Source organism: Argiope bruennichi, chromosome X1 (genome assembly GCF_947563725.1).
Source record: "Argiope bruennichi chromosome X1, qqArgBrue1.1, whole genome shotgun sequence".
Classification (NCBI taxonomy): Eukaryota; Metazoa; Arthropoda; class Arachnida; order Araneae; family Araneidae; genus Argiope; species Argiope bruennichi.
The window spans coordinates 82,991,335-83,135,513 of record NC_079162.1 but is presented as its reverse complement, the minus strand read 5'-3'; the positions used below and the strand labels follow the sequence as shown (position 1 = coordinate 83,135,513).

Sequence of the window (144,179 nt, the reverse complement as noted above, 5' to 3'; positions counted from 1 at the left end):
CCGGTCTGGAGTTGCAAGGTTTATTTTTGTGCCGTGCGTATTATATTTTAACCGAATTAAACTTGCATTCAATGGCTATTTAATAGTTGTTTGAATTCTTCTTACATCATTGAAAATCTTGATAATCTGACATTCCATATGTATGTTAAATACACAATGTGCATGCAATTGTAATAGCTAAAATTTTATTTTACTCTGCATTAAAAGTATCATAATGTAGTTTATTCAATAGCTGTTAAGGTGGCTCTTGATGTTTCTCATAATAATTTTGATGTTGATGGAATTGTATATATTATAATATCTTTCTATTTCAGATGGTACTTTTGGATTTGACTTGAGAAAATTCAGACATGTTTAGAACATTGAAGAGCTGTTAGTGATAAGTTAAATTTTACTTTAAATTTTAAAAATGGTTGCTTATATTAAATGTACTGTGCCTTCCTATTCTTTTAAAGCCAATTAATTGAATATACAATCTTACTAGATGCATCTTTTTGCTATATTATGAAATATTTTTGGACACAATTAATATATTTTGTAAAAGCAATTGTATTTCTACTTTTCACATTTAAATAGAGTTCTCTTTTAAAAAATTTCATCACTGCTCATTCTCAAATTCAGCTTTGAAAAATATTAATATTTATAAACTTCATTATTTTTTTAAATTTGAGAATGAATGGTATCAGAATTAAAGTAATTGTGCAAATTTATCATTGGAAATATTCATTATTAGTAAATAATAGATGCTTTTATGTAATATTCAAAAATGCTAATTCCAATTTGTGTTGAAATTCACTGTGCAGATACTGTTAGAACATTAATTTAGCCTTGTGCATTCCACCCTCTGGTGGCTCTGGATGTAAAATTTATAATTTAGTTTTCCTCAAATTTTGATAATGTATATTAATATTTTTATCAAATTTATTGAAATTGATTTATTTGGTTGTATAAGTTATCTTGGACTTGGCTACCAGTACTGTAACAAAAACAATGGATTGAAAAGAGTAAAATAATAATTTTATGTTTAAAAGTCTATTCAAATTCTGTAATTTTTATTAAAGAATGTTAAGTGTTTCCATACTTAAATTGAAAATAAATTATATAGGAAGCGATTTGAAATTAAGAAAAAGCATATTCTCTGTAATTTTCTCAAGGATTGATCAATATATTAGTACTTTGCTTTTATTAGCTTGTAAATCATATTTGTTGATAATGAAAATCTTAATTTGCTAGGAATTGAAATATTACGTCATTGTTGAAATCAATTCTAAAATTTTAAGTTAATACTGAGGTTTTACTGTTGCGTTTACTAATTTTATTATTTCGCGCATTTCTTTTGGATTATTTGGAAATTTTCTTTTCTCTTAATGATATATTTTCAATTCTGTTTATGTAGTATAAAGTTTTAGTTTGCTTTTGAATCATTCTTATCTTTTAAGTACATTATTTGAAACATATTTTTTTTCTCTTTTCTAATACTGATTAATTATTGTGCATAATTTCTCCATATTTTGTATGCTACACTTAATATATTTCTAATAATTCTTTAGTATTGTTCATTTCCTCATTTTATGTATACGACATATAAATTATTTTACTTGCACTCACTTGAAATGATATTGTTGCATTTTATTCTGTCCTAAAATATTTAAATTGTAAAATTTCTTATGGTTTCCTTTTTTAAATTTAACATCCACTTAGTGTGTTTTAACGGTTTAAAATATATTTTATTAGATGAAAATTAAAATATATTGCAACTTAATTCTAATCTCCATATGCTTTTTAAAGAGTTCTGGTATTAGTGAGTGAATCAATTCAGATTAAACTTTTTTTTATCTGGTGTTTATTTCAAAAAAGTAAATAAATGCATTGTATAGTGAACTGTCCGTAAGAAGGTGTAAATTAGGATTACAAGCCTTATATTGTTAAATCTTTTGCTGGCTTATTATTGATATTTCTCATTATTTATATTTCACTGGTTGAGGATTGTATCCTCTTTAAAGATTTTATTTCTGAGGGAAAATTCTCATCAGGTCAGATAAGTCAGAAAAAATGTGTGGAAAAATATTAGAAATTGATGTTGTAACTGAGTATTTGATTCCATGTGGGGTCTGTGAAGAATAGTCTTATCATGATAAAACTGTCATGACTTTGCTACTCATTCGACAGGAAGTTTTCTCTTCCTGAAAATGCACGGTATAATGTATGTGATGTGTGTATTTAAACTGAAGAGCCAGTCTCATCATATTATTTGCCTACTTTGTGGAAATTGTTTTAATTAGATTTGGGTAGACATTTAAAAAATTTCCAAAATTTTGAATGTGAAAGGATTTGCTTTCATTCTAATTTCTCTTTTTATCATTGCATCATAATACTCATTCCTTGAATTTCTTTATTAATTTTTTAAATTCATTTTACACCATTATAACTTCAAAACTATATGCACATCAAGCATACTGTGTGCATTAAAGTTTTATATCAAATAGAATTCTGTTTAACTCTGTATAGAATACTGTATATTTATAACTGTTGGAGAGGCCTTTTGATATTTCTCATTATTATTTTGTTTCTTGATGCTAATGGAATTAAATATATATTTTTGTATCATGTGTTGCTTTTTGACTTTGCTCAAAGAATTTTCGATGCATTTAGAATATTAAGCAATGGTAAGTAATAAATTAAATTTTACTTAATTATTAAAGATGATAGCTTGCATTGAATGTGATATGGTCCCATGTACTTTAAAAACCAAATATTGTTTTTAAATTCTTTCTAGGCATAAAAGTTTTGTTGTAAAGCTATGAAATGATTTTGAACACATTTAAAACACAATTCTCTTAAGAGGGCTTGCATCATTGATCATTGTAACATTTTGTTTCTTAAATATTTTTGGATTAATACTCATGAACATCTCCTTCATGTTTGAGAATGATGGCAAAGTTACAATACTTACAAATTAAATTTACTGGGTCAGGAGATTTTAGAACTAGTAGATGGTGCTGCATATAATTTTTTGTATTTTATAAGTATTAATTCTCCATAATATTCAAAGCAGCTGTTCCAATATGTGCAGAAATGTGTTGTGCAAATGCTCATTTTGTAAAGTACTGAAATAAAGAAAAAGAATTATGTTTAAAATATTTGAAAGAGTTATTTTTTACTAGGGAATGGTAAATGTCTTTCTCTGGATAATTAAAATTAAATTTTTATAAGCATGGAGTTAAAAATAAGAAAATGCAAAATCTTGACAATCTTTACCAAGATAACATCAGTAATTGAGTATTTTCTTTTATGAATATATAAAATAATTTCTGCTGATAATGAAAATTATAATTTGTTGTTTTTTGAAAATTTGTGTGATAATTATTGAAATGAATTTCAGTCTTTTGGGATGCTACTAAATTTTACTCGTAACTTTAAAAAAAAAAAAAAAAATTTTTTTTTACTGTAATATTTAATTAATTGGGTTATTTAAAATTTTTCTTTTGAAGGGTTCGACAATTCTCTTCTCTTTGAATGGCATGTTTTCGATATTAGTTAGGCAATATAAAGTTTAGTTTTGTTATGTTTCATTTTTTTGAAGTAAATTGCTTTAAACACTTCTGTATTCTAATACTTTTTATATTTCATAATTCTTATAATAATTTGTTCTTTGATATTGATGTTTATGTTTCTATTTCAGATAGTTACATTTTGATACCACTTGAGAATATTCTGATGTATTTTGTATATTGAGGAGTGGTAAGTTGTAAATTATTTTTTTGTCTGAAATATTAAAAATTGTAACTTGCATTTTATTTACTGTGTATCTGTATTCTTTTAAAGCCCAAATATATGCAAATTCATACTGGGCATATGCTTCTTGGTTGCAAAATTATAAAATATTTTTAAACACTATTAAATCTATACTTTTCATATTTAAATACAATTTTGTGCAATTTAAATAAGTGATCTTTGTCACATTCTGCTCTGAATATATTAATACTATAATGTATGTAAATATTAATTTGAGATCATTATTTATTAGAGAATGAATAATGTCATTTAAAATGCAGGTTAAGTAAATTTAATGCATCAGAATGTTTTATAAATACTACTACACATGGATGGATGTAATTTCTTTCTTAGTGGGTTATATGTGATTCTCCATTTAGGTCATAAAAAACTATTCTAGTATGTAGTGATATTTAATTTACAAATTATTATAATATAAAAAAGGTAATGAAAATGAAACTTTATATCTAACAGTATTATAGAATATGCTATTCTCCAGTATAAAATATTGCATGTCTTAATTTAATAGGCAAAGTCTCAAAAACTGATAATTGAATGTTGGTTGGATTTAAGTACAGACTTAAGTGAAACTATTGTTTCATATAATTGTTACTACATACAGCTGGTAGTATGTGTTGAAATTTATTGTGAAGATGCTAATAAGTTGAATATTCAAATTAACGTTTTATATCTAAAAGTTTATTGAAAAGTGTTTTTGAAAGTGTTAACTGTCTTTCTCTAGTTAAATAAAAAGTAAATTTTAGAGGCAAAAAGTTGAAATCAAGAAAAAGGTTGTTCTCTACCATCTTCACAAGAATTGCGCATTATTTGAGTACTTTGATTAATGTGTAAAATAATTTCTGCTGAAATTAAAATTTTGCTCTTGTACGTAGTTTTGAAAAGTGCATAAATTTGAAAATCATTTTTAAGCGCCTTCAACGTGCTTAAGTATGAAAAAGAATCCTTGTGAAGTATTTAATTTTCTTAAAATCATAGAAACTTTCTGGTTTCGGTTTCCTCCAGACACTAGATACTATAAACTGAAAGCATCATTGTAAGACTTTGTTCATCAGATGTATCAAGGAGGGGGTAAAATATTAGGAAAAGGAATTCAGAGAGATTTTTTCTCCACTTCCATCTTTATTGAAACACTAGAATGATTGTCTCGAAGAGGTAGTGTGAAATATGTACTGAACTTCAAAATTAAATTTTTAGATAGCGAAGAATTTATTTATTTATGTTGAACCTTTTATGTGTTGTTAAAGAATAGGCAGATTGGGCCTATCAATGTTATCCGGAATATAGATTATCAAGATTAATTTTATTCATCTCAAATATATGGTGGAAGCTACTCTAAAAACACTTGGAATGGAACCTCTGTAATACATTACACATTCAATCATTGTTCTCGTTAATAAATTGTTTTTAAGTAATCCATTGAAGGACATATTTAAGGAGTTTTATTGTGGACATTTATACATTAGTGGATTGCCTAATATCCAGCATGCTGAAATTTTACCTTGGAAGTCATAAGTTTTCAGTGATTGTGATTTCTTGTGCAGTCTTTTTTTTATGTGGCATCCTTTTGAAAGTTATTATTTGTTGAACCACTCTTGCCGAATTGTAATTTTAATTTAAAAAAAAATTCTGGATTAGATCTTAAAAATAAAAACTGTTTTTTAAAGCTTTTATTCTTTAGAGTTCAGATTCTATCACCTTTTTAATGATTGCTTTTTCTCTTTTTGTAACTCTTACAGATTTTTTGTTTATTGGTTTTGCAGTGAAATCTCTATCGATTTTGGTAAAAGTTACAAACATGAAATTTGACAATAAGTTGCTTCTTGGACTATAGGGGTCCACTGAGAATGATTTCTGAAAATTTTTATTAGAAGTATGGTTAAAAATTAAAAACAGAAATTTAAACATTTTCCCACCATAATATCAAAGCACATTATTGCAATGTAGCATCCCAGGGATGGAAGGAAAAAAAAAAAGAAGTAACTTTTCAATGATATCAGTTTTATTTCATTGTGTTTTGTATTTAATTATAGTAGTTTTTGAAAAAATAAGTTTGGACCCTGTTTTAAAAATTATTTTAAATGTAATGAAATTCAAAACACTCCTTAATTTTGCTACATCAGATCATTCAGTCTTGTGATTTTACTGTAAAAGAAACTTAAAAAGAAATTCATTGAATAAGTTTCTTTACTTGATGAGTCATTAAATTGTCATGTCAGTGTCATATATTGACTTCAAAAAATAGATTTTAAAAATATATCAACTGTTTTTTTTTTGTTTTGTTTTTTGTTTTTTTTTTTCCATTTTGCTGCTAACTACAAAAATGGCATTTGTTTGTATTATTTATGAAAACATGGAATTGTTAATTCATTTTCATTTTGAAAATATGTGATAATGTTTTTGGTAACTTTTTAAAACCATACCAAAGAAAATTTTATTCTTTTGCATTATTTGGAAAATTTCCTTTATTTTAATGACATAATTTGAATATTGATTATGTATTATAAAGTTTTATTCTCCTTTTGAAACATTCTTAGAAACATGATGCTTTAAAGATATTTTACCACTGTGTTTTAATACTTGTTAAATATTGTGCTTCAGTTCATGATATTTTATATTCTTCTTTACTTTCTTCCAAAAGTTTTTAAAGTTTCCATTTTTTTCTTATTTTACAAACACTTTTCTTTGCAGTTTAATTTTTGGTTAAAAAAATTAGTAGTGTCTACTAATTATTTTTATGATCTTGAAGCTAAAATTCTTCATCTTTAATGCATTCCCTTCCCTTATGATGCCTGAAAACTCTTGATATTTATTTTATGATGAGAGGATGAATGAAAATTTAACATTTTCATCTTTTCTTTACTTCAAAATAAAAAATACTCTGTGCTTTATCTTTATAAAGGTGTTTTGGAGCACTATTAGTCTTCTTTTCCCCTCATCCTTCAGTGATTTAGTTTCTGATTTTCTATGATGGTTGAGAATTTTATCTGTTTGCAAACTCTTCCTCTCAGAAAAAAACTCATTCAATTAAGTAAGGGAAATAAATTGATTCAGGAAGTAATGAAATAGACAGATAATTTGATTCCTATAAGTGTCTAGTAAAGTATTTTTATGATTGAATACACACAACTTAGCTGTTCATGTGACTCAGTCTTCCTGTGGAATTACAAGAAATGGGCATGAATTTTGTATATTTGAATAGAATATAAACTGCTCATACTAGACAGGTGCACTATATTATTCGCTTGCTTTTCAGAGATCATGTTAATTGCATTTGGAAAGAAATTTTTGAGTTCCAGAACATTTTGAATGCAGTAGGATTACTTTAATTCTACTTTTTCATTTAATTATTGAATTTTAACCCTCATTCAATAGCTCGTTACTAATTACTGTAATTTGTATTACATGTTTGAAAGTCTCGTTAATCTGTATAACCATATGCACTTCAAGTGCACTGTGCCATGGAAATTATGTAATGGCTAGAATTTTATTCTGCTGTGCACAAAAGCATTTTAGTGTCATTTATTTAATAGTTGCTAAGGTGTCTCCTAATATTTGTCAATTTGGTTTTGTCCTTTTATATGAATGCATTAAATATATTGTGTTTTGAGATAATGCATTTGCTTTTCAGTGGAGAAATTTCAGCCATGTTTGAGTATTCAACGTTTATAAGTAAAAAAAAACTGAATCTTACTTGAATAGTTAAAATTTTTGCTTGCATTAAATATGCTTCACCTTCATATTCTTTTAAAGCTCATTTATTGTATATAAATTCGTATTGGGGATAAATATCTTGATTACAAAATTATAACATTTTTGAACACTGTTAAAATATTTTTTGCACAATTGGCATTTTTTTAGCACAATTAGATTACTGCTTTTCACATTAAATCACAATTGTGTTTAAAAAAGAAGTTGGCATTAATGATCAACATCAGATTCAACTTGGGAAATATTAATGGATTTATAATTATGAGAATCTTTTTTTAAATTTGATAATGAATTTTGTCATAGTTAAAATGCAAGCTCTATACATTTTTTTTTGCCTTAGAATATTCATAAATGCATACTGTGGCATATAATATACTTTATTAATCAATAATAGATACTATTATATAATATTCAAGAAGACAAGTCTAGATTGTGTTGAAATTTATTGTGCAAATACCCATGATATAAAATACGGAATTAAACAATTTTATGCCTTAAAAGTTCATTAAAAATTCTTTATCTTGGTGGAGAATGCTGAATTTCCTTTTCTACTTAAATTAAAAGTAAATTTAATATGCTGATTTTTTAAAAGAAAAAGCTTTCTCTTTCTTTACCATGTTCGTAAAAATATATTTGTGCACTTTTCTTTTGTTGGCATGTGAAATCATTTCTGGGGAGGAAGAAAATCGTAATCTGCTATTCTTTGGAATGTTATGTCTTAATTGGTAGAATGTATTTTACACTTTAGAGGTGATGTTGAATCTCACTCAATATTTAATAAATTTTTTTCAAATAGTTTTGCTTGGCAATTTAAATTTTTCTTGAATCATTCTTGATAGTAGATTGTATTAAATTTGCTTTAACTATGTGTTATAATAATTATTAAATATTGTTCTTCATTCCTTCAGTTGTTAAATACTGCTTAAATCATTTCACTTACTCTCACTTCAAATGAAATTGTTGGATTTTATTATAAAATATCTGAAAATAGTTATTTTCTAAAAATTCTGTTTTATTCCTTTTTTTATTTTTCTTTAACATCCACTTAATATTATTTTGTAGTTTTGAATGACTTATTTATTTTATTTTCTTTATTTTTTGGAATGTAATAGGATTAATTTCATACTACTTTTTATTATTCCACTCTAATCCCTCATTAAAGACTCATTACCAATTATTCTAATTCATATTACATCTTTGAATGTCTTATTAACCTGGAAAACCATATTCACATCTTTGTGCATTAAATGTATATGTCAGGCAGTGCTTTTATTTCACATTTTATATTATCATAATGTCACAATAGCTGCTGAGGTGATATATCATTTATTTTTCTGTATAATTTTGTCTTTTTGTTGTTTATGGTACTAAACATATTAAAATGTTTCTATTTCAGATGGTACTTACGGACTTGACTCAAGAAATTTTTGACAAATTTTGAAAATTGAGCAGTGTCAAGTAATAAATTAAGTTTTACCTGTTGTATTTAATGATGGAGCTTGCTTTAAGTGTTCTATTCTTCCAAGTTCTTTTCAAACTCAAATATTTCTTAATAGTTTTTGGTTGCAAAATTATAAAATATTTTTGAACACATATTTGTAACATATAGGCACTATTCTTTTAAGAAAACTTGCATAAATGATTAATATCACATTCAGCCTTGAGACGATTATTGGATTAATACTTATAAACATCTTTTATGTTTGTAAATGAATGATGCGAGTTACAAATGAACGTAAATCTGCTGCATCAGAAGACTTTAGAAATTTTAAACACTGCTAGATATAATATTCATCATTTTTAGTTAATTCTCTATAGATTTCTTAAACAACTATTTCAGTATGTGTTGGTATTCATTTTGCAAATATTCGTAATGAAAAAGTAATTATTAAAATGATAATAATGTGTCTAAAAATTTTTTAAAAAATTGTTATTTCTTAGTGGAAGATGTTTAATGTCTTTCTCTAGTTAAATTATTAGTTAATTTTTTTATTCAGATAGTTGATAATAAGGAAAATCAACCTCTCTACCATCTTCTCAAGGATATATCTTTATTATAGTTGTTGGAATCAATTCTAAACCTTTGAGATGTTCCGAAATTTTTTTTTTGGGGGGGGGTCCCCCTTTTTATTACAATATTTAGTAAATTTATTTCAAATGATTTTGAGGAATGATTTAAAAATTTTTGTTTTTAATGACTAATTTTAAATATTGATTATATCATATAAAGTTTAGTTTTTCTTGGATCTTTCTTAGAAATAAACTGCATTAAATAGATTCACTTGCCCTCACTTCAAATGAAATCTTAAAATAGTTATCTTAAGAAATTTTTGATGATTTCTATTCTTTTTATATAAAATGTGCTTAGTATTTTTTTTAAAATTTAATAATATTATCTGTTAAATTTATTTTAATGAAATGCAAGCTATTTATTGTATTTGAGCATTATTAGTAGTAAATTATTTTGGTATTTTTAATGCAAGTAATTTTTATATGAAAGTTTGTAAAGTTCTTTTACAATATGCCTGGAAAAATAAAAACTTCATTTATTATAGACTATAAAGGTGAATTCTGTATATAGTTAAAGGATTCAAAAGTAGTAGTAATGCAATCAACATTACTAAAATATGTCCTCAACATTTTCCCATTCAAAATATCACTGGTTTTTGGAGGAAGAGAAGACTAAATAAATTACTGTTAGTAACATAAGGCAGAAAAAATTAGAATCTGGTTTCTTGGTGTCTTTACATAAAAGGAAATTCTCTTAGAAAAGAAAATATTTGAACCTGAATGTAGAACTTATCCTATGTATTCAGAAGTCTTAAAAGGTGTATATTGTTAAAAATTTAGTTATTCACCCTCAAAAGTGGTAGGAATAATTGTCTTCCATAATTGTAAAAATACTGAAATCATGATTTACACATAATTATTATTTTATCTATATCATGTCAACAGTATGAGTCAACAGTATGATTGCTTCTACACTAGGATAAAATACTCTTATAATATTGTTTTTTATATTCTATTTTTAAGTATTATGTCATAATTGCATTCTTTATTTTTTATTTTATGAGGAATTGTATAAGATCTCCATCAAATTTATATAAGTTTTTCATTTTAATTTATTTCATATATCTTGTAAATATCTTGCATGTCTATACATGTGTTTCTTTATTTTTCAGTTTTGTCATTAAATATTGTTTTGTCCATTTTTAAGTGCTTTGCAAATTGCATTTTTTTTTTTTGTATCATTGGATTTGAGTTTTTGCTGTGGAACTACCTTTCATAACAGTTTCTGTTTCAGGATTATTCTTCTCATCTCCTTTTGCTGAATTTATATTTGTCATTTCCATCTTATATATTTGATGCAGAAAACGTCTATCAACTCAGCTTTTCTGCTAATGGATACTGAATCTGAAGAATAAATATTTTTAGAGCCAAAGAATCCCTGCTTAAATTCTATCAGCAAGATGATCCACTCATTTGTGGAGACAATTATTTATTTGCTCCACATCTGTAGTAGATTTTCTTGAATTCATTTAATTTAAGTAAAAAAAAAAATTACCGCACAGAAGCTTTTTAATTTAAGTTATTTAAAAATGTTTGCATTTTGAAATCATGTATTATTTAGCACTTAAAAACTTAGCTAATTAAAATATATGTTGTTTTCATATAAATATGCAATTTCTAGAATTTGTATTATGGCTTTTTAACTTAGGAGTGTTGTAAATTATATAATAAATAAATACATTTTGATGTTGGGACTTTGTGAATTATTATGTTTTCAATAATTTAAAGGTTTTATAAAATTTTCTCTTATTTTATTCTGTTTCTGTGTTTTATAAATTGTGAAAATATTGAAGTAATCAATCATGATTTTTTTTTAAAAACAATATTATGGGAAACTATTTTATCACTTTAGATGGTTGTCTTTAATTCATTCTGAATTCAAATACAATTACTTCACAAGAATTTGTTTTTTTTTTTCACTTTTAGTATGTTTTTTATTATTATTTATTTACTTGTAAATATTAGATAATGAAATAAAATTTGTATTCTGAAGGGCATTTTAAAGTTTATTCTTTTTTATAAAATAATTATATATATTAGATTTGTAATGAAGAAAAAAATTCTTGGTGAGTGACTCCTAACAAAATGGGGAAAAAGAATCAAATGAGAAATCAAAAAAGTGAAGGTGAATCTTTATTTGATTGGTGGGAGGGATGATACAAATATCAATTGCAGTAATATTAAGTTGTCTTAGTTACTATATTAGGAATGTAAGGTTATGTTTCCTCTTTTTTTTTAAAGTGAAATAAAACAAACCTTAATTACTATATTATTTTTTATTGAAATGTCTTATTTGAAAAAAAAAAAAAAAAAAAAAAAAACTGCACTGTTTCGTTTTGATAACCATGTAACTATTTGTGTTATGATGATAAATGGTATGATTATCATGATCTTTCATCCATTTGACAGGAATGCTTTTAGATGATTTTTAAAACTTATTGCAATCAGACAATGAACTGGATGTTAACACGAAATAATAGTAATAATTCTGTTACCATGCATGATGTGGCTAAATTGGCTCCAAATAATATCCTATAAGTTTTCAATATTATATGCCTTTAAAAAGGTTTATGTGTCTTAGCATTTGAAAAAGTATATTATGTAGAAAATGATTCTTCAGAAGTTGAATTTTTAAAATTATATCTCAAATTAATGGAAATTCAGGATAAATAGTAAAAAACTGGGATTGTCTCAGCTATTCTGTTCATTTAATTTATTAACTCAATTGTCACTATAGATAGTTATTTCCTATCTTTTATTACTTTCACTTTTATACAAGAACTATCACGCAGTGTTGAACAATACGCACAATGATATAACTTGGAAATGTCTTGGGCAAAATATCAATGCATTTTAGCTACTTGTTAAAGTCAAAAATAATGGAGAGGGCACAAAAAATTGTCACTGCTCCGGGAGTCACCGCTCTTTGCTACACCACTGAACATATTATACATATGAATAATTTTCATGATTCCCAGAAAAAAATTTCTTGCCATTAAATGCCAAAAGGAAAAAAAAAAAAAACATTGGATTATTTTGAGGATTTACGCACACCGAAGCAGATTATTTTCACAGAAAATGACTGTTGTTATAGTGATTGTTTGTTTCAAAGCCTGCATTTGTCAGAATTATCAAAATCTTAATTTCATTCATGTGGTCTGTTGGCATATTAGCGTCAAATACTAAAAATGAAATAATGAAGTCTGTTTGGCATCTTATTACCTACTACCAACTACTTGGTACTACTACCTACTTTACTATATTCAGCTTCAAAAGAAAAGCAAATAATAATAATAATACGCCTTTAAACTATCGATCAAAAATTATAAAAACTGTCTATACTATCAAAATATTTTCGCCTGGCATTGTAATCATAAGTGCTGGTAAATTGAAAATTCACATACTGATAAATACGATGATAGTCTTTCAAGAGCATTCCAAGAACTCAAATTTGAAGAAACCATCTTTCTGAAATCAAAACATTTTTCTTTTTTTTTCTTTTTTTTGAAATGACAAAGTAAATTCGATGCAACAACTAATAATATCTCTACAAGTGAAATAAATTTTCCACAAAGGAAAATCCGAAATAAACTCATTTGTAATACTTGAAGCAAATGAAACGGTTCTGTGACTAAAAGAAAAATTATTCTCCATTATAATTAAAATTTTATTTGCCATTTAAAAAATTCTGATCTATTATTATTTTTAATGCTTATAAAATTTACAGAGAGAATTAAATACTTTGATAAGGGCTCCATCTGATGCTCACTAAATTAAAACTCTTTAGAATAGATAATAATATAATAGAATTACAATTATTGGAATAAAACGGGAATGGACCAATCCGGATATGTGAAAACGCAAAATGATTGTATTAAGTTCAGGAATTAAGTAAAAAATAAGTCAATTATAGAAAAACATCATCATCTCAAAAATTGTAAGTTTGGAACCTAAAATTTGAAGCATCAGAGCATTCCGGCTTGCTTCGCTTATATTTATTTTCTGTTTAAAATTTATTCTGAATTATGAAGCAGTGATAACGTGTATGGAAATAACGAATCGAACTGTCGCTACGCCCAAATATATGAATACAGCTGCTAAAATAATTAAAAGATGTATAATAAAATATAATTAAATATATTTATATAAATATGCCAAAATGAAAGAATAATCATATGAAAATAAAATTTATATCACTGAAGAATTAATTTTTCTGAATTGAAAGGTAAAGTAAAAAGGCCATTGATATACTCCTCAATTATTGAGAAAAAAACATAAACATTTCGATTGATTTGCAATTAAAATTTTGAGAAATCCTTTCTGTATAAGCACTTGCTACCGAAGAAGTAATTATATTTCAAATATCATAGCTCAAGTTTCAACAATCTGCTTTGTAGAGCATTTCGAGTGATTTTTCATCTTGCATTTCTGGATTATTCGTTTCTTTGCAACCATGAAGAATTTACGGTGAAGTTTCCAGTTAACTTTCAGAAATGCTGAAAAGAACATACAAGAAATTTTGATTGTAATAAATGATCCCATATAAGAAGTCGTTTCAAAATATTTATTCTCCGTCATTCATTTCTTTTTCTACATAGAAGAGAAACAAAACATAATGAGTGTATTTTTACATATGTTAAAATAAACGAATATATATGTAGTGGTGATATTAGATTTCGTAGTTGCGAAGTGAACTGAAATATTAACAAGTGAAAAGAATTGGAGACATTTTATGATTTCCTTTGTTTTAAAGTTTTTAAATTTATTTTCTTGGAGATATTTCTTTTGCCTTCAACAAATTGCTCGAATATTTCGTTGTGCATATTTTTTAAATGTAAGTAATTTTTATGTCTCAGTAAGAAGTGCATGATACATTTACGACAGATATGAGTTTTACCTTCTTTAATTCCACTGTGATATTAAGATTAGATTTATTTAATGGTTTCTTACAAATAGGCTACGTTTGCCAAAGTAATTGTAACTAATCATACTTATTGATGCGGAATTCTTCGATTGTGGTTTCGATTTGACGTTTGTAAAACGATAAATCGAACTATATTCTTAAGCCTTGCTGCAATTTGTTTTCGAAATGGCATCTGAAAGCGTACATCTTTTTTCTATCTTTTTTTTAAACATGCGTTAAAAATGTTATTACACATGAATTTTTATTATTGAGAATCTCTTTTCTATTTGTATGTTCATGCTGTATAAATCTTTTCTCACTCGGATGTGCACAAATAATTCATCTGAATTTAGAAAAATTTGACTTCAAAACAGCTTTTTACATACATGCATACCCTCCAATATTGTTGTGCAGTCATCGGTAGCACTTCCTACCAGTATATTGCAAATAACATAGTATCAATAAATTGTTAAAGAGTAGATATTTCCAAAGATTAATTATTAATTGCAAGAAATATTTTCAAGCATTATTCAAAATTATTTAACTTGCATTTATTATCAATTAAATATAAAAGTGAAATAATTTTATCACACAAAACAATTTTGTTCATCAAGCTAATTAACACTGTTTGTTAGACATTAAAAAAAAAAAATTTCTATTACATAGCAAACACTTCTGCATTTTATAATTATTGCTCAGTTTAACATCAAAAGAAAGACCCATATACATTTTTGTTACAAGGAGTGTCTGCAAAGTTTTTGTGTTAATGCCAGACCCAAATCCCCCACCCCCTTTTTTTCCACGTAATCATGCTAAAAATACTTCTATTGCTGCGAGCGAAGATTTGGATATTTTCTACACTTTTTTTTATATATATCCATATTTTTATATTATATATCCTTAACTTTGTGGTTTTCTCCCAATTTCCATAGTAAGTACAGAAATTTTGTAGCTGTTGGATGGTATGTAAGTATATTTTTAGTCTTTTATTAAAATATTTTATTCACTAAAGTAGTTTCTTTTAAACCTGGAACTAGAAAATTTTGACTTTGGTATTGGATTGTGCATATATCTTTATATTTATAATTAAAATTCAAAATTTAATTTCAAATTTAGTATGTTTATATCTGACCAAAGCATTTGTGGTCATTTTGTGAAGGTTGTATTTAGTTTTTGTTTAAACATTTGGCCACCTTTATTTTAATGCAAAATTATTTCTCACTGAAGAGTGTGTGTTAGGAATGATTTGAATGTAAAATGGCTTTCAATCTAATATATAAAACCTTCTTTCGCTCTATCTTTCAATATCTGATTTTTAACCGTCTTAATTTCTGCTAAAAGTTGAAACTTGTATCCTTTTTAAAAGTTCTTCTCTAAGAAATATCTCATTAGATTTTATCACAGAAATAAATTGATTGAGGAAATATTGGACTATAGCATTAAACAACTAATTTGATTCCGAGAGGAGTCTGTGATCTATTTTGATGAGAATAAGTATCAGGAATTAAACTTTATATTTACCAAGCAATTCAATATTGTCAAATAAAATTTTCAGTCTGTTTCGTTATGTTCATTTGAGTATGCTTAAGTCATTTTAAATTCGTCTAAGATTCTTATAATAGGCAACCTCAGCCACTCATGTGTTAAAGAAAGAATAACAGAGCCTGAATTTAAATAATAAGCATTTATATGGCAAGAAAACATTATTTAATAAAATCACATCATTGTACGTTATCATCATATTCGTATAACATTATCTGAATAGCCAATAATTCAGTTATATCATTGGGATCAGTCCTTGTTTGGGATTGTTTGAAAGTTAGCACAAAAGGAAAAATAAAGAAACATTTTAATCTTTATGTTGATATTAGGCTTATAGCAATTATCCTTGACAAATTCTTACTTTAAATTTTAATTAAATACAGTCCTAGAAATCACTTAACAAGTGGTCATATAAAGATGATTATTAATTAAATCAAGATTTCCTGATTCAGATTACATTTTATTAAACTTTCAGTGTGCAATTGAAACACTTCATCAGTATGCTCTCTCAACAGTTTTACAAATCAAATCAGATATCGGTTAACAAAAGAGCTTGGTTTTTATATATATTTGATTTATCATGCACAATTGAAATGTTGAGATTTCAAAAGATCTGTGCTCTGTTAGTAAAAAAATACTTCTTAAAATATTTATGTTAAACTTTTATTTGCCATAATTTTTTAATCTTAAATAAAATTGATTAGGTTATTCAAAAATCAATACTTATTCTTGTATTCTGGAAATCTTAAACAGGGCTCCTAGCTTAAACTACAGGATAATCTGTTGGAAAGTGGGACAAAAATGAGCATAATATGGATCTGGCAATCTCCTGTTTGCTTATAGGTCACAACAGCAGTATTAGTTTGCTTTTAAAAAGATTCAAGAACAAAACAATACATAAAATGGGATTCATAAGTGACTTTTAAATGAAATTTCGTCTTGTAATAAATTCATCAAGTAAAGGCACAGATTATTTATTATATATATAAAAAAAAAAAGATTTTTATTCAGCAAAGAGTTTATAATCTATCAACCAGGTCACAGAATGTTATGTGTTTTATGAACAACACACACAATAGGATATCCACAACTTTCCTGCTCTTTGAGCAAGAAGATTGACTGCCTGGGATTACAAGGTGCATATATTTGAAAAGTATCCTGACTAAACAGTTGCGCCGTACTATTTACTTGCTATGTAGCAGAAGTCTTATTTACTTATATAGAGTAATTTTGAATGTTGTACGATTGCTTTCATTCTGTATTTTCTTTTAATTATTGTACTAATTATTTGGCTCATTACAAATTAGTATAATATATATTATATTGTTGGAATTCTTAAATTTGAAAAGCCATATGCACATCATGTGATTTTTACTGCATGCTGCTAGATATTATATTCTTTATTGATAATTAATAGATATGTTTGGGTAATGTTTAAAAACAATGATTCCCACATGAATTAAAATGTATTGTGTAAATCATCATAATGCAAAATAAGTATTAAAATCAATATTTCATGACTAAAAGTTTTTCAAAAAGTAGTATTTTTTAGTTGAGAATGCTAAATGCCTTTCTCTAGGGAAAGGTAAATTTTTATAGGCAGAGAGTAAAAAGTATGACAAAGTGTTTTTTACCATGTTCAGAAAGATGTATTTTCTGTTACTCTAATAACAATAATGTCTATTCAATGTATTTTTTGAAGATGCGACTTAAAATATTGCATCTTTATTGGGATCGCCATATAAGATCTGGTATTTATTTTAATGAGACTGAATGCAAATTGAACTGTATCTGGTGTTGCTTTCAAAATAAATACACTGTGGAATAAATGTATAAAGATGTAAATGGTTATTACAAGGCTTCTTTTGTCACCTCTTTAGTAAATTATTATCTGATTTCTCATTAAATTTGAGAATTGCATTCTTTTTAAACATTCTTCATCTGAGAAACTATCTCATCAGGTTAGACGAGTCAAATAAATAGTTTGAGGAAGTACTGAAGTGTGTCATTTTAACAAATAATTTATGTCCAAAAGGGGCCTGTGAACTAGAGGTTTATTGTGATTGCACTCTCTTGATTTTGCTGTTCATCTAATAGGAAGTTTTCCCTGTCTGGAGTTGCAAGGTATATTTTTGTGCCGTGCGTATTATATTTTAACCGAATTAAACTTGCATTCAATGGCTATTTAATAGTTGTTTGAATTCTTCTTGCATCATTGAAAATCTTGATAATCTGACATTCCATATGTAAAATACACAATGTGCATGCAATTGTAATAGCTAAAATTTTATTTTACTCTGCATTAAAAGTATCATAATGTAGTTTATTCAATAGCTGTTAAGGTGGCTCTTGATGTTTCTCATAATAATTTTGATGTTGATGGAATTGTATATATTATAATATCTTTCTATTTCAGATGGTACTTTTGGATTTGACTTGAGAAAATTCAGACATGTTTAGAACATTGAAGAGCTGTTAGTGATAAGTTAAATTTTACTTGAAATTTTATAAATGGTTGCTTATATTAAATGTACTGTGCCTTCCTATTCTTTTAAAGCCAATTAATTGAATATACAATCTTACTAGATGCATCTTTTTGCTATATTATGAAATATTTTTGGACACAATTAATATATTTTGTAAAAGCAATTGTATTTCTACTTTTCACATTTAAATAGAGTTCTCTTTTAAAAAATTTCATCACTGCTCATTCTCAAATTCAGCTTTGAAAAATATTAATATTTATAAACTTCATTATTTTTTTAAATTTGAGAATGAACGGTATCAGAATTAAAGTAATTGTGCAAATTTATCATTGGAAATATTCATTATTAGTAAATAATAGATGCTTTTATGTAATATTCAAAAATGCTAATTCCAATTTGTGTTGAAATTCACTGTGCAGATACTGTTAGAACATTAATTTAGCCTTGTGCATTCCACCCTCTGGTGGCTCTGGATGTAAAATTTACAATTTAGTTTTCCTCAAATTGATAATATGTATTAATATTTTTATCAAATTTATTGAAATTGATTTATTTGGTTGTATAAGTTATCTTGGACTTGGCTACCAGTACTGTAATAAAAACAATGGATTGAAAAGAGTAAAATAATAATTTTATGTTTAAAAGTATATTCAAATTCTGTAATTTTTATTAAAGAATGTTAAGTGTTTCCATACTTAAATTGAAAATACATTATATAGGAAGCGATTTGAAATTAAGAAAAAGCATATTCTCTGTAATTTTCTCAAGGATTGATCAATATATTAGTACTTTGCTTTTATTAGCTTGTAAATCATATTTGTTGATAATGAAAATCTTAATTTGCTAGGAATTGAAATATTACGTCATTGTTGAAATCAATTCTAAAATTTTAAGTTAATACTGAGGTTTTACTGTTGCGTTTACTAATTTTATTATTTTGCGCATTTCTTTTGGATTATTTGGAAATTTTCTTTTCTCTTAATGATATATTTTCAATTCTGTTTATGTAGTATAAAGTTTTAGTTTGCTTTTGAATCATTCTTATCTTTTAAGTACATTAATTGAAACATATTTTTTTCTCTTTTCTAATACTGATTAATTATTGTGCATAATTTCTCCATATTTTGTATGCTACACTTAATATATTTCTAATAATTCTTTAGTATTGTTCATTTCCTCATTTTATGTATACAACATATAAATTATTTTACTTGCACTCACTTGAAATGATATTGTTGCATTTTATTCTGTCTCAAAATATTTAAATTGTAAAATTTCTTATGGTTTCCTTTTTTAAATTTAACATCCACTTAGTGTGTTTTAACGGTTTAAAATATATTTTATTAGATGAAAATTAAAATATTGTAACTTAATTCTAATCTCCATATGCTTTTTAAAGAGTTCTGGTATTAGTGAGTGAATCAATTCAGATTGAACTTTTTTTATCTGGTGTTTATTTCAAAAAAGTAAATAAATGCATTGTATAGTAAACTATCCGTAAGGAGGTGTAAATTAGGATTACAAGCCTTATTTTGTTAAATCTTTTGCTGGCTTATTATTGATATTTCACTGGTTGAGGATTGTATCCTCTTTAAAGATTTTATTTCTGAGGGAAAATTCTCTTCAGGTCAGATAAGTCAGAAAAAATGTGTGGAAAAATATTAGAAATTAATGTTGTAACTGAGTATTTGATTCCATGTGGGGTCTATGAAGAATAGTCTTATCATGATAAAACTGTCATGACTTTGCTACTCATTCAACAGGAAGTTTTCTCTTCCTGAAAATGCACGGTATAATGTATGTGATGTGTGTATTTAAACTGAAGAGCCAGTCTCATCATATTATTTGCCTACTTTGTGGAAATTGTTTTAATTAGATTTGGGTAGACATTTAAAAAATTTCCAAAATTTTGAATTTGAAAGGATTTGCTTTCATTCTAATTTCTCTTTTTATCATTGCATCATAATACTCATTCCTTGAATTTCTTTACTAATTTTTTAAATTCATTTTACACCATTATAACTTCAAAACTATATGCACATCAAGCATACTGTGTGCATTCAAGTTTTATATCAAATAGAATTCTGTTTAACTCTGTATAGAATACTGTATATTTATAACTGTTGGAGAGGCCTTTTGATATTTCTCATTATTATTTTGTTTCTTGATGCTAATGGAATTAAATATATATTTTTGTATCATGTGTTGCTTTTTGACTTTGCTCAAAGAATTTTCGATGCATTTAGAATATTAAGCAATGGTAAGTAATAAATTAAATTTTACTTAATTATTAAAGATGATAGCTTGCATTGAATGTGATATGGTCCCATGTACTTTAAAAACCAAATATTGTTTTTAAATTCTTTCTAGGCATAAAAGTTTTGTTGTAAAGCTATGAAATGATTTTGAACACATTTAAAACACAATTCTCTTAAGAGGGCTTGCATCATTGATCATTGTAACATTTTGTTTCTTAAATATTTTTGGATTAATACTCATGAACATCTCCTTCATGTTTGAGAATGATGGCAAAGTTACAATACTTACAAATTAAATTTACTGGGTCAGGAGATTTTAGAACAAGTAGATGGTGCTGCATATAATTTTTTGTATTTTATAAGTATTAATTCTCCGTAATATTCAAAGCAGCTGTTCCAATATGTGCAGAAATGTGTTGTGTAAATGCTCATTTTGTAAAGTACTGAAATAAAAAAAAAGAATTATGTTTAAAATATTTGAAAGAGTTATTTTTTACTAGGGAATGGTAAATGTCTTTCTCTGGATAATTAAAATTAAATTTTTATAAGCATGGAGTTAAAAATAAGAAAATGCAAAATCGTGACAATCTTTACCAAGATAACATCAGTAATTGAGTATTTTCTTTTATGAATATATAAAATAATTTCTGCTGATAATGAAAATTATAATTTGTTGTTTTTTGAAAATTTGTGTGATAATTATTGAAATGAATTTCAGTCTTTTGGGATGCTACTTAATTTTACTCGTAACTTTTTTTTTTTTTACTGTAATATTTAATTAATTGGGTTATTTAAAATTTTTCTTTTGAAGGGTTCGATAATTCTCTTCTCTTTGAATGGCATGTTTTCGATATTAGTTAGGCAATATAAAGTTTAGTTTTGTTATGTTTCATTTTTTTGAAGTAAATTGCTTTAAACACTTCTGTATTCTAATACTTTCTATATTTCATAATTCTTATAATAATTTGTTCTTTGATATTGGTGGTTATGTTTCTATTTCAGATAGTTACATTTTGATACCACTTGAGAATATTCTGATGTATTTTGTATATTGAGGAGTGGTAAGTTGTAAATTATTTTTTTGTCTGAAATATTAAAAATGGTAACTTGCATTTTATTTACTGTGTATCTGTATTCTTTTAAAGGCCAAATATATGCAAATTCATACTGGGCATATGCTTCTTGGTCGCAAAATTATAAAATATTTTTAAACACTATTAAATCTATACTTTTTAAATACAATTTTGTGCAATTTAAATAAGTGATCTTTGTCACATTCTGCTCTGAATATATTAATACTATAATGTATGTAAATATTAATTTGAGATCATTATTTATTAGAGAATGAATAATGTCATTTAAAATGCAGGTTAAGTAAATTTAATGCATCAGAATGTTTTATAAATACTACTACACATGGATGGATGTAATTTCTTTCTTAGTGGGTTATATGTGATTCTCCATTTAGGTCATAAAAAACTATTCTAGTATGTAGTGATATTTAATTTACAAATTATTATAATATAAAAAAGGTGATGAAAATGAAACTTTATATCTAACAGTATTATAGAATATGCTATTCTCCAGTATAAAATATTGCATGTCTTAATTTAATAGGCAAAGTCTCAAAAACTGATAATGAATGTTGGTTGGATTTAAGTACAGACTTAAGTGAAACTATTGTTTCATATAATTGTTACTACATACAGCTGGTAGTATGTGTTGAAATTTATTGTGAAGATGCTAATAAGTTGAATATTCAAATTAACGTTTTATATCTAAAAGTTTATTGGAAAATGTTAACTGTCTTTCTCTAGTTAAATAAAAAGTAAATTTTAGAGGCAAAAAGTTGAAATCAAGAAAAAGGTTGTTCTCTACCATCTTCACAAGAATTGCGCATTATTTGAGTACTTTGATTAATGTGTAAAATAATTTCTGCTGAAATTAAATTTTGCTCTTGTACGTAGTTTTGAAAAGTGCATAAATTTGAAAATCATTTTTAAGCGCCTTCAATGTGCTTAAGTATGAAAAAGAATCCTTGTGAAGTATTTAATTTTCTTAAAATCATAGAAACTTTCTAGTTTCGGTTTCCTCCAGACACTAGATACTATAAACTGAAAGCATCATTGTAAGACTTTGTTCATCAGATGTATCAAGGAGGGGGTAAAATATTAGGAAAAGGAATTCAGATAGATTTTTTCTCCACTTCCATCTTTATTGAAACACTAGAATGATTGTCTCGAAGAGGTAGTGTGAAATATGTACTGAACTTCAAAATTAAATTTTTAGATAGCGAAGAATTTATTTATTTATGTTGAACCTTTTATGTGTTGTTAAAGAATAGGCAGATTGGGCCTATCAATGTTATCCGAAATATAGATTATCAAGATTAATTTTATTCATCTCAAATATATGGTGGAAGCTACTCTAAAAACACTTGGAATGGAACCTCTGTAATACATTACACATTCAATCATTGTTCTCTTTAATAAATTGTTTTAAAGTAATCCATTGAAGGACATATTTAAGGAGTTTTATTGTGGACATTTATACATTAGTGGATTGCCTAATATCCAGCATGCTGAAATTTTACCTTGGAAGTCATAAGTTTTCAGTGATTGTGATTTCTTGTGCAGTCTTTTTTTTATGTGACATCCTTTTGAAAGTTATTATTTGTTGAACCACTCTTGCTGAATTGTAATTTTAATTAAAAAAAAAATTCTGGATTAGATCTTAAAAATAAAAACTGTTTTTTAAAGCTTTTATTCTTTAGAGTTCAGATTCTATCACCTTTTTAATGATTGCTTTTTCTCTTTTTGTAACTCTTACAGATTTTTTGTTTATTGGTTTTGCAGTGAAATCTCTATCGATTTTGGTAAAAGTTACAAACATGAAATTTGACAATAAGTTGCTTCTTGGACTATAGGGGTCCACTGAGAATGATTTCTGAAAATTTTTATTAGAAGTATGGTTAAAAATTAAAAACAGAAATTTAAACATTTTCCCACCATAATATCAAAGCATATTATTGCAATGTAGCATCCCAGGGATGGAAGGAAAAAAAAAAAAGAAGTAACTTTTCAATGATATCAGTTTTATTTCATTGTGTTTTGTATTTAATTATAGTAGTTTTTGAAAAAATAAGTTTGGACCCTGTTTTAAAAATTATTTTAAATGTAATGAAATTCAAAACACTCCTTAATTTTGCTACATCAGATCATTCAGTCTTGTGATTTTACTGTAAAAGAAACTTAAAAAGAAATTCATTGAATAAGATTCTTTACTTGATGAGTCATTAAATTGTCATGTCAGTGTCATATATTGACTTCAAAAAATAGATTTTAAAAATATATCAACTGTTTTTTTTGTTGTTGTTGTTGTTTTTTTTTCCATTTTGCTGCTAACTACAAAAATGGCATTTGTTTGTATTATTTATGAAAACATGGAATTGTTAATTCATTTTCATTTTGAAAATATGTGATAATGTTTTTGGTAACTTTTTAAAACCATACCAAAGAAAATTTTATTCTTTTGCATTATTTGGAAAATTTCCTTTATTTTAATGACATAATTTGAATATTGATTATGTATTATAAAGTTTTATTCTCCTTTTGAAACATTCTTAGAAACATGATGCTTTAAAGATATTTTACCTCTGTGTTTTAATACTTGTTAAATATTGTGCTTCAGTTCATGATATTTTATATTCTTCTTTACTTTCTTCCAAAAGTTTTTAAAGTTTCCATTTTTTTCTTATTTTACAAACACTTTTCTTTGCAGTTTAATTTTTGGTTAAAAAAAATTAGTAGTGTCTACTAATTATTTTTATGATCTTAAAGCTAAAATTCTTCATCTTTAATGCATTCCCTTCCCTTATGATGCCTGAAAACTCTTGATATTTATTTTATGATGAGAGGATGAATGAAAATTTAACATTTTCATCTTTTCTTTACTTCAAAATAAAAAATACTCTGTGCTTTATCTTTATAAAGGTGTTTTGGAGCACTATTAGTCTTCTTTTCCCCACATCCTTCAGTGATTTAGTTTCTGATTTTCTATGATGGTTGAGAATTTTATCTGTTTGCAAACTCTTCCTCTCAGAAAAAAACTCATTCAATTAAGTAAGGGAAATAAATTGATTCAGGAAGTAATGAAATAGACAGATAATTTGATTCCTATAAGTCTCTAGTAAAGTATTTTTATGATTGAATACACACAACTTAGCTGTTCATGTGACTCAGTCTTCCTGTGGAATTACAAGAAATGGGCATGAATTTTGTATATTTGAATAGAATATAAACTGTTCATACTAGACAGGTGCACTATATTATTCGCTTGCTTTTCAGAGATCATGTTAATTACATTTGGAAAGAAATTTTTGAGTTCCAGAACATTTTGAATGCAGTAGGATTACTTTAATTCTACTTTTTCATTTAATTATTGAATTTTAACCCTCATTCAATAGCTCGTTACTAATTACTGTAATTTGTATTACATGTTTGAAAGTCTCGTTAATCTGTATAACCATATGCACTTCAAGTGCACTGTGCCATGGAAATTATGTAATGGCTAGAATTTTATTCTGCTGTGCACAAAAGCATTTTAGTGTCATTTATTTAATAGTTGCTAAGGTGTCTCCTAATATTTGTCAATTTGGTTTTGTCCTTTTATATGAATGCATTAAATATATTGTGTTACATTTCTATTTGAGATAATGCATTTGCTTTTCAGTGGAGAAATTTCAGACATGTTTGAGTATTCAACATTTATAAGTAAAAAAAAAACTGAATCTTACTTGAATAGTTAAAATTTTTGCTTGCATTAAATATGCTTCACCTTCATATTCTTTTAAAGCTCATTTATTGTATATAAATTCTTATTGGGGATAAATATCTTGATTACAAAATTATAACATTTTTGAACACTGTTAAAATATTTTTTGCACAATTGGCATTTTTTTAGCACAATTAGATTACTGCTTTTCACATTAAATCACAATTGTGTTTAAAAAAGAAGTTGGCATTAATGATCAACATCAGATTCAACTTGGGAAATATTAATGGATTTATAATTATGAGAATCTTTTTTTAAATTTGATAATGAATTTTGTCATAGTTAAAATGCAAGCTCTATACATTTTTTTTGCCTTAGAATATTCATAAATGCATACTGTGGCATATAATATACTTTATTAATCAATAATAGATACTATTATATAATATTCAAGAATGACAAGTCTAGATTGTGTTGAAATTTATTGTGCAAATACCCATGATATAAAGTACGGAATTAAACAATTTTATGCCTTAAAAGTTCATTAAAAATTCTTTATCTTAGTGGAGAATGCTGAATTTCCTTTTCTACTTAAATTAAAAGTAAATTTAATATGCTGATTTTTTAAAAGAAAAAGCTTTCTCTTTCTTTACCATGTTCGTAAAAATATATTTGTGCACTTTTCTTTTGTTGGCATGTGAAATCATTTCTGGGGAGGAAGAAGATCGTAATCTGCTATTCTTTGGAATGTTATGTCTTAATTGGTAGAATGTATTTTACACTTTAGAGGTGATGTTGAATCTCACTCAATATTTAATAAATTTTTTTCAAATAGTTTTGCTTGGCAATTTAAATTTTTCTTGAATCATTCTTGATAGTAGATTGTATTAAATTTGCTTTAACTATGTGTTATAATAATTATTAAATATTGTTCTTCATTCCTTCAGTTGTTAAATACTGCTTAAATCATTTCACTTACTCTCACTTCAAATGAAATTGTTGGATTTTATTATAAAATATCTGAAAATAGTTATTTTCTAAAAATTCTGTTTTATTCCTTTTTTATTTTTCTTTAACATCCACTTAATATTATTTTGTAGTTTTGAATGACTTATTTATTTTGTTTTCTTTATTTTTTGGAATGTAATAGGATTAATTTCATACTACTTTTTATTATTCCACTCTAATCCCTCATTAAAGACTCATTACCAATTATTCTAATTCATATTACATCTTTGAATGTCTTATTAACCTGGAAAACCATATTCACATCTTTGTGCATTAAATGTATATGTCAGGCAGTGCTTTTATTTCACATTTTATATTATCATAATGTCACAATAGCTGCTGAGGTGATATATCATTTATTTTTCTGTATAATTTTGTCTTTTTGTTGTTTATGGTACTAAACATATTAAAATGTTTTTATTTCAGATGGTACTTACGGACTTGACTCAAGAAATTTTTGACAAATTTGGAAATTGAGCAGTGTCAAGTAATAAATTAAATTTTACCTGTTGTATTTAATGATGGAGCTTGCTTTAAGTGTTCTATTCTTCCAAGTTCTTTTCAAACTCAAATATTTCTTAATAGTTTTTGGTTGCAAAATTATAAAATATTTTTGAACACATATTTGTAACATATAGGCACTATTCTTTTAAGAAAACTTGCATAAATGATTAATATCACATTCAGCCTTGAGACGATTATTGGATTAATACTTATAAACATCTTTTATGTTTGTAAATGAATGATGTGAATTACAAATGAACGTAAATCTGCTGCATCAGAAGACTTTAGAAATTTTAAACACTGCTAGATATAATATTCATCATTTTTAGTTAATTCTCTATAGATTTCTTAAACAACTATTTCAGTATGTGTTGGTATTCATTTTGCAAATATTCGTAATGAAAAAGTAATTATTAAAATGATAATGTGTCTAAAAAATTTTTTTAAAAATTGTTATTTCTTAGTGGAAGATGTTTAATGTCTTTCTCTAGTTAAATTATTAGTTAATTTTTTTATTCAGATAGTTGATAATAAGGAAGATCAACCTCTCTACCATCTTCACAAGGATATATCTTTATTATAGTTGTTGGAATCAATTCTAAACCTTTGAGATGTTCTGAAATTTTTTTGGGGGGGGATCCCCCGTTTTATTACAATATTTAGTAAATTTATTTCAAATGATTTTGAGGAATGATTTAAAAAATTTTGTTTTTAATGACTAATTTTAAATATTGATTATATCATATAAAGTTTAGTTTTTCTTGGATCTTTCTTAGAAATAAACTGCATTAAATATATTCACCTGCCTCCTCTAATTATTGTTCTTCTAATTTTGTATAATGCACATATTATTTCACTTGCCCTCACTTCAAATGAAATCTTAAAATAGTTATCTTAAGAAATTTTTGATGATTTCTATTCTTTTTATATAAAATGTGCTTAGTATTTTTTTTTAAAATTTAATAATGTTATCTGTTAAATGTATTTTAATGAAATGCAAGCTATTTATTGTATTTGAGCATTATTAGTAGTAAATTATTTTGGTATTTTTAATACAAGTAATTTTTATATGAAAGTTTGTAAAGTTCTTTTACTTTACTGACAAATTTGAATGTGTTACTGATTTTAAAAAAAAAAAAAAAAAAAAAAAAAAAACTAAACTGTTGTAAGAGTTTAATATGAAATGAAACAGAAATCTTTGTTAGTATTATTAATAAAACATGCAGGTTTTTATGTTTCAGATTTGTTAACTTAGATCCTAAACTTTGTTCTTCCTTTCAAGGAATTGATATGTTAGTGAATTGGTAGTATAATAGTTTTTTCTTAGTACATATAAATAAATATAAGAACTGTATTATGACAAAATAATTTTATGAATACATTGAAAGTGCTTTTTCATAAGGAACTTGCAAAATTAAAAAGTGTTGCTTCTATGTTTATGAAAAATATTCGACAATTAGCAATATGCTGTATTCATATTGTATAAATATTGCTCAACTTAATGAATTTCATTGTTACATATAATTCTATAATCAAAACTCTTATATTAGTGTTTGTTCTTATATCTATTCAGAAGTCTTAAAAGGTGTATATTGTTAAAAATTGAGTTATTCACCCTCAAAAGTGGTAGGAATAATTGTCTTCCATAATTGTAAAAATACTGAAATCATGATTTACACATAATTATTATTTTATCTATATCATGTCAACAGTATGATTGCTTCTACACTAGGATAAAATACTCTTATAATATTGTTTTTTATATTCTATTTTTAAGTATTATGTCATAATTGCATTCTTTATTTCTTATTTTATGAGGAATTGTATAAGATCTCCATCAGATTTATATAAGTTTTTCATTTTAATTTATTTCATATATCTTGTAAATATCTTGCATGTCTATACATGTTTATTTTTCAGTTTTGTCATTAAATATTGTTTTGTCCATTTTTAAGTGCTTTGCAAATTGCATTGTTTTTTTGTATCATTGGATTTGAGTTTTTGCTGTGGAACTACCTTTCATAACAGTTTCTGTTTCAGGATTATTCTTCTCGTCTTCTTTTGCTGAATTTATATTTGTCATTTCCATCTTATATATTTGATGCAGAAAACGTCTATCAACTCAGCTTTTCTGCTAATGGATACTGAATCTGAAGAATAAATATTTTTAGAGCCAAAGAATCCCTGCTTAAATTCTATCAGCAAGATGATCCACTCATTTGTGGAGACAATTATTTATTTGCTCCACATCTGTAGTAGATTTTCTTGAATTCATTTAATTTAAGTAAAAAAAAAAAAAAATTACCGCACAGAAGCTTTTTATTTTAAGTTATTTAAAAATGTTTGCATTTTGAAATTTGGTTTCATGTATTATTCAGCACTGCTATACTGTTCTGTATACACTGCTTTAACTAAATATATTTTGGCTTGCAAAAGAATATCGCATAATGGTTTAAGAATTTTCCATCTTCCTGTAGATGCAGAAAATAAATAATATAAAAGTTGCAATATCCAATTTTTTTTTTAACAATATATACAGCTGGAAATGGTATCACAAATTCATACTATGCTTCGCCTGTCATACTCATTAATAAATTAAAAGAATATGATAGGCAAGGCACATAAACAGCATGTGGATTTAGGGTAATTATTCTATATTATACAACGATATTTCCCTATCGTGTTTCTACCGTAGTCGTACGCGAGTCCTCTACAATACATGATATATAAATCCAGTTCACTTAATCTTTTTAATAGAGTACTTTTGTACCCTATCCTATTGCAGTTACATTTCTGCATTTGAAATTTTAACTTAAATCTATTTTAAAAGTTGCTGGTTAATATTCAGATCTGAAAGTATGGATGGATTCATATTATATAAATATCTGTAATATAAAGAAACATCAAAAATATAAAGAGACTGTTTTCAATCTTCATATATTGTTGCAGTGTTCTGTTGTTAGGTCGGGGATTCTCTTCTTTCGAACTTTTAAAAGTTTTGATGCAATTTTAGATATGATCTTGAAAGTTTTGATATCGTACTGTATTTCACTGATGCTTATTTAACACAACTTTCATTACAATAGTTATTTAAAACAATTTCCCTTTGCCTTTAAGGCCGCATTTTGACTATTGATTAGGTAATATAATGTTTAGATTTCATTTGAATCAATTTTTGAAGCAGATTGCACTAAATGTGTTTTTTTTCCTTAGTTCTTACAATTTTGAAATATTTCTCTTTTTTTCTTCATATTTTATATGAAGAAAAATGCAAGAAATTAATGCAAGTGCCACATATAAAATGTGCACTTTCAAGTGAAAGTATTGCATATTTTTTTCTAAGATATATCTAATTATCAATCTTTAGAAATTTCTAGTGTTTTTTGTTGTTCTTTATTCAATATGTTTTTGTAATTTAATAATAGCAACATCTATTGTATATGTTTTTATCAAATACAAATTAAAATATGTTCATTTAGTGGATTCCTGAAATGATGTTCCAAATGTTCTAGTGTTTACTCTAAAATAGGTTTAGAAGCAATATTTCCCTCTCTCCTCCAGTGATATTTTATATTGGTTTCTATAGTCTTACTTATGTAGTGGTATTCCTTTTATTCTACTTTTAGTTGTTCCATTCTAAACAATCATTCAAAGCTCATTATTAATTATTGTTAATCATATTACATTTTTGAATGTCTTATTAATCTGGAAAACCATATTCACAACTAGTATTCAAAGGACATTAAAGGTCTGTACCAGCCATATCTTAATTGCTGTGTGCCTAAAGGTCTCAAAATATCTTTCTTAATGGCTGCTATGGATATTTTCCCTTATAATTATACACTTTGATGTTGATAGAATCATAAATATATCATAATGTGTTTCTTTTTTAGGTGAAATTTTTGACATTACCAATATATTTCTGATATCTTTTGATTATTGAACATTTGTACGTATATATAAATATTTGTCTGAAATGTTAACAATCATAACTTGCTTTGAATGTAGAGTAACAGTATGTTCTAATAAAGTGCCATTATTATATATAAATCCATATTGGTCTTATAATTCTTTGTTGAAACATAAAATTTTTAAAATGTAACTTAATTTGTACATTTAAATTTTTAACACAATTCTGTTTTAAAAAAAGGTTGCATAAGATATCATTGCTTATATTAATCTCTGAAAATATTCGTATATTAATGTATATAAATGTATATTTTTCATACCAGTCTATGTTTATTTCATAAGAAAAAGAAAAGTAATGATAATTTTATTTTTGATAGTATTATAAAAACTTTTTTTCTGGTACAAAATGCTAAATGTCTTTCTCTCGTTGAAGTAAATTCAACTGGTATAGGTTCAAAAATTAAATATATATATATATATATATATATATATATATATATTCTGTCTTTTAATTTCATATATTTTAGCTCTTTTTTTAAAAAAAATTCCAATTACTCTTCTATATTTGAAATTTAAATACAAATCTATTTTAAAAATGTGTTTGCATAAGTGATCATTGTTAACATTCAGATCTGAAAATATTGAGGGATTATTATATGTAAACATATGTTTTAATTCGAGAATGAATAATGATATAAAAGTAATATTGAGTAAATTTAATGCACCAGGAGATTTTAGAACTACTACACTTGGATATATAATTTTTTTTGCTGGCAAATAATTGATAATTCTCCATTATGCTCACATAAAAAAAAATCAATTTCTTTATGAGTTTAATTTCATAAAGTAAAAAATAGTAGTAATTCATATTAGATCTTTGAATTTCTTATTAACCTGGAAACTATATTGACATCCAGTAGTCCAAGTGCATTAAAAGCTTGTATCAGCCTGGACTTTATTCCGCTCTCCATAAAAGTGTCAGAATGTCGTTTTTCTTAATAGCTTTTCAGGTAACTATAAATATTTTTCATTATAATTATGTCCTTTGATATTGATGTAATTATAAATATATTTTAAGGATGCTGAGAGCAAATAGCAAAACTTTGCCCTTTCTTCTCCTTATATATATCCACTTTACACCGAGGAATTCAAAGACTAAAAGTGCAGTTGAAGCAAAATAATAATATATAAAATATTATGAAATTGATATGATTGAAAGATCACAAATAACTTCACAGTGACTATATATACACAATCTGTGAATGTAAAATGAATCATTATTATATTTCAAAAAATCTGTGGAAAACAATGTTTATAAAATTAATCAGAAAATTTTTATTAAATATACACTAAGAATTTTCCCCACTCTTATTTCAATCATTAATATAAGGCACAAATAAAAAAGTTGTTAGTATGAAACTTTTATAACATTAGAGAACTACAAAAAAAAATATTTCTATTTACATCATATTTAAAAAATTATAAAATGTTTACTTTTCTCTTAATCCGTCGAATCTCTCTCTCACACACACACAAATAATAATAATGAAAAAGACATACATATATAAGTTTTTTGCCTTTAGGCATATTATGGAATCTCTGATTATTGCAATAAATCCTTTGTTAACATATATATCTTTTTAATAAAGTTAATATCTCTAATAATATACAGAATTATTTCACGCATTTCATTAAATTCAGCTATGAAGATTTAGTAATCAAAATGTTTAATAATATATCTAGCACCCCTTGAAAAATTTAATGCATTACACCAAATATAAAAGTATGCAATTACATAAAAACTCAAAGATTTTATCTAAAAATGAATTAAAACATTAATTTGTGTATGACATACAAAATTGCACTTTTCTAAAATTTTACTAAAAATTATTTATATACATATAAAACAAAAGATGCATCACATCTGACAATTTTTAAGTCCTTAGGTGTCGAAAATGTTAAAAATTCTTGCCCCTCCTAGTTACACTACTAAGCCCAAGTGCAAAATCCAAAACTTCAATGTTGTGTTATTTGATCATCCATGTAACAGTATATGGACCTCACGAAAGTTCTATGGATACCACTTATTAAGTTGAAATATACTCTAAAATCTCGGTTTTTGGAATATTGAGCTCTGAACTGAATGCTCGAATTCCGGAATGAAGGTAACTTGAAAAATGGAGATCAAATGCCAATTTCTGTGTAATTTGTATAACGCTTCATTTTTCTGGCTACTTCAAAGGTAAGTAAAGACTGTAATTTTTTTATCGCTAATTATTCTGTTATAAATACTTCCTAGAATAATACAGGGAATTCTGAAATCGAAGTTTGTTTCTTCTGTAGTTATAGACTAGCATTACGGTACCCGAGGTGGCGGACTGGTCAGATTGCCACCTGGTCCGATGGCAAGTGATCCCCTTACACTTAAGTCAATATAACCCCAAGGATGTGTATGTTGGCTCAAAAGTTCCCCATATCGAATTATTAAAAGTTAATTTTGTAGCAGAATGAAACTTGGTGAGAGTGGGCAAAATAAAAGCCTGCACACTTTGTCTTTATGAATATCAAAAATTGCTACTATCATTTTTAAAAATTTTCAATTAAAAAAAAATCTGATTTTTTTTTTTCGTTGTATGCAATTTGAAAAGTTGCTGCAGTCTAAAGACAATAAAAACGACATTTGTTTACGAAAAATTACGCATGCATTACGACTGATTTTTTTTTCAGTCGGCGTTCGTTTCCTTGTTACATTTACAAAATATCTCGCAACTCACTTTCATTATTTACTAGTTTTTAACACCATTAGCATTTGTCGACTAATCGCATTGTTTAATTGATCTGATATGCTATGACACTGAAAAGTATCGATGGATTCTTAAAATAGAAATATAAACTATCTGCTAGTCAATCGAAAATACTTGATATTTAATTTGAATAAAACGTTAGATTTGGCGAATACGAGTATACGTTCACAGAAAGCAAAATCGACATTTTCTCCGAATAACAAACATAGTTTTGATGATTTCATAGACAAGAGGTGTTTCCTTCAATAACTGAATTACTTCAACTAAATGACGGTAAATATATTAAAAAAAATTACTGACGAGACATAAAATTTCACTGAGAATATTCCTTTTAATTATCCTTTCAAATTTTGTCTGCTCGGAAAAAAAAAATCTTGGAGAGGGGAAACTGCTCCTGCATTTTCACAGAAGGCCTCCAGGACTTCACTGATTGGTTTATTCTTTTACCCCATCCTCCGTACCACTTCACCCTTGACTAGGAGAACTGCTCTTTCGCTTTTGCCTCTGTACTCTCTTGCCATGTTTACTGCAGCCACCAACAGATGGCGCGACAATTTCTCCTCTCCTGTACAAACAATTTCTCCTCTAGCTAATTGGTCGCTTCTCAAAATAGCGGTATTACTGCAGCTTCGAATTCGGAGCTCCATCGTGAGGTCTGGAACTGAAAAGGCAAGTAGGCGCAGGAGAATAAATGGCATTTAATTCTATTTTTAATAATTCATATTAAAAAAAAGAAATAAAAAATGAATCAAAAGGTAGAAGAGAAGACGACTAGTTGTACAATGAATAGTTCTTGAAAGCATCGAAATTCGCTTATTGGGCATTGTTCAGTAACATATCACTAGAAGAAAAACGTAGTCAGCCAATCCTCCTCCTCCATACATTCAAACAAAATATTCGCCATCTCTCTCGATTTATTATTTGGCTATTTTTCAGTTTCATATTGCCCTGATAGAAGCACGTTTAGGTTAAATGTATGTTATTGGTTTTGCTTTGTTGAAAATCACTCATAAAAAAGATGCATCAGGAAATTTAAAAAACACTATACAATCACAAATTTGGGACTATTCAGAGGTGAAACTGATTTGTAATATTTTTATTTTATTTTATTGATAAATATCTTTTTGAGAACTGCTCGTTTCTCAGCTGAAGTATAGCTACTGGTAGAAGCACGCTCTGGATACTAATTTTTTTTATAGATATAGCCATAAATTTACAATTTCAGAAAATTATCTCATCAAAAAACATAATATAAGTAGAAATCCCAAAAAATGGAACAATCTTCTATTTCTCTAAATATTGCACTTAGGCATATACTTCTAACCTCAGAGTTTCATTAAATAAGGCGGAAAATTATATGAAACCATTTTCGCTTCTCTGAAGGTTAGTTATGAAATTTTCGTTAAAAAATTAAATTTTTATAGTTTCCCATACAACAAAAATATCAGTTAACGAAATGATTCTCTTTCATTCATCAATGCATACAGAAAATTTCCCGCTTCTATTTGTAGAGATATTTTTACTTTTAAGTTTAGATGGACTAATAATAAATTTAGATCAGAACAATTATTTTAGAAAGGTAAGTTTATTCAGTACAGAAGAACTGTCTGATGCAAATATTTATCTAGCAGTAATACATCGTTCAATCATCATCATCTTCTCATGATGAATCATCATGGATTTTTTTAATTACGAATAATGTTGTTCACTTTGATAAGTCAAGAGCTGCAACTTCGACTTTATAAGGAAAAGAAGAGAAAATGGACATTTAGGATATCCCAGAGAAATACTAGACTGCCGTAAAAGAAAATAAAAGCTTTTAACTTGCAACTGTGGGCTTTCTTTAGAGAATTAGATATTTCATTACAAGAAGCGTTTGGAAATACTGACTACTTGGGCTGTAGATGATCAGTGGTGAACTGGATCTGAAAATATTTGTTGAAAAGAGACAATATCGGCTCACTCCTACCTCCAATTCTATCATTCAATTTTTTGTAAGGAATGGATGAAATTTTCAAAAATACGTGAATTGAAACCAAAAGATAAAAGTATATTTTTTACAAAATTGTTATTATTTTGTATATCAATATTTTTCACATAAGAATATTACATAATTTTTCACGAAATACGTTTATTTGCATGTGCATTGGTATGTATTCAGTTAAGCACTATTATTTCATATATTTTGTACTTCCTTTCATTTTCATACCACATGCACACAACAGCAGATCCGATGTGTTAACTGTAACATTTGTTATAAAAGCATGCGTAAATCGTTAAAATTTTGCTTATTAAAACGGAAGGATAAGAAAAGTTTAACCGAATGTTTCGTATGAATTACATGGTTAATATATTCTTAATACAAAGCATAAAAATATTTTCGTCCTGATTGACATTGCATGTATAAGCTGGTAAGTAAATATAACCAGTGGGAGTAGTTTCCCCTCTACTTTCTCCACAACTCTGATAAGTAAGTCCCCTCACCTCCTCTCATAAAGTCATATAACCACAGCCGAGGTCATGAATGCTACAAGCGTTGAGAGTTTTACTTTTAAAGTTTTTGCCCATGAGAGATTTGTCCTTTGAAGAGAGAGAGAGAGAAAAAACGAATATCTATTTTGTGAGCGCTTTTCCTACCGACTGAAATGAAAATTTGACACAAAACTACAATTTTAGTAATAAGGTCACATAGCAAATTTCATTTATTTATATCCTTGAGTTTTCGAGTTACTACGTTTACGTGTATGAAAAAGGACAGACTGACAGACGATCAACTTTTGACAAATTTAGAGAGCATAATTTGTTAAATATTTATACTTTAGATACTGAAACCGCATATATCAAATATCATATATCTAAGTCCTTTCGTTTTTCAGCTATCGTGCTTGCATACATGCGAAAATACAGCTAGACAATTGACCAATCCTGTTTGGATTTGTTTCAAAATTTGATACAAAGCAACACTGTAAATGATAAGTCTGCGTATAAAATTTTACTTATCTAGCTCCTTTTGTTTTGAATTTATCATGTTCAGTTATACCCGAACAGACAGATATTCTGTGAATTGAATCCGTTCAAAATGTGATAAAAATCTACAAATTTGATGTCAAGACAACAAATTAATTTCAAATGTTTTAAATTTTTGAAAACTTATAATCAAATTCTTTAATCAAATGTCGCTTACTGAAGTATATTTCATTTCCTAGAAATTATCCAAAAGATTGGATTTGCAGTGGCACCGGGGTAATTGAAATGTTTTTTCCCCTCAAACTCGTTTGTAATTCGATTTTTTTTTTCATTGGTCCCTTGAATTTCCTAATAAAATAATGCCAAGATATTTCTTAAAATTTGAATGTATTTTGGCTAATTCAATACATAAACTAAAAATTGTATTCTCTTCTGAATTATTTTTATTTAAATATATTCTAATATTTGCAATGATCGTAAGAAAATAATTTTTTAAACTCTTTAATTTGAACGATCTCAGGAAGTATTATTAGCGATTGCCCAGAACAAAATTCAGTGATTCGAAATCCAGTTTCTGTCACATTCCAAGGTTTTTTCTTCCTTAAATTTAAAATTTCCTATTATCGTCCATAAAATTTAATATTGAAAATTTGACTGAATCGGTACAGCTGTTAAGCTATCTAATATTTATTCTTGGTATTTATTCTAATACTTTTCTTATATCTTATCCTTACATTCAATGTTTATAAAAGAATTTTTCAGTAGGTTTCTGCTGTACATTGTTACATAATTTTTGAAAGAAAAGTTTTGGAAAAGTCTGAAATTCCTTAGGAGTTAAGTTCTATTTTTGTAGAAATAATTACTTTGAAAATCACTAAATAACAAAAATGGATTTGCTAGAAAAAATTTGGAGAAATAATACAAGAACTAAGAATTCAAGGAATAATTGAATAAAATCAAAAGATTTTATTGCTGAAAATAGGAATACGCACGAAGAGTAGTTGCCAAAACTCATTAGTAAAATTCTAAAAGATTTAAAGCAGACGATTAACATTCCATATCAGTAATGACTACTTATTTGACTTATTTTCATATTTTTCATAATGAAAAATTAACTATTTAATTAACTGTCTCAAAATGTTCTCTATCTTATATTTTAACATTGAGGAGACAATATTAAACATTATTTTACAAAATTATTTTCTTCATAAATTCTTAATATAAGAAAATTAATAATTTATTGAAAAAAATCAGCTACCGGAGATTCTGAAAGATCATCTGGTTCAAATGATATTCCCATTTTAATAATAATAATAAAACGTTTCACGCGATAAAATGATTTTGTATGTTTTAATATTTTAAACAAAATCAGTTTTATGTTAAAAATATTGAATAAAATGATAAATAAAAATTAGTTTATTTCAAGTGGCACTCGAACTGCCATAATGATAAAAAGTAATTAAATTGTTGAAATTCTACATTTTGCTTTGGTTAAATGGAAAATTATTGATCTAAAATTATTTGTAGAGGAGAGTAAATACCCCTCTTTGGTTTTAAAAAGCTGGGGAACGGAATAAAATTCATAATCATATCGGATCAGACAGGGAGACGTCTTTATCATCCAACCAAGCTCCTAGAATTAAAAATCCATCGCAAAATAACTCTTGTTGCTACGAGCCAGAATACGTATGCTTCTGCGCATGCACTGATCGATTCTGATGTCGCAATAATAGGATTGAGATAAATGAAAGTTATTTATGTATTAGTGAGCAATGTATAGAGATATTACACAAGTTTCCATCAAAACTAAATGGTACGATTGAAAATGAAATTCAGCTTTGTAATCAGTATTTAAAAGAATAAACGTGCGTAACAAGTACACCAAAAAAGCGCTTTCTCGCTGTTATCTGCTTGCGGAGCAAAATCGTTCATTTAGTGATAGGTTTCCGGGATTCTTAAATGAGCAGTACATGAATGGTCTTCTCTTTCAAGCACATTATTGCGGATTTTTTCCTAATGAATAACTCCTGTTGACAACATATTTTCTTTCAATAGATATATTCATTTTTAGGATATATGAATTAGCCTGAGTTTATTTTTATCCTTATTTGAGCCAATTCTTATGTGCCACTTTTTACTAGAGAATAATTCCTTCCTTTCTAAATCCATTTTTTTCGAATTCCTTTAATTATACATTGAATAAAGTTGCATATTTTCATTTCTCCTGATTTTTCCGTATTTAAATTCACTTCGAATAACTTTGAATAACCAAATAATTTACGTACTTCATTTTTAAATTCAAGTGGAAATGATTTCTATTAAAGAAATGTTAATTTGATAATTTTAAACTTTCGGAAGCAAACTTTTAAATTATTTTTATATTAACTTATTCTCATAAATATAAAGAACTGGAATGTTCAAACTATTTTTAACTGGGTTAAGAAACTGTTTGATAAAAGCCAAGTTGCCTCGTTAATCATAAGCATCTTCTGAAATTTAAATGGGAGTTTCATTTGATCACAGTTTCTGTAGAAAGGGAATGTAAAGACCGTTTGAGGGAAAACGAACTCGATTTCAAGGAAAAGAAGTAAACTTTAAATATAAAAAGGGTTTTTTTTTTGTGTGTGTGTGTGTGCGTGCGTGTGTGTGTGTGCGTGCGTGCTCTTAAAATACAATTGAAATTTTTTTAAGATTTGGTTTGTTATGGATTTTCTAATTTATTTTCTTAAAGGATTTTCTTTCGCTATTAACAAATTATATGAATATATCATTTGTGTCCATTTTAAAATTATTTTTTTTTCTATTTAAAATTTGCTTGATATTGGTATTATAGATTATATAAAGTTACCTTAATTGATCTCTGTGTGATATTAAAATTGGATTCCCCGCGATATTCCCTTAAAAAGTAGGGTATATTCGCCGAACTGGTTTAATAGGTCACAATTATTGATGCTGGTGTAATCTTATTCCTTGAATGTTAGCTCGATTTTGACGCACGTAGCGAGAAACCGAATCATGTTCTCAAGTTATACCAAAATTTGGTATAATAAATTAAGCATGATTTATAAATGATTACTAATTCATTTCATTTACATCGGGGACCTTCTAATGGGTGTTACGCAAAGGCGCATAAATTCTTAGAAAATTATTATTATTATTTTCTTTCTTTCTCTATTTTGGCGAGTTTCTGTCTTTGGTTAACGGCTCTTTTTTTATTTGAAAAATATTATCTTATACCAACTCTGAGAAAAAAAGGCTTAATGATTTTTAAATGTTACTTCCTGTTTTCAACTGTCATATCTGTTTTGAATTTATTTATTTTATACTCGTTATTGAGGCCTATATTTTTTTTCACTGACTCTTTTTAGCAGTGAGTTATTTTTCAATGCATTCTCTCTTTTCAATTAACTCGGCTAAATTTCAAGAATTTTACATAGTATTAAACTTCTTAGAAAGTGGGTAAAATGGTGCAGTACATTATTCTTTACCTATGATTTAGTACCACATGCAGTTTTTTTTATTGACTGAATCCTTTATTTTCCTTTTTATTTATCCTGATTTTTTTTACCTTCATCGTTACCTTCTAAATGCTCCATACACTTAAATTTTCTAACCAGAATATTTGTATAAAAAATTCTAAAGCTTCAGAGCTGTCTCTTTTCAGCTAAACTTTTTAATAACTGCCATGTGATATTAAGACTGGATTTGTTTCCCATTTCCATAATTTATTTTTATGAAGTTTGTTGCATCAGACAATGGAAAAATATTTCTTACTTGTGATACTCCAAAAAAATTTCAAATAAAAAGTTTTTAATGTGGTGTCTAAACATGCATTACAAATGTTATTACGCATGAATTCTATTTATTATTGAGAATTTCTTTTCCATATTTATATTAATGCAATACAAATCTTTCGTCGCTTCGATCTATACGAAATTTTGAAGAAATTTAGAGAAATTTGAACTCTAGAATGATATTTTAGAAATAATTATATTTCCAATCTTTGGTTTCCTTTTATTAATAATTATTTACTCAAGAAAGTATTCTTTTTCAATAGAAATACTCAAAAAATATTTATGCATTGCAGCTCTTTCTCTTTACAGGTGCATGCTTCCAATTGTATTGTTTCATCAAATAAGGAACTCGAGTATATGAAAATTGTTTGATTTCTATTAAGGAAACTAATAAAAGGTTAGAAAAATTAAATTTCTGTGCCACCTCCATAGCGAAAAAGTATCAATGAGTAAAATATTTTACTGGCACTCATTTATATCGGCACAAAGTTTCACATCCCTGTTTGTAAAATTTTCTGACATATTAAAATGCAACTTCATTGACTTATCTCTAATCTAACCGGTGTTTGAGCTCGACTTTTGTTATTAATTTTCAGGGAACTTCTACATATTAAGGAAGATTATTAAAAGAGCAGAATTAGAAAATAATCGCATATTTATTAACTTTCATGAAATTAAAAAAATGGTTAGATAATACATTAATTGAAGTGCTTATAAACTTGTTAGAAATAAACACCTTCGACCCCTCTGCAGAGTTGCATTCATTTAACAATACTTCTGCATATGCGATAGAATTCATCACTTATGATAAAGATAGGCTTTTTGAATTCGTCGGCAAAGATTTGTAAAGTATGCACTGCCAAAACCAGTTCATCTCATAGTGCAGGTATAATACCATCAAAATTAACTGAATAAATCAGTCACCTTTTAGCATAGCATTGTGCAGTTGCGAATTTAAGTATTTTGTGGCCCTGTGCAATGGAAATTATGAGACTCCTTTTTTAATAAAGTGGTGCATTTTTTCCCCCATTGCAGCACATATTAAACATTTTAATGATTTCTTTTAAGTTAATATTTTTTTAATTTTATTCACTTTCTGATATATATATATATATACAGTGGTGGCCAAAAGTGTGGACATTTTTTGAAAGTTTCATGTTTTTCAACTTTGCGTGCTTGTAGAATATATTAATTTTCACTTAAATACAAATGTTTATATATTAAATTGAAGGTAATTTAATGTAAAATTTAATAACAAAAACAGTATTACAATATCTGTATTACAAAAAAAGTTACGCTCATTTTAGTAAGATCCATCTTAGATTTGCATTTTTTTAAAGTGATACTTACACAATCAATACTTAGTAGGATAACCCTTATTTTTTAAGACAGCTTCACAGCGTCTTTTCATCGAGTGAACGAGTGTTTGGAATTCATCTTTCGTAATCACATGGTGTCAAAAATCAATTATAGATTCAATAAGTTGTCTTTTATTGGAGGGACGTTTTTTTCGTACAAGAATTTTCAAACGTCGCCGCAAATTTTCAATTGGATTGAGATCAGGACTGTTCCCTGGCCATGGTAATACATCTATGCCTTTATTTTGAAACCATGCTTTGCATACTTTTGCTGTGTGGCATGGAGCTGAATTCTGCTGAAAAATAAATGGTGATTTGTTGGGGAAGAAATCCCTGATGGAAAGTATCAATTTTGGTTCCAGGACAGTTTCGATGTATTTTTTGGCATTCAGGATGCCATCAATCACTTGAATTCGGCCCACACTATCTGCAGACATACATGCCCAAATCATGGCATTTGTTGTAGTTTTTATAGTTGCTTCAATGCAATGAGGATGAAGCCCTTCACCTACTCTACGTCTCACATATTTTCTACCATCACTACCAAAGAGCGATATTTCTGTCTCATCTCTCCAGATTACTTGCTTTCATTGATTTTCTGACCATTTAATGTGTTCTTTTTACTTAACTCGTTTTCCGCGTTGCTTTTGATTTAAATATGGTTTTTTCCTTAGAATTCTAGCTTGTAGTCTAAATCCTGATAACCTTCTTCTTATTGTTCTTAAACTTACTGCAATACCCGCTGCATTCATTTCACATCTAATGGCATCTAATTAAATTTTTCTATCTTGAAGGCATAGCCGTTTAATTTTTCTATCGGCAGTAGCACTTATGCACTTTTTTCGGCCTGATTTGGCCTTATTTTCCACTGATTTCGTTTTTTCATTACGTAAACAGAACTTTCGTACACCAGAACAAGTCACTGAACTACCAACTTGTCTTGCAATTTTAGCATAAGAGAGGACATTTTCTCTCAATATGACAATTCGGCTTCTTTTTGTAGATGTCCAATCAGTTCTTCTTGTTGGTGACATTGTTTAAAATTAGTTTAATTAGAAAAAATGACTTAAAATATTCAAAAACAGCAATACTCTATTTAATTGTACTTGTATGCATCATTCCGCAAAATATTTCCACAACAATAACTATTTTACATACCAAATAACCTAAACTATAGTTACAGACATTTGATGGGGTCCTCAAAACAGTGTTTGTGATTGGCTAGTACGCTTTTATTGCAAAACACGTCATTATTCAAAACGATTTGTGTTTGTTTGTTCTACTAAAATGAGCGTAACTTTTTTTGTAATACAGATATTGTAATACTGTTTTTGTTATTAAATTCTACAATAAATTACCTTCAATTTGATGTATAAACATTTGTATTTAAGGGAAAATTAATATATTCTACAAGCACGCAAACTTGAAAAACATGAAACTTTCAAAAAATGTCAACACATTTGGCCACCACTGTATATATATATATATATATATATATATATATATATATATATATATATATATATATATATATATATATGTAACATTATTTTATGTGAAGCAGAATGCAATTTGAAGACAGTGAAGATACTTTTGAATTCGTGACGTCGTTTTATTTCATTTTTAAGAAGCAAGCATAGGTACAAGCGATGAGCACACAGTACGAAACAGAAAAGGAATGATGGAAAAGCTCTTGGACATTTTATCCCTGTTCTTATATAACCTATGATTTTGATAGGGAAAATATTTCTTTACAGTGCTAATGTATTATGAGATTTCGATAGGGATTTTCGTTACACGCGTGGAGAAGGCAGAGGAACCACAGGGAGATTTTAAAAAAGAATTTGCCTCATCAGCGGTATTTTGCCTCTTCACGCGCAGTGTGGGAAAGTTAGATTTTAGCTGATTCAGCCATTTAACAACGCTTCTCTTAAATTAATTAAGTAGAGAAAGTGGAATTGGATCACGAAATAAGAAAATATTTTAGAATGAAGTTACTATGGGCTAAATTAAGATAAAATCTTGAAAATTAATTAAATTGAAGTTAGAGTTAAAATATCATTATATATATATATATATATATATATATATATATATATATATATATATATATATATATAGTGACTTCAGAATGCCGAACATCTACTTCGGTACAAAATATTATTAAAGCAGATGTTTAGTTTTGTAAATATTTTAATAATTAAGTGAATGAAGTGAAATGTTTTTTCGTCAGTTCAAAATGCTTTTATCAGAGAAAAAGGACTTGATTTTATATAAAGTTAGACACAATTGTAAAATTCTAGATGTCGATCGGTTAGTTGTCTAAGCAGCAATTGTATCAGTCCATGGATTCTATAGATACTGAATGGATGCCAGATATTACTTTGAAATATTCCCGATACTGTCAGTTTTGGAATGTTGAGTTCTCTACTTACTGTTTGTATGTACTAGCATGAGGATAACTTGAAAAGTAATCCAAAATGTCTGTTTCTACAATACATGTATAACGCTTCATCCTTCCTATTTCTCTCCCGGAAAGAAAGGATCCTGAAGTTTTTAAACACTAAACTATTTTGCAAATACACTTCTTAGAGAGATAGCGAAATTCTGAAAACGACATTTATATTCTCATACAATTAGGTAAGCATTACGATTACATGCGGCATAAATCTTCAGCATAATCAAATGCCCTTTATTATTGAAATATGCCATTGATTTAGAAAGCACTTAAATGTCAGCAAAGAATTTTATTTTCTTGCTTAGCATTCTAGAACTCCTTGAAATATCTTAAATGTTTAATTTCTCAAGCTTCTTTATTAAGTGGATCAATCAAAATGAACAACATTAAAGCTTGATTAACAAAATTCTTTGAAGTCATGATGATTGAATGTACATTATTACGTCATCAAATCATCCAATATGTGAATATGTGTCTATTAAGGCAAATATTTACATTTGATAATTTTTCTGTTTGCGTAACTTTGTGTTTCTAAAATAAATGTTTTCATCTAATTTTGTGATTATTCCTCTAAAGTTAAAAATAAGCACATCTCTGCCATTTATATATATATGTGTGTGTGTGTGTGCGCGCGCGCGTGCGTGCGTCCGTGTGTGTGCGTGTGCGTGCGTGTGCGTGTGTGTGAATCTTATTTGTTGACATTTCATAATTGGATGTATATGTTTAGGTGCAATATTTAGGGAAATTAAAGCATGTCCACGTTAACAAGGTCTGTATATTTCTGTTTCTCTCAATATTTTTTGACTTGTCATTTCTATCTTGATATTTCATATTCCATACTTTGAAGTGGGCGTTGATAGTTTTCTTTTCAATGATTATTTTTTGCTTTCAATGAATTCTGTTTAATTTAAATAATATGCCGTTTGTGGTACAGCAAAAAACAATTTCTTGGGTAAAAAAAACAAACAACAACAAAAAAAAAAGGCTGAAAAATTCTTGAGCACTTTCGATATAATAGATTGAGGGTCATAACAGCAAATGAAGATGCAGATGTAGAAGTTGTAATAACAACTGTAAACCAATTAATACTAGTTCTAATGCAGCAATTATGGTTCAGGTACATGTTTAAGTGCTTTATTGATTGCGCTATCCCCTAAAAGGGGGAAAAAATCTTTTTTTTGTTTGAAAAATGCAATGGCTCCCAACAACTTTTACGATTTCCGAAGACAATGATAGCTGTGATACCACCTCTTATTTCTATGGTGTAGGAAAAAGGAAGACAATGGAAATGCTGAATTCAACAGAGACCTGCAGCTGAGTTGAGATCTTTTTGAATTCTTCTACAAGGAAACAAGAATTTTTGACTGCCGGAAAGAAACTTGTTTTGTATTTTTATGGATTAAAAAGTTATTCAACGTTGAACGAAGCCTGGTATTACAGATTTATGGGTTTCACCGAGAAAAATACATAAAGATATAATTTTGATCTAGTATGCCTGCCTCCGACTATATAAAAAAACTCTGTGTAATTTCTATATGCGTTTCAAGGGCACTCGTTTTCCCTACTCTTCATTCTTTCTCCTTCTCCGTTGCCATGGTTTCGACAAAACTTTTTTTTTCCACGCCACGGTTTCGGGAATACCTTAACAGCTGTGTAAAAAAAAAAAAAAAAGAGTGGCACTGTTATCTACCTCAGCGTTGCGAGGCAGACAACCAGTAATGAGGTAGAAAATGTGACCTCGAACCGCCTACAGAAAATACGCAGACTATAGCAAGTGGTTGAGACTGGGTGACTGGTCAATTTTTTTCTTATGGTTTTAACTATAGAATGTTGATTTATTAATATCGGTTTTTTCGTTATATATCTTAGAAACTCTCTAAATATCACGGCTTTTGATATTTTAAAACTCCGTATTCAAATTAGTATTTATTCTTCCAACATTTCATTTGGCTATTTTACCGATACCGATTACATGCCGCTTAAATACCGATAGCTTATTACTATGATATATGTCGAAATAGATTTTGAGGCCTTTGCCCTTTGCTGATGTCAAAGCACGAGGCGACCGCCTGCCGCACCTATGCGGAAAACCGTCATTGATATGAATATCGTGAACTTAATAGCAAATAGATATTCAATTTGATTTAAATTTCGAACCAGCTTTATATATATATGTCGAGATAATTTCTTGTCTATTATAACAACTTTAACAATCAAAAATATTAGGATTTTACTCTCTTTCACATAATCATTAAAACAATGATTCATATTTTGAAATAAATCTGCGAAATATTTATTCATTAATCACGTATTCGATGCATATTAACTTTATCTTTTTATAATAAATTAAATTCCAGCGAACATTTAAAACACTAAAATTTAAGATAAAAATTATTTATTAATTTAGTAACTAGAGCAAAACAGATTGCTAATATGCAAACATGACATATGAAATGAAATATTATGCTTTTCAAATTTATAATTTAAAGATTTGCACATGAAAGCTTTGTTAGCTTATCTAAAAGAAAAATTACCAGTTGTTTTATTTATAAATATATCTTAAAAGTTTTAACTATAGTCAAAATAACATGTTAATTTTTAATAATCAAATTAGAAGAAAATATTATTTTCTTCTGGTAATTATAAAGGTAATCAATGTTAAACATTCTTTTTTTTTTTTTATCTTTTTGAATTGATAGTTGTGGAGCTTTGCATAACCAGGTAAGCAGATTAATCAAACTTTAAAGTAATAATTTCAGTATTTCTGTACTGCTCCATTCATAGGTCTTTATGAAAATGCGTAAAAATTTTTTTCTTTAATTTTGTTTCATGATTTGATTTTTGTCAGTCTTTAAAAGTGCTCGATATACATATAAATATTATAATTTTTCTGTTTTTTCTGAGAGGTTCCGTGGTATAGTGAAAAGAGTGCAAAAACTGAGACTGCTACATTTAGAACGCTAAAAATGCTTGACAATTATAAGAGGAAGGCAAATGAAAAAAATTCATTCTCAATACAACGATGAGGCCGACTTATAAAGAAAAAAGAAATACATTTCGAAGACGGTTGTAAGGAAGACATTATACATAGAGGACAGAGAAAACTAAAAATAGAAAAGCATGTTGCTTATACTATGTCTAGAACTTTCGTGGTTTTTTGAAGCGCTCAGTAAAGTTATTTCTGTATTTAGATTTTTGGTAAATTTTCTAAAAAGAGCCAATTGCAAAATTAAGTAAGCTGCACAAAAATTTAAATTCATAGAAATTGACAAAACTGAACCAGTGGTTGAGCTGGGACACTTGTTAATTTTTTCTTTATTATTTTAAATATATAGATTGCTGATTTAATAATATCGGGGGAGGGGGGGGGGTAGTCACATAAATTCCCTGAATACCACCAGTGGCGAATTTTGAAAATTTAAGAACACAAGCGCTATAAGAATTCACTGTAGGTACTCTACCTTCTCAATTTGTTTCGAAAAGTTCTGACAAGAAAAATCTCAAATGTACCATTTCATTACCAAATTTAGATTCAATATTCTATGAATAATACCTTTATTATTTTAAAAATCTGGAGAATGGGCAGTTTATAAATTGAATATGAAAGTTATGAAATCAGGATTAAAAAAACAATATAAAAGTAATAAATACAAAAATTTGTTAAATACAGATTTAAATTAATTTATAGCTCATATGATTACTTTTTAAAGTATTTAGTTACATTTTGAACTATTTTTTAATGCAGAATGTTTTTGATTATGTAAGTTATAGAATTTTGTTATAAGTGTGAGAAGCGTGTTTCAGACAGATGTCTCGCAGCATATTCTCCAAGCAACTCTTCCTTAGTTCTGAAATGAATCAATAGATGGCAGTTTGACTTTGAATGCTGATTGGCTAATAACATTTTGGGCGTATGAGATGCACCGCTCGTGTAAGTCCCTAAGGAAAGATTAGTGATTGATTGATTGAAAATACACTTTTCTTTGTCTCAGAGGATTAAAAAAAAAAAATACTGGTAACTCTTAGGTTAAATTTTGAATATAGAATTAATTCCTGCATACGCATGTGAAATTTCAATGCCAAGCAACTATGTAAGAATTTTACTTATAACAATTTCATAAATATTTGAAACTTACATTATTTTTTGTCTTGACAAATAAATATAATGAAATGAAGTGATCGGTTTCTATTTTTCAATTCTGTCAAATGAAGCTTGGATTTTTTAAATGGTATTTTATGTTAACTGTTTTGTGCAATTAATATAAATTCGAACAATAAAATATTTGAAAATTTAATCCTTTTAATTGAATTATTAGGTATTATATTGAGAAGGAACCATCTGGTCGCTGACGATAGCTTGTTGTGGAATGGTATTATATTTTCTGTTTTTGGAGAGAAGGTTATTATATATTAAAGCCAACATTTTAAATGAATTTAAATTATATAGAATTTGCGAGAAATTAAATATTATTTAAATTTCTCAAACCTAGGTTATTAGCATTAAATAAAATTTTTTGATCGTGGTACTTTATGTGGTATTTTAAAGTAAAATTTAAAAAGTCTTCAGATTATTAAAGAGTTAACTAATTAAGCGACTTACAGCGTAGGAAAATTCATGTATGCTTGAATGTTCAAAAATAAAATTTGCATTCCGAAGATGTTGCAAAATTTTTCTTTTTAATTATTAATCATATTGGGTTTTTTTCAATCAAGTGAATTTTATTGGACTGCATATGTAATGCTTGAATATGAATTTGTACAAAGAATTGTTTACATAATTTTTTTCCCCTTTTTAAAAACAGCATTTTATTTTCAGAACTCTGATTATTAATGTGAAATTGTTTTGATAAATTAAAAATTGGACAGAATAAAAAATATAAATGTATTTTTTTTTAAAATTTTAATGTGTCTATGAAAGTTAAGACATTATAATCAAAAAAATAATAATTCATTTAGAAATGAAACTTTTAAAAACCAGTTCTTTTACACGATGGAACAAAGATACAAGACAATATGACTGTAGTGCAACTTTATATTTTTGATCCAATAGATTTATTGCTAAATTCTCTAAAATTAGATTGTTGTAAGCTGCATATTTAAATTGTAGTTCACAGCACGATTAGTATTCTTGTTCCATATTTCTACCATTGCCTGATTTTTAGCATCGCAAAGCTCAATAGAAAAATCTGTCGAAAGTTTTCTTTTTCTGAAATATGTTTGTATAAAAAAAAAAAAAAAAAAAATGTCTTGAGATCTTTCCTTATTAATGGAATCATTGCATTGGACTGTCTGTTATAGACTAAATATTGATTTTCGCGAAGTATTTAGATTTTGTATAAATTTTTCAGCATGATAATAATAAATTTGACAGCACTTTATATAAATATAAAGAAAACATTTCATTCAACATGAATAAAAAATAATAAGAGTAATTTAATATAATCCAGTTAATTTTAACATACATGTTTAATATATCTGTTATCAATTTTTGAATTTAATAATTCAAAATAACATTGTTAACATGTAAAATATTTCTTGCCTATGAATCGGAAAGAAAATTTTCTTGCATGCGTTTTTATTTTTTTAATATAACTCTTTGTGCTCCTATGTTGAGTCTAACTTGGCATATTCTTAAGAATGCATAATTTTTATATTCTTGCTGAATAATGGTTATTATAGCTATTGTTTAATGGCAAAAACTTCTGCATTAATTTTTTTAAAGTATAACAAGTCTATAACTATATTTTTGAATGCCTCAAGCATTAAAAGGATTTTTTACACTTGCACATGCATGTTTTTATTACTTATTGGAGTGGCAAGAGGTTAATTCTGAGAACAGTCATTGGATCAGAATTTCAGTTTTTCATTAGAAAACTAGCCAGATAATTATTGAAGACTGATATCAATGTTTAATTAATTTTTTATTTTTAAGTATTAGTCGCATTATATTCGTGAAACATATTTAATCCTTGTGGTCATTTATTAAATTTAGATTACAATTATTTTGTTGAATGTTAGTTAACTTCCATTCCATTAACTTTTGTTCCATTGAAGTTTTTTAAATGTTTAATTTCTGATAATAGTGATTGCATGTCATTTTAATGCATCGAAGTTTAGATCAAATAGAAGATGTTGTACTATAGAATAGTTTATTATATATTTTTTTAAAAATGTGGGTGTGATTTTAAGTTTTACTTTTCAAACTGTATTATAATTAACAATTATAATTTTTTTAATTTGTTATATCTAATTTAAAAATGGTATAATAAAGTTTTTATTTATTTACCGTCTTAAAAGTCTAATACAACTCTTTGTACCTGGCAGCTGAGCAAAATTTTAAAATAAACAATTTAAAAAGAAAAATATGGAGGAAATATTTATTTTGCAGCTTTAATAAGACTTAAATGTAGTAATTATTATTATTTGAAGTTTTGATAATCTAAAGAATATATTAGCTTTTTTTTAAACAAAATTTTTTAAGTAATTATATATTAAAGAAATGCCTGCATAAAATAAATTGGTTTTATAGCAAAATCTGGCATTTGAATGAACATTGAATTTAGAATATCCTGAGCAACATGCTACAGTAAGCCTTCAAAGAAAATATAACATTGGAATGTTGTTTAGTACCTTTCCAAAAAGCTTGTATCTAAGTTAAAATTCATATCTTTACATTGAATGTGAACAACCCGGACGATGTCTTTAAAATATTTAATTATTACAGAGGAGTTTTTATTTTCTTAATGGTAGCAACCAAACAAGATTACAATTCAAATTTTATCTGCACTGCTGATTAGATAAAAAGTAACAACATGTCAGCCTGTCTCTTGCACACAAAATGGTAGAGGAATGTAAATTATCCAAAAGTATAAAACTTTCTCCTTCTGATATATTTCATGTGATTAAATCTTATTAATTTTGCATTTGTTTCTTGTTCTTTTATAACCATTAATTCTTTTAACTCATCAAAATTGAAGGCTGTTTCGTATATAACCGTTTATTCTATGAATATTATAAGCCAATAAGCCAGTTGCTGAAGGAAACTAATATTACATAATGAAAAAAAATATATAATTTGTGAATGAATGATAATTTTATTATTCCCTGACTTATGTATAAACTTTCATTATATTCTATCAATCTATTATTCTGTGGCATTTTTCTGTAATGTTTTCCTTTGATAATTTACATGAATTGTTTTATTAATTTTGTCTTGCATTGTGACATCTAAAAATGTCTTTCAGCATTTATATTTTTAGTTGCCAGTTGGATTACATTATATTTATTCCAGCTTATTTTATACTACTTAATTATAAGCAGTTTTTTCTTCCTTCAAAAAGACTTAATGAATATCCTTTATAAGACTTAAGTCATTTAGAAATTATTTAGCTCTTCATACTTTTATACATTTTGTATTTAAAAGGATTCTGGCCTGTACAGAAAATCGCTAAATACATTTAAAAAATTACTTTCGAATGATATTCTTTTTAACTTTAAATAATGTTTTGTTATCAGCCTGATCACATTCTTTTGTCACTAATCTGTATGCAGAAAGTAATTTGAATGTATTGGTAAAATTAGAGAGGATATTAATTTCACCTCCTAGTTAAAGAAACTTATTTATAATTCAGCATATGTTCATTCTTTTATTGATGCATATTGAAATATATATCCTAATATTTGATGGATTTCTCATATTCTCAACATAATTCTACAACATTATAGGTATCTTAAATGAAGTGTATAATATATTGTAAATTCGTTTTGACATTGAGTAATTTTTATGTTAATGAAAATGTCTCTTTATTTATATAAATGGAAATTTCTCTTTATTTATATTGTTTCATGCCATTATATAATGATGGTCACGATTTTTTCTTCTTTTCTATAACCATGAACAGTAAAGAAAATGAATGTTGATAATTTTAATAACAATGTTGTTATATTAAGTGGTTAATATTGTCAAATATAATTAAAATTTGACAGTTTTTTATTTCTTAAAGCAGAATGCAAGTTTATATTTGAAGTATGCAAGATGGATATTTTATAGTTTCACTATTTTCCATCTAATTAGTAACATAAATTTACCTTAGCCTTACTGATAAAAGTCTCCTCCTTCTTGTAAATTATTCTGCATAGAAAAGCTATGTGAATGCTCTCTTGAATATGATCAATAATACAAGAATACCATATACTGTAGAGCTTACTTTGTAAAATAAAGGGTAATATTTGAAGCAAAATGACATGATAAACTGAAAGTGATACTGGGCCATTCAGAGAGGCTGCAATGCATTTCATTGAAAAAAAAAAAAAAAAATAGAAGAAAAGGATGATTTTTTTTTACTTGAATTGTAAAATTATAAGAAACAGAAGTATTTTTTATTTTATCAGCTCTGCTGAAAATAAATTCTGGTATAGTATTTTTAAAAGTGTATCTGTATTTTTAAGATTGATTTTTTCCCCTTATGAAATTCGTTTATTTTGCTTTGCTATGAAATAAATATATTATTTTCGTTGTAAATGCTTTCATTTCAGAATAGTTGTGAATGGCAATTTATATTAAATCAGTTTAAAAACTTATATAAATAATCTAATTTAAGTTATAACATCCAGTCAAAACTATAAGCAACTAATATATAAATTATAGTACTGCCCTTTATTGGCTTACAAGCCTTCAAGGGACAGAGGGAGATGCTTATCATGCCTTTTCAATTATAGTAAATGAACTGCATTTTTATTGATAAAGATTCTTTTGAATAAATTTTTTGAAACTTAAAAATTTCTTTTGTAAGAAATATTCTCAGAAAATTTTCTTGCTGTACAAATAAAAAATATCTTCATCATCTGAAAAAGTATGAATTTAAAATTATTTTTAAGAAATACTAATTACATGTTAGTAGTGCTGCAATGTTCTTTAAAAATATAAACATTCGAATATTCCTGAAAATAATTTTGTTATAAGGTGACCTGAATAAGTTAAAAAAAAAAAAAAAATCTTTAAAAGGATAGACGTTGCCCTACCACCTTTAAAGGGTTACAATTTTTGAACTTGAAAAGTGTGCATCACTCTCTTTATGAAAAAATAAGTCTACAAAATCAATGTTAGATCAAGCAAATATCTTTTAAGAAGACAATTGCATTTATCAGAGGTTCAACTATTCATGTCCGGACGGGTGGGTGGACTGAATGGACTTTAATTAAGAAGACACAAACGAATCTTTTTTTCCCAGTAGTCATTTAAAAATATTACAATTAATAAAATAAAAACAATCCAGTTTTCATTACATTACAACAGTAATTAGATTAATAATTAGATTACAACAACTAATTTATTCACAGAGTACGGAAAAAAAACTGAAGGCGTTACACGGCAAATCGGCGCAGATTTGCTCAAGCCTTGCTAACAAAAATCACTTTCGTTCAAGCCTACCTTGACATCTGTTAGCTGCAACCTTTTGGCATTCAGGGGATAATGACCTTTGTTGCTATATATATTCCATATTATTTTCATTCAAGTCAAGTCAATCCTATTCATTTGCTATTTTAATTTTGAAAATTTAAGACTGACATAAGACTCTTTCGGGTCATTGTCTAAGTTAACAATATGTTTCGTTTCCAAGGAACATCCGAGTCTTGTTATTTTTAATTCGTAGGAACGCTGTCTTTAATATGAATTTAAAAAGTGTAATAATTATGAAATAGTTAAAAGTCTTAGAAATATGAAAGTAAGAAATATGAATAGGAGGGCAAGGAGGACAATTGTACCTTGTCGGTAACCACTCCCCCCCCCCCACACACACACGTCGGCAAGAAATTAAGATTTTCGTCGGTAAAAATCTTGCCTCTTTCGGAAGGGAGGTGCGGCGAGCTGAGTATCAAAGATACCGATAAATTAAATCCTATCATAAAGCTATTTCTTAATTTGATGATTCGATGAGCAGCAGTTAAGCTTGCAGAATGTCGGACATCAAATGCTGTTGTCTTTCATCCAGTCTGTATAGTTTGCACTATATTAGACAAAATAACCGCCATAGTGATAAGGCGCTATACCAGACCGGAACATTCGGATAATACAAATGCATAAGCGCCTTCCGACTTGCTTTCCTCGCTCTAAATTTTATTGAAAACGTAAGAAACGAAGCTATATTTTATTTGTCCGATCGTTTCTTTTTGCAACAATCAATTTGTATAATTTATTATATTTTTCTTCGATTTTGATATTTCCTTTTTTTTGTGAATGGCTGAAGCCAATCTGCTAAAAGCAGAGACAGCTGCTGTCAACACTTTCTTGTTAAAAAGAATTGCTTTGTTATTGTCAAGTATGAATTCTATATAAACTAATTGTGTAAGTAAAATGTGTAAATGGAAATTAGATATACCTGAAGATAAAATATGTTGTTTTGGCAAAGAACAAGTAAGTTTGAATTAAAAAAAAAGATTAGTCGATTAAGTCGCAAATTATACAATATTATATATTAATAAATAAAAGTAAAGAAGCCCCCCCCCATCCTCATCTCATCTGTATTAAGCTAATTTTACTTTTTGATTAATTTGCTCTGTAGGCTTGAAACTTAATATGTACTGGATAGATTGAAAATATTTTAGACTGCAATAGAAATATATAATATTAGATATTGCATATTATTACATATATAATATTGCAGTATTTTAGGGAGTAAGTTTTAAAAATTTTTTAGCATATTTGTTAATATAGGTAAATTCTTTTTGTTCTTAGTTTAAAATTCAGTTAAATCATCTTACTGTATATACAGAGATACACTTATGTAATCTGTAGTTCTTTATTTTTTATAGAAAAGTAAATTTAAGTATCTGAAATTAGTTGATAAATGTTTTGATATTGAATTGTGTAAAATTTTCAAAACTATTTTTATATTTATTATATGAGCTTTTAATTATATTTTTCTGTTGCACAATTTTTTTTTTTTACCTTCATTTTTTTTATTTAAAAAATTTCTATTTTCTTGTCTTGCAGCATTTGCAAGAATGAAATCAGAGATTTCTGCATGATCCGAGACTGAAAAATCTTCCAAAGTTTGTTTGTTTTTTATAATTTTTTTTTTCCATTTATGTATTATTTGCAGTTTTATGGTAAATTTCTATAAGCAATAATAGTGAAGTAAATTAAATTAAAACTACACTTCGGTTACTAAAATTAGCTCATGTTTTAAAATGATTTCCTTCTTATTCTGATTCTTGCAAAAAGTTATTTCCTTTTCACTTCTAATGTTATCTTTGATAGAAATTGTTATATCAACCCCTTGAATGAAAATGACAAGTCCAACTCATCATGAACTTTTTTGAGCAAAGTGAGAATGATTGAATGCAATTGCCAGAAATTGAGAGTTGATCCTTTATATATATATATATATATATATATATATATATATATATATATATGTATATATATATATATGAAAAAAAAACCCATAAGTATCTATATCAGTCTCTGCTCTTAATACTGTGATAGTTAAATTGTCTGTCTAAGCAGTGTTGACTAAAATAAAGAGCTTTAATTTTCTTTCTTCTTACAACAATTTTTCAAAAAAAAAATGTTTTGAATATATTTATTGTTTTTAAATATTTATTGATAATAGTTACTATTAAAATTCTAGAAGTGTGGCATGTTTTAGTGTAAAATATATACTTTAATATACAGTAATAATTTCCAAATTGCTTTCTTTACATACTTATTTCTTCTTTCTTTGTTGAATTAAATTTTTTTAATTAATAGAAAATAAATTGCTGGGTTGCTCTTTTTGTTCATTTAGAGATTTTTTCAATATGGTACTTGCCAATGGATTGTAAACTGTCTTGTTATAAATTGCAATGTGTGTGTTTTGCACATTTTTGCTACTCATCTATTTATTAAAAATGCAACTTTATTTATTTTTTAGTAGACATTGATTTTACTTTATTTGTGTCAAGCTGGTCACAGAGAAACATTCTAAATTTCCTTCTTTTATTGAAATATATGTCCTCTATATGTCTCTTGTATGTCTGTTTTCTATATGTCCCTCAGATATCCAGTCCAATTTTTTAATGCAGTGCATTTTTTCACCCATCAACACGGTCTCTTCATATTTGACCCATGGTCTTTATACACTTTTTATATTTAGTATGATTAAAATTTATTCTGATGTTATATAGGTAAATATATTATATATTTTGATTATAGATTTTTATATATTGAATATGTTATTGTCTTTCAATAGCATTTTGATCATGGTTATTTCAAATAGCACATTTATTGCACACTTGCAAGTATGTATAGGATAGAAAAATACAAGAAGGTCATGCAGCATTTTCTGTTCTGCATCATAAGCACCTAGCTATACTTTCAATTTCTTATGGAAGGGAGAGTGGGTGAATGGAATGACGAAAGAGGAGAGTGTAATCACATTGACTTTCATCCATACATAAGTATAGCAATTTTTTTTTTTTTTTTTAAAAAGTCCACTTTCTTCAGACCTGCACACCCTTCCTGTGAGTGATATATTTTTCAAATAATTTTAATACTAAACACACAAAACATAAATGCACATAAACATACAAAAATTATGAAAGTAGTGAAATATTTTCTGTGGGATATTTTAACTTTTTATTGTTAACAGCTTTTGTAAAGCAATCTATAATTAACATTTACGTTTGAATATATTCTAATTTAATTACATTGTCTTTCAGCAAATCCTTCCAGGAAAGGAATTGAAATAGGAAGGAATTGCTTAATAAAATCATGCCACCATAAAATTATTTATCATTTTCCTCTCAACTAACATTCAAAAACCTAACTTATTATTGCATTTTTTTTTTTTTTTTTTTGCACCCATCATATATCTTAACTCTTTTAGCTAAATTATAATGCCATTTTATCTGGTTTATAATTAAATTGTCAAATAAAAATTGTTACAAATAATATATTGGGGCATGTTCTATTTGCTATATATAAAAGTTCACCAGTTAATTTTTGATACATAGTAATATTAATCGGTTCATTTGTAGTAGGAAAAACTCTTATCTGCTCCTTTTATGATAAGAGTTTCGACACTTTTACATTTTTCTGGATTATTTTTAACCAGCAATGAATCAATATCTACAGATTATGACAAACTGATAACATTTTCATGTTTTACAATTTCTATACCAAAGAGCTTATCAGTTTTGAGACACATTTCATCATTATTTCAAAAAATAGTTAAATCACTTGCATACATGCATATTATAAGGTAATTTTGACCATCATTCTTAATGATGTTCAAAACAAATGATAATAACACATTTGCTAAGAAGTCAATTACCAGAATTCAAAATTTTTGAATTCACTATTTATAGTCATAAGCCAATTTCTAACCAATTGTTGTAAGCTATAAATACTCTTTAATTTACAAACATTTTCCTTTCCAATTAATTTTTTTGAACCAGTTCAGGGTTGCCATAAAACTGAGAAAATCTGGAAAATATAGGAAATTTAAAAATTGTCTATAAAATAGGGAGAATGCTGGGAATTTTAAAGTTCTCAGTTTTTACGTTTAAAAAATGTGCATCTCTTTAAATGTTGCAAAAATAAAAGCTCATCATAATTCTAAAAAAATAGGAAATATATATAGGAAAATACATTGAATTGCCAACAATAATCCAAATCTGCTATTGTAATGGAAACTATTCAAGTTTCTTAAATGTTTGATGCATGTTATTGCTTTTTCACCTAATATTTTGATGGAATACATTTTGTATTCAAAAGAAAAGGTTTTTGTTCTTAATTAACCTGAATTTTTTTATGTTCTTTGTCAATAATATTTATATTCTGTAATTATAAAATTTCTTAATCATATCACAGTGTATCTTAAATTATTTGATAGATAGTTCTATTTTTCGCAAATTGAGATATTCCTGCAATATATATATATATATATATATATATATATATATATATATATATATATATATATATATATATATATATATAAATGATTAAAAACTTCCACATTGACATGACAAAAATATTTATCATGGTGATTAATAAGTTCTTTACACCACATTGCAAATTTTGTTTTCTTGCCTTTTTTCTACTTTTGCCAATGTTCTTGTTAATATTTGAATTTGGATAGTTTCTATTCACGTTTAAATATATGGGTAGGAGGATTAATATAGGAAAATGTAAAAATGGAACAGTATACATCAGTGGCTGCAGATGCCACTGAATGCTTAAAATTAGGACTTATTTGGAAAAATTAACATTTATTTTGGGATCAGTAGCTTCACGATAGTCTAAAAAATTAAAGCTTCCTTAACAACAAAGTTTGTTTTGTTGTTGAGTGTTATTATCAACATTAAATTTATTTCTTTGGGTGATTAGTGGGAAAAAATTTCATCCCCCCTTTTCAGATTTAACTGGGTGCAGATCGAAGTCTCCTGCATTCAGTCTGTGAAGTTCTAGCCATGGTAAACTCTTTAAAGATTTTATTTCTGGTTTATGTTGAAATTCTAGAATCTGTGGTAGCAAAATAATTCCACTGCTCATCTTTTTTTTTTTTTTTTTTTTTTTTTCTGTTTCCTCCTTCCTACTTTGATGCTTGTGAAATCAGTTATTATGTATACTGTATTTTTCATACTGTTTCTTATTAAAATTATGATATTAAATGTTTTTATTTTCCTCTTGTAATTGCCCTTAAAAAATATAAAGGAAATGCCATGAGTTACTTTGTTTTGGGGGGGAGGAGAGGGATAAAAATTTAATGATATTTATACTAGGAATCTGTTAGGTTACTGTTTACAATTTATTTATGTTGTATTGTAGGACAAAAATGTTGCAATAGTTGATATTTTAAGTATTCACTTGCTGCTGCAATTGTGCCATTGTGTGTTGAATTAGAGGTATGAAATCAGTAGAAAATGAAGTGCCTGAGTTACTCTTAGCCTACATATAGAGATTCTTTTTAAAAACTTACTTTGCTAATGAAATATTTGGCAATCCTTGTTATAAATTATGATTTTTGTTCTCAACAATTCATTAAAAGACATAATTAGCTTATCTATAAGCAGTAATTTGTTTGAATTTTTGAGTTTTACTCACATTGAATTTGTCAGAAATAAATATTCAAAATCTTTTTCTATATTTGAAACTATTGAATTTATTTAAATTTTTGATGCTATTTTATAATTTTTTGATGCATTTATTTTATATTCATGAACAATTTCCTTTTCCTGCTTGACCTTCTTTTGCATTACTGTCTGTATTTCCAAATGTATTCATATACATTGGCAGTAAAATTTATGCAGCATAATTTCAGGTCTCTTAATTTTTTTCAATAGAGTTTTGTATTATGAATTAGTTTACTTTTAATGTAGATATTTCAATTGATTTTTTAAAAAAATTAATACTAAAATTTAAAGTTTTTTTAATCATTAATAATACAATAATTTATAAACGTGTGCACAGTGAAAATTTTTTAATTGCTTGTTTTTGTTAGTTATTCTTAAAATTTGATGAATTAATTGTCATGGTAATTGGGCCTTATGAACCCCCATATTTTGATAAATGAATGGCTAGAACTCTATCAAGAACTATTTTGTTTTAATTTTTTCATGCATATTTCTCTATATTATAATTGATTTACATAAACATGTATCTTAATCAAAAAGCAGTTATTTTGCTCTGCAAAAAAATCTGATTGATTTTTTTAATGTTGTTAGATGTATCATTGTTTGAATGATAACTATACAGAAAAGAATCAAACAGTTTAGTTCTTTAATTAGCATTTTGAAAGAATTCAGTAATTTCATTATTATATTTTTACATTGTACTCAAAAGTAGAGTATACTTTAATGTTATTTCCACTTACTTGCAGAATAATAAAGTTTCATTTTTCTTACCTTCCAGGTCTAACTTTACTGCAATTGTATGTTCACTATGTAGTCTGAAACTGAAAAATACAATAGTGGTAAGCATTTTAGAAATTGTTATGTATATTACTTTTTTAATGTATATTAAACACAGGAATTATACTTACTGCTGATTTACACAAAATTAGTCATATTTCAAAATGATTTCCCACTTATATCTCAAGTATGAGGGGAAAAAATACTTTTTATAATTAATAAATTATTATGAATAATTAATAAATTATTATGTTTAATTGGTAAGAAAATGAGTTGATATATTAATTGATTTATCTTCTCTTGCCTTGGCATAAAAAAATATGAATTTGAAGCACCTCTTATATTAGTTTGAAAATTACCCCTTTTTCTTATTTGAGGATGCTGATTGAAATTCTTACTTCCAAATATTAAAAACTCCACTGCTTCAGTAAGTTCTTTTTGCTGTTGCTGTTGTTAAACTTTTGCTTTTTAATTTTATGAAAGTACTACATAAATACATGAATTCTAATATTTCTATAAAAAATCAAACATTTATTTCTTTGAAAAAAAATGTGAGTCACCCATTATTTATTTTTTAAGCAGTGTGATATAATTCTAAGTTTTAATTGAATGGTTGAATTTGCATTATATGAAATTAATTTTCAATTTTGTGTGTGTGTGTGTGTGTAATTTTATCTCTTTTCTCTTTATCTATTTTCAGTATTCTAGTGTGTGCATATAATTTTTTATTAGATTGTAATATATATACATCTGCATCTTTTATATTCACTTGAATTGATTTCTATGCCTCTGTTTTATTGTGATGTCTTTAATATAAATATACATTTGAAAGTCGAATTACTAAATTTTTGCTTAGAACCATCATTTTGTCTTTTCCACTATGTAGAGTTTCTCTGATATTTAATTTCTTTTTTATATACTAGAGTTCACATCATGTGTATCAATTTTTATAATTATACTGTCTGTTAAATGTGAATATAGTGCTTGTAATTTTAATTAAAAACAGAATACTCATCACTTTAGCTGATGTTAATTCTATTGTAATTGCTCAGTAAATTAAATTCAAGCTATGAATGATTAAACACTGGCATCTGAAAATGTTCCTGTTTTTTTAAAATTAACTTAACACCCTATGAAAGCATTATAAACTTATATATATTGCCATCACATTATTCTTTTAGAAATATAATTTTTAAAAAACTGTGTTGCTTTGCTTATTATTTTTATTGTGGCATTTTTTAAATTAAATGATACTAGCAGTTCTTGGACCACTCTTCTTACTGATGCAATTTCCTTTTACATTTAGTTTCAAACTTTTTCTTATGCAAATAAATTTTATATCTATTCTGTTTTAAATATTTAATAGAAATGACAATAAGTTCCTTCACTGAAATTCGTGTGATTCTCTCTGAAAAAACAATCATATATATATTAAAATTTTTGAATTCTAATGTGAAAACCTTTTCTCCAAATCTAGAGGAGTGTTTATAAAAAAATTCTTTTTTGACCTAGTAGTATTTTAGTCCAATCCTATTTCATTACTTGGCAGAAACATTGCATTTGGGTTTTTAAAATATGAGATCCATTTAACTTTTTAAAGACTTTAAATGAGTATTACATATATATAATACATAACAATGAAAGATTAATGAAGAATAGTAGAACTTCATTAACTGTAGATGTGCATCTGCTTCACATCTCAGAAAACATGCCAATTACTAAATTCACAGTCAGTTTTATATTTTTTAAAAATTCGGTTGCATTTAACATCCACTGAAGTTTTAGATATTGCATCCCCTCCACCATTCAAGTCTCTTGAAAGATTGTTTGACCCTTCCAAAATGAGTAGTTGGAACTATTGGATTCTTCACTGAAGAACTTCTCGGCTGAACAGATAGCAGTAGTAAATTATGATCCAGAACATCAATTGATGATACTAATTATGTGTAAGAGTTCATTCTGTTCTTCATTAGGGACTTGAAAAGGAGGGTTTTCAGCCTTTTCACTTGTTTAAATAGTTTGATGTTTCTTCAAATATCGCTGTCTGAAAATCTGTAATGTACTTCTGGAATGAAATCATTTTCTTGTATTTGATCACCTTTTGGTACATGTTGTCTATATAATGTTTCTTGCACTTCAACATTGTAATGAAGATCATCATCCCCACTTATAATTTAACCAATATTTCATTTAGAACTATCTGCTATGTAAAACTTTCACAACTACCAAATTTCTGATAACAAATTTCCAGTCCCACAGTTTAAATATGTCTTTTCTAATCTTGTATTCATAATTTTTATTCAGGTTAGAGTAAATCCATCTGTAATTTGAATACCTTTTTATAGGAATAAAGTAGCCTGATTATGTGTTGTATCATTTTAAGCTTTCTGGTACTGCAGTTAAAATGTATTCATTTTCTGTTGCATGGTACCTTCATATTCTGTATATTTTGTAGCAATTGTTTTAAAGTAGCAGCATAGCTTTCTGCTGTACCATTATTCTAAAAAGCTTGAATAATGCACTAGTTTTTGCTTTGTTGTGTTGTTCTGTCTAAACATATGAAATTCATGTGATGTAAACTGGGATCTTTTATCACTGATAAATAGCAGTGGAAATTCAAATCTTGAAGAACTGTCCCTAAGCATTCAATGATTTCTTGGTTGAGGCTACTTTCATGGGATATATTTCTATCTACTTGGAGTGAGCATCAGTGATTAGGAGAAACTTTTGTTTGAAAACTGGGCATGCAAAATCTACAACAATTCATTTTCAGGGGTTTAATCGATATTCTGAGTATTGAATTTGAGCCTTTTCTGTATCAGCCTTGAGTATGGCACAGTCAATACAATTTCTGTTGTTTTTTTAAAAATATTTTTCCAATAGATAAATAATCTAGTTATTGTTGTCGCTTGTACCCTACTCAAGTGTCCATTTTGCAGTCCTTCTAGAACATTTTTGTGATATTTCTTTAGAATGCAAACTCTTCATTTCCGCATCGTGCACCCATTCTTATTGTTATACTGAGCTGATATCCCCTTGTAAATTTTTACTGTCAATTAATGTTCTTAGAAGCGAGTCCATTTCTTTGACTTTTCTTCCATGTTTCTTTTCATAACTCCTTTGAAATGGTAGAATTTCAATTTGTGGCAACTAAAATGTTGTGATATCTTCCTTTACTGTCGGTTTTTTTGAGTTTTTGATAATTTGGAAAGAGAGCCTGCATTTTCGTTATCAGTAATTTTTCAGAATGCTGGAATGATGGTAAAGTTAATATGATCATATAATAGCTGTTAACACTGGTAATCCTTGTTTTGCTCCAAAAATGGGTACTTAAGATTTACGATCATTTATCCGAGAGAATAATCTATTGTTTAAATATAAATAATTCTGTATTTAAAGCTCACCCATTTGCAAGCACCATTGTAGATTTGGGAATTTTTTTATTATCTTGCTAAGGTTTTGAATGCAAAGACTTGATTGTTTAAATCCAACTAGATAATATTTGTGGCAAATGCCAACTGGTGAAGCATTGTTTTTTTTGTTTGTTCCCTAAGTTATTAGAAAATCTGATTGAGTGGCTTAATTTTGTACTATTTGCTTATTTACGTTTATTTAATGCCCCTGCAGATTTATTTCATTTAGGGAAAACAGAATTGTTTAACACTAGAAAGATGGAAGCAGTCACTTTTGACCATAAACAAAATTCAAATTCTTATATTTCTGTTGCTTATTCCTCTATTTCATATTTGTTGTTTAATTTTGTCCACTTATTCATAATGAATATGTAGAACAAAACTTGTTTGCTTTTGTTTATTATTATAGATGCTACAAATGTATATACTTAAAAGGACTGACTGTGGTCATGTTGACGTCTGAACAAACATCGCTAGCTATGTTGTGTTTTCTATGGTTTTTATGGTATTTTTTCGTTATTCCTATCATATCCATCTTTTGTTTTGCTGGAATTTGAAAATGGCTTATTGGGGAGGGATAAAAAAAAAAGAGATACTGGGAGACTACTTCATATACACTGCTAGCCATACCAATTCATTTTGCCCTTGAAAATATTTGCTTTATTTCAGTGACTTATATTCATTTTTTTCGATGCTCTTCACATACTCTGATGTATATTTTTTCTTATGATGCTTCAAAAACATTTTGGTAAAAGAAAAAAAAAAAACTTTTCAAATGGTGCAGAATTAATCTGAAACCGATTGTTATCCAGATAGAAAATCTAGTATGACTCAAAATGAACTTCTGGTTATAAAAAGGAGCTTAAAAGCAAAGTAAAGTATAAATATCCCTCTCTTAAAATGATAAAAGGGGGTTGAAATGAAAAAGCAGCAAAAGATAGTTGTTCCTTTTGATATTCTTTAGAAAGACAACAACAACACTATATGTTGAAAGAAATATCTGGACTGTGTTTCTCTGTTTTCCTATCCTATATGATATTTTAAATCAATATACTTTATTGTCTGCACAAAGTTTCTCTTCTTAGTTGATTTAATTTTTCTCTCCCATTTTCACTTCATATAATGTTTTATTCAGTAACTTTGAAATTTATTAATCATATAATAATACATATCAACTTTATTGATAGAATTTCCTATAATGGAGTAAAATTTTTAATCCATAATTATATTTCATTTTCATAATTGTATATGTGTGTTATGTGAACAAAATTACGTGATTTTTAATCCATAATTTTATTTCATTTTCATAATTGTATATTTGTGTTGTGTGAAATTTTTTTTTTTTCATGTTAAGTATATTTTCTTGAATATATAGCGTAAGAAAATTTCATTTTTCTTTTCTTCCAGACTGAAATAGAAAGTGAAAGCCAAGAATGAAAATTCTGCCAGTAGTAAGATTTTTAAATTATTTTGTCCATGTTGAATTTTTTGGCTTTTGTTTAACTTTTAGTATTAGTGAATAGCAAAATAAATTTATTCCGTCAATTTCTTATGAAATATATTCATGTTTTAAAACTATTTCTTTCTTTTTCTGTTATGTATGAAACTTCTATTGTTTCTTCCGTAATTGTGTCATTGACCTTGACTAAAATTTTTACATTGGGGAAATCTAATTTTTCTTTTCTCTTAAAATGAAAATAAATTAATGGTTTTCTGGGGAATTAAAGCTAAATGCCCTTACCATTTAAATTTTAGAAGTAAAAAGATTACTTAATTATACATTAATAATAATCAGTGTTTTTTTCTGTCACAATTTCTTTATTCTGTGGTGCATAAGATGCCCGAAATTAATAGAAACCGGCCTGTTGGAGTTGCTGTCTCAGCTCGCTTAGGAATTATTTTTCAAATATGATAGTTGTCTAAATTTGAAATTTTTGTAAACTTTATGATGTTTTTTATTTTCCTATCCTGTTATCCATTAAAAATGCAATTGAATTTACTTATAAATAGACAGTGGTCTTAGTTTATTGCTTAATTAATGTTGAGTTGGTCAGAGGGAGACATTCTAAATATCCTTCTATAATTAAAACTATTGAATTTTCTTAAATTTTCTATACATACTGTTGACTTTCACATAATTTTATAATGTATTTTGAATTCATCAAAAATTTCCTTTTTTTTTAATCTTGATTTTTCAGATAATGATTAAATTCAGTATCAGTAAAATTTATTAAACATGTTATAATAAATCTCAACTTTATTTATAGATTTTTGTATGTTGAATAAGATAATTTTTTTTGCTGTTGGGTTTGATAATTATATTTTTCTTTATTCAAAAGCATTTTATGCTGTGTTTGTTTTAAAAAAATAAACATAGAAAAACAAATAACTCTTCAAGAACTTAAATTTTTATTACTTGTCATATAGTAGTAGTAGTAGTAGTAGTAGTAATAGTAGTACAATTTCTGCAAATTTCAGATTGAAGCCATTTTTATTTGGCATAAATGACTATATTTAAAATAAAACAATTCTTTTTCTCAAATATTAGATTTTACTAACAACATTAATGCATACATCAAACTAGAATGGGGTGACCTGGCTATTAAATCAAACTAGAATGGGATGACCTAGTTCTTACATCTATAGCATAATACAGCAACATTTTTGTGACTTCCTATAACATAACTTTATTACACAAACTTTGTTCACTCACAAGATTCATATCCATCTTAAATTTCATTAAAATTTAAACTATCAATATTATAGAGTGACTTTACCAATCTTATGCCTTACAGTTTTGCTTGAAATATTAGAAAATTAGACTGAGAATGTTTTATTACTGCTTAGTTTGTTTGCTTCAGTTTTTATTTATTATTATTTGGATTCTTTAATTAGAAAGCCATAACTGATGCCTTCAAAATCTTATTAAAGTTCCTTTAACTCTGCAGGATAATTTTTTTTTATCTTATTAAACTTTGAAATCGTGTAGTTTTTTTTTTTTTTCTTTCTTTTTCTTCTGTTTAGAGATAGTATTTTTGTCAAATTGTAACTTATTTCTTTATCTCAGCTTTATATGGAGTTATTTTGAAACCAGCTCTTTGTATCAGTTTCCTCCTCTATTTAAGTATTATACTGAATTTTGAATAAAACAACTTTTATTAAACAACAATAAATATAATTATTTTTTGAAAATGTACACGATTTATTTTTGGAGATTCCCTGGATTTCTGCACATCACAGAATGGAAATTATTCAGGTCCATTTATAAAAAAACCTGATGTTTGTTAATAATAATAATTACATTTAAGAAAATATTTACAAAATTTTCCATTTCTAAATTTCAAGAAAAATGGTGTCACTTGTTATATTTAGATTTAAATGTAAATTTTGTATTTAGTTTGGAAGCATATGAAAACTTTTTCATTGCCTATTAGCAGCAAGTTTTAAATATTTTTGCATCCTCCTTGATCTGAATGCTAAAATTTCGGTCTTTTTTTTTTTTTTTTTTTCCTTTTGATAAACCAAATGGATGGAAACCGAAAATTCTCATATTAATTGAAACTGAAATATCTATCATTTGTAACCTTTTGAAAAATTGCAATAACCATAATGTATTTTCTACTTTATGTAAAATTTCTTTGATCTATAAAAGCATTTGAAAGAAGGTAGATGAATTATACATCTTGTTTATTTAAATTTATTAAATAAATGAATTAATGAAAATATTTTATATTTATTTTTGTTTCTCATGTGGTCTGTGATTTAAATTGTCATATTAAGTAACTCTTTTTCTTTCACATTTAATAAAATTTAAAATTAATAATATGAATCAAATTTTTTAGAAATGAAAATTGACAATATTTAGCTAGGAATCTGGAAATTTGCTATTTAAATGTATAGTTTTTGCTTAGTTCTTATTCATTATTTCTATCTTTGCTTTTGATAGAAATAGTTATATTAAGTAATAGTTATATATAGTAATAGGAAAGTAAAATACTTTACTATTACTATGTTTTTTCAAAAAATAAATTAATTAAAATATATTTTTTGAGTCTCATATCATTTTCTGAAATATGCATTGATTAATTCGGCCACAACAAATCCTGTCGATACTGCTACGTTCAGTGGTTGCGGAGTGGTCGGCTGTACGTAAGATAATAGTTAATGTTTATATCTTAGAAGTTTCTTAGAAGTTCTTATATCTTAGAAGTTTGACATTTTTTTATTCAAAATGCTTGCTTTAATATATAGTAATTTTCGAATTCTTTCCTTCCTTTATTTCATCCTTCTTTATTGAATAAGAGTTATGAATTAATAGAAAATAAACTCCTGAGGTTGCTTTCTTTGCTCATTCAGAGATTTCACCACTTATATTTTAGATGTTTTGTAATTCTAATGTTATTCACGTTATGTAATTCTAAGAGTTTGCATTACTATGTAGTAGTAACATTTTAAATGTAGTCCTTGTGTTATAATTCTCTCATTCTGTGTTGAATTAAAGGTATGAAATTATCAGAAAATGAAGTGCATCAGTTTATCTCTTAGAAGTTTTATCTTTTTTTTTAATAGAGTAGAATCTTGAAATTGAAATTCATGAATCTTTTTTATTATTTGAATTGTAAATTTATTCAGGTTGAAATCAGGCTCTTGAAGGAGAGACATACTAAATCTCCTTCTATAGTTAGAACTGTTGAATTTTCTTAACTTTTCTATACATATTATTGATTTTCCAAATTTTTTTTGAATGCACTGTATTTTGAATTCATCAAAAATTTCCTCTTTTTACTTTACCTTGAATTTTCAGATAATATTCGTATTCAGTACCAGTAAAATTTATGAAACATATTATAATTAGTCTCAACTCTGTTCTTGTTAACTTTGTATTCAACTTTTATTTCTTGTCGTATAGCATCATCAAAATTTCAGCAAATTTACAAATTCCAGATTGAAGCTATTTTCATTTAGCATAAATGAACATATTTAGAACAAAACAATTCTTTTTCTCAAATATTAAACTGTATATTAAATTTTACTAACAGTATTAATGCATACATCAAACTAGAATGAGATGATCTGTCTATTAAATCAAGTTAGAATGAAATGACTTAGATCTCAGATCTATAACAAAATACAACGAGATTTTCATGGCTTTCTATAACATAACTATATCAAACAAATCTCCATTCATTCATCGGATGCATTTCCACATTAAATTTCATCAAGATTTAAATATGCTGATAATAAATGGCTGTCACTTTGCTGAGGACTTTGAAATCATGACTAGCATTAGACATTGAGAAAAAAGAAACTTGTATTTATACCATATCAGCAGGTCTTGAATCCAAAATCTGCATTTCTAATCTTTCTACTAATATAATTATTAAATACCACAAAAACCACCTTGCATAATTAAATGCTACATCAAATATTGCACTAAATAGCACTTTTGCATTTTCCTGCAATAATTGAGTTAACACACATGCAAACCATATAAACTACAATCAAACTATTGACCTTTCTAAATTTTAATTGATTAAATACTAATTTATAACTGCTAATACTTCGAAAACACTAGAATTTTGGTGTGACTTATATTATGTTCTAAAATTACACTTCAAATATTTAAAGAAACGATTGAAACTAGAGAACATGAAAGTAGTGTTGGTGCTTACATAATGAGATCCAGTACTGAGTGTTCAGGGAGGCAGGCTGACACAGATCTTCCTTTGACCAGCTAGGCTTGGCACAGGCACATGATAGTATATTTATTTGTGGAATGCATTTAGGAACATTGTCAGATTCATTTACTTCTCAACAGATCAGCATCATATTCGGAATTCTTTATCATCACACAGGAGTAGTGTTATTGACTATTTAGCAAAGAAGACTTGGGCAGATGATAATGTAGGGATTATGGTCTTTAATAAATGTAGGGGCTTGGTCTCAAAAATATTATCTCCCAAATTTATTTTGACTTTGAGGTGCATGAACTGACTTATTGTGTTTAAAATTTCTTCCTTCTCAATATCCTTATCCAACCCGTCAAATTTCTCCTAATAATCAGATTGATTTTCTCCAACTTTAAATGGTGTTGTATTATTTTTCTATTAAAAATCCAACAATATTCATTCATACATGTTTAAATTTAGACAATTTTAGTATACTGTAAATAGCGAAATTTAATGTGCTTAATAAAATTTAAATCTGATGTAGTTAAATAAAAATAGATTTAATGCATTTCATCCATTGCAGAGTCGGAAATGAGTTCACGAATCTAAACAAGATATAATAATCAATCACAAAAGTTATTTGAATGTTATACTTAAGGCTGAAAAAAGCAGCCAATTAAATATCATTTGAGTGGCCGAGCATTTGTTTTCATTCAACCCCATTGGCTCCATTGGAATCCATTTTAAATATATGTTTTATAATAATAAAAAAAAAAGGTTTATGTTGTGTGAATAATTTTGTCCAAAAATCACCAAATTTTTGTTAGAATTTTATTTGAATTGAAATTCATCATCATTTAATATCTATATGTTTAGTTTTACTATTTTCATCATTATTTTTTTAAAAGATTAATTAATGCTTGATTGCCAGAGTACAGTCCAAAAATTTTGAAAGGAATTTAATTAAAAATTTTTTAAACTTCTGAATGTCAAATGACTCATATAATTTTTTTTCGGGGGGAAAAAAAGCAATATATTCAGATGTAGAGTTTCTCATGCAATTCATCCGCGAATAAAATCCGAGTACATTGTTCCCATAATATTTCAAGTATGAGACAAATTTATCTTATCTGTGTTAGATATATTAAAATCAGACATATAAAATAAATTCGTTTAGTTAAACAAACTTACAAAATTAATTTATTTGATTTTTGTAATTTAGTTTTAAATATATTGAAACCATATATATAATGTTGTTGATGTATTAAAAATGTAATTCAATATATTAGTGACAACAGTCGAAGTATGATTAGTGTATCTATTTCAAATTTGTGACGGTGTTTATTACAGATCTAGGATCCATAATGGAAGTATTCGCATTAAAAGAAAAACATGCATTTAAAGTTTCATACATTACTTGTCTAATATATATTTATATTTCATTTTCTTTTGCTTTATCTGGAAAGACACAACCTTCTTCAACAGGTTATTTAAAATGCCCTCAGATTCTTTAGCTCACAAACACATTTGTGTAATTGTTATTCTTTCACTTTTGTAAAACCTTGTTTGAATAATTTTCTGCGAATGTCATACAAAAATCTTTCTTTTAAGTTCTTAATGCTTTAAAACATAATCAGCATATTTTTTGTTGCTTGTTGTTTTATTATTGTAATTTTTGATTAATTTACTAGTGGGAAATAATATTTACAGGATATCAGGGGAATAAAATAAATACTTTCTTAGAGCCAAAAATGACAAACATATTCACAGCATTCTATAAAATTACAAACTGATGTAAGCTTTCGCCATATAATAAATTATAATCGTCATGCACTCTTTCAAATTTTTACTTTTATAAAATTGCTTTAAATTTATAAGAAAAAGACTATATCAAACATTCAGTACTAAATAATATATATGTTACAGTTATACTTAATACATTTGTTATTCATATCATTGTAATAATACCGAAATATAAACACACACACACAGATGTATATTTATAATACACACACACAAATACTTTTAATATTTCATACAATAATCAAATTTTAAACTGCAAATTCAAAAAAAAAAAAAAAAAAATACCAGAAAAATATTTAACATTAGAGGCTTTGCCGAGATACTTTGAGCTTTTAGATTTATTCATTTGAAATCTTTCTAGAACCTTCTTTGTCATCTTTTCTTGGTGAATTTTGATTGTATTATTGTTTCTTTTAATTTTTAAATTCTTGACTTGGAATTAATTAAATAGTAGTCTGAATTTCCTTTTTTTCACCGGATAACAAAATGCTATCAACATATATTAACATGATCAAATTTTCTTTAAAATAAACACATAAATCATTCTTTGGTCTCTTCAAACCATTTTTAATTGCAAAAGCAATAAATTGTTCATTCCAGCAGTATAGAACATTTAATTTTAAGATCTTTCCTTTCTTAATACTAACATCTTCAGTGGGCTTTATATAGACATATCCTAGATTTCCATTTAGGAAAGCAGATGGAATATCCACCTGCCTTATTCACAATTCTTTTTGTAAAGCAAGAGATATTAGCATTCTTTTCAATAGATAATCTATTAACTGGTGCATAAAGCTATGGTGAAAACCTCTAACAACTACATGCGCTTTCTTCATTCTATCATTCTTGCTTCTAAATATAAATTTTGTGTTGTTCATATTATTTGGTGGGAGGGATTGATTTTTCCATCCTTTCTAATGAGTTCTTGTCTTAATGCTTCTGCCCACTTAAGATTCTGCATAGCTTCATTGAAAGTAAATGGATCATCAGTTCCTGCCATAAAACTATAAATTGTATGTAATTCAATATGATTAAACTTTTCTGGCATTTTTATTCTTCTCTTCAAGTCTCCCCAGCTTTTTATTACATTCCTCATCATTGGTGTCACAAACTTCATCAAATAAATTATGAGAAAAGTCAATGTCCTCCTTTTCATCATTCATAATTCTGCTTTCTGTCTTTTCATCACTAGTGAAGTCCTCTTCAGAAATTTCTTCATTACTAGGATCTTCACAAATTTCCCTTTCATCATATCCTCCAAAAGGTTTTGGATGGTCATTTTTAGAAGTTTTTGTAGCTTGCAAACTTATTATTTTATTGCTTGGTTTGAATAGTATATTTCTTGAAATTTTAACTTTTCTTTGAGATGGAAAATATATTTTGTATCCTTTATTATTTTCTTCATAACTGTCAAATATACCCTTTTAATTTTTTGCATCCTATTTCCTTCTACATGACTTTGAAACTAATGCCTAGGCATTAAGATCCAATTATTTGACATTCCTTGATGTGTGTTTATTGTACCACAATTGTTTTTATTATGTTTATTGTACCACAATTCATATGCTGATTTTCCTTTTAATGGAGCTTGTTGCACTTCTGCTCAAAATAAAAACAGTAGTATTCCCAGCTTCAACCCAAAATTCTTTCTGCGTATTCCTGTTCTAAAAATACTTCTTGCTAATTCCATCTGTGTTTTATTTTCTTTTTCAATTCTTTTAAATTTTTGTTGAGGAATATATGTGCAAGATTTTTTTTTGTCTTTCTTTTCTTTTTCTTTTGTTCTTTTGGTTTTCTTTTTCTTTTAAATAGTTAGCATTTCTTTGACATCTTTCAAATCTTGATCAGTTCTCAAAATTTAAATTTTGTTGTCCATAACATTTTCCACTTGCTTCAAAGATTCTTTTATTTTAAATTTTGCCTCAAACTTTCTTTTTTAAATGTCCCTATAATGTTTGTAATCATCTTTGCATAATTGAAAGTATATTGCTCGTCCAATCAACAGTTCTTCCATAGGACCACAAATATCAGCGTGGATGATTTCTGCAGAATATTTAGCAGTATTTTTACTTCATTCAAATGGTAAAGTATGTTGTTTCCCTAAAGCACATGCTTCAAAGAAGGACTTTCCAGTACTTTTACATTCTATTTCTTGGTTTTTTTTAAAACATGATTTTCTTGAACAATCTTTTGATGTGCAAGCTTTTTCTGCCATTTTCTGTTTCATTACTCATTTTAAGAAGAGCATTTTCATAAATTTTTAACATTAATTTGTATAACTCCCCCTCTGTTTTGCCAAGAAGTTTAGTTTCCCTGTCATTCATGATTCTATAAATATTTCTATCCATTTTGCCTGTGTAACCTCTCTCTGTTATTGAGCTAACAGAAAGGAGATTACATTTTAAATCGGGAACATATAAAGCATTCTTCAACTTACTGGAATGCGAATTCTTTCCATCAAATAATCTGATTTAAATATCAGCTTTGCCGAAAGCATTTTTTAAAATCCCATTAGCAATTTTTATTCTTATTTGATTTTGCAGTTCTTTATAATTATAATCTTTGCATAATACAAAGTACCTTGCTCATCCAATCATCAGTTCTCCCATAGGGCCACAAATATCAGTGTAGATGATTTCTCCAGGATATTTAGCAGTATTTTTACTTCATTCAAATGATAAAGTATGTTGTGCCTTTTCAAATATCATAAGCTGACTTGCCTCAGAATCTAAATACCAATTGTCTAATTTTTTTTTTTTTTTTTTTTTTTGATTTGTTACAAATTGTTTATTGCCAGTAATTGTCACTGATGACAATCTTTGGCTTTATCATTTGGTTTCCCACAGTTAAAACATGACTTTAAATCAAAGTTCTTCTTCAAATAGCTGTTCTTTGTTAAATGCCCATTTTCATGATAGGTATTACTGCTTCATATGTTTTGCTCTTATATTCAGTCTTTGGAAATTTCTTACTTATGAAAGCATTTTCTTTCTGAGTATATGCACTTTCAATCTTTTCTTCTTCAATCGATAATCTACTTACAAGTTCATTAATGCTTTGTTTATCAAGAGATGCAGATTCCCTAGTGCTAATAAAATATTGAAAATCAGCTGGCAAACTCATCAAAACTTTAATGAAGTACATCTAGTTGGATATATTTCCCTTAAACTGCATTCTAATATCCTCTAACCTAGAAATATATTCAGATATTTTCTTTCCATCACAGGTAACATTAAAAAATATTTTTTGTGACATATGCATACTCACTTTAGATTTGGGCTCATACACAGAGCATTTGACCCATGTTGCCATCAAAATTAAGTATGTATGCCATAGGTTCATTTTCAGTCTGGCTAACTATAATTTCTTGTGCCTTTAGATAATTTTTCTTTTATTTAATTAGCTGTGTTGTGTCTTCTTTGGAATTATTATTTATTGCTGGAGCAGGTTCTCCAATATTCTAACATATTCCTTTACTCTGTAAAGTGATTTTTATTTGCAATTACCATAAATTCCGATTCTGAGCTTCTTTCAAATACAATGATTCAGTACTATTGAATGATTCCATCTCACATTTGTAGTTTCAATCTTAGACCTAACTTTCTAATCATCTATTTAATTTTTTATTTGTTATTAGAGTGGATATATGGTATTTCATCAATTTATTAGATGCTTATGATATTTACAGGATAATTGCACTTTCTGAGAGTCATAAATAACAAACTTAAAGATACATTCTGTGAACTAGAAATCTGGTATGAACTGTTGCCATATAATAATTTATAATCTTCACAGTTATTCTTTTAAAAAGATTTAGTACCGAGTGATTCATTTGCATGGGATCAAGAACTGAGCATTTTGAATATGCATTTCTATTGTAGTAAATAAACTCTTCTGTGGATTCTTATACATATTGGAAATGTTTACATATAAACAGATGCAAAAATATTTTGATAAAGTACTATATTGTATTCTGTTTGATTTTTAATTTTAGAAATTTTCTGATGTTGTTTCATTTATTTGCACTGTCTTGTAATTAAGTAACAAGATTCCCAATGGTTCGGCTTAAATTACTGACTCGAGATTTCTGACTTTTTCTTAAGCTGTTAATTTTTACGAGATTCATTTCATAGAATTTTAGCATCTAGTGAACATTCACTAAAAGAAGTGTTACAATATCTATTTGAGAATGGAAATTGAACTTTTAGAAAGTTGATAATTGTTTGAACTCTGTGTTTCTTTGAAAATTTATGCGAAAGTTCCTGAAGTTGAATGATATGAGGAAAAATGTCATATTTTCATTCATAATGAAAGATAAAATCATATATAAAAAAATTTTCATTGTTACATTGCATATTTTATTGTTTTTACATTATTGCATTTCTAATGGATCATGTTTATGTCATTATGTAATATTTCACTTCTTCATGTAATAAAGGAACAGAAAACTCATTTGTTTTTGTGATTAATTTCTTTTTGCTCTGGTGTCATTGAATTTTTAGGAAATTGATATAGCATGAAAATTCCGTGCTGAAATCATTAATTAATGACTGGTTTTATCGGATGTTGATAAATTTTTTATACAAATAATTTAATTCCTTAACATCAACTCATTTGAATGAATATACACTAGGGCGGATTTTGACAATATGAGGCCACAGGTGCTGAAATATTTTGAGGTGACTCCTGAAAAAATTATATTCATGACAAAAAGTAACAGAAATTGAACTTATTTGAGCTTATAACTTTATGCTTGTTTTCTAATATTTTATAATTTGAAGGCAATTCCTATATGTTATTTAACACATCTATAATTCTTATTTCTCCTCAGTTGTACAGAGAATATACTTTTTATATAAACACACTATGTATATGTATGTAAAAGGGATTTTATGAACAACATTTGATTTGAAGCAAGAGTCGTGGAGCTCCTTTGCAATTTTTGTTCTTTATAATTTCAAGGAAACAGTCCAATTTTTATACACTATCAAGATCTTTTGTTGAAGCTGTGATGAGTACAGTGTAGTGTAAGAATAGGTAGACAGAAAATAGGGATGAAAGGCTGAGAAAATATTTTGAACTTATACAGTTTTGGAGAAGAATTTACCCGCGTAGCGTTTTGAGAATCAAGGCATTCAGTGAAAAAATTACGACCAACCTAGAAGTTAAAGATACAGGAAATATTTTGTAGAGAATAAATTAATTTCAAATTGTAACACACACACACACATGTATATATTTACGTATATTCGCTGCGGATTGCTCCTGTTTCGTTGTCTTATATATATATATATAATGATTAAATAGGTTAAAAAAAAAAAGAAAAAGATGCAATATTTTATTTCCTTCATTTTTATTTTTTACTCTAAACACTTTTATTAAAGAATGAAGTGCCAGAGATTTCTTTTGAACTTTTAATTCAGATGGACACAACAGTGTTCAAGCATTCGAATTTTATAATAAATAGAAACGAAATTTAAAATATATATATACTTAATAAATGTATCATTTTTTTCCCTTGAAGTAAGTTTTAAAAAAGGAAGCTTATTCAATTTTAACTAGCAGGAGTGGTCTTTTCGCAACTTTTCAGAATGCTCTCTAATGTATCATTTCCCTTCCCACATAAAATCGTGGACAATGGACAAACCTTCAATGCCACAAATGTTCAGATTTTTATTTGCAGACACTATTTATTTGCAGACTAGTTTTGTGCTTCATAGTACAGTGAAGAAAACCAAATATGAACTGTGAAAGTTTTTTTCAACCGAATTCAGTTTTAATATCACGATCAATTATCGAATTTCATTGTTCTATGCGTTGTTTTTAAATTTACAAAAGTACAGACCAACAAATGATCAACTCTAACAGATTTAATTCAAAATTCGATAAGTATCTAGCTGTAGATGCTAAATTAGTATACCGATTTTATTCGTATGGCTATTTACTGTCTATCGTGCTCACTTATACTCGAACTGCCAAACAGAGAGTCTTCATGTCAATAGATTTCATTCAAAATTTGATAGAAATCTACAATTTTGTTGTAAAGACCACACAAGCAAATTTCAGTTTGTTTAGCTCAAGACGTTTTTGAGCTTTTGTGTTCGCAGACGTATAGATTGGCATAATTCCCAAACTATACTTTATGGACACGGGGAAGTCTGAAATGTTGAGCTATGTGAAAAATCTCGAGTTGAATTTTTGGCAATTAGAATAATTTCTCCTTGCATACTTCGTTATACTAGTAAGTAAAAATGGGTTTGATTTTATAAATCACTAAAATTTTCTATGAATTATATTAAAAAAATATTATAAACAGAGGATTATTAGGGGAAAATTTTATATTCTTTCTGAACTTCGAACTAGAGCCGCGGTACCCTAGTGGTAAGATCTCGGCTTCGGAACCGAAGGGCTTCAGCTTCGAGACCAAGAACCGTCGTGTAAGCGGATCTGGTGCGCGTTAAATCCGTCAGGACCAAACGTCCTCCCGCTGATGTAGCGTGGAAGTTTGGAGAGCGGATCCCAGCTAAGATGTCGTCCTCGTCATCTGACCGCGGTTCAAAATTATGATGTCCGTCATACGCCCTAGTGTTGATTTAAAACGGGATGCTAATATAACAACTAAAATGAATTTCGAACTGAAATAAACATTGTCAGCTTTCTATAACCCGAATGCTATATTCTACAATCCAATGCCAATGATTTGGGGGGTTCTTTGGAAGCACCTAGGCTCTACGATCTTGTAACTTCCGATCGGCTGGGTGATGACTTAGTGACAAACAAATTATGTTGAGCATAAATTTTTAAGTATAGATGACACTTCGTATTTTTTTAAAATTATTTGATTATAAAGATTTTTAAATTAAAAAAAACGAATTAAAAAATATTCTACAATCTAGCGTATTTTCCGATAAAGAAATATTAATTCCAACTAACAAACAAGCTTAAATTAAATTTGAGAGGGAGATACAAAAGTGCGTATTGAATAGCATTAAGTTTGTACTTTTGATATGGCCATAAAAGAAATGGGGAAAAAAAAAAAAAAAAAACTGAGAACAAACTTTTACAAATATGGAAACAATTATTGAAAAGCATCAAAATGCCCCCCCCCCTTTTTTTTTTTTTTTTTTTTGCTTTAATTCTGTAAACTTGTCTATAATTCTTCGATAATATCATTTTTAATAAATAAGCGAAACAGTTAATTCATACAATTCCGCAAATGGCTATTTTAGAACAGCAAAAACAGTCTCGCTCAACTTGTATTACAGATTCGGTATGGCTTTCCGTTAGATTTCAATTTGAGGGAAACTAAACAAAAAGCAATCAAAGAATTTTTACTTAAGTATTTAAACGCCATTTATAACTTACTGAATCCAGAATGTTTCCATTAATTTAGAAAAAAAAAAAAAAATACAGTAATATTATTCTCATTAATTTAAGAAATCTGACATTGAAAATGGAAGTACTCGCCTTGAGCGACGATGATACTTTTGAGGGAAATAAATAAATAAAATAAAATTTCCTCATTACTGGCAACTTTAATTCAATTAGGAAAAAAATTCGCACTCTAGCAGCAGAATTCTACGACTGATGTATATTCAAAATTAATCCTTTTCATTGGATAAACAAATGACTGATAGATATTCTTTTTATGCTTTTAGCTTAAAAGATGCTAACCGCCTTCGGCAACCAGCTGTTTGCCCTTCATATTAAAGTAATAATTTTTCCGTTTCATTTACCTTTGATCAAATGTATTTTACCTAGAACTGATAAAATAATATTTTAAATAAAAATAATATTAATAATAATATTGGGATAAAATAATATTAATATTTTGCACAATAAACACAATGCGTACTGGTTGATTAGCTATGCATGCAAAGAAGCAAAATTCATTGGCGAATAAAACGGACATTACTCTGTAGTTATAGGGGAGAGTGTTCGTTAAGGTCTTATCAGATGAGCAAATACCGTCTACACTTTTGTGGATAATTTTCCGTCCCACAGGCAATCGGTCAAGCAAGATTTTCATCATCGTCAGCTCTTTTCAACATGCTTGAAAGTGTTGACGATAGTGACGGAAAGATCGTTTGCAAGCGAAATTCAACCTATCATGTATGGCTTTGGTAGTGACGTAGTTGCCAAGAATGGTGCGATTGTCGCCAACATGAAACTAATTTATAAACATATTTCCGAATCACTCTTTCTCTGTAAAAAGAAGACAAAAAAAGTTGTATGGTCGTGTGATAAAAAATTCGGTTTTGATTGGCTTTATTCATGAAAAACCGGCTTTTTGGAATCCACTGAATATTCATTATTAAAAAAAAGTGTTATAAGAAGAAATTCGTACAAGAATTATCAGCAGACCATACTAACACCAGTCAATAGTCATCAAAACCACGAAAAATTATTTTCAAATTTAAAAATGTATTAATGATTATGTGAACTGTCTTGTTTTTGTGAAATATATTTGATCAGATTGAATCAATTATTTTACATAATGGTAGAATTTTAGATTATATACTTTGAATATCTAAAATATGTAATTAACATCTTCCATACAATTAAAAAATTAATTAGCTACTATGCTGATATGAAAGTCAATAAGGATCAATTCATTTTCTAACCAATGAATTGAAATAGAATATTCAGAATTTGAATAGAATTATATAGTCACATTTGGGAGAATTGTAAAATATGAATGACTCTGCTGCAGTTTAATGTTTTGATGACAAAAATAATAGTGAAGCTTTTGTTTTTAAACTTAATTGCACACCCACCCACAAAATCTCTTTTTTAGCGTATTTTTATATTAAATTTGATATTCACAATTTAATCTATAATATACCAATACAGACACAATATACAATTATTAGATTTTTTTTTGTATGTAAACCTGTCATTATTACTCAAAAATTAACAAAATTGATGGGACAGCAATATATCCGAGGATTAATAAGGAAAACAAAACTGTTACTAAATATAAGTATAGAAAGTTAAAAAAAAAATTAAGAATAGCAATAAAAATCCATTATGAACAGTAATATATGGAATGTATGAATAGGAATCCCATTAACGAAATGAGTAAACTGCAGATATTCAGAAAACTGGAATAGCGAATAAACAGCGATAAACTAACCGTAAAGGACATCTGTGTTTTTGGGTTTACCATGCAGCAAATACCCACGTGACATCACTACTTACATTTTCCCGTGCGCGTTTGTTCACGAAAGCGTAGATGGTATTTGCCCGTCTGATAAGACTATAGTTTTACTTCTCAAAATGAGGTGGTAGGACGGACAGGTGATAATTGATGATATATCTAGAGGTGTTTTTTTACTCCTTATTTTAGTCAATACTGATTCCCTCCATCATTTTATTTGGCTCTTTTTATCCATTCATTTTTTTTAGAAAAAAGTAAAGGGAGAAAATTCTGCCAACCAGACCGAAGGGGAGAATGTGGGGGAAAAAATCCTCTTTCTTAACGGTATGATATACGTCAAAATTGATTTTGAGGGGCTCTGTAGATTTCGCGGCTCGAGGCGATCACCTCTATCGTTTGTACGGAAAACTACCATTGACACTGAGATCTAATTCTATAAAAAATATGGTTATATTTCATTCTGAATAACAGTATATAGATGGAAACACAGGTTATAGCAAAAAAGCGCCTTAATTTGTTGTAGCATGATCATGGAAATATTTAATCGGACTTCAACGAGGAATAGGTTTTTAACTACTTTGAATTTGGTTCAAATTTAACAAAATTCTTCTGGGTCTTTTTTTTAAAAACTTTTAAAATGTTTCAGTTACAACAAAAACGAATTTATAGAACAGGGCTACAATAATTTATAAAAGCCTAATATTGGGTAATGGTAGTACATAAATGAAATAATTAAAATAAGTCAAATAATTAAATCTAAAAATCCATAAAAAGTTCTCTTGATTAGTTAATTTTTTGAAAGTGACAGTGCTTCAACAACGTACACTGGTGTGCAAAACGTAAGCAACAGGGGCTTTTCTTGCCATAATTCCACAAGAAATCATCTGAGAGACATGAAATTTAGAAATGAGAGACAGCATTTTATATTTAAACGATGACGAAAGCATAGTTGCGCAAAAATAAATACAATGCATATAGTACGGAATCAAACTATAAAAGGCTTTATTTAACTCATAGTATCGCTACACATGATTGTCTGTCTAAGAGAAAGAACAACAAGCAGATGATCCTTAGTATGGGATATGTCCTCCCATTACTGCAATGGTTGCTTTGCACTGTCTCTTCATACTCAGCACCAGATTGTCCAACAGTTCTTGAAGTAAGAGTGCCTATTCCTCAATCAGCATCTGTTTCAGTTGTTGGGTGTTCCCCGGAGGATGTAATACTGTCGCAAGGCATCTCCCCAAAGCGTCCCACACTTCTATGGAATTTAAATCAGGAGAGAGTGCTGGCCAATCCATTCGAGTGATATCTTCACTTTCCAGTAGCTGCTAAACATCAGCAGTCCGGTGTGGCCGTGCATTGCCATTCATTAAAACGAAGTGTGGTCCAATAGCACCTCGGAACAGACGCACATGGGGAAGGATCACCTCCTTACAATAGCGATCCCTGGGTAAAGAACCTCTGTCGAAAGCGTGGAGCTCAGTCCACCAATTCAACTTAATGCCCCCCTGACGGCAACTCCAAGACCATCGTAAAGCAGTGGCGGATTTCAGCACTGGAATTGGAGGCGGTCGCCTCGTGACTTGAGACCTGGGGATGGCCTCAAAACCTATTTCGTAGTGTTGAATCGGCATTTTTTTTTTTTCATTGCAGATTTGCTTAGAATTTTTTCCCCCTTTTACTCAGAAAAAAAGAAAGAAACTAAAGGAAAAGAGTAAACTAAACATAGAGCGAAATAACTATAAATGGAAAAACTAAAAATAAATAATTTCAAAATTAGTGATATTCAAGAAATTTCTAAGATATAAAAAAATTATAAAACCTTGGAAAAAAACTCCGAAATATTAAAACCATTTGTTCTAAATAAATTACAATATGATTAGCAAAATCATATGATGTGAATATTCTTATTAACTGAGGGAGATATGGCATACCTGGACGAGGGACAATCTAAATGCTTTCTTTTTTTTTTTCGGGAACAAATGAGCAACTGTGTTTTATTTATTTCATTTAAAAAGATAGTGTACTCAAATGCATTATAATTAAAATGAACTTTCTGACAAATTTCAGAATATTTCTCTCATGATTTATTTCAAATTTATTTGTAGATCCGTAGATCCATTTTTCCTTTCGTTGGCTAACCGACTCACAAGTCAACAATTCTCAATTAACATAAGATAAAGGAAAAAATCACGCGAATGGTATTTATTAATCAATAGAAGAAGAATTACTGTTAGCTAAATGGTGGAGTTTTTATTTTAGAGAATTCATTTATGGGAATGCAAACATTAATTGAAGTCAAATAGATAATTAAAGTCTCCGATTTAACCTTTTCTCTGCTGTGCTTTTCTTAAAAATTCGTTAGTTCTTTTTTAAATTTTAAATTAATGCTATATAACGCTAGAAAAAATATATAGTTCTGAATCTGTTGTGTGTTCGTCCTCCTAAGTAAAACGTGCGCTAGGAAAATATATTTTTTTTTTTTAATAATGTTCAGAAGCATTGACAGTAAACGAAGCTAAGGCAACGTGAGCATTTCTTCATGTTACACAGGGGCACGTGTACGAGCTGGAAGGGTCTTGCAATTTGATGATTCCTCCTCATCTGTGAAAAAGGGGATTAAAGTAAGCTGACCCTCCTAAATTTATGATCGAGGGAAATGAGGTGTCTTTATATCACTCTGACCCTTCAACTTCCATTGGACAAATATCTCTAACCGTTGCCAATTATTCAAGGCAGGGATAAGAACAAAGATATAGGAATAAAGATTAAGAACAAAAATTTAAAGAATAAAAACAAAAATTTAGGAACAATGATTAAGAACAAAATTTAAACGGTAAGAACAAATGCAATGCGAATCGTTGAAAAATAGCTAAAACTGAAACTGCTTTGAAAGAGGTAAAAGGACTTATTTTACACAGATTTGTTGTATTTATTTATTTTCTTATAAAAATATGATATTTTAAAACTATTTCTAAGAAAGATCTGAAAACATAAATTAATAATAAATGTTCATGATAAAGTAGAAAAGTGGATTTAATGTATTTGAATATCGTGAACATTTTAATTATGAATATTAATTCAATTTGAATTGGATATCGAAGCAGTTATAAATATATATATATATATCGTGACAATTTCTTGTCTAATATAACAATTTTAACTGTCGGAAATAGATTTTACTCTTTCCCGCACGATCATTTAAACAATTACTGCGATTTTGGTATAAATCAGTGAAATAATTATACATTAATCGTACATTTGATACATATTAACTCTTTCTCTTTTTAATAAGTTAAATTCCATAAATCTTTTTAAACGATTATTTTAATTATAAGTTTAATAACCAGAGGAGAACAGATTGTTAATATGGAAATAATGAACTTTACATTGGCTTGAAATATTGCGTTTTGCAATTATATCATTTAAAACTTTATTAATGAAAGCTTTATTAGCTTATCTTAAATTTTGAGTCTAATTTTTAGTTTTAAAATTATGTTTGCCATTTGATAAATTTATAAGTATAACTTATGAATTTTTCGGTGTTAAAACTATCACCAAAATAACATATTAATGCTTTTTATTAGTTTTCCTTTTGTAATTATAGCGGTAGTTTATTTTAAACATTCTATTTTATTTTTAATCTTCTTGAATTGATAGCTGTATGGTGCTCATCTCTCCTTAAATCCTTGGCTGATTTCATATTGGAAGTTAGGAAAACTTCCAAGATATTGAAACTGAAGATAATCAAATTACTGATAATAAGAAATATATAGAAAGTAGAAAAAGGAAGAGTAAGTACCACTTTGATGAAAAGAAAGGACAAGAAGCTTGCTTCGACAAAAAATAATCATTCATAATTAATGTTCATAATGTAATATGTGATACTCTTATTTAATTAATGTTCATAATGTAATATGTGATACTCTTATTTAATTAATGTTCATAATGTAATATGTGATACTCTTATTTAATTAATGTTCATAATGTAATATGTGATACTCTTATTTCAGAAATTTCTCAAAGGAGTTCTATATATAACATATTTTAAATGATTTTCAAATCTCTTTTGACGGCAACTTAGAAGAAAAAGCTTTTGACATTTGCATAACGAACTTAATGACAAAACATGGTGATGATATTAAAATACATAATTTCAAAGATGAAGTACAGGATTTTATTAAATATGCAAAAAACGAAGACATTTCAAACCCAACTGATATTTATAAATTGATTGTGGATGGTTAACAAACCATACTTCAAACGTGGAAATAATTTTAAGAATTTTCCTCACCATGCCAATTTGCGTTGCAAACGGAGAGAGATCATTTTCGGTTTTAAAATGCGTCAAGAACTATTTACGAAATACAATGAGTCAACCGCATTTAAATGAGCTTTCACTATTATTCATTGAAAATGAGGTAGTACAGGAATTAGATAATGAAAAACTTCTCGACAAATTCTCCAAATTAAAAGCAAGAAAAATGATATTTAAAATTTTTTATGGCTTTCAATACTTGCTTCTGTTTTTGTAGAAATTTTATTTCCATTATTTTTAGCGTCTGTTTCTTTTATTACCATTTATCATTTTAATATCACTTAATATTTATTTTTGTTCTTCCTAGAAAAATATAATTTATTGTTATTATTTAGCATTATAATTGTTATCATCACGGTCCAAAAATATAAACCTAATTTTACTTTCTATATCAGAAAATATGTGAATAAACTGAATTTAGGATATCAGTGCATTTTGTGATATATTTTTGTTTCGTTATATTATTTTGGAGCACAATGCCTTTTTTTTTATAATTTTACAGAACATTTTAGAAAAAAAGGTGAAAATGTTTTTAATGATCGGTTTTGTAAAGTTTCAACTAGATAATATTTTTAAGAACTATTTTAAAATTTCTCTAAATATTATTTAAAAAATCTTAAAAGAGATAATCATATATTTTCCTTTATTATTATTATTATTATTATTATTATCTGCACTGTTAATAGAAAATACCACTTAATCCTTCAGTCAAAGGATGTTGACATTTTTTATACCAATTCAAAGTTTTGAAGAAATGTAAATGAGAATATTTTCTCCTTATAGTTACTGTATAGAACTGTCATTTTATCCTTTCATGTTAGCAATTTTTTTTATATAAAAACGGTGCAACTTTTTTCATCTATTTGATATATACATATAATGTAGGAATTGCTAAAAAGTAATCGCAAATTTAAGATTAAAAGCTAAAATAAGTTTAATTCATATTATTTTCTTGTTATAAATAGAATTTACCTAGAAGGAGGGCTCAAAATAATTTAGCGCCTGTGACCTTATGTTGTCAAAATCCTCCACTGCCGTAAAGGTCTCTTTCCGTGATGTTACTGGGATGAAACCATGTTCCGACCTCTCTCCAAATCAAATGGCATTGATAATCACTTGTGGCACTGAAACGATTCTCATCCGTAAAGAGAGCACGACTCCATTGATGAGATGTCCAGTTTTTGTGCTCCTTACACCTCTCTAAACAGTGCCACCGATGGCCAACTTTCAAAGGGTTTCAACGTTCAGGACGGTGGGCGAATAGGCCACCTTTGTGAAGGCATCTGGCCACAGTAAACTGCTACACTTGTCGCCCTGTTGCTGTATATAGCTGCTGAACAGTGGCGCTTGCTGACTGGTATCGGGCTCTTTTCTCCAGCAGGTCGATATATCAGTCATCCACTACAGTTCTTTCCCTAGGACGGCCACTACTAATCTTTCTAACAACTGTACCTATGGTTTGTAAGGCTTTCCAAACACGAGAAACTACACTTTTGTTGATTCCGAACTCTTCAACGACACTGGTCAAACTGCACTCCTCCTCCAGATTTCCGATCATTCTTCCACGTGTGAAGTCATCCAGGTGACTTCTTCTAACCATATTTCAAGAAAGAATTCTGTCTTTTATTGCGCCTCCGTTCTTCCTTTCCTTGTAGTCTTGAGCTGAGCGGGCGGATTGTACGCGTTTTGCGTACACTCACATCTCCTATGATGTTTTGTTCATGACATTTGCATACGCATCACCTTTCTACTGAATCACGTGTTCATTGTACAGATCGCAATAACCCCTTTTCTGCAATTTCATGGCTACCTGCTTAAAATTTACATTGTTGCTTAAGTTTGCACACCAGTGTATATTTATATGAAAAGAATTAATGCATAAATCACTGTGAATGCGAGAAAAAACTTGGAAAAATGTATCGTATGCTTATTTTTATAACCCCTTTTCAACAAACAAATTAACAACAACAAAAAAATCGATGTGTTCGCCAAAAATCGAATTTTTAACTTATTATCAACCTTTTTAAATTTTTAACATCCAAGCACTTTTCAAGCGGCACTCCCTTTATCATCCAGACTTTCACGGCGTATCTCTAGAAGAATGGACTCTTCCAAATTCAGGGGCAGTTATTCCCCGTGGTCTGAAGTAATAAATTTCTTATCATTCTACTTTGAGCAATTACCTTGCGGTTTTCCGACAACGAATTGCATTTTCTACCGGCCTAAAAGTTTGATTCCAATGTATTTACATTTTTTTTTAGCGTGAAGCGTTTCGTTCATTGATTTTTTGGGTATATTTTTATTACCAAATATTTGAAATGTATTTTATAATATAATTTAGAAAATAGGTTTTAAAAAAGTTTTATATTAGGTTTTCAAACCATTTAAATCATTAAAATAAAACTGACATTAATATCAATTTCAAAAACATCTTTATTTTTCATCTAATTTTCAATAGACTTTTAGAATATTAATTAAATTTTTTTGGCAAAATTAAATAATACTCATATATTAGTATGTAATTTTTTCTGCATAGTAATATATGATATACACAGTGTATATATCAATGCAAATAGGCCATTTTTTACATAGTATAGATGTCAATGCAATTCAGTAATAGACGAGATAATGTTTTAAATTTTTATTTAATCTATACTTATAATAAAACTCAATGTGGGCACGCGCGCGCGTGTGTGTGTATGTGTGAGAGAGAGAGAATTTCGATGGATTAAGAGAAAAGTAAACATTTTATAATTTTTTAATAGAAATATAAATTTTAATAATAATGATATTAATAACATTTTAATAATAATGATATTAATAACATTTTAATAATAATGATATTAATAATATTTTAATAATAATGATATTAATAATATTTTAATAATAATGATGTAACTAGAAATAATTTTTTATTTGTAGTTCTCTAATGTTATAAAAGTTTCAGACTAACAACTTTTTTATTTGTGCCTTATATATGAAAATGTTGATTGTTCTAAACTATTCTATTCAAAACTTCGTAAATCAATCAGCTTTGATAACAGAAAATATAAACGATCATTTATTTATTTAAAAGATGAAATGTAAAGAATATTTAGTAGAATATGATTTCCTAGGTCCAAAGGACTGTATAAAATTTAGACTTCATTATATTTTGAAATATATTATAAACCGAAACAAAATATTGTTATTCGCGTCATTTAAATCTTTTTTGAAAGTAAAACTAAAAACTGAATTTTACGATAAATCTGAGAAATTTTTGACGATTAATTTTTGTGAAATTATATAAATTATGAAAATTATTCTGCAGTGCACATAAAACTTAAATGCTGAACGACTCTGTTTTCAATATTCATATCTAAATAAAATGCTCGGTTTCAGTAAAAAAATTTTCTTTTATTAATTGCAGTTTAATCATTTATACTTTAATTTAAAGTTAGTTTAAAGTTTTACAGAATTTGACAGAAAATTAAAGAGATACATAGTACACTATGGCCTAAGGCATTTATAATAAATGGTATGAGTAAATTATATGATTATCAAAATTTGAAGCTTATAAATATTTTGATGAAGACGCTATTAAAAGACAAGTCATATAAAGTATTTAATTGAAAATTTTAACGAGTATTAAGACTGGCGAACCGGCTAGTAGCCAAGCGCGGCTAGTTTATAATAATTCAAAGGGATATGTTTCTTACACAAGCTCACGTACATGCACAAATTAGAAACACAGGTACTGATAACAAGCTTCTGATTTTAACCCCTCTCACGAAAACTCGAATTTTTACTAGCTGAGATTGGTTTGAAGGTGATCGTGCAAGAGAGTACTGAAAAGAAAACTTCATGCATTAGTGCTTTAGAGGTGGGGGATTTTGGCTCTCGTTATTTTCCGTACTTGAATGACATTCCCTATCATAAAAATATTTTGACAAGCATGCAAGCCGATGATATGGTTTTCCTAGCAAAAACTGCAATGCAATCTTCCCTCCCCATTTTTTTTTTATAAAGATCTTAGAATATCGGCTGACAACGTGGAAGGAAAATTAAATGACCAAAAAACGGAAGCTATTATCTTTACACAAAGCCTAAACAACTGATTAAGGATTACATTTTATGGTATCGAAATTGTCTAGAAAAAAGGAGTGAAGTATTTGGTATCCTTGATAAACAGCTAAATTTCAAATCCCATTTTCAAGCTTTTAGGGAAATATGCAACAAGGTTTTCGATGTCCAGTGTTTACTTACATGTAGAAATTCTAGCCCTTCTCTCGACGACGAATAGCCCAGTTATCTCATCTCTCCTGCTTGCACCCCATTCTTCCCGTCTGCACTCCGTTCATTCTTCATGCCCAATCTATGCTTTTACACGTGACCTCTCGGGGGTCACGTTTCTCAGCGAAAAAGAACTGAAATAGAATTTTTGTTCAGGTTTCAGAGAAAAAAAAAAGAGATGGGAAAAGCCTTAAAGGTTCCCCCATTCGGCAATTCATGCTCAAACTGGCAGAAAACATCTTTAGCAATTTGCAGAATATAAGTAACCCAACAAAGCAAATTTCCCCTTTTCGATCCAGGTGAAGTTTCTAACAAAAGAAAACTTCTCTGCGCTCTCAATCTCTATAGACCATGTGGTTTTAAAATCTTTTGTATTTACCTTGCTGGCAGTTACTCAAAGAAGGGGACAACATCCACTTTATATCTACGTAGAGCACTTTCTCGGCGTTGATGCTGCTTCTAGCTCGTCATAAACCGCTTCTATAAGAAGGAACTTTTATTGTAATGACATATTTTATTTTAAATGTGTTACTTCACAAGTGATTAGAAGCTTGAAGTACATCGATACAGATATGATTATAGGAGTAATTATAACACACTAGATGGTACCCGGAACGTTGCTGTCGCAGAAAAAAATAATTTTAGAAATATCATTTGAAATAACTATCTTGTTTAATTGGGAATGATAGAAAGAATGAAATTTATTTTGTTATCGACAATGAATACATTCATTGAAATTGAATGATATATAAAGGAGCAGTAAAAATAATATACTATTTTTTATGTTATTATTAAAGTGCTTTAGGGTAGACAATATTTTTTTTGTTTTCCCGTCTTTAGCAAAAACAAATAAATTTCTTGGCTGTTCGACTCGTGAGAATCTCACATACAATGGGCCATGTGAAAACAGGGATTTTCTATGTTCAAAGCACTAAATTGACAAAGTTTTATCGCCGTCAAATGAACAGTACGGCAGCACATAAAATACGAACAAACAAAAATTCATTTTTATATATTAAATATATTCATTGTACTATGCCTATAACTTTCGCGCAAGTCCAAGCAATAAGTTGGCAAAGTTTTATCGCAATCGGATGAATGGTATGGTAGCGCAAAAAATACGAACAAATTTAATTTCATTTTTATATATTAGATTTAATTATAGGAATAATTACTATATACATAATTATGAGAATAATTATTCTACAGGATATCTTTATAATCAAATGGTATAATGTATGTCTTAATAACAAAAATTTATATTAGAGGTTTTTTTTAAAAATTAAAATTGAACAAAACGAATTCAATAAAATTCGTGCTGTTTCGGAATAGAAACATTAATAGCCTTTATCAATCAAATATATTAAGGTATCTGTCTACCAATGGAGACAAATTTCTGAAAAATCCCATCTAATGAGCTATTTTAGTTCATTTTCTGGATTAATGTGATTGCAAATAATGAAAAATATTGATCAGGAAATTCTGTGCCATTTCAGATTCTGTAAAATGTCTCAATTTGGGTAAAAAAATAGTGAAAATTGCAACAAAAAGCAAAACACTCTACAAAAGATTCTATTGCACACATTCCAATTATTTTTATACACAACATACTTACAGCTATGGTGAAGGGAATGAATTAGAATCTAATAATAATGTGCATTTTCAAAAAAGTTATAGTTAGTCGAGTATTTCTGCATTGAAAATTTCACAAAATTCGTTGTTGAAAATTACATTAAGCAGCTCTAAAAGATAAACTACTCAGTTCAAAGTTATATCCCTAGTTCATTGCCTTTGGAACACTTAAGGTAACATATACGCAAAATTGCAAGGTAATATATTAATACGTTTTTGAGATATCCTGTTTTGCGCATGAAATTTTTTGCTAAATCCAAGTGTTTCAAAAAATTCATTTTAAGTTTTCATTTATCATGCACGAAAAATGCTTTATAAACATAAACAATGTTCAAAAGCAGATGTAATTGCCAATCCTTTTGGTGTAAAAATACTGGAAAAGTGTTCTATTACACGTAGCTTGCTGATAGAGCATATTATAAAATAAATTATAATTCAGGGAGGCATGTATTTGATAAAATGTTGGAAAACATTCAATTTCCGGTTGGTACTTCCGGTTTCATTTTCAGCTGCAGTGGTTTGTAAAGCATCACATATCTCGGTTTCTATTTATCGTCGAATTAAAACAAACACAGATTTGGAAACCCAAATAAATAGGTTCTAAAATAAAAAATAATTGTGAATTTTGACCAAAAACTGCCTTTTAAATACATACAGATACCTTTTAAATGCAGACATAAAATCAATAAAAAAGAATTAAAAATTGTGTTAATGCATTTAAATATAATTAATCAAAACTAACAATTATATTTAAAAATCAGAATAGATATAGGCTGAATTTTTGCATTCGTTCTAAAATGTTTAAAATTCTTTTCAACAGAAGAATAGCGCTTTAATTCGCTTAAATAAAAATATTTGACAAATCACGAATGTTAATATAACAGGTCAAATAAAGAATAACCGCGAACATTTTAAAAGTCTCTCATAAACTGTTGTCTTCTTTATAAGTATCAAATCTTTAAAAAGAAGTAATAAAGTAAAATAAAAAAGTATTTCATTCGAAAATTTGTGTACTATTTTGTTATCAAATATTCTTGCTTATCAAAAGAAATTCCTATAAAATTTATTTTTCAAGAAGTTATTATTTTTTTTTTTCTTTCCTTGACGTGAGAATCAGATACGCTTCGCTGGGCAGCGGTGCCTAGTGGTAAGGTCTCAGGTTCGAGATCCACACCACACCAGCGAGAGGCTGGTGTAGCGTGGAAGTTTGGAGAGGGGAGTGCGAGCTCAAGTGTCGTCCTCATCATCTGACTGCGGTTCAAAATTACGAGATACGTCCCTAAATAACCATAGTGCTGCTTTAAAACGGAACGTTAATATAACATAATACGCAATTCACCTAATAACGCTGCAGTCAAATTCATCAATCGATATTTTTGCAAAAGGATTCCTTTTCATTTTTTTAGATGAAGCAAAATTTGGATTCAGATTATTTGCGCCTCAGCGAATCATTTAACGGCACAAAGAGAAACTTCAGCAATTGAACTGACGCATTTCGTAGGATGTGTGATAGGAATAAATAATTCCTTGTTTTCGATTTCTTGGTCACAGTGTTTGGTGATGATATATAGAATATTCTTTAAGCCATTCTTGAAAGCATTTTTTACCTTTTGAAGTAAAAAATAGTAGTTTATAAGCAATTAATTACTAATTATAATGGCCCACAGCGACATGACAAATACACGCACATACGCAACAAAATTGAACGTAAAACAATCTAATGGAATGGAAATCTGGGTCACAGAATTCAAGAAAAGCGCTCATCTTTCTGTGCATCACCTCTTAGCGAAGTACAATTGTCAAAAACTGCTAGTCTGGGAATGCTGAAGCGCACAGTAATTAAAGGCTGCTGATTACAAAACATATCAAATTTAAAATAACCAGTTTACAAATCATTTTATTAAGAATACAGTTGGAGAGAATATTTCCTTTTCTTATTTTGATGCTTTAAAATCTGTAATGCTTTGTGCTTATAACAGTGCATAGTAACTAAGTGTATTGGAAGTAAAATAATGAACTCAATACAATGTACACAGCAGTACAATACATAAGAGATTAATGCAATGTAGTTAATTTATTCTAGCTTCACTTAATATTAAAAATTAAAGTTGTATCAACTTGATAGGCAGTGGTGGATTTTGACAGTTTAAGGCCACAGGAGCTAAATTATTCTGAGGCCCCCTTCTAGTTAAATTGTATGATGATTAGAAAATAACGTGAACTAAACTTATTTGCTCTTTTAAATTCATCTTTATGCTTATTTTAGTTATATATATATATATATATATATATATATATATATATATATATATATATATATATATATATATATATATATATATATATATATATATATATATAGTGTGTGTGTAGAAAATTAATAAAGTTGCTACTCTTTATGTTTATTTTTTATTCTAATTGTTTAGATAATATAAAATGATAGCGTGACAATGATTTATTTCTGTCTTTGCATATTTACATTACATTAGGATGAGCATTACTGTGTCCGAGCGTTAAAATTTTGAAAGTGAAAAATTATTCTTGAAAAATACATCAATTATTTATTTAAGTTGTTTTTTTTTTAAAGACAATCTATTCAATAATAAAATGGTTTGAGTTCATAAATCCCCATTTTCTTTCATTACCTAAAACGAGTTTTATTATAAAACGAGAACTGCTGAGGAAAAATATCCCAATTTATATTCTATTCAAACTGGAATAGACAGTGCCAAAGTTCTTTGTCTCATGAGCTCAATGGTATTTTTCATTCAACTTTATATCTGTATCTTAATTTATTTAGTGAAAATGCATATTAAAATAATTAAATGGGTTTTATTATCTTACTTTAATTAATCAATAATAAAGTTCAAAATTAAGTGAATAAATTTATTATTATCAAAAATAATAGTTTAAAATTATTTAATGAACTAAATTAATTATTTAAAAATTGTTGACTTCAAAATATTTCATTAAGAATTTTTAAGTAAAAAAATGTAAATCAAATATTTTATTTATTTATTTAATTATTTGTTAAATAAATCGAAATATTTTATTTTAGTAAAGATGCCAAAATAGAAATATGATATTTGGTAAAAAGGTACCAAAACTTTTTAACATCACTTAAACACTCTTTATTTATACGATTGGATATTTTTGAAATTAAAAACAATATTATGTGATAGAGTTATAAAACAAATTATATTTTATAGTTATATCTTTTATTTTTATACTATGCATAATCTTATGTTGTAACTTACCTCAATTTTTATTTATACATATTCTTTTAAACTGTCTTTGAAATCAAATTTTTTCATACATCATATTCATTGGCCATGATAACTAGAAAGTTCAAGCATTTTTGAATTATCGACAAACTATAACAGTTCTTCAGCAGCTTTAGTTTCGTGAAACTGCTTGCATTTTTGACCTACCGGGAACTATAAAAGACCGGCACTCTTAAGCTGCAGGGGTCGTCAGCGTCAGGCCTTCATTCCATCTCCAAATCCCGTCGAAGACGGGCATGACAACGTACTGAACGTCAAGTACTTTGAAGGCTGTCCTTACCGAGGATAAGCCACTGTCGGGGCTAGGCGCCCCGTCAACCCAACCCACTAGCTGCAGGGATCGTCGTCGTAAATTGTAGTCGGAGTCGCCGACAAGTAACGAGTCTTCGAGAGGATAGCAAAGCAACAGCGGAGTGCCAGCGTTGTGTGGAATGTGTGCCGAGTCTTGTTGTCTACTGTGGAAGCAGCGTCGTATCTTGTGTATAGTAGCTAGTTGTGAGAAATAGCGAATCGGCAGCTAAAGCGAGGGGACAGTGAGAAGGTCAGCCTTTAGAGAGATCGTAGAGCGAAGCTCCGAGGGTCCCCTCTCCTGCAGGATTCTGTCTGGTCACTTTGTGTGCTGCGGTCGATTACTACTTGTGAACTACTGTCTGTCTTAGTGTGCTGTCATGTGTTCGTCTCGGCTGTAAATATTTGTCGTCTGTGTACTTGTGTTCTTCACGTAAATATCCGTCGTTATTTTCTACTGAGGCCTGCTGATTGTCTTCTCACACCATACATCCACTATCAAGCGAATACCCTGTGAAATCCGTAACAATATAAAAGGAGAAAGTGACTGTGATTTTTTTTCTCTGTTTATTTTCTAAATGGGGTGGACATTACAATGTCCAAGAATTCAAATTTCGATTTAAAACGGAATAAAAATTGAAAATTATTCTTGACAAATACATCCTTTTTATTTTGTCAATTTAAATTTAAAAAATGGGAACTTATTCAATTAAAATATTTGGAAACGGGAAATAAATATATTCTTTCCTTATATATTTAGCACTAATAAAGACTGATAAACACAAAATAATCAAACAAAATTTTAAAAATATTTTAGGCACTTTCCTAAAAATCCATGAGCGGAGCAATCTATTAATTATTGCCTTCAATTGTGATCAATCTGCTTCCATTGTTATGGAAAGCTCTACAGATATCAAATCAAAAAGATTAAAAATTAAATAGAACATTTAAAATTGATTACTCTTATAATTACAGAAGAAAACTAATAAAAAAAACAGGAAAGTATTGATAATTTCTTAAGCTTATTTAGCTGAATAAAAGCAGTTTCTACTTATTCCTGTAGTTGAAACTGATGATATCGAATGTAGGAATGGTTGGCTTTTAGAGCCTCCTAAGAGCTAGAAAAATCGTGGAAACGACGCATTGATAGTGAAATGTATCTCCGTATAAAACTACTGCAACATCTGATTTCCTTTATCAAAAGAATGAATTGCTTTTAAAAAGTAAGAATGTAATGAAAAATTTTGAATTACATTTATTTGTGGTTTTTAGTTCAAGCCGAAATACACGTGTTAAAATTTTTAATGAAATAAAAACGTGTACGGTAAATAATACTACTGTAAAATAAAAGATTTTTAGGTGACGTTTTGACTCTCGGAGCCAAAGAACGTCGTGAAGGCGAGCAAATTCCTGCAATATAATATAATATAATGAAGCAAACCGAATGGTCTGTAATATTGAAAATTTAGGACATCAGAAGAGAAATTAGGGAATCCCTAGGATTCAGTCGAAGTATTGAAGATGAAATGGTAAACGTAATTACATTTATTTGTAGTTTTAAACCCAGAACTTACTCTAATATAAATGAAAATAGCAATTTTTGAATTTGAAATGATCTCTGGACCTTTGATTGAATTCTCTTAAAATTTCAAACAATACGATTTAATATGGTTTTGAGATATGAAGTCATATTGATAGACACATTATCAAGATCCCCGCCATTTTCCATCGTTTTACTTTCCTTTTTTATCAGTAACCCGCCAGATTTTTTATCTTGAAGTAAATAAACACTGTCCTGAAAGTATTATTCTTTAGTCATTGATTTTTTTTAAATTTTGACGATTTTATTAGTTTTATTTTGTGTTAATTTCTTTCTATTAATTGTGGATCATGTTTGAAACAACAAAATTAATTCTGATAGATTTGGAATGCTACTAGTGAGCAAGAAGGCACAAAGGGTTTATCACTTATGGTTTTTTGAAGAGAAAGGCTTGCAAATCGAATTTTCAAATAAAACGGTTTTGAATTTGATTGTCAAATTTGTTAGCAAGACTAAAATTAATGGCCTTGTATTTGCTTTCTAGAACATTTCAGTTTTAAAAAGGCGAAATTTACAACTGCTCAATGCCATATAGTTTTGTTTCTTATAAATTAATTGTGATTCAGTTTTTGTTTAGATGTTTTAAACAAAATTTTGATGCAATTCCTTTTTCTAGGAACCTCGCCTATTTCGATTTAAAAGGTGTACAATTAATTATGAGTGTCAATAAGCATCTTATGAAAAGAGTTAACAAGAATTTCCGAATTATATTGACTATAAAAAAATTAATATATTTAAAAACTGATTTTTTACATTTTTTTCATTGTTTTCTAATTATGGTTGAATTAAACTAGTTACTATTAACTATGAAAATGACAAAATTTATTTAACTGTCAATTTCTCCTCTATGTATGTTTGATTAATATTGAAAAAAGTAACTGATTTAATATAAGCTGGTTTAGTAGTATTATTTCTGCATATACATCTTTAAACCCATTTTTCTCACTTTGCCTTTTATTCAGTCCCATGCCCTACCAGCGGAAAAAATAGATTAGCTTACAGAAAAACAGCATTTACATTATTATTACTTAAACGAACAAGTTTCAGACTTCTATATACATTTACATTAAACACATCTAAGTGCAGGAGAAAGTTCTGAAACATTTAAAATTATTCAACTAAACTTCAAAATAACCTACATTTCTAATTACCACTAATAAGTAAAAGAACCATTATATATAAAATGTCTAATTTCAATCACCTCAGCCATTAGATTTCGGCCTTTTCAAGGAGTACCTAGATAAACAGGTGGAGACGCTTAAAATAAATGCATGGAAAGTAAGAATTAACAAGAGGATAGAGGAGATCTAGCAGAAAATTGTGGAGGATAATGATAAGTGGCTGAACATTTTTTACCCTGATTTGCAATCTGTACCTAGTATTGTTGATAATGATAAGCCTAAGTTAAATGATAACGGAATAAATAATGAAGGTATTGTTGTAAGGAATATTGGTAATGATGCTAATTGTAGTAATGCCCTAACGAGTGTAGTATTAATAATAATAATGTACTTAGTGAGATAGAAATGACGCTAAAAAGTAATGTGCCTAAGTATAAAATAAAATCTTTTAATGACAACTCCAATATTGAAGTTGATAGTAGCTAAGAGGAAATCGAGGACCAGGATAACAGTAGTTATGAAAATGAAGTAGAAATGAGTGAGGGGGGAATGGCCAGCATTAGTCAGTAAACCCACCAAGAATGTAGGGGGACAGGAAACGCAAAATGAACGCTACATAATCAGTGAAGTCAAAGCAGATAGTAAAAAGACAATAAATAGTAAAGACAAAAATAGTAAAACTATACTTAAAAATAAAAGCAAAGTGAGTGCAAAAAACAAAGTTAAAGAAAGTAGTCTATTCAAAGCCGCTAAATATTACGATTTTAAAAAAGCAAAGGAAACGAGCGAAGCAGGATTCGAAATTGTAAAAGGGAAGAGAAATAGGAAAAGATCATCAGAAGACAACGCACCGGCCAAAAAGTTACAAAAGCCTAAAGAAAATAATGAAATCCCAATCACAAATAAATGCGACTCCCTTAGCAAGATAAAAGAACCGCAAACAATTAATACTCTGCCGAAAATGCGACCCATTATGCGCCGAAGAGTGGCAGAACATCCAGTGCTTCTTAAAAGAATAAATACTGTACAAAAAATTAAATGCACCGCGAAAGAAACTGGAGAATTGTTAAACTTTTTGTAGAAACTACAGACGATGTAAGAAAATTAACTAAGTACTTAGAAGAACGAAAATTAGAATACTACATAATATCAGATAAAGCCGAAAAACCGGTCAAAATAGTTATAAAAGGATTTCTTATTAACACGGATGTAGAAGAAAATAAAACTGAACTAACGCAACTGGAATATCAAGGCGAAAAAGTAAATCAGTTTAGAAAATTTAAAACTAAAGAATTATTACCAATATACCAAGTGCATCTAACAAAAAACCCCAATATCCAAGACATTTATAAAATTGACCAATTAATGTATATGGTAGTTAGAATAAAAAAATGTCAATAAAACAGTAAGTCACTGCTACAAATGCCAAACATGGCAACACACATCACAATAATGTAGAATGAAGCCCAAGTGCAGGGCAACACGAATCATTAAACTGCCCAAATAAAATAGCAAAAACGGAGGAAGTAAAACTCCCAGTTAAATGCGCCAACTGTGGGGAACCACACGCAGCGAGCTAGAAAGGTACCCAAAAATAGATAGGAAATTAAATCCGGGAACTTTATATGCAACAATAGCACAGCGGTGCAAAAACACGGCTTCTGATATATAACCCGTGAGGGGAGAAAGACAGAAGTAAACAGGAGGGACATGGGACTGCCACGCGACCAGAGGATAAGAATAGAACAGGAAAGAAACCCCAAGTCGGGGGAAGAGAGCAGTAACGGGATCCCCACAATACAAGGAGGGGTGCAAAGTATACTTACCCTAATTGGCTAGGTAATATACTAAAGAAAATAAACTTGCAGGGATTACTTGAAAAACTTAACAAAGGCACTTCAATCAGACATAAATATTACTTAGTGGAATCTCTCAGAGGGCCGCATAATAATAATCATGAATAGTAACACCGGTATTGTTGTTTTCACATGGAATGCAAATGGTCTATATGGTAAGGTAAATGATTTCAGAGAATTTCTAGGACGCTTTAACCCAGATATAGTGCTAATTCAAGAAACGCATCTCAGCGGTATAAACAAATGCTACTTCCCAAATTATAAATTTTACTCGAACCTTAGCCGTACCCACTTCAGACGAAGAGGAACAGGCATTTTGATCAAAAACTGTATCCCGCATCACCACTTACCAAACCCTAGGCTCTATTATGTTGAAGCCACGATAGTTGAGGCCAACTTTGAGGCATTTGAACCCATAAACGTTATCTCAATCTATAATAATCCCCCACTAAACGACGCAATGCTCACAATGGACCTGGAAAGCTTACTTGCATACAATAGAACAACATTTATAGCTGGGGATTTCAACGCCAAAAATAGAGCATGGAACTGTGCAAGGAGTTGCAAACTAGGAAAGCAATTGCTTAGCTTCACTGAGAAAGCCACACTAACCATACACGCACCAGAAAAATCTACAAGATATAGTAGACAATGAGCGTCAATGAACAGGCAAGCGACCATCAACCTGTGCATTTCTGGATAGATACCAGCACAGTTTCATGCAACAACAAAATCTTTATACCTGATTGGAAAAAATTCCAGCAAAACATCCTGAATAAGCCAACAAACGACTTTAAACCAGTACACGAAATGGACATTGAAGTAGAGATAAAAAGATTTACCCACGAACTTCAGAGCTCAATAGAAACAGCAGGGAAATGGAAAACTAAAAAGAACGAGAAATTGTTGTTAGAAATAAAACAAGAAACGCAAATAAGAAACAGGCTAAGAAAAATATACCAACGACAAAACCCATACCATAACGATAAAAACCCATACAATAGAGCCCAAAATTATCTAAGGAAACTACACGCAATAGCATACCAAAAAAGAGAGAAAAACAGAATAGAAAACTTAAACCAAGCTGACAAATCCATATGGTGGCAAATTAAAGCGTATACCAAAAGTCACAACATAATGCCCTCCTTACTAACAAAAAACACAATAATATACACCGATCAGGAGAAGGCCGATGCAATTGCAGAAATTTATGAAAGGCAATTCAAAGAAAATAACTTTTCTCGCGGCCCCTCTCCCCCACTGATTATGTAGTCAAAAAAAGGCTAGAGAAATTCTTTAACAAAAAACGATTAGAAGTAGCAGAAGAATGCAAACCATCGGAAATAATGGAAATAATAAATAAACTCAAGGAAGGAAAAAACCCCGGATTAGATAACATAGCCAATAAAATGGTTAAAAGATTACCAATAAAATCAATAATTAGACTAACTGAAATTATTAATGCAATCCTAAAATTACAATATTTTCCAAATGCATGGAAGACAGCAACAATTTTCCCCATACTCAAACCAGGAAAAACCCCACAAGACCCAAGCAGTTACAGGCTCATAAATCTACTATCTTGACAGAGTCTGGATAGACAGCCTGTTATACAAGCTAATAAAGATGTGGATCCCTGGTAGCATTATCAGGCTCATGGTTACATATCTACGAAGAAGTCACTTTACCGTTCGAGTAGGGAGAAATCTCTCCTCAGAACGCGTAATTGAGGCTGGAGTAGTACAGAGATCCAAGATTGGATCAATACCGTTCAATATCTACATTAATGATATCCCCAGCCCCAGGAACTACCACCCAATAATGTCTATTCGCCGATGTCACTGCCATCATGAGCGCCGGTGAATCCATAAATATCATGGACGAGATCAATAGTTATTTGGATGAGTTCGGCAAATGATTAATCAGCTGGAAGGTTAAGGTGAACACGGACAAGTGCCAGGCTGTCTACTTTACGAGAAAGAGAAACATCCCTGACCCACCAAAACTATTCAGAAGAAATATACAATGGAGTGGCAAAACGAAATATCTTGGAATAACAATTGACCGAAGACTAACATATAAAGAGCACATATACAACATAAGAAACAAAGTAAAAGCGTGCAAATCGAAACTATACCATATAATGAGGAAAGGATCCAGACTCTCTCTGGATCTGAAAAATAAGTTTCTACTATACAAGACCATAATTAGGCCAATAATGAGCTAAGCGTCATCAGTATGGGGTGCGGCAGCCAAATCACACATAAATAAACTAGTAACAACGCAAAATAGATTAACTAGAGAAATAGCCAGAGCACCGAGATGTGTAAGAAACAAACAAATACTCAAAGAACTCAAAATACAAACAATAACGGAATACTTAAAAAAATTAGCAGAAAACTTTTTCCATACAATAGACAACCACAATAACCAAGTAATAATAAATATCCCCAAATATGACCCAAGAAATCCTAGGGAAAAAAAGAAGACCCCGGACACTCCTCCTTGGTCAGTAGCAACAAAAGGAAAATGATAAATGACCGTACATGCCCTTATCAGGGCTAACAAGGAAAGTCATGATCATTAACCCTTCAACGCCCTTGCAAAGCCAGACGGAATCGACAAAGACATGCTAAAACGACAGGTAAAATAGACAATTAAGTGATCTTCCCATTCTTCAAAATTATATTATTTTAATTATCCATTGCTTTTTTAAAAATAATAATTCGCTTACAGATTCAACAGCAGACAAGTATTAAAATATTTAGGTTTAAATCATTCTCTAACTCAGGTGAAATAAATTAATTATCAGGTCTCGGAGATTAAGGACCATTGAGTCCAGATACTCCACCAAAACATATCATGTCGTCGCCATTAGACTTCGATGGCACTACAATCTTGACCTAATGTATAAATAAAAGCAGCCGTTCTGCCCGTTGCATTAAATAAAGAACTGGAAGAAGCTAGTTTCCAACACCTTGTACATATTTTGCAGTGGTGAGTGAAACTAGAATCTCAACCAGTACGTTTATCCCTATCCATCGCAAACTGTACATTTCGGAGGTATGAACGTTTATGAGGGAGAATGGCCTTGGAATCAGTATCATCATTTATATGTTGAGCTGTATCAAGACGCTTTTCCCAGTGTGTGCCGAGGCTCAGAGAAATCAATAAAGTTGTTTTATGGTCTTGGAACTCTGACCCTTTCCGCCATATTATGGCTCGAGAAATGTTATGGAACGCTTGTAACTATGACGAGTCTGTTTCCTATAGCAGACCAGACTTTCATAATAGCCTACAATTTATATAATGATAATCATATATCTCTACGAAAAATTGGGAAAATTTATAAAAATTACCAAGGCTGGAGGCAATTTGACTGTCTCTGTACAATTTCACGCCATCCATTATCGGACGGCATGCAATGTAATGTAGTTTTGAGACCAGTAAACAACATCGCTTGTGTATCTTTCAATGGTGAATGAATTTAAAACGTACACACACACACATATATTATTTAAGTTCTACCGTAATTTCCTCTCAAATATATCAATTTCCTCCCATCGGGAAACCTTTAATAAAAATGTTAGTTGCCTTTTCTGTTTGGGAGGAGATTCTATGTTTTCTTTATCTAAATATTAAATATATTGTTAATTTGAGGGGACCTTCTGTTGTCAGGAAGAAGTGGAAACATTTGCGTAATGGTTTGGCCTCCCATTTTATATGATGGTTTTCATTAAGTCGTTGGAGGATAGTTTTATATTTATTGGTTCGCTTAAGAACGAATGGGGGATTTTTTGATTATTTCTTTTATTTTCTTTCCTGGTTCATTTTTCCCCCATTGAATTTTTTTCTATGAGGTTTTTAATGTTTTTGGTTAATTGAGAGTGGTCGTCTTTTCTTCCGTGTAACTTTTTGTTTTTGAAATCTCCTGTCGTTGTCAGTGTCCGTAATTGAATTTTTCCCTAAAAAGATAGCTAAGCCATATTCTAAATTGAGCATCTGTTTATGGGTTTATTTTTTCATTTTTCATCCGATACTGGATGGTGCTGTAGTTCATATGTTCAGTGACGCTGAATGTTTCCCTACAAAATTACAAAACAGTTACTTCCTTTGATACTCACATTGTAGTGCTTAGTAGAATTCTAAAATTTTATCAGGATACCCTACATTTTATTTATATTTTCATGTAAAATCGCTATAAATTATTAAAACCTACAAAATAATAAAGCTAATATTTTTTTAAATTCTCTAAATCAAAAAAAAAAAAAAAAAAAAAAAAAAAAACTTTTTTCGGTATAACTCTAGATAGAAGGTGCTACAAGCTTATTTTACTATACTCCCACATTGGTATGATATTGACGATAAGAGAATAATGAGGCATAATTTCTTTATTTATCCAATAAAGAAAAGGAAATGAAGAATTCTAGTTCCAATTTTTCTGAAAGAAATCATCATTACTTGATTTGAGAGAGGCAGTATTAGAATTACACTACAATCTCAGTAGTTAGCAACAAACTATGGAGAATTCAAACAACTAAAAGTTCGAAATCTGCGTCAGTCCTTGTAAAGTACAGTCTTTATTTAATATTCTTTTTTGCAATTTAATTTGCTCACTAGTTAGCAATTTAATTTCAGTGGGAAGAATCCTAATTTTATCACTGTGCTGATCAATATGGAAGCTGAGAACTGCAGACGAGATGGAAGCGCCACAATTAGAAAAAATAAGCAGCAATGATTTGTTCCCAATCAGAAGAATTAATTGCGTTTTGAAAGAAAGAATCCATAGAAAAAAGTTTTAAATTTATTTTATGCTTACTCATATTTTTTATATGACGCGAAGTAAACAAGCATATTATCAGTGGCGGATTTTGACAATTTGAGACAACAGGCATTAAATTATTCTGAGACATCCTTCGAGATAAATTGCATGATGATTAGAAAGTAACGTGAACTAAACTTATTTGCGCTATTTCTTGATTTAATTCCACTTTCTCTACTTAATTAATTCAAGAGAAGTTTTATAAAATTGTTGAAAATTGCTAAACTTTCACACGCTCGGCGTGAATAGATAAAAAATGTCCAGTAAGCACATTCTTTTTAAAAGATCCCTGTGTTTCCCTTACATGTGATTGACATGCGTCAGAAATCCCTATCAGAATCTTAATAATATATTAGCACTGTAAAATAATATTTTCCCTATCAAAATCTAAGGTTGTATAAGACCAGGGATAAAATGTTCAAGAGCTTTTTCATCATATTCCTTTTCTGTGTCGTTCTGTGCTCGCTTGTACATATGCCTGCTTCTTCAAAATGAAATTTAAAGTATCTTCACTGTCTTTAATTGCATTCTGCTTCACATAAAATAATGCTTATATATATATATATATGTATGTATATAATTGCTATCCTTTATCTTTTTTTATTCTAATTTTTTTGATTATATAAAATGATAATGTGATTTATTTATTTCTTTGCCTATTTACATTACATTAGGATGAACATTACAGTCCAAGCATTGAAATTTTGTATCTCAAAAATTATTCTTGACAAATAAATCAGTTTAGTGTTTATTTATTGAAATTTAAAACAAAAAAGGCAATTTATTCACTTAAAAAACATTTTGCGTTCATAAATCCCCATTTTTTTTTTCATTAACTATTACAAGTTCTATCATAAACCGAGAACTGCTGAGGAAAAATATCCCAATTTATATTCTATTCAAACTGGAATAGACAGTGCCAAAGTTCTTTGTCTCATGAGCTCAATGGTATTTTTCATTCAACTTTATATCTGTATCTTAATTTATTTAGTGAAAATGCATATTAAAATAATTAAATGGGTTTTATTATCTTACTTTAATTAATCAATAATAAAGTTCAAAATTAAGTGAATAAATTTATTATTATCAAAAATAATAGTTTAAAATTATTTAATGAACTAAATTAATTATTTAAAAATTGTTGACTTAAAAATATTTCATTAAGAATTTTTAAGAAAAAAATGTTAGAATAAATCGAAATATTTTATTTTAGTAAAGGTACCAAAATAGAAATATAATATTTAGTAAAAAGGTACCAAAACTTGTTAACATCACTTAAACTCTCTTTATTTATACGATTGGATATTTTTGAAATTAAAAACAATATTATGTGATAGAGTTATGAAACAAATCATAATTTAACATTATATCTTTTATTTTTATACTATGCATAATCTTATGTTGTAACTTACCTCAATTTTTATTTATACATATTCTTTTAAACTGTCTTTGAAATCAAATTTTTTCATACATCATATTCATTGGCCATGATAACTAGAAAGTTCAAGCATTTTTGAATTATCGACAAACTATAACAGTTCTTCAGCAGCTTTAGATTCGTGAAATTGCTTGCATTTCTGATCTTTAAGCATTTGTAAATTTTCAACACAGCCATTGCACTCGAGTAAGTTGATTGTAATTTATTACCATAAGTGATTTCATACAAATTCTTTGCAGGTACTATTTTTTTCTCCGTTTATTTCGATAGGTTCTGAATTGTAGAATTTGAAATGTACCATTTCATTACCAAATTCTGATTCTATATTCTATGAATAATGTTCTTTAAATTTTTGAGCAGCTTCCCAATTTCGATGTTCTTTATTTTTGGAAAAGTAAGCAAATATCCAAATATCGAATAAACTTTATCATACGTTTCAAAAACCTACGAAAGTTCTGGACGTAGCATATCTGACAATTTTGTATGGCAATTAGTTTTTCTTTTCATCTACGTACAAGACCTTCCGTTCTACAGTCTTCCTAATGTTCTCTTTTCTGTTTCTGTTTCTTTTTTTTTTTGGTTAATTTTGCCTTCATCTCATAATTATCAAGCATTTCTAGTAATATAAAAACACCGGTCCATGTTTTGTCACTTTTCATTACATCACAAATTCTCCCATCAGAAATAGAAAAGAAATCTATTCTTTACCTGTATATTGACCACTTTTAAAGACGGATAAACACTAAGTCATGAAAAAATAATAATAATAAATAAATAAATAACTTTGCGTATTTTCATAAAGTTCCATGATTACAGTAATATAGAAATACTGAAATAATTGTTTTAAAATTGGATTAATCTGCTTACATGGTCATGCCAAGATCTACAGCTGCCAATTCAAAAGCCTTAAAAATAAAATAGAACCTTCAAAACTGGTTACCCTTACAGTTAACAGAGGAAAACTAGAATCAATATGTTATTTGGACTATAGCTTTAATACCGCAAAATTTTGAAGATATATTTATAAATACAGCAAATGGCAAATATTTCGAGACTTAAATTTAAATTACAAAAATAATAAATTATTTTTAATTGTGACCAGAACTTTTTCGTTTGTTTGATGTTTCAGTACTGGGCGAATGAATGGTGATGTATAGTAGCAATATTTGTATTAAATGAATCGGAGTAATTTATAGCTACAGAACCAGGGACATAACTACATAAAATGACGGCCTGCATACCCCTCCCCCTTTTTGCATGTATATAATTAGCTTTCATTAATGTTAATTTTTTCATGTCATCCAATTTTAATTAATTAATTTTTGATACTTTAAAAGCATTGATTGCTACAAACAAACAGGAATTAAATAAGAAAATACAAGAAAAAAAAAGAACCAGTGTACAAAAAATGCATTACATTTGAATTACATTTTGATGCATAAACAAAATGAAAATGTCCTGCATCATTTGCAGCTAATTAAGTTAGTGTTTAAGGACCTTAAATTTAGCTGTTAAAAATTTAGTAGAATGAGTTTTCAAAATACGAGTTTTAATTAAGATTATTTATAATTTGGACAAAATATGAAATCACAATAATTTCGCAGTGCATAACTAATTATAAAGTACGTATTTGAGCTACATTACAACTGAATAACAAATTGATTACCGCAGATGCTTTCATCCGGCAACTAAAAAAATAGCCATCTTATGAAATGCCCAAATACATATATTTAGTAAATAATAATAATAAATCATAGCTACCATCTAAATCATTCATTCTCATGAAAAATACATCACTTGCAAAGAAAAGGACCTCGGTGGTCTGGTGGTAAGGTCTCGGCTTCAGAAACGATGGGTTTCAGGTTCAAGACCCGATTTCTATGGAAGAACCGTCGTGTAAGAGGGTCTGGTGCACGTTAAACGTCCTGGCCAAACGTCCTCCCGTTGGTGCGGTGTGGTGTGGAGAGGGGGATGCCAGTTCAGGTGTCGTCTGCGTTATCTGACCATGGCTCAAAATTACGAGGGCCGTCCTGAAATAGCCCTAGTGTTGCTTTAAAACGGGACGTTAATGTAACTAAACTAAATCACTTGCAAAATATGAGTCCGAAGTATTAATGATCATAAGATCTTAATAAAAAAATACAGAAAAAAGTAGTATTTATACTGTAAAAAGTCTAAAACATTTTGAAAAAATTAAATAATCGGAAAGGACAACTGCATCGTTTTCTATACCATTTGTTAAAAAAAATTGCTCTTGGAAAGGAAACAAATATAATCTGAAAAATATAAGTTGTTTTTATAACATTTGTATCCTATATTAAAATCAGTTTTTAAAGCATTGACCAAATTTACCAACATTATGATTTTGAAACCTGATCGAGAAACCAAGAACTTGACATTTTTCAGGATGAAATTATAATTATGATCGATTTTAGTGAACGTTTTTTTGAAAAACGTTTGTTTGTTTGGAACATATCCCACTCCATACCCCTTAGCGGATTCGAACAACGTTTGATACACATGTTTCTTAACACCAGAAGGACTGCCCTTTAAAAAGAGTGAAATGGGGATTGAAAGATGAAACGTTTTTCTTCCATAACATGTGAAAAAATCACCGCACAAAAAATATTTTTACACCATCTTAAAATTGAAAAAATTAGCTTTATAGCGATATTAATTTCATTGCCATATTATTTTTCTCTGATTTTTTAATCAGTTTTCAAAATTAATTTTAACAAAATTTGTATAAATTCCATTTTTGTTTTTCGAAATGTATGTTAAAACTATTTTATTATTTAATCACATAACGTTGATGTTAAGTTTCTTTCTACAGTTATTTTTATTTTTACATTTTTTTTTTTTATTTTACATGTTTACATAGAGTTAAAGAAAAAATTTTAACATGCACATGCAAAAATTAAACACTGTCTTTTAAAATTATTGCAATTTCTTTGACTGTTTGACCTAATTTTATCTCATATTTTAGCACTTTTAATTTTAAAACTGTTAGAAAACAATGTATGTCTGTTCAACAGATTTCTGCTAGCGCAGCTGTCTCTTTATATAAGTTCAGATCACTTCTGTGCAGACAAAAGAATATAAACAACATTCCATGGGGAAAATGGCTCCCAGTCCAGATGTTTCCTTACTAGAGAAGCAAGGAATTCCACTTGTTGAAAAATGATTAATTGTTCAATTCTCAACTTCAAAATTGATAACTTCAGTGCAATTCGTGCAACATGTGTATGATAGCCCGAACAACTGTTAGCATCCGCTCGCACAACTTATGTGTGATGGTTATTAACCGGTACCACACTCTCTGTGTGATCATCGATGAACGTAACAAGATTTTTTTTGAATTAATTCTTCAAATATTGCCGTCATCTGGCGAAGTTTGAATACACAGACGTGCGGTCATTAAAATGTTAAAATAAAATTCTGTACCTTTTTTACGTAACTAATAATTTATAATATATATCTATGATTAATATTTGAGGAATAAATGTAGAGGTCGATATTTTTGGGACCCTCTGTATATCATAAATAAAATAAGTGTTACATCTGAAAAATTATATTTATAACCAATGCTGAATAAAAGCAATTATATTGTGATTAAAATAATATATGAATAACATAAAATTTTTCAGACAAATGTTAAAACGTTGTTTGTGGTTGTATGAGCTTTATTATTATGTTTGTTTTGGAAAGGCTTTTCAGAAAATATATTCCCCTGTCATTTACATCGTATATATCATATATAATTCACATACAATTACATTATCAAAAACACATTATAAATTCAACCGACTTATTACAGAAAGTAAGCGTGATATTTTAATGTATAAATGAGGTGTGCATAACTACTCATTTTATACAAAGAGTATAGTAATTGTCAGTGTCGTAGAGTCAAACAAATATTATGGGCTCATTTTGTATTTGTTCAAAATTATTTACTGTTCCAACTTTTTACGTCTAATAAAAAAATGAATATATACGTCATTTCATGTGGTCCCAATAAATAATCCTTCTAATTAAAGCATGAGTTTAATTGTGTATAATTTACGAAGGTTCCGTTTTGAAGCTATACGAAAAGGCACTATGGTACAATCCTCAATAATTTGAACCATGATCAGATGTCGAGAATGACACCTTAGCATTCAAAGCCTCTTTGCCTCTCTCCAAATAACCACACCTCACCAGCATTTAATTAAAGAGAATTATGGAAGAGTTATAGTGTAAAATTATACATAAAAGAATTGCAAAAGTTCAATAAATATTACAATGAAAACAGAAAATGTTAAATTTGCCATATGATGTACATCCAACTTTACTTTAATTTTATTTAATCAAGAATCTTGATATATTTAATAACAAAATATCCGCTTGAAGTTCAAAATTTTGCTAGAAACAGATTCTAAATATATCAAAGGGAAAGAGGCATATTTGCAAATGCAGAAGAGGTAAATAAAAAAAATTCCTTGCTAAATAAATAATGATTCTTATTAACATGTATCAATTATTTTTTACCTGTGATTTTCATTCATATAAAATTTCCATTTATTCTATATTTTTACTTTTACTGATTCCCCCTATTTAATAAATTTTATTTCATGCTGTTTCACGTGCAAAACATTTCCACGAATATAACTCTCAGCTAGTGACTTATTCCATAATTATCAAAAGCGGTCGATCGAAATTTTTATTTATAGAAAATTTTATATAAATAAACTCTAATAAGGTAAGGAACGGAAAGAGGAGATAGAATTACAATCGGATATAGAATTGCAATCTTAATGCGTGGGTAAAAATAATATTTCTTTCCAAGAACCCAGCTCATGTTTTGTTGAAGTTTTTTATATATAAAAAAATTGTTTTCCCCATTTTGGGAAGTTGAAAAACAAGCATAGGTTATAAAGCAGATACAAACGAGCATAGAATATCAGTCTAAATTTGTCTCTCATCGAGAGTGGACATCATCGAGAGTTATCCGTTGGCCACTAAGCTTGGTCTTCTTAGTTACGTCTGCTATAGAGCTTTAGTGCTGTAATTGTCTCCATTTTTAAAATAATAATATCTTAAATATTTCATTTTGAAATTTAACCCTGGATATAATTTTAAATAATAGTATTTGAATTATTCAATTTGTTGTCGTTGACTTGTACTCTTGGTAAGTTTGAATAGAATTTTAAATATGAAAAGTGTGGAATTGTTTATTTAATTTTTTTTAGTAATATTTTCAAAACTTTGTATTCAATTTAAGAATTAAGTTTTCGTCTACATTTGTTTGATACTAATATTTAACGTAGTGTTGTAATATATATATATATATATATGTATATATATTCTTTTTCTCTTTTAAATCGTAGCTTTATTTATAAAATACCTCTTGGATATATTTAAAACTACTATAATGCCATTCAGTTCTATCAAATTATTAAAGAGTTGTACTTTCTAAAAATGATGTTTATTTTTATCAAATGTTTTTATGATACAAACGGCAAGAACACCACATCATAGTTAGTAATTTTGATAAAGTGAAGTCTCAGTGATATTTTATTCAATTTTATGGTAGGATATAATTGAATAATGAAATAATTTCATTGCAATCAGCATTAATCAGAAATAATTTCATTGCAATCAGCATTTTCAGCAAGCTATAAATTTTCATTGTCATTTTAGATGCAATGGCCGATTTCCAGAATTTCGTAATTGACTGGAGCACTGTTTTTGTTCTGAGTTTGATGATCGGAATAGTTATCGTCAGGTAAGTAAAAGCAATATTTTAATAAATTCATGTGATTACCTTTTAGACTTGTCGAAATAATGAGTAATTTGCTTAAAGCATTCATTATAAATTATTTAGTACTCTCAAATCTTGTTATTGTCTTAATTCTCTAAACATTGTTTTAAAAATATAAATTGTACTTTGCTGTAAATACTTGTGAACTAATAGCATTTAAGCGTTTTGATTAATAAAAAATAGCATACTTATTGAAATTTTGCATATTACATTTTAAAAGTCATATATGAAGCTCAGTAGTTGATGACTTAAAAAAATCAAAGTGGAAAATGGACAGAAATAATATAAATATATGTTAATAATGTGATGGATTTATGATGTACTTTATAATGATATATACAGAAAGTAATAATAACATCCTTTAATGATATTGTATATATATCATACTTGAAATTAAATCATCTATGAATTTAAATGTATCGAAAGGCGCATGGTTTATTTTATAACAATTTTATGAATTATTTAAATTTTCATAAACAGAATTTTCATTTCTAGCTTGTGTGTACTTTGATTAGATTTTCAGTGTATGATAAGTTAAGTATTATTAATGAATTCAATAGATATAAGTAAAATGCTTTCGCCATGTTATATTTTGCAAAAAATCTATTGATTACATTCTTCTCTTTGTCTTCAATTGTACTATTAGATTATCCAGGTTATTAAACTACTAATTATAATTACTTTTATTATAAAATTTTTAATACCTTAAAGCGATTGTAAGTAGCATTTTTTAAGTGCTTTTACTTCAATATGACTTACTTTTTTTAAATCTTGATTTATTTATTTTATTTGTAATACTTAGATTTAAGATTTTTACAACACGCAAGTGTGACACCATCGTTAACAAAACATCTACGCCTTAAATTCCACTGTTTATGTATCATTGTTGTAGGGGCTTTTAAAATATTTTCTTCTCGTGTATTATTTCCACGAAAGGGTTAATTTTGAGCAATATTGGTATTTATATTTTTATGTTTATTGACTGCATTGAAAAGCACATTTCAATTATAGCTCAATAGATGACAACATGATAGCAGTAAACAAACCAAGAAGTAAATGCTTTGAATTTCTGCGCGTTTTGGGATTCGCAAGATATTTTTCATTTCAATTTCTCAGGACTAGAACTATTGTATTCTGCTGAGGAGTGATACGTATTAATATAGATGAGAGCATTTCCGGAATTCTTTGGTAATTTTTGACTCCGATTTACGTCCGTGCTAGATGCATTTTCTTTCGACTTTTAACCCTTCCCCCTCCCTTCCAGTTGTCGTTTTGATTCGTACTATTTTTGTACGAATATTTTACTATACTAATTTTTCGTACTAAAGCTATGTATTTATTGCTCATACGGCTAGTTCGAGTGGCGAATAAAGCTTTCAAGAATTGTAATTAGAATATTTTATATAATGCTATTAAATATTGTGATCAAAACGCTGCAACCGGAAAACTAATTATTCTGGACACACATCTTACTAAAGGCATCAATCAAATTGCCTACTTTTCTTTGAACAACGTCAGTAAATAGAACTGTCCAACACTGTTTGTAATACTGGACGAAGTAATAAACTCGCCGATGCGAATTTCCAGCTTTTGCTTGAACGTCGAGAGACTTATGCAGGCTTTGTATTTATGTGTGCGAATAAAACTAAGCATGAATAGTAGTTAGCTATGGAATTTTAAATTTCACGCTTTATTTACATTTTTTTTATATTTGGATCGGTAGCAGAGATCAAGGATTAGAGGTCTGCGATTTTCATTATACTTTCACATAACGGGGCAGTTGAGAGTTAATTCTTGTTTTATTTCTATTCAGCCATTTCTAATTATTAATTATTCATATTAAAATTTTAAATAAATTGGTAACATAAATAATGGGACCGATTACAATAAAATTCCAATTATCTTGTTTAAATGGGATCATTTCTAATTCGGATAATCAAATATCCGGGTAATTGACGAAAAAGTGATATCCCATTGGCGAAAAATATAAATAAATTTGCTTATAACACATTAAATCAATGGCTACAAAAACAATGCTGTTTATTTTGTGTATACTTACATACCGTATTACATTAAAATTGCTTGAATGTATCAGCCAAAATCAATTGTTTTACTGTCTTTATTCGGAAAGACTTTGCTAACGGATTTCTTTTAATTTTTTTTTCCCTCAAGCCATTTTGGGGAATTAGAGTTCGACTGTTTTTACAGATACTGTACCTGCTAATAAAACATTATTAATAGTGTCCAGATCATCATTTCTTTTGTAGATTTCTACTTTTCGAACCGTTTTACTTATTTTTAACTGTTAGAATTCTCTTTTTGTACTTGAGATAATGAAATTTAATTTCACTTTGAGAGAATTTCCCGCGCTCCAATAGAAATATGTTGTGCGTTTGATTTCTATTGTCTGTTTTTGGGTACTGAGTTTAATTTAAGTTGTGGAAGACTATATATTTTCTAAAGCTTTTAGTGACAAAATTGCATCGTAAATTTCAAATCAAAAATCAAATTTTCAAGTCTGTGGAGTTTCATGGCCTAAAAGATGTTTTATTCATCGTCAAAAAACTCTTGACAATTTTTTGCATTTATCAGCGATCCTATAAATAGTTTAAGTCTGTTAGTAACTGTATTTATAATGTTTCATTGAAAACATGTTATATTAATTGCTATTAAAATTTAACATATCCTATGCTATGGTTTACGCCTGTAATTCCAATGATCTAGCTAATTAGATTATTTTCTATCTCTTAACTGTAATAGAAAAAGGCTCATCTAATGAAATAGTACGTATAAACTAATTAGATAGTTGAGGTGTACGACAAGCTTAAACTCTATCGAATAAATCGGTAATGCGCCGTAGATTAAACCAATAGTCGTAGATTCATTCCTACCCCTTAACTTTCACGACGTGTTTTTTTCTTCTCTTGAATGCATAATTGATTTTTTTAAAATAATTTTAATTTCTGATAGTTTTTCTTTAAAGTTTTGTCTGTAAAATTCGATACTTTACCAGATTTTACTCTTTTTTCCAAACATAGTTTGTTATCAGAAACATTTAAAGTAACTCGAACCTTCTTTCCCTTATAAGCTTTATAAATCTAAAAGAATAAATATTTGTTTCGAGAAGTTTCAAATTATTGCTACAGAGGAAATATTAAATTGAAGAGAATGTCAGATACCTACAAATATCGTTGATCCACCACATTATGTTGCAAACGATGCTTAATCTGCAGGTTTAAGATTTAAGTTTAATTTAAAAAAGAATGCATTGTGATAACTAAAGGCAAATCCAGAGTTTCCAATAATAATTTTTGTTCCATTTATGTCATGTTCGATGGACCATGAAATCTTGAATTGTGGTCAGATGTTAAGGATGACATTCGTATCGGTACCCTTCTTCAAGCTTCTACCAATGGGATAATGGCTACTAGCATTTTCAATATACGAGGCAGAACATAATGATTCATTTAATAAAAATCATTAACAAATTTCATTAACAAACAGTTCATTTCTAATCTATGAAAATATGCAGATCGATATATAAATAAGTTAAATTACCTTCTCTTAAATAACATCTGGATGTATTCTAAGAGTTTAATAGAACTGAAAAAATGAAATGGAAGTTTTGCCAAGTTTATCTTGGTTTCTGCAGAATGACTCACATTTTAAGAATAACAAAGATAACTTCAGTAATTTTTTCCCTTTTTCTGGGGAATATTTGAAATGATGGATAGAGAATGTTAAGTAGATATTAGATGGCATAACCTTAATTAATAATGCTGGTGGAAAAATTATTGTCCTGTTATAAATCGGATCTGTTTTCAACCATATTTCTGAGATTGCAGACCTGCAATTAAAATAAAACTTCGTTATTTTCCAAGATATAGGAATCTCAGTGATAACTAATTATTATATTAATAAATAGTTATCATTGATATTTTGGATATAATATTGAAAATTTATAAAAAATATTTTGGATATACTATTGAATAAAAAAGAACCTGCTTCTAAGTAGATGTATAACATAAATTATATAAAATGTTTTAATTTTATTTTCAAGTTAATAAAATTTCTCGTGTTATAATCTGTAGATCATTTCATCTGCGAAACAAATTTGAATTTTACTTCACTTTTTTTAAAGTATATGATTAAAAGGTTAAATATTTAAGATTATTTATGTCTCTACCGAATTTTCTAAATGTGTTCCAAACATTCATATTCTTACTTTAAAAATATTTTGTTATCTAAAGCTAAAATTAAAAGCTTAATATTTACTAAATTCTCATACTTTGTCAGCCGTTTTACTTTCTGCATTAAATTTAATTTTACAACTAAAATACCTACCATATTTCTTATTAATTCTGGAAGGAAAAGTGTAATTATTATAACAACTTCAAATAGTACATTGAAAATTCGTTTTATTTTTTCAATTTTTCCTATCATTCTATTCATTTTGTGATAAAATGAAATATATTTTTATTAAAAATGATTTTAATAAAGCATAATTTTAATAAAAATAACGAAATAGAAATTATAATAAAATAAATCCATGACTAACATTTATTTTAATTGGTTTATGATTTATTATTTTATTGAGTTATTTTCTATATTATATTTTATGATATATGATTGAAAAGGAATAAACTGTACTTGTATGCAAATACTTATATAATAGCGTGATTTAAAAAAAAAAAAAAAAAACTTATTTTTTTAAGCTTTCTTATTTAAAAAACAACTTTCGAACTAAAGGCTTCAATTCTTATATGTCACAAAAAAATTACCATACTAATTGCTTTAATAAACTGGACTAGAATTGGAATCATTGATCGAAATCCTTCTTTTCCTTTCCAGTGAATTCTTTATATCGATTATTTTCATACAGCGCCTCCTTATGGAGAGTGCGGCGAGTCTTTCCTGCAAAAATAATATTTCTTATCTTCTTAAAGAACTGACCTTTGCCGGGAAAAGGGGGAGGGGTATGCTTTATAAAGATCAAATTTCCAGCTTGTTATCGTTAAAGAAAGACAATTTTTACTAAGAATAAAGCATCTTCAACCAGCTCACTGGGTGTATGGTAGGAATACCTCTTCTGCACTTAGAGGCTTGGCGGGTCTTTAAAAAATATTATATGATTTTTTAAAATATATATTATAATATATTAATATTTGGACAAACCATTCATTATTAAGGGGTTTGTGACCCAGATATTTTGGATTATTTTTCCTCTATAAAAAGACTTTTGACAAAATATAAATTAATTAAAATGAATTCGATTATTAAAAGTTCTGTCTTTCAGATGTACACGGATAGACCATGTATATAGGCCAATGCGCATTATTAAATGTCAAATTTTATTTAAAGTTTTTTTTGTTTCAAATAAAAAAAAAATCACAACATCGTTTAAAGTCCGAGCTTGCAGCTAATAATTTTGTTGTGGGCTAAGTTTTGGAAGAAGGCTTAAAAGTTAATAAAGATAAAGATATCCTCTATTTAGGTTCTTCAGAGTCACACACATAATAAGGTTTTGTTGTTAAAAAAAATATATGTCAAATAATTGAATATGTCGGCATATCCTGGCTGAAAACTAATGCCGGTGACTCTGATAATGAGACGAAGTCGATGCCAATTTCATTTGAAAAAAATATTTCTGAATTCCATATTTTCTAATAATAGTCCCATTATTTCTTTTAAGAAATGATTAGAGATTTATCACGAGCATGAGATTTCATGAGAACATGAGAGTTCGAATAATATTCGTAAACTGACTGAAGAAGATCTTCTTTCATTTTACAAAGACTTAAATGCGATTTTGCAAAAAGATAACGATTGCATTGATTTATTTAATAAATTCAAAATTTGTCATTGAGTTTTGTCTTTTAGAATCACAATATAACCATGTTTATTTTTAAAAAATATTTGAGCTGTATCCAAATTTTGTTACTGCTCTGAAAATTGTATTGACTTTGCCAATTATCAACACATTTACTGAACACTCTTTCTGGAATTTGAAGATAATAATAATAACTTATTTGAAACCCAACATTAGTCAAAAACTATTTTATTCTTTACTCATTTTATTTATTGAATTGAAATAAGTTTTTTTCTCCCCTTCAAGAAACGAAAAATATGATGATATTTCCAAGGGATTTGCTATAGACAAAACATGTAAAATGAAGCAAAAACCGTATATTGTAGCTTCATTCCTATAAGAGGCATACATAATGGCGTTATATAAATATCTGAAACAATATTTTTTATTTGATTTTTAATTGATTAATATTATCACATTCTACGTGGTTTGAGATAAATGGAGGGCTTAGCACTCAAGAAGAACCGAGAAAATACATATTATAACAGTGAGTTTTGTTATAATGGTGGGCAAAGAAATGAGTTCATAGCATTGCCGTTTATCAGGCTTTTTTGTTATTCGGTCTGCCCTTCCGCCACATTAGGCTGGATACTAGGAATTGTACTGTATTAAAGTAAGTCCAATATATTGTTTAAATTTTAGTGATAGTTAAATTCGTTGGCAAATCAATGAAAATAAAATTTTATCATTAGAGTTATTAACGGATTAAAACTTTTGAATATTGAATAATTATAAGAAGACTTTTGAATATATCCAATAATTATAAGAAGTTATTTAAAGTTATTTAACGATGAATAAGAAATTTTGTAGAGTAGGGAGCTAGTCAGATTTGATTAAAAGTTTGATTAAATTGAATTGAGTTGATTAGAAATTTGAAGTGTAATTTCATCATTGAATGCTAAAGTGAATAACTTGTCTCCAGAAAATAATAACAAATTTATAGAAAGGCTGCATTCAAAACTAAACAATGCAGTTTAACTTAATAATGTCGCATGCCTTCGCCGAATTACTGAAAAGTGTATCAAGGAACATATATTTATTATAGGAAATACAGAAAAAAAATATTTGTTATTTTTAAGAAAATTGTTAATTAATATTATTTTTATTAATTTAAATAAAATGCAACAAATGGAATTTATTGATAGAGATATTAATATTATTAATGATATGAAAATTATATTATTATAAATAATAGTTTATTAAATTATTCGGTTAATAATTAAGTTTTAATATTTAAAACGTTATTATTAAAGTAATTTTCTGCAATAATTCCATTTGAGTTTCAGATCCGTACCTAGGAACGGATCTGCGATTCTGGAACCGTGAAGTGAACGGTCCGACCCATTTCTACTTTCTACCGAGCTTCGTGGGTCTCTCTCTCTTTTCCTTTTTTTTTTTCCCCCTATCTTATTAAGTATCTTTAAAAATAAAATTTTTATAATAAAACCCTCAACGTTACGCTCAATATATTTTGTTTGTTACTTAACTATCATTTCAGCCGAATAGAAGATAAAAGGCCATCGAGCCTAGGAGCTTCTAAAAATCCCCATATCATTGGCATTGGGTCTCTCTCTCTCCCCCTCAAACTCCCCCTACTCTCTCTCTCCCCCTCAAACTCCCCCTACTCTCTCTCTCCCCCTCAAACTCCCCCTACTCTCTCTCTCCCCCTCAAACTCCCCCTACTCTCTCTCTCCCCCTCAAACTCCCCCTACTCTCTCTCTCCCCCTCAAACTCCCCCTACTCTCTCTCTCAAACCTTCTTCTCTGCTTGACGATTGATTTTCTCATCTCTCTCTCTTTCAAACCTTCTTCTCTGCTTGACGATTAATTTTCTCATCTCTCTCTCTTTCAAACCTTCTTCTCTGCTTGACAATTAATTTTCTCATCTCTCTCTCTTTCAAACCTTCTTCTCTGCTTGGCGATTAATTTTCTCATCAGGCTCTTCAGAAGGGTCACTAAATGATAGTGGCGCCTTACATCCATGTTTGGAAATACTTATCAGTGAAAAGAAATTTTTTCCCAACTGAAAAGGAATATAAATTCTTTTTAGAATTGCTAATATTCACTCACGATCAGTTTTGAAAGTAATCACTGCGATCATAGTATTTACCGAAATAGGAAAGCAGGTAATAAAGAAACGATGCAAAGTATCAGGAAAAAAATCAAAGTTGTAATTGTTCTTTTTTTTTTTTTTTTTTTTTCTATCGTGTTTTCAGAAATACCTATGTTGCTATAAAACCTGTTTTTCCTCCTGGTCCGAATAAACTTAGACCTTGTTTATGTGGATCGGTATATCATTTAAGTTTAATGCCTCCATACAAAATTAGTTTTTTTTTTTCGCTTTATTTAAGTGTAAATATTCAGATCGACGTCCTTTATTGATCCTAGACCGAGCATTAATAAAGGACGGAATATAAATGGATGAAATATTTTTCCGAAAATGGAAAATACTCATACTTTCTTTATTTGTTTACAGAGCGTTTTTCTTATATGATGCGCTATACAGAGGTGACGATTTATTTCAAGAGGATGATGAATTTGAAGACATTGAAGCTGCGCAAAGTGATGATGAATTTGAAGACAATGAAGATGCGCACAGTGGTGATGAATTTGAAGACAATGAAGATGCGCACAGTGGTGATGAATGTGAAGACATTGAAGTTGCGCACAGTGGTGATGAATTGTTAGATGATGATAATGGCAGTTACAGGGAGTATGTGTAAGACATGCCAATGAAATTTCAATAATTTTAATTCCTTTCTAGCTTTTAAGTAGCTTCTTAACAAGAAACTCTTTTAGGGACGACTATATTTTTCACATGCTAACTGAAACAGTGAATCTCCTCATAAAATAAATAAATAAATAAATAGAAGCATCAGTTTTCATTTTTAAAAAATGTTTGAAATTTCAATGATATAATAATTTTTTTTTTTTAAGTTTTCGCTTCATCAAATTAAAAAAATTAAGTAACACATCTATTTTAGTTTTTTTTTAAATATTGTGTAATAAAAATTTAATGTAACTTGTATAGAATTAAATTTGGATTAAAAATTTAGTTATTACCAATTGGAAAAACCTTGCAATAATCGAAAACTTAAAGGTCCTACACCGACAAATGTCCCAACATTCTTCCTGATACCAGCAGCCTTTCAAAAACCACTCCCTCTTCCGTAGAAGCAGATTCTTTTCATCGTTAGGCCAGTGGCGTAGTGAGGGTGGACAAGGGGGTTTAGACATGCCCCTAATGTGTCTTGAGAATACGCCATGAAGGAAAGTTTTTCATATATTTAATGATTGTAAAACCAAAAGAGATAAGAATGGGACTAGGAGTGGGGTGAAAAATAATTGCTCGGTTTCGGACGCTATTTATTCTTTATTTCACTGATAAATCCAAGCGCATACATGCTATTTTTAATTGTTCTACTATTTAGTTGTAAATCAAAAGTTTATGTGATTAACTTGGAGAGAGTGCACACCTTTATCGAAGATTCTTTTACAAATCAATAGACTGCACTAGTCGCCATTTTTGATGATTAAATGGACAATTTTTGATAAACAAAACAAATTATAAGGCAAATACAGGCACGCTATAAATTCAACTCCACGCCTCTCATTGACTTTTGAAGATCATGAAATCGGCTTCAATTGGTTATAACAAACGAAACGAAGTTATTACTTTAATGTAATTTAATGAAACATGATAAATTTTAAAATTATTTAGATTTTTTTAAGAAGCTATTCTGTTTTTATTAAAAGTAAATGAGTTTTTTAATAGTTATAATATGCAATTTTAATTAGTTTAATCGATATTTTTGATAAGTGAAATGCTTTGAATTCAATAATTTTATTGTACTATCCACAGTTCTCATTGTTAATTTATTTCTGAAAAAAAATTATATTTATTGTATAAAAACCATAAGGAAGTATTTCATTTTTTCCGTGAAATTTTCTTAATCAAGACTGTTGAATAACAGTTATTTTTTACACTTCATTCAATGTTCCATAAAGCTCAGAAACAAAATTATTTTAATAAAAAAACATATGAAACATACTGAAGTATGAACTGTAAAAATAAATTAAAATTATTTACTACTGAACCTTAACGCAATGTAATCAATGCGTCTTTTCATTTATTTTCTACTTCTTTTTCTTTTAATGAATCACAGTTTATTACAAAGCATTTTTTCAATTATCTCTCTCTCTCTCTCTCTCTCTCTTTGATATTTGAAAGTTTTTTAAAGGCTGAATTCATGTATAAAAAGAAAGCTCGGATTAACTGTTGCACGATGTGCTTTCATACCGGAAATAGATAAAAATTGACTATTAAATAAATTCGAACCTCTTAGTTCGAAGCTACCGGGGCAAAAAAAATCGATTTATTCAAAAACAGGAATTAAAAAAAAATGACTTCTAAAACAAGTACAGAAAAAAAGACAAAAACAATTTTTATATTAAAAATAGAAATAAAGATTTATTTTTAGTATTTACCAATTTTAATGAATAATGCATAGTTGATAAATAAAAAGTGAGGAATTTCAATGCATAAAGTAATAGTAATTATTACCTAAAAATGTAATAATTTAAAAATAATTCTAATAATAAATTGTAATTTTAGAAAGAAACACGTTATACATCGCATTGAATACAAAAATGGTTCAATACAACTTTAAAATAAGCTGTACAATTCATATCTAACTTATTCAAAGTTTTTTAAAAAGGGAAAAATGTTCTGCTGCCTTTTTAATTGAATACAGGGCACGGTTATAAAATACACAAGTGAATTAAAAGCCTTAAAAGTTATTCATTGACGATAACTGAGGTTTAAGATAAGAACAATTTAACTAACAAAAAAACATAGTTTTCGAAGATTTTCTTTTCTGACATTCCATTAAGATAATAAAGCATTTGACAAGCTGAAACTGAATTAAAGAAATTTAGAGAAAAAATAAGTCGTTTAGCTATACAAGATAAAAAAAAAATCTTTCATAGGGCCTCTTGCGCTCTTATAACAGAAATACACAACGAGCAAACGGTTATTTTTTTGGTATAATCATATACACGGGCTATTCAGACGACTAAACATTTTAGTCGAAGTGAAATTAACTATGCACATAGCCCAATAAAATTGTTTATTTGGGAAGGGGGGAATCGTACAAATGGACCTGGCTTGAGATAAACAAGAGTGACCACTCCGTTCCGTTCGAAAGCACACCGAATATTTGAATCGTCGGAAAATCACAACAACATAGTCAGAATTTTGACTAAGACATAAGGACCACCAACAGCCACAGTACAGTCCCTCCCAAGGAAGTACGTCTCATCATTGGTAGGGGGTGCCCAAACCTACACCATTTCTGTACTAAACAAGGCGGCGAGAACCAACAACCATATTGAAATCTTCTCATCACCGAGCCTTAGGTGACCCCCAGGGGGGGATATGGCTTAAGATAACTGATAAAATCAGTAATCTAATACAGATTACGTCCATTTCCTTACATCAACTGTTGTCAATGCTCTAGACTATGATGTTCAAAATCCGGTTTTAGTTGCTAATCTCAGCTAAGTCACCGCTACTCCTACTTTCCAGATTTTTTTTTCTTTCAGTTTTATTCTTTCTCTCTCCCATTCCTGCAATAAATAAATAAAGGCAGTATAAATGCAGTAGCAGAGTGAACTGGGAATTAATACTTTAGTTCAAGTTTTAAATTATTTAGTATTTATCTAAAGAATTTTTTTATGATTGCAGAAAAGCAAGTCAAAACCTTTTAACTTTACCACTTCGTGAAAATTAATAATTATTATATTATTTATTAATAAAAAATGCTATCTTCTAATTATAGAAATCTGTTTAATTTATGTACAGAATGGTGAAAACAAGAATTCGGAATGATATAAAATTATATTAATATAAATTTATTTTAATTTTAATTAAAAAAAATATGAGGAAAAGTTGGGATATTTCCTGAAAAAATTCATCATTATTTTGAACTGAAACAAAGTGCAAATTTCATCGAGTTTTATTAACAAATTCCATTATTATTTTTTTACTTGTAATAATAAAAACTCTTGAAATGTGAAAAAAGAGAAATGACTAAATGAGAATAAGATAAAACAACAACAAAAAAGAAAAAGAGTAATTCAAAAAGATAATTTCAAAGCTAAACTAGAAAGAAAAAAAAAAAAAATTAAAACGTTTCACAACATTTTGCTGTAAAGGTGATAGTTTCAAAATTGGTTATAATCAGCTAATTTATATATAGAAGTGAAGAAAATCTATTTAACTCTTTCAGCTCTGAATTTTTTTCAATTTCTCAAATATGAAAGGTTAATTGATTTTTTTAAATGCATTTAAATTTGTTGAAAGTTAAATATGAAGAAAGCAACTAAAGACATTATATGGAGTGTGTCCATTTTCTTTTTTTTTAAATAAATAAATAATCAGATTTGCATTCCTTTTCACTTAGACAATATTTTTTAAACATTTTTTTTTTCAAATTTAAATAAATTTATGTATTTGCAGGAGTTTTCCGAAAATTAACTTATTTATATTTTTGTAGGGTATGTCATGCCGATTTGACGAGACGTACCGGAATAACTGAAAATCCTGAAGAAGAAAAATAGAGGTTTTCTTCTGATGCAGAAAAACGTATGAGAGATTCAACAATGGCAGGAGGCTTTCAGGATACATGTCATTTTTGCTTTCTCTGACGCCAATTCATTTTTTTTTTAATGTACCGCATATAAATGCGATGAAACTTTTGTTTTTGTATAATTTACATGACATATAATAAAAAAAATATCATGAAGTCATTGCAAATATCATAAAGTATATATATTTAAAATATCAATATATAAAATATATATGTTTAAAAACGCAGTTTTTTAAAATATTTTTTACAATAAAATTGATTGCTTTCATCTTTTCAAACAAATGTACAAAATAATTTATGTTTGACAATCCCATTATAAAAAATTGTGAATTATATGACACAAAATTTTTGAATTCAATTTAAATATAGCTTATAGTTACATGTTCAAGTATATAGTGTCATAAATTACAAATAATATACATTATATATCCCATTGTTTTATTAATTCTTTGTGATACCAAATGCAAAAGAGTCTAGAAAATAACTGCTTAGTCAAAGCGAACAGATATATATGATCAAACAACATAATATTTCTTAGGAATTTTAATTCAGTATGATTAAACTGCTATGTTAAATAGCAAAAATGGAAAAGACATTTGAAATAGAAAAGAATTTACAAAGAATGCCTCGCAAAAAACTCGAGGAATATCATTTTCAACTGAAAAATATATTAAGCAATTAATTAAAATAGATATTTTAGGTGGTAAAAGTACCTAGTATTAAAGGAATAATTCATTGAGGAATTTATACAAACTCATATTCAATTTATAATTAGAGAAAAATTAAAGCAATACTGACGTTTGGAATCCATAAATATTTTATTTCAAATAAACAATAGAGAAATTTTTTCCACATTACAGAAGAAAGCAGTAAAATCGTATTCTGTATTTTAAGCTACGCAATGAAAGAAATATATATTTATTCAAATCCTTAAGAAATTCTAAACTTGAATTATATAATGAAAGAGAAAAAAAAAGCATTCAATACAAGTAAAATTAGAATTATTTTTTAAATAAAACCAGAACATTATGAAGCAGCATCCAATTACATAATATTTCTTAAAAGTTATTTCTAGTTGTATAATTTTGACAACTAGACACATTTTTATTTACCACAATAAGTTTGAAAAAAAAAATGATGAAAACCTTCACTATAAATTCAGCTTTAAATTTCGTACTGAAGATTCATTAAAAGTGGAAGTTTGCTTGCAAATGAATACGCAAAGAGTCTTATCTTCATTTTAAGAATAATAAAATTATATAATTTTTATTAAAATTATTTGCATACTACCAATACAAGCTACCTACAAATTTAGTTTCAAAAATTTTAATTTAAGCACTGCGATGTAATGTTGAATGTAATGTAAAAAATTCAAGGGATAAGAAAAATTGCATATCTTTTTATACCTAGACATTTTTATGCTTATTTTAAAAATAATAATAAAAAAATGTTTGATAAAAAAATAAAAGAAGTTTTCAGAATGCTTAAGGACTATATAATATGTTTGGATGCGCAATATTTAATAGCAAAACATCAGCCGGATTCTGAAACTTTTCCCCGAAATTTTTTGAAAAAAAAGAAAAAAAAAAGTATTTTGATAAATAGAATGAAAATTCAAAACTGATAATTCAAAAAGCACTGACTCAAAATTGCAAAATGTTTACAGACTCTTCATTTCACGAGGAATAAAATGAAGTGTATACCTCAAAATTTTAGGCAGTAAATAAAACTATAAGAAAAAAATGGTTGCTAATAAGATGGATCAAGTAACTTAATTGTTTATTCTAGTGCTAATATCTGACTAATTATGAGAAACTTGAATCAGTAATTCAAGAAAAACTAAACAAAATTTTTATAGATACAATAAAATGTATGTACAATTTATGAAATATGTAATTTTATGCATTATCCACTTAACTTATGTTAAATAATACAAAACTATACAAAATTGCATGAAAAAATCTCTATATTTTTTAAGAAAAGTAGATACTCTTGGATTAACAATTTTTGAAAGCGAACAACTTATCTTACAATAACTTCTGCATTCAACCGTATAGAAAGAATGCAATGAATAAAAAAATGAAATAAGTCAAAGCTTTATTATTTCCTGAAGCGTTAAAATAAAATTAAAATTACGAAATAACTACATTTTTGTTATTTTGTAAGAAACAAAGTAAAGAATGTTTCTGCAAGTTTTAGATAGCAGAAAAAAGAAAAGAAAAGAAAAAGATCCAAAGTAGCGGTTAAAATGTAAGGCAAATTTAATAGAATAGTATTTCTTCTGGAGTATAATTGTTTCATAAGAAACTTAGAAAAGCGTGAATTAGTATGGGTCCCTAAAACTGATTTTTTAAAAACCTATTCTAGTTGAATGCACAGTATTTGAAAACAAATATAGGCTGGTTCCTTAAACCTTACTCAAGAATATTAAAGTATAAGCATATAGTATATGTGAAATCAAATAAATAACAATAACATTCTGATTTTATTATGCATTTAAATAAATTTAAGTAATGCTTTTCATTTCTTTCTACAGGTAGAAAATTAGATTTATTTAAGATTCAGAATTTTTTTTTTTTTTTTTTCGTTTTAAATTTTCATTTCTCTTTAAAACGATGAATGAAAATAATTTTATGAGGCAATTATAATGTTTTTGTGACACTGTAATATAACTGGCATATAGTTATTGAATATTTCGATGCTTGCCTTTTTTATATGTTTGAGTTTTAAAAATAATTAATTTTTTAAACAATTAATTTTGATCGTTGTCCTGCAAGATAAAAACTTTGACAATAGCAAATACAGCGTGGAGGTTACAGGTAAAGCATTAAACTACTTGAGGATATAAGGACTGCAACAGATTGTATTTGAACGTGAATGCTTTCTTGATCAACTGTTGAAAAATCGTTTATTCCATGAAAGAAGACTAAAGAATTGCTCTTAACCAAATTCCATTCAAATGTTAATGAAATGTTCTGCTATTACAATTTTTTTGAGTTTTTACATCATAGAATTACACAAATTATCTTTTTAAAAGAACAAATGCAGTCTTCTTGCAATATTTCCATAATTTTTAAAAAATATTCATTACCCAGCCGCCTTTGGATACCAGTTGATTCACTGAGATTAATGGCTGCTGAATTTTCAATGAAATATTTTGTGTATTTTCTCAGCAAAATATTTTTTAACTTCAAATTTTGATAGCCATATAAATCATATTGTTTTAGAAGCCTTATACTGTACTTTTCATTGTACTATATTTTTTCCTGATTATAGGTCTTCTTTCCTTATTTCCTCGTTATATGTCCAATAATATCGCTGAGAAGAGCATCATTATTTAAAAATGGGCGAACTTTAAAAAAAAATTCCACTATTGCTTGATTCTGAAATTAAATCTTAATTGTAAGTACAATGAAATTTCAAAATCTTTATGAAAATCATATCTTATACTGAAACCTATTCAACATAGAAAATGGGCCGATCATTCCTATCGTAATAATCAAAATTGAAGAAAACGCTAGGATCAAATCTTAGAAGCAACAACGTAAACAATTTGAATATCATTTCATCAACGAAATATATTGTTGTAAAATGAGCTCAATTTTTTTAATTGAAAAACTCTATGGCAAAAAATGGTATCTCTGAAAAAATAATTCTTTAAATTTTAAGATAATCAAAAAATGTTTTTGTGCTGTAAATTTTTTGGAAGTTTCAAAATTTTGATTAGTATTTAATTAAATAAAATTAAAATCAAAATCTACAAAACGTTGTTCAAAGTATACAATTCCACCCTCTAAAGTATGCCAAATTCGGTAACTTACCAAGCGATCTCGCCTGTAGAGCGCCAGAATAGACATCCACGGATTCATTTTTATTAGTAGTAGAGATTTGAGTTGCAACATCAAATTTTTCTATTGAAAGTTAAGTCAGACTTATTTCACTATTTCATTAATTTTTTTAAAATCCATTTGTGTGTGTGTGTGTGTGTGTGTGTGTTTGTTTGTTTTTTTGGAAAATACTTTAAACCCACATCACCTCTTAAATCGAGAATTCCACTTTGTTCTTAAGCTACAAGAATGGATTAAGTTATTTCAGGAATATTTTCTTTTATCTTTCTCTGTATGATTTTTAGGCAAGAAATATTTTTTTTTCAAGGGGGAGGGTTTCGATTTATCTTGTGGTGGTTTAAATATATTTAAATAATTATGCTTTAAATATAGATTGTTGCTACTTTAGTAATAATTAATGTTGCTATTTTAGACATACTATGAAACCCTTCTTTTAATTGCTACTGAAATTAGTTCCATATTTTAACATATTTTCAATTTAATAATCATGTCAATGATTTATTTTAATTTAATTTTTTATTTAACTCGTAAGGACCACGTGCTTTTAGTTACTTATTTTTTAGTATGTGTATAATGGAAAAACAATTAAATTCAAAAAGTTCTTAAATATTAATTTATTTACTCACAAATAAAAGCATTTAATAGTAAGCTTCAAACAAATATAACATAAGAAATATTTTGCAGAACTTAGCAAGTGGAAAGAAACATAATTAATGAATGATTAAGATTCCAATGCATCATAAATAAATAAATATGCTTTAAATATTGATTTTATTAATTCATTGTAAACATACACAGTTGTCGTAATTTTATGTAATTAGAAGAATTTACATCTTTTTACAAAATTATTATTTGTCAACGAAGCAAATGTTTTTTAAGTCCTTACTTTTATGCAGCATACAGTATAATCTGAATTATTTCAATTCAAATTAAAATCATATTTGACGAAAACGAAAAATAATCTTAACTAAATTTCATATTATTTAAAAAGTCATTCTGCCTAACGCTTTCTTAAATATAAGAACTTCACCATTTATAAACATTAAGCAAATTTCCATTTTTTTAGCATTAAAATTTAATTTAAATCGCAAAACATTTTTTATACAATGTTTCAATGCTTTCTGCCTGATAAAAATGTATTTAGTTCAATATCCAAATAGAAGTTTGCTCTTATTACGAAATTAATATATCAATTTGACAGATGAACCATTTGTTCTCGTAAATTGCTTATTTTTTGTTTAGAAATGAAAGAATTAAAATTAACAAGGATGATAGTAAATTTTAAGAAATTTCGTATGATTTCCTAAATTGTTTTTGTATCCTGGGTTAAATTTGATTGCATAGTAGTATAATATCCTTTAATTTAGAAAAAAAAAAAGAATTAATTTAACGAGACGGATGGCATAAGTTTTAGGAATTTTCTTATGTTTTCCTAGATTAATTTTTGCATTCAGGCGTGAAACTGAGTGTGTAGTTGTATCGTATCCTTTTGTCTTGATGTGTTTTTTTTAATAATCACCACTTTTTGTTTATAAATTAAAATCATGTTGAAAGATATATAGGCTTCCAAGTTTGGTATAAGCAGAGAAAGTGCTCAGGGCGCCAGTCCTACAGGGCGTAAAATTAAAGAATTATTTAGTTGTATTTAAAAAAAGTTTTCACTTTTAATTTTATTCCTTTTTTTAAAACGAAAGTGATTCCAACGAAGGGTAGAAAAACGTACCTTTCTTCCAAGACAGAGACCGATTGAAACGAAGTTTTGCAAAATAAATGAAAAATAGTTTTCTGCTGCGGAAACTTCTGAACAGAAACTGAAGAATAGAAATAGAATTGAAATTCAAATTAAATGTCTGAATCAAAAGACACATCTTTGAAAGGAAAATCTCGTTAAGGCTCTTTATAATATTTGTGCTTTAAAGGTAGTCATAGTTTCATGTATAATTATTTAGTATTCTTAATTGACATTACAAAATTGCTACCATCAGTTTAATAGGTGAAATATTTGATCGGCGAACTCAATTAGTTTTTAACATGTAACTCATATTATTACAAAATGTTTTTTCATATTATTTAAATTTCATTCCAATTTCAATCATAGTTTTTCTGGCATAAAGTGTCATGGAAGAAAAGGGGTAGCGCGAATTCAATTTAAAAAGAAGCTCTAGGTGCAATTCTAAATGAGTACTCTTTATAAGAAGAGCTTACGTTTTGTGAATTTTTATATGATTTTCTATATCTAATTTTGTATCTTTGTAAGAAATTCTGTGTTAAGCAAAATGAACTCTTTTTGATTAGAAGTGAAAGTATTAAAATTAACGAAAAGGATTGTATAAATTTTGAGAAATTTCTTATGATTTCCTCTCTTTGTTATAATTAATAATTAATTATAATTAACAATAAGAGATAACAATCGTCTAGTTAATTATAAATTAATTATATTAATTATTCAGTTATAACTAACTAGAAGAAGAATATAAATTTTGAGAATTTTCGTATAATTTCCTAGATCTATTTTTTGTATCCTGATGCGAAACTGAATGTTTCGCAATATCATCGCTTTTTGTTTCGCAATAAAAGAATTAAAGTTAATTAAACTAGTCAAATTATAGTTGTTGATATTACAAAATTACTACCACAATTTAGGCATACAAAAACTTGTAGAACGTTATGAAAAATGCTTAAACAAAATGGAAACTCTGTAGAAAAATAGAGAAATAGGTAAGGATTTAAATAAAATACAGTTTTTTTGTTTTTTTAAAATAAATCTGTGATGATGATTTATGCTTTATAAGAAATTGGATCTTACTTTCTGAATAACCCTCATAGATTGTCTATTGGAAAATCCCGCGACAGAATTTCCAACCACAACCATTGTACCGATTTAGAAAGTTTTTTGCTTCATGTGAATGCTTATGGCTCCTCAATACCTCATTAGTGGTTATTAAGAATTATAAATTTTACTGTAAACAAAGGACTATCATTTTAAAATTTTGTATTCTTTCTTAACTTTGAACTGAAATAAACATTGCTAACTAGCTTTCTATAACCCGAATGACATATTCTATAATCTAGTATATTTTTGATAAAGAAATACTAATTCCAAATAACAAACAAAATTAAATTTAATTTTAGAGGGAGGTGCAAATATGCATATTGAATAGCATTAAATTCATAATTCTGATATGGAATAAAAGTAATAAAAAAACGGAAAGTAAAATTTTACAAACACAGAAACTGATACTGAAAGGCATCAAAATATCAAAATGTTATTTTTATTTATTCATTTTTTGCTCTTAATTGGGAAAACGTGTCTATAATTCTATGATAATATCCTTTTTAATAAATAAGCGAGACAGTTGACTCATGACTCAAGACTATTACAAAAATAGTTCTTGATTATTTTAGAACAGAAAAAACGGTCTCTCTCAACTTGCAATACAGATTCAGAATGGCTCTCCGTTAGATTTCAATTTGGAGAAAACTAAACGAAAAGCAATGAAAGAATTTTTACTTAAATATTTAATTATCATTTATGACTTACTGAATTTATAATGTTTCGATTAATTTAGGAAAAAATGTTGTAATATTTTTCTCATTAAATTAATGACTTAAATTAAGTGATCTGACATTATTGAAAATGAAAGTACTTGTCTTGTGCTACAATGACGTTTTTGAGAGGGGGAAATAAAATCCCCTCATTACTGGCAACTCTGATTCAAGCACAAAAGAAAAATCATACTATCGAATCAGAATCTGACGATTGATATAAATGATTACTATTTAAATTTAATTCATTTCATTGGATAAACAAGATTGATAGATATTCTTTTTATGCTTTTAGCTTAAAAACGACACTAACCTCTTTACGGCGACCAGCTGTTCACCTTTCATATTAAAAGCAATAATTTAACCATTTCTACTACCTTTGATCAAGTGCATTTTACCAATATAAATGAAATAATATTTTAGAACATTCTTGCGCAATAAACATAGAGCTAGCTTTGTATCCATAGCTAACTGATTAGTTATGCATGCAAAGAGAAGAAATTAATTGGCGAAAAAAACTGACATAATCTGTCTGGTTGTTAAGGGCGAAGGCTGTGTTACAGTTTGATTTTGCGGTAACTCTCAAAACGGGGTGTCAATGTGGTCAAGCAATCATTGATGACTTATCTAGTTTAGTTTAGTTATATTAACGTCCCGTTTTAAAGCAGCACTACAGCTATTTTGAGACGGACCTCGTAATTTTGAACCGCGGTCGGATGAGGAGGATGACACGTGAGCTCGTTTACCAACAAATCATGTTGATTAAGTGATCTGATATACTATGTCGACTCAAAAGACTTAACAGATATTTAAAACAGAAATATGAACTGTCTGCTCTTCTATCAAAAATAATCTATATTTGAATTTGTGTAAAACGTTCGATTTTTGAGTTTACTTAAAACAATATTGACGTTTTCTTTGAGTAGTTAACATAGTTTCGATGATTTCTACGGGCAAGAAATTTTATCTTCACTAATTAAATTATTTAAACTAAATATGAGAATATTTAGAAAAATCTCCCGCTTTCAACGTTTGTTTTTTTCTGACTGTGATCACAATCTCCCGCCTGCAATGTGTTAATCGATTCCCAAATGGCTCCGGAAACTCACTCGATTGATTGAAACGAACTTGGGATTTTTGGCATTTAGCATTAGGGAAGGACAGCGAAGGCTGCCCTTCCCTAATGCTAGAAAGTCAGGTTTAATAAATATTAACCTGCTTCACATAGAAAATATTAAATATGCTTCACATAGAACGAAGAAATATTTGAAGAAAGCGCTTATGAAAAACAGTTTTTTGGACTAAAATCTTAAGAGACGAAATTTCTTAGTGTTTGAAAGTGAGCTTGTTCCAAAGGTATGTTCTTTGAGTTGAATACTTAAAACGGTCAATGAGAATATGTTCTATGTCATTTTCTTGGTTACAGAGGTCCAAATTCATTCAGTAGAGATGAGATGATAATCATCCGGGTAATTAGACGTGCCGTTATCACATCTTTTCTTCTATTTTTAAGCAATGGGGTGAGTTAAAGAATAGATGGAATGTCGCTTTGATCCCCTCTATTATCCCATCCTCCACACCGCTTCTCAGTTCACCAGGAGCACAACGGCGCAAGCCTCATACTCAACGAGTTTTCTGCAGCGACCAATAGATGGCTCTGCTTCATCTTATTTCGTCATTGATTGATGTCCCCTCCAGTTGCCGATATTATTACTTTTTTGAATTAGGAGCTCCTTCGGGACATCGGGAGCTGAAACGGCATAGAGGTGGGGAAGGGTGAATGCAAATTAATAATTCTTAATAATTCATATTAAAAAAAATGAACTGAACAATCGGAGTGACATGCAATGGGCACTACTTGGATAGTGGATCTTCATTGGTCCAAAGATTTCACATGATTTTTTTGTGATATTCGTGTTTTGATTTTGTTAACCCGGCACAAGCTAAGAATTCGTTCAGGAGCATAAGCCGGAAAACAAACTTCCATTCCTTCCTTTCACATGATTATCACCTGAAAGTTGGCGCCTTATGTTTTTGTTATTATACTCTTCCTATTTTTTTTTTTTCCCGTTCATCGATTCTGTTTACAAGAAATCAAATTTCCATTTACAATGGATTAATTGAACTGTCATGCGTGTATGATATCAACTAGACTTTTTTTGGGGATTGTTTCTCTGATTTGATTTATTAAGCAGGTAGGCTGTAAATTTTCGCAGCATTTTGTTTTTAATATTAATATCAATAGTTTCCTAATGAAATTAAATTTTTATCTATTTAATTTCTGTATTAATGAAATGTTTATTAATGTTCATTATTAATTTAAAGTAATTTATGCCCTTTGTTTATCAGAATATCCAAATAAGAAGTTGCAAGTGTAAAAAGGATAATTTAAAATCCATCAAAATATGAAAATGAGAGAATGTGTATGAAAATGAGAGAATTTTTATGAAAACTAATATCTATTTAAACAAAGCAAATAATTATATATGTCAATTTCAATAATAAAATACTACTGAATTTTGTTGTGCAGGAGAAGAGAGTTTATTAGTATCTCATATCTAAAACTTTTGGAATTTATTTGAATGAGTATACAGTCAAAAATATAGTTCTGATAAATTTGAATAAGGATAATATTAATTTTAGTTATTTTAGAGTTGATATCTTTATATCAAATATATGCATGATTCGTGAATAGTAAACATCCAAATGAAATTCCATACTTTGATCTACATCTTTAAGAAAATGATGTACAAAGAGTACTAAAAAAAAATCAAAATTCGTTTTTACTTCATGAAACTTTTCTTCCAGTACCAATATAAAATTTTCTATACAAGACCTATTTTTTCCTTTTGTTCAAGATATCAATTCAATTGAATGAAATAAAAATATACTCTATTCTAAATAAGTAATGAATAAGGATAGTTGAAACTAAACAGAAAGTGAGATATGTTGTGATTGTTTGAATCATTTCTATTATTATGAAGAAAGTAAATTTCTTTGTTCAATCTTTAATTGAATGCAAAATGACACACTTATTTTATTTGTGTGTGTGTGTCTGTTTGTTAACGTTAAAACATTCTGTTCCATATTATTATCAAAACAATAATGTTTCATATTTGTTCATTCTCAAGATCTTTGTTTTTCATGAATCATTATTTCATGAGTTCATAATAAATTTTATATCTTCCAAACTATTAAGTAAACTGATACTCTTGGTTTTATTAGCAAATTCTTAGAAAATATTTTAGTTTAAGAATGTTTTGTGCATTTAACAATGCATTAGAAACTTGCATGTGAAATATTGGAGGAAGAGAAATCTTGTTTGTAAATTAAACCATCTTTTATGACAGTAAATTGTTTTAACCAAAACTATCTCAAAATTTTTTCTCCTGTCAATTTTCTAATATCTTTTTCATTTATTCCTTTGAAATGAAGACATTTTATTTCATATCACTATGCACAAATAAGATAACTATATTTCAAATCCTGTTACTCATGAATGTATTTGTGAAATATTCATTTTCCAATTTTTAATTTAAGTTACTGTTAATTAATACTGTAGGGATTTTTTTGTTGTTGTTGTTGAAAACTTTTACTCATGAATAAAAACGTACAGATAATAAAATTCTGGATTTCTCTTCAAAGCAAGAATGTTTAATAGATTACCTTTAGATAAAATCAAACCATTTCAAACATAATATTTATTTTCTTCAAAATACTATTTTAATTCTTTTCATATAATGAACAATAATGATCTATTTCAGTTTAAATACAGGAAAACAATGATATTAGATTCTTTATTAGTCTAAACAAGTGTGTTGTTGTGATGTATGGCACTTTACACACCCACTGACAGTTATCTATCAGGGATTTAAGCCTAGTGAGCGTCTCTTGTTTTAACTTCTCCATCCCGTAATCGTCAGAAATTGGCAACTGCAACAGAATGATCAGAATGTGATCATCCGTTGTCAGATGATCAAAAAATTGAGCAAAACAGGGGAAACTTGAAAACCGGTTTGGTCTGGAGAATACCAATTTGACCGTTGAGCAGTGAATAAGCAATGTTTAACTATGGTTGGTGAATACGGCCACAGTAGAGAGAAGAAAAACAGGCAATCAGCCAAATGATTCTCTTAATTTTCCCACTGAAACAAAAGGTTCGCCTTCACTCTTATGTTTTCTCATTTGACTCTCTTTTTGGCTTCCTTTTCATGCTGCCTTAAAGGAAATGCATTAAAGTTAATAAATGCTATTGGTTTTGTTTTGTTAGAAGTTTCTCATAAAAAAAAAAGCAGTAAATTTCTAAAACAAAATACAAACCCCTGCAATCACAAATATTGGACTATTTAGAGATAAAGCTGTTTTTAAAAAAAATCTTTTTAGCACAGCTTAATTCTGAGCTGACAAAAAGTCATGAGTAGCAAAATGTCCGAATACTGTTTTTTATATGTACAGCTTTATGTAGTATAGATATAAAATTCGATTTTTTTTTCTCATCACAAAAAAACATATAGGTTATAAAAAAATTGAATTTGAAAATGCCCTTTGGAATACAAATTTAAATTTGCAAATAATTTACAATCACAATTTTTTAATTGTACAAATTTTTAATACAAATTTCATATAACATTCATTTTATTTTACTATCTAAAATTTACAGGAGAATTAAAAACATAAAGTGGAAAAAAATAATTCTTGACAAGTAATTGTATTTGAATTCAGAATGGATTTGATTAATTTACCTTAATTAAAATCAAGTCTACCAACTAAAAAAAAATTAAATATGCTTCACATAGTATTTTTTTATAAAACAAAATAATTATTGATTGTTATTTTCATAATTTATTAAATACAGATAAAGTGCATATTGACAAAACATGTCTAAATTTTTTTAAACCTTATCAAACATTTTGATTTATAAAATCCCAATATCAAAATTTTGTTAAATAAATAAGAAAAAACTTCACATTCCTAAGTTAAACAACTATAAAAACAAAATATACAAATTTCATATATAAAAATAATACATAAATTATATGATTTTTAAACAATGAAATGTTCAAGTATCGAATTCTTTTTACTTAAATTCAGGACATTCTACAACAGCTGTGGAGCAAATAAATAACTGCTCACTAAAATGAGCCAACAATATTACTATTAAGAGCTTTTAAGCAGAATATTCATTAGTTTTTAAAAATATTATTTCTTTGAATTCAATGCCCTTAAGAAATAAAGTACTGTTGAGAGACACATAATCCTACATCAAGTGATCTACACAATCTTGCTAGTGATAGATGTATATTTATCACTAGGGCATTAGATGAATTATCTTGACATAAAAATTCTTATGAAAAGTAGATACACAGAAAAAAAAATCAAATTCCATTATGAAACCAAACAACATATCAAGTAAAATATGTACAGCACTAACAAATAAAGAAAAAATTATGATTAAACAACAAAATGGGTAAATACAAAGAAACATACATGAATAAATTTTTTTAATGAAAGTTTGCTGATTACAAGATATATAAATTACAAAAATGAAACACTCTTGTTTATATATACAGCCAAAATTTAATTTGAATTCAGCCCAAAAATTGAGCATACACCAGAACGTTTAACTATGTTTCTACCTTTAATAAACTCAAGTGTGAGTGAATAAATATCACTGTGGTGCTATCCCCACCAGAGATATGTATTCTAATCTTTTACACAATTACAGAAGTCTTACGCATGTTCATTAACTGCAATTGGGGAATCTTACTGGAAAAAGAGCAACTGTCTCAAAAATCAAAACTGGGTTGACATATACAGAAAAGGGGAAGAGAGTTATACAATCACAAAAGGTATTGTTTTGTTTTTGGAAGCGACTATATCTTTTATTCTTGCAATCTTTAGAGATCGCCATTTTTTAGATGGGAAAGAAACAAATAAAATTCTATGTATTTTCCTGATTTTTATAAAAATGCTCAAATATCCTGACATCTTCCTGTTTTTTTAATCGATTTTTAAATTCCCTGTGTTTTCCTGGCATTCCAGGTTCTTCTGGTAGTGTGGTAATTCTAGTGTTTACTCAATTTTGTTACTTCAAATTTTGTGTGTACCACAAGAAAATTATAATGAAAGCGATTATGAAAACAGTGCAGAATATTTAATGCAAGCTACTGACATATTTTGACTATCTTTGACAAAATTTCTTTTGTTATTTACCATCACTAAATATACAAAATATGTTAGAAATTTCTTTGGTCGAATTCAAAAGCTCAGTCTGAAATGAAAAATATATTAAAATACATTTGATTAACATCAAAGTAATAAATTACAATGAGTAATATCAAGAGTCACCTCAGTGACTATTAAATAAATGAAGTTATGATACTTTTATGCACAGTGGAATAAATGACTGACATAAATTTTCGAGTACAAAGAATACTTAATCTGCAAATTGTTTTTCAGATTAATGAGACTTCCAATGATGTAATATAAATTCCAGTAATAAGTAATGAAATGAAAAATTTTTAAAATGCAATAATAAGAGGAAATTGGATGAAAGCAATCTTACTACATTAACAAATCTTAAAACTTGAACATTGCTTTAAAAATATACTGTAGACATCTCCCTCGGAGAGAACAAATAGTATGGTACAACTGGTTAGTCAGGGCTGTTACATATATTTCAAATATACAAAGTGCATCTGTACACCATGTAACTTGAGGCAGTGAAAGTCTTCTGTAGTAGGAGCATCAAAATCATCCCCTCCTGGTGTCAAATCACCAGTAAGAATGGCACGTTCTAGGGCTTCTCCAATCAATTTATTTTTCTCTTCTAACTAGATGAGATTTTTCTTCAAATGATGAATTTGCCACAGGGAAAACAATTATAAACTTATAAAGAAAAAAAAAAAAAAAGATATTAAGCCACTGAAGGAAATACCAAAATGAGACTTGTAATTCTCATTTACATTCTTATAAGGAGATTTCCACAAGGTATTTATTTACTTAAAAAGAAATACCAAATAAAAAAGACCAATTTGCATTCAGTCTCACATCATCAAATTAAAACCAGAAAAATTTTAATCATCATAAGGGGAATCCATTTAAGGCGCAATATTCAAATCATCTCATTAAAATATATTTCATTGACAATTCAATTATTAAAACTGAAACAAAATATTAAGTGTATATTAAATAAAAAAAATGTTCTCAGAAGTTTGGCAAAATAAATATTTTGGTATATATAAAAGCAATACTCAAAAATTTCATTTCAAGAGAGTGAATCGAAAGAGAAAAAGCAGCCTTATCACAATATTCAAAATATGTAAACAAAAAAAAAAATCATTAAATTTTGTAGTTAAAAAGTCATGAGTAAAATTCAGTACCATATCAAAAATTTAGAATTCATTTCAACAATTATGACCGAACATTTCAATTCACAGCAGAAAAAAATTTTCATGATCAGTAGAAATGAGTTACATACAAACAAATGGAAAATTCCCAAATATTTCTCTACTTTTGTGAAGATGGTAGACAGCATAATTTTATCTTATTAATAAGATATTAGCTTTGTCCAATAAAAATAAAAAATAGCTTTTAATTACAAAATTTTGATTTAACTATTTATTTTACATCATGACTTGCAAAGAGTCTAAAACAAACTGAAGTGATTGGTTATGAACATAATGGAGATTTATATCATATTTAACAATAAAGAATATTATATAAAATAAATTACAGTAATTCTAAAATTTTCTAATGTGGTATATTTACTTTGTTAGTAATTTAATTCTGATACCATTCATTCTAAAATATAAAATGATGCTCATAAATATTTATTGTTTCAAATTGAATAATCTTTCCTCATTGAATATGACAATTCTTACTTATGAACAGACTTACTTTCTTAAAACAGAAACATGTTTAAATGTGAAAAATAGAGAATTATTTCTGTTCAGAAGTATTCTAATAGTGTACAAATATATTTTAAACTTTTACCCCAAGAAATATATACCCATATAAAGTTACACAGATAATAAGATCTAATTCACTGAAGAAGGTGTAAGAGAAGGCTTCTAATGCTGATTTACATCTTTATATGAATAGTTTCACTAGTAACTTATTTAAATAAAAAGAAACTGTTAATCTTCATTCCATCTCTCATCAGAAAATAAATACTAGAATTTTATTAACATCATAAGAGAATCCATGAAAAGTACAATATCTTAATTTGCATCTCATTCAAAATAGATTTTATTGACAATTCTATTATTAAAATTGCAAAAAAAAAAAAAAATTACGCAAATAATAAATACAAAAAAAACAAAACAAAAAAAAAACAGAAGTTATCATAAATTTCTCAAGAAGACTTTTTTTTTATACATCTCAGAAAAAATCAAAGAATTTATGAAAGTGAAATAATTTTTGTGTTTAATATGAAATAATGAAGGACAATAACTGACAAGCATTACAACACTGAAAAAATACATATAATGCAAAATACTTTTTAAAAAAACTAGTTTTATAATTCCTAACCAATATTCAAATTGTGTAAACAAAAAAAGAAGAAAACTTTCAATCATGGAAAAGAATAATTTGAAATAACAAATAAATTAAATGATGCAGTAAAAAAAAAAAAAATCATCAGTATAATTCAGTATCATCTCAAAAATTTTAAATCCATTTCAATGATTAAGACACACACTTCAATGCAAATCAGAAAAAAATATTCATGATCATAATAGGTTACATCCTATCAAAAGGAAAGTTCCCAAATATTTCTATCTTTGTGATGATGAAGAGTATATTTCTTTCTCATTTTTTTACTAATCGGCTACAAAATTTATTTTTAATTCAAACAAATATAGAAGTATAGCTTTGTCCAATATTTAAAAAAAGTACATTTAGAAAAATTTTCAGATATAAAATTTTGATTTCTATATTATTTTACAATATGAATATTTGAAAAGAAATCTTGAACTCAAATTGAAATGAACATAATGTAGAATTATATACGGGGAATCATATTTCCATTAAGTTTATGAACAAAATGGAAATATGAATCACCAATAATAATAATATTCAATTACTGGCGATATAATTCTCCAATTTCTTAAAAATTATTCAGTTACTAAGATAATTACAAACCACAACCTCTAAAATCTTCCCATCCAATAGATATAGTTTGTTACTATTTAATTCAGACACCACTCATAATATTGAAATTGACAATGAGTTCTTACTCAAGATTTTTTCCATTTCTTCTCCATCTTTTTACTATTTTTCAATAAAATTGTACTTAAATGTGAAAAGTAGAAATTTATTTCTGTTTAGAACTATGTTAATACGTGAAAACATTTTTAAATTTTACACCCAAAAAATATATGCCCAATAAAGATTTATATACAGTATTTTAAAACATGAAGGTACTGAATATCTAATACCAGCATTAATCTTCAATATTTCACACAAAATATAACTTATTACTTAACACTACTCAACATTAAAAAAATGACAGAAATTTCTCGAATCAAATCCAAAGCACAATCTGAAATATAAACACATCATTTAGTTATCATAAACATTAGAGGACAAAATCATAAAGTAAAATGACATCTCAGCAAGTATTATATATATATATATATGATAATATGACACTTTTATGCATAATGGAATAAATCCCTACCTCATACTGATAGAGTACTCAATGTGCATATGGTTTTAAGATTAAAAAGACTTTCAACAATGTAATCTGAACTCTAATAATAAATAATGTCACAAAAAGTATTAAAATGCAATAAGAAAATAAGTACAATGAAAGTAATCCTATTTCATTCAAAATTTTCTAAAATTTTTAAACTTATTGTCAAATGCACTGAAGACATCTCCTGCAAAGCAAGCAAACAGTCTGGTCAAATGGTTAATAGAATGCACATACAAATAATGCAAATACATACAGCTCATGCATATGCCATACAATTAATTCCCTGTAGTGAAAATTTCCTGATGCAGGAGGAGCAAAGTCATTGGTGCTCCATCATAATAATTTAATTGGTCTCTCCATCTACCAAATTACCTGTTAAAATGGAACATTTCAGTACATTCCCAAAAAATTTATTTCCCGCATCAAACCTGAAAAGATTTTTCTTCAAATGAAGAATTAGCGAAAGAGAAACAATTCTAGCTACACTGAAAATAAGACCTAATTCACTGAAAAAGGTCTAAGAGAAGGCTGCTAATATCATTTACATTTTTATATGAATATTTCCACAAGGGAACTTAAATAAAAACAAACTATCAATCTTCATTCCATCTCTTATGATGAAATAAGCACTAGAACTTTTTTAACATCATAAGGAAACACATAAAAAGGTGCAATATTTTAATATGCATCTCATTAAAAATAGATTTAGTAGAAAATAATATTAAAATTACAAAAAAAAATTAAGTGCATGCTAATAGAAGACAAAAGAAATTTCACAACTATTTTCGCAAAATAACAATCAAAAGTTTCATTTGAAATGAGACCAAGTGAAATAATATATGTGTGTATTGATGTTTTAGATGAATCAATTAATGAAGTTTCAATAGAATTGGTATTGTTCTTACCATTATACTTAGAAATTTGTTCTGAATCAAATTTTAAATTATTCTTAGTTATTCCATAATTTTATTTTCATTGCTTTTTTCCGCATGTATTCTCTTAGAGTTTATGTTCAACGGAATTGCAATGGTTGTATCCTTTATTAGCAACTCTTCAGTTTCCTTAGCAAATTTGATGAATCAGTTGATGTAGAAATGATATTGCCTTTATCACTATTTTTAGAACCTGGTTCTGAATTGGATATTAAATTGGTCTTGGCTGCTACTTTACTTTTATTCCCACTGCTTTTTTCTTTCTTTCTTTTTCTTTTTTTTTTTCTTCTTCTGTATATTCTCTTTGAATTTGTCCCTATTTGAGTTTCACTATTTGTATCTTTGATTAGCAGCTCTTCTGTAGCCTTAGTTAACTATTTGCTTTGAGATGGTGAATTTTTGGAAGAATGAAATGATGAAATCTTAGAGGAGTGATACTGTCAGTTTCATTATTTTTAGAAACTTCTTCAGAATCAACTATTAAGCTCTTCTTGGCTGATACCCGAACTTCCTTTTGATAACTTTTTTTCCCCGCATATTTTCTTAGATTTTACATTTAATGTAGTTACAGTAAGTGTATCTTTGATTAATGGCTCGTCAAAATCCGTAGCAAATACCTTAGTTTGAGATAGTGAACTTTTTGAAAAATCAATTGAAGAAGTCTCAAGAGCGAAACTGCCCATGCCATTACATGTAGAACATTGTTCTGATTCGGATATTAAATTCTTAGTTGATGCCTTGCTTTTAATATCATTACTTTTTTTTCTATATATTTTCTTTGAATTTACATCCAATCGAATTACAGTATCTGTACCTTTTATTAGTGACTCATTAGTATTCTCGGGAAACTTCTTGCTTCGAAATGTTAAATTTCTTACTGAATCACTAAATGAAGTTTCAGAAGAAGTGATACTGACTTCATCATTGTTTTTAGAAGATTGTTCTGAATCAGAAATTAAGTTATTCTTCACTGATACCTTACCTTTTTTTCTTATATATTTTCTTTGCATTCATTGGGGTTAAAATATTTATCTCTTTTATTAACAACTCATTACTGTTCGTCAACAGACTATTCTGAGACTATCACATTTCGACGATTCCATCTCATTAAGGGGGCGAGACGCGGAATAATGAGCTCGTTTCCGGTATTCCCTTTGACCTTGGATTTCTCCCAGTAAACTCTTTGTTTTGAAGAGATGCTTTTAATAAAGTGTTAATAGAAGTGGTACAGTCTTTATCATTTCTTTATCATTATTCTTAGAAGTTGGTTCTTGGTCAGATAATGAACTGTTCTCAGTTGTTACCATACTTTTGTTTACACAGCTTCTTTTCCTACTTATTATCTTTGAATTGCCATTTACTGCAATTACAGATTTTGTATCTTTTTTTAACAGTTTTTCTGTTTCTTTGGCACACCCCTTAATTTGAGATTCAAAGTTCTTTGTAGATTCTAGCTGTTAATCAGTAATCCTCTGAAAATCAATATTTATACTAATATCAGAATTAATTTATTTAATTAATTTCTTGTACTTAGAAGTTACTGAATCCATTTTTATTTTTTCATGTCAAGTCATATCATTTTAAATCTTACTTTTAGTAGTTTTCTTCAACTTTAGTTTTGAAACAGATTTAACAATATTATTCGTATATATCTGTTCTTGCTTCTGTTTAGTAACTGATTTATGAATAGGTTTGCGAATTTTATCACTGTCTTCAGAATCTGCTGAGGTAGCCATGGAATTGCTTGTTTCATCACCCAGATTTTCCTCTATAACTCCTCTTGCCCTTAAATTAAAAGAGTGTGCTGGTATAGGTGAATGTTTCTCAGGAGTGATATTTTGCTGATCAGAATTTTCAGAAACATGTTTATTCTTAATAGGAGATTTTATATTTATAGGATTAATCAATTTCTTTGCAGAGGATGATTTACTATGGTCTGGAGACTTCTACACTGATTCAAGACAATTGTGGTGAACCTTATCCGCTACACAATTTTCAAGCACCATTAACTTCTTTTTATTAATTTCATTATACAACTTGAATTTTTCCACCGTCTTTCCTTCGTCTTCTTTAGATTTGGCATTTCTTGATGTTTCTCTCGATTCTATTGCCAATTCTTCCTCGCATTTGATGACGGAGTTTTGCTCTTCACAATCCAATTATCTAAAGTTGTTTGTTTGAGTGATTTACCAGCAGATGTTGCATTAGAGTCGATATCTTTTAAACAGTGTATTAGTATGAGATGGAGTTGTCGCTCACGTTCTAACAGTTTTAACATAGCTTCATAGAGTTCAATCTTGGAAAATGATCAAATAGAATTACATTAAACCGCGCTGTAGGTTTTTTTTTCCCCACTAGAAATCCAACTCTAAAATTACAAATAAAATAAGTTCAGAAAACAGCGGTTTATGTTGCCATAAAACTAAAAGATCCTTTAGATAAATTCTTGAGAACGCTAGTCTTTACAATAACAATCTGCTGTATCCGACATTGAACTAGACCGCATGAACGAATCCAAATCCAATACGTATGGTTAATGAAAGGTATTGTCAAAAGTTGCTAAATGATTTACAGAAAGAATTTTTAGAAGATGAAAAAATAAATAAATAAGGAGCTATGAAAATGTTCATCAATATTTACATCAATGAATGCCTCGAAAGCATTTTTATGTCAGTTGTTTCCTTTTTTGATCCAAAATCTTTAGTAATGTCATGTTACTGAATAGTGACAATAACACAACTATATATAATTATTCTATATATATTTCTATAATTCTGTATTGAAAAATAATGAAATCCTGAGAATCTCCTTTCATTTCATTTGCATCAACAGATCCTGGAAAGATTCTTAACAAAAGATAATGCAGTACACAATTTATCTAAATAATAATGATAATAAAAAATACAGAAAATGCACTGCGCA

The 144,179-nt window shown here is 28.0% G+C and overlaps 1 protein-coding gene across 5 annotated transcripts; it reads left to right on the top strand.

Moving 5' to 3' along the window:
• The first annotated feature begins 48,510 nt into the window (after nucleotides 1–48,510).
• On the top strand, nucleotides 48,511–123,353 carry LOC129959472 (probable DNA-directed RNA polymerase subunit delta). Of its 5 annotated transcripts, none has more exons than XM_056072320.1 (8): nucleotides 48,511–48,566; nucleotides 48,654–48,707; nucleotides 55,331–55,389; nucleotides 60,236–60,296; nucleotides 65,055–65,098; nucleotides 110,593–110,677; nucleotides 119,058–119,294; nucleotides 123,139–123,353. In XM_056072320.1, the coding sequence occupies exons 6-8, from the start codon at nucleotides 110,598–110,600 to the stop codon at nucleotides 123,200–123,202; spliced, it is 381 nt and encodes a 126-aa protein (XP_055928295.1). In that variant the 5' UTR covers nucleotides 48,511–48,566; nucleotides 48,654–48,707; nucleotides 55,331–55,389; nucleotides 60,236–60,296; nucleotides 65,055–65,098; nucleotides 110,593–110,597; the 3' UTR covers nucleotides 123,203–123,353. The 5 variants fall into 5 exon arrangements, with proteins under 5 accessions (XP_055928295.1, XP_055928291.1, XP_055928292.1 ...); XM_056072316.1 differs by having other exon boundaries at nucleotides 48,518–48,566; nucleotides 119,058–119,300; XM_056072317.1 differs by lacking the exon at nucleotides 55,331–55,389 and having other exon boundaries at nucleotides 48,519–48,566; nucleotides 119,058–119,300.
• Nucleotides 123,354–144,179: the final 20,826 nt, after the last annotated feature.

Coding starts and splice junctions, on each gene's coding strand:
- LOC129959472 (XM_056072316.1), top strand. CDS start 110,598: ATGGCCGATTTCCAGAATTTCGTAATTGACTGGAGCACTGTTTTTGTT. Junction 110,678..119,057: donor ATCGGAATAGTTATCGTCAG/GTAAGTAAAAGC, acceptor ATTTGTTTACAG/AGCGTTTTTCTTATATGATG. Junction 119,301..123,138: donor GGCAGTTACAGGGAGTATGT/GTAAGACATGCC, acceptor ATATTTTTGTAG/GGTATGTCATGCCGATTTGA.